At 41.0% G+C, this 144,179-nt stretch overlaps 1 protein-coding gene across 4 annotated transcripts; it reads left to right on the plus strand.

Annotated features, from left to right (window-relative positions):
* The first annotated feature begins 13,485 nt into the window (after positions 1–13,485).
* On the plus strand, positions 13,486–105,219 carry Ptprc (protein tyrosine phosphatase receptor type C). Of its 4 annotated transcripts, XM_051183188.1 has the most exons (33): positions 13,486–13,568; positions 13,651–13,767; positions 57,044–57,073; positions 59,167–59,295; positions 59,709–59,852; positions 61,281–61,421; positions 62,106–62,177; positions 63,442–63,468; positions 65,413–65,622; positions 66,857–66,991; positions 67,848–67,994; positions 70,026–70,148; positions 71,432–71,587; positions 73,066–73,274; positions 78,301–78,361; positions 79,655–79,763; positions 80,401–80,435; positions 83,102–83,211; positions 83,895–83,985; positions 84,075–84,151; positions 88,378–88,414; positions 88,506–88,603; positions 89,342–89,467; positions 91,072–91,229; positions 91,792–91,927; positions 93,560–93,709; positions 95,998–96,088; positions 97,563–97,696; positions 98,689–98,823; positions 100,116–100,238; positions 100,460–100,635; positions 102,572–102,707; positions 103,816–105,219. In XM_051183188.1, exons 2-33 carry the CDS (start codon positions 13,695–13,697, stop codon positions 104,086–104,088), a joined length of 3,852 nt encoding a protein of 1,283 aa, XP_051039145.1. In that variant the 5' UTR covers positions 13,486–13,568; positions 13,651–13,694; the 3' UTR covers positions 104,089–105,219. The 4 variants fall into 4 exon arrangements, with proteins under 4 accessions (XP_051039145.1, XP_051039147.1, XP_051039146.1 ...); XM_051183190.1 differs by lacking the exon at positions 61,281–61,421; XM_051183189.1 differs by lacking the exon at positions 59,167–59,295.
* The last annotated feature ends 38,960 nt before the right edge of the window (positions 105,220–144,179 follow it).

A 144,179-nucleotide genomic window follows, 5' to 3' on the forward strand; every position in this document is an offset into this window, starting at 1 on the left:
TTGCACCCTATACCCAGAGGAAAGGCCTGTTACAGAGAAGCCAAAAAGCATCCAGAAGACATCACTGGGTGCTGCCTTCAGTTCCATCACCAACTGGTCCAATCCCTTTGTTTGATCACATTTGCTCCACATTTAAATTGTCATTTCCATCATTGGCAGCCAACAACAACAGCAAAACACCAATTTCCCCCAGGTGAAGGCAAGCTGAGGTGTATACTATATTAGATAAATATCTTTGAGATTATCTATCAAATTCCTTCTTTGTCAAGATTACAGAAGATACATTAAGGAAATGCCAAGATATTTCTGAAATGTATACAAAAAAATTAAGGTTAGCCACTGCATTTCCAAAGATCAGTCATACTAAAGGGCTTATATTTTAATATATTAATTCCCCCCCACACAAATATATAGTATTTAAAGCTGTGTAGTATTGGTGCAGGGCTACATAAACTGACCAGAATACTGAGTATAGCTTAAAGGAAGTCCAAACAAACTGCCCCATTCTTTATAATAAAGGAGCTGACATTGCTTTTCTTATTGATGTTATAAAACACTTACTAGTTTATAAAACACTACTATCAAAGAAAGACAAATACCCACAGCACTGAAGTTTCAGACTATTACAGAAAGGACTGAATGACAGAACTGGACCACTCATATCTTGGTGTCCATGTGGAAGAGGAAGATGCCTGCATTCATTGATTAATTAATTCCTAGTCCCATTGACTTTTTTAAAATTCAAGCTGGCCTCAAACCCATGACCTTTCAGTTCAGTTTACTATGCTGCCGTTCTAGACCTGCACCGTAAGACCCAGCTCACTTTTCTTATTTTTAAATGCTGTCAACTAATCCAGATTAAAACAGCCAGTTTTAGCTACTTCTCTTGTCGTTGTGACAAATATGGCAGAAGCAACATTATCTAGGAAGTTTTCTTCTTCAGATGGGGACAGATGGCTTCTGGCTTGTTCTCTCATCAGAAAGGACTCAGATCCAGGTAGATCCAGACACTGAACCTGACTATTCCAACTAGTTCTCCTAAGCTAGGGAACTCTTCTGGCTTAAATGTGAAGGATTCCCCACAGTTTAAATATACGGTCTCTAGCTGAGGGTGAGGTTTCAGAAGGCTGTGGAGTCCTTTAAATAGAGGATCTAGTAGGCACATGTAGGTACTAGAATAGATCGCCAGAGTTCCAAGCACCATGCCTGCCCCCGAGTATGTCTCAGACTCACGAGGCAAATAGAACCCATTCTCCTTGACTTTGTCTGGCATTCTTTCACAGCAATGAGAAATATAAGCAACGCGGCAACTCTCAAGAGTTCGGCCAACTCCTAGACTGACAACACCAGCTGGTTACCAAGTGTTCAGAAACATGAGCCTGAAGGGGACATTTTATATGCAAACCATAGTATAGCCACATCAATGTGAGCGTGAACAAAATAGCAGCCATGAGTTAAAATAGTTGCTTTGAAATCTGTGTTCCCAGTGAGATAGTTCTATACTTTTCGGTGATGACTTCCCTTCCTCAAGGAAATAATTGTGAGGAAGGTTTATGAATCTGTAGTATACAGAAGCTAAGAACCAGATAACTAGAGACATTGGCACAGTAGTCTTGTTCTTATGATTAATGTTTTACATCTCTCTTGATATTTATCTTAATTATCTTTAAAATATTGTATATTTTTGCTAATTACTATAAGAGTAGCACAATAAATTGACTTAGTTAATAATACAAATTTGTAGCTTGGGCATATGTGCATCAATCATCAATATATACTTCATTGTTTTTGGCATTATATAAATTTCATGTATTAATATTTTAGAAATAGAAATATGACCATTTTACAGTCCTATCATGAATGATTTTGACTAGTCATAAGTTATTTCCTGGTAGTTAGTGCTAAAAAAGAATTGTGCTGTTACAATGTGTATAAAATATCTTTCCTATGCCATCCAGAAAGATCAGGTTTAGTTTCACAATCTACCTTCTGCCATTTGTAAACTCTAAGCTTTCAAACAGGTCTTAGAATCCCCTGTGAGCTGAAAGTAATACCACACACGTAGAACTGATTTTCTTCTTTACATGCTAACAATCATCATCCTTGATTTTCCTTTCTTCCTGCTATGATGTGTACATGCAACTACCATGGCTGTTGAAATCTACAGGTGAACATAGTAGGGTAGCTAATGGACATCCTACAGGATGCTGAAGTCCTGTGTCAAGGATCACCATTGGTTTTTGTCAGAAACTGCCTGCATCACAAGGCCAGCCAGCAGCAATGTTCTGATAAAGTCCTCAGCACTTTCCGATCTCAGTAACATTTCAGTAATCAAGTCCATGCTTACAAGAACAGGAAGTGGAGTTGGAGCTGTATCTGAGATGTTGTGCATGGTAGAGGAAGGTAAAAATCACACACATGCACACACACACACACATACACACACACACACACACAGAGAGAGAGAGAGAGAGAGAGAGAGAAGCCATAGCAACAGAGAGGAATGGAAAAATTCACAAGCTGTGGAAATAAAAGTGCCTTTATTTGGAAACTGAATTTAAGCTCAAGTGTATTTATTTCAACCCGAATATTTACTGTAACTAATGCTACTCAATAGACAGGGTCTTTGCTTTTTTCCTTGAGGAATTATCAGTCATTTATACTATGCTTCTGATCAGCATTATGTTATGAGTCTCTCAACCTGGGCAGGATTAAAGTTAATATAAGACTTACTTCTTATACTGCACATTTTAATATAAAATTATATTTCCTAGAGTCACCTAGGAAATTGTTGAGGCATACCTCTGGGTGCCTTCATGGGGGTCATGAGAATGCTCCCAGAGGTTAGCCCTGGTGGGAGACCCACCCTAAATGTGGGTGACATGCTCACGTGAGCTGGAAGCAATTAAAAGAGATCGAGGAGGGAACTGGGAGACTGGCTTTGCATCCTTTCTCTACCACCTGGCCTTCTGTGGCATCTCGTCCCTACTGTGTTAAACCTTCTGAAACCACAAACAAGGCAAATCCTTCCTTGATTTAAGTTGTTCCTATTTAGAATTCTGGTTACAGTGATGGCAAAGCTAATAATATATGATCCGATAACCTTGTGGTCAGATGTTGTGTATCGTGGAGGGCCCATACTGTGCACATCTCTCTATGCATACCTTTGTGTTTACCGTCTCTCACACAAACATACATATGCACGCTTACTTAAAAATGATCTTATAGTCTGGACTTTAGATAATTTATTTTCTCCATACATCATTTTACAGGAAGATGAGTGAGTTCACCCATAAAGACACTGGCAGTGCCCTCATCCTTAATAGAGTGTAAATTAATTAATTAATTTTGCATACCAACCATAATTTCCCCTCTTTCCTCCCCTCCCATCCCCTCTTCCACCTTCCTTCTGCCTCCCCATTCATCCCTCCTCCATCTCCATTCAGAAAGGTTAAGGCCTCCTGGTTGTGCATTCTTAATAGTAACAAATGAATCATACTGAATAATGATGAATGATACAGTATTTCAGAGGGTAGAGACCAAATGATTATGAGACTTTCACCATAAGGTCAATCTACTAATAAGTTAAATGTCATACTAAGTTGTTACAATTACTATTTTTAAAGGTCTATTTTTTTATTGTAATTGTTTTAACAAATGAGCAAAGTGAAGTGTACAATGACCACCCACACAGCCCACCACACCTGCATCTCCATTTACCAGCTCATAGCATCTTTAATATTTACTGAGATTGTAGTCCTTTTAAATCCCGCTTGTTACTTCATCCCCAAGGTTTTCAACCTCTGTTCCTCTATATTTCTATATTCACTTCGTCACATGCAATTACGATTACAGGTTGGGTGTCTGAAAGTTTGAAATTTGAAATGTTCCAAAATCTAAACGCTCGTGGGTGCTGATGTGATTCTACAAACGGGACAGTCCACACCGGCTATCAGTGACGAGCTGCTGTGACAACGTAAGTCCCTAGGATGTGATATCAAATCACCCAGTCTCTATGTAGAAGGAGGACATGAAACACAGATTCCACCTCTAAACTTAAATCCAATCTCTGGGGTCAGAACCAATCCCACTAAGTATAGACAAACAGTTTGAGCTCCAGGAAAATCTGAAACCCTTCAGGCCTCAAGCATTTCCGATAAAGGATATCACACCTCAAACAAATCCCTCAATATTGTTTTGCATGTAGATGACTTATTCAGACAGTCAACTTGCAAAAGCTAGGGGGAAGGAGGATCCTTTTAAACTAGAATTGGGTAGCTCAACTCTTTTAATACAACGTCCTATCGTCCTTAAATGAATTCTGATCCCCGATCTTCTTTTTCTTTGTCCATACTCTCTTGGCACTATACCACCGTCCGCACACTAAGAGCTATTTGCCTCTAGATGTGGGGAGGAAACATAGGTCTGCATGAATTCTTTCATGAAAAACAGACCCCCCCCCATTCAGCAGGGGCTGCAGGAGAGCAAATGTGGCCTTAGTTCTTCACTTTTTCAACAAGATTTATTTACTTTTATTTCATGAGTGTCTCATCAGCGTTTATGTATGTCAATCACGAGCAGGCATGGTGCCTAATGAGGTCAGAAGAGGGCATGAGTTTTACAGGTGGTTGAGACTTGCCATGTGGGTGCTGAGAACTGAACCTGGGTCCTCTCCAAGAGCAGTAAATACTTGAAACTGCTGATGCATCAGTCCAGCCACTGGGCTGGGTTTCTGTGCGTCAAGCTGTGCGTTGGCTGATAAAGCCAACCACGTGTGGGCTACAGGGAACATACTCCTATGGGTCAGCAGCAACACAAGTGAACACCTAACGGGACAGATTATTGCACAAACCTCCGGTGGCGATGTTAAACCGCTTTCTTTTCTCATATCATCTGCAGGGTAAAGCACAGATCCTCAACCCATTCCAGGTGCTCTCAAATTCCGCTTTCTACATTTAAGTGGGTTAAGACCCTGTGTGGAGCTGGGTCTGAGGGTGGTATCACTTTGAACACACCCAGTCTCTTACTGGATGTGGAGCGATCCATCGGGGTAGGATGCAATCTTGTATGACAGGCACGTGAGTCTGGGAAGGGGAAGAGGCCTCGCCTGTTTAGGAGGAGCTGCTGGCCCTGATGTGCTTGTAATATGCTGGTGAACTTTGAGCTGCTGCCATGCGGAAGGAATTACACTTCTGCAATTTGCTCCCACCACAACCCCCAGGGGAACTCACAGCCCATACAGCTGCGAACTCGATCCTCCTCAGGGTCTCACTGGGAGCTCCTTCCTGCTCCAGCAACCACACTCCTCAGGATTCCTGGAAGGAAGTCCCCGACAGGGGCTGGGTTAGCAGGCTGCAGTTCAGCTTCCCTGTTTCATACAAAGAGTCATGAAGGGAGGTGAAGACGGCTGAACTGGGGTGTGTGGGGGGGGGTGGGGGGGTGAGGGCATGTACTGTTAGAAAGGGAACCGCTGACTTCCTGTGAGCGCTGGCTTTTCCCGCCCCTCCCTTCAGCACTGTGGAGGCTGTTGACTTCATCTTAAAGGATGCACATAAACCTGCTGCTCCAAGGGTGCATGGGGGGTTGGGTGGGACAAGAAGACTCTCCCTGGTACCATAGAAGACCCTGTGTTCTTATGGCTATGGCCTGCAAGCTTCTGGCTTCACACGCCCCTCAGCTGCTGCCCATAGCTGTGGATCTGCGCCTCTCCATGTGTGCTCACGAGGTTCACAGATCATGCTTTGCAGCTGCGCCACCCAGCTAGAGGGTGAAAACCAGGGGAGCATGGCGGGCTGAGATGGTTTCCGCCCACATCAGAAGGCAGAGAGAAGTTTGCAGAGAGCTACAATGTGCCCTCCACCAACTGCTTTACGTCTTCTGGGCCAGGATGTCTCTTCCTGCGCCATGCGTTGACGGGAGGCCACGTGGACAGAGCGCCCTGGTTGGGAAGTGGCCTTACAGTAAAATGCATGGGTTGTAGGTGTCAGAACCCTCTCCTTTTACCCTTGCTTCCCAGTGACTCTGTCCCCACACATCTCTCTCTTAGGGTTGTATGGCACTACACACATTCTGAGTGCGTGGGCAAAAGAATCAGGAAGAAAATCGTTGTATTGTTCTTCTTGTTATTATTTATTATCATTACTTTTCACCTCCATCCATAACTACTGTAACATCATTGTAAGCTCCAGGAAGAGCCTGAGAGGGTTTCCCCTTCGCTTCCCACTAGCCTGCCAATGTGGATGAGCCATCCTTAGGATCTTTGCCTTCCTCCAGCTTCCTACACAGTCTGTTGGCCTTTTCCTTAACCTGCCCCACCCACCACACTTGAACCCTAATTGCTGACCCCGCCCTCTTCCCTGTTCTCTGCACCTTCTACTCACTCACCCCACTCACCCAAGCATCCCTGATCGCTTCCTCCTTCAAGCCACAACCTGCCAGGGACGCTCACCCTTCAATTGTTGCCCTCTGAGTCTGTTCTCACTTTGAGAGGGTGAGATGCTGGTCAGTGTGGACTTTCTCTCCGTTTGGTGTTTGTGCTCTGAGGTGGCTATGACCCATGCCAAAGAGCATCCCTCAAAAGTAAACGCATGACTGTTTTAGAGGGAGAATGTCTTCCAGGTACTGGGATGATCACAATCTCTGCGCAGCTTGCTCTGACTCAAGAAAACAGACGGTTCATTTCTTAAGTGTAATCCTTTCAAAACCTCACTAGGTACAACTGGACGTGAGTAACATAATTCCCCACGTCTCCTGGCTTGAATTCAGAATGCTTTAGCTTTAGACTAAGAATGCATGTGATTGTCAAAGAACACCCCCCCCCCCAATACAGTCTTTCTTAGCTTTGGAATTTTTAATCCAGGAAAAAAAAAAAAAAAAAAAAAAAAAAAAGGATGGGCAGAACTTCCTTCCCAGAACTACTAACTAAACAGCTCCTCCTCTGTGATGATTGGCACATGTTTCCTCCATAGCCCCCAACACCTCTGGCCAGGAAGGGCCTTTCTTCTAATGGACTTAGATTGCAGTGATACCATCTTTCTCTGACTTGTTCCAAAAACAGGGAAACTGAGAGAACTATGGGCTGTCTCCTCAAAGAGCCCATTTCGAAAACAATCAGGTGAGGCAGACGGCAAATATGACCAAGTTTTTATTCTTTGAGATTTATATTAGATACTAAGAGCTTCATTTGTCATCCAATTCTAGTGAAAAAAAAAAAAAAAAGAAAATGGAAAATCTCATCTGCTGTTTGACTTGAGTATGTTGGATGCTTATAAACATCATTTTAAAGTGGGGACCAACAAAATTTTTGATTGATTTTTAAATAAATTAAAGAATTTAAAAGTGGTTAGTTTTTTGTTTGTTTGTTTGTTTTTTTAAGGTGACTAAAACTTGGCACGTAGTCACAGAGAAAGTAAAAGGGAAAGTGGATTTTCATGACTGTGTCTTTTCACATTGAAGCATCTAAATTGGAGAAAGGTGCCCAGTGTAATGTGGTCATTAGGAAGTAATGAGGTCAGATTCCTTTGGCCCTAAAATACAGTGCCGCCACACCCCCCCCCACACACACACACGCAGGGATGAAAGATGGGAGGGGGAGGGGAGGAGGTGGTGCTGGGGGGCGGAATGGGAATGAATACAGCAACCCCCAGGTTTCTGAAAACATGAAGACAAAACGAGAGAAAACATTAGGTCTCAATGAAGAGTTACCAGGCTGCATGGTTAATTCTCAGGGAAACTAGACTGAGTTGGTGGCAGAGACGGAAAGGATGTTCTCTTCAGCCCCTCCCTAGCCTCTTTCTTGCTCTGTGCCTGCCTTCTTCTTGTCTTGGCGAGTCCCAACACTGGGCGATTGAAAGTTTTTAAAATGTAGGTAAGTCTGTGGTTTCCTGGCATCTAATCTGTTTAAAATTTGGACTTGAAAGTTAAATAAAGGTTAAAGTCTATCAGAGCCCAAAGGGTTCTGCCAGCTCCAATCCGTTCCTGGTCTCACCTCTGTTCTACACGGCTTTATACTGCGCTCCCCTGACTGACGATCTTGAGGTCACCAGAACCTCACTCCTTGAGCTGACCTCAGGCTGCTGTCCACCCCCCACCCCCAACTCCATCCCCCACCCCCACCTCCATCCCCCCACCCCCGTCCACTTCTTCTTCCTGTGGTAGAGATACAATGTTTGCTCACTTCAGAAACAACACAAACAAACCAGTATGAAACGAGATGTTGAAACCTCTCAAAATGTGTCAAGAGCCAACTGGTTGGTTGCATATGAGGGTCAAACCATCAACCCAAACCCCAGAGGCATACACAGGCACAGTTCTTGAGATCTTATAACTAAGTTACCACCCAACTAAATAACAGATGAGAAAAGACAGGTTTACACGGCTTTGTTTAAAAGTACTCAAAGTTGCAGACTGCAAAACTTGAGAACTGGACTGGAATCTTAGGTGAAAATGTTAGTATTTTACTTTTTGACCAGTTTGTCACCCCTAAAGTGCAGAGGTAACTCTAGCCACCAACTGAGGAAGATAATGTGTGCAAGTTACTTTCCTAACTATGAAGAGGCAAAGGCTTAGGGTGGTTAAATGGACAGGAGCAACTAATATAACTTGATTTACGTTGATAGAAGGTTAATTTACTCGCTGGATCGGTGATTGAAGGGATGCACGGTGGAAATTTGGAGATCAGTTTAAAAGCGTTTTCAACAATACCACCAGTGCTTCAGCTCACACCTTCCAGTTGGGAAGGGAGCAGAGTGGTTAGACAATGTGTCTGAGACAGGGTGAAAGCACTTGCTCATGAATTAAACACAGCCGCGAGAGGAAAGGAGAAAGGAAACGTAAACTTTTTATTTATTTATTTGTAAAAGTTACTGTGCATTTGTAGATAGGATTGAGAATAGAGGCCGGTTTAAAGAAAGGATATGCGAAGACTGCCATTGTCTACTGGGTTGGCTCCGAGTCAACCAATGGATCGTCAAGGATTCAGCAGCAAATTTAAGTCTAGAGGCTTGACTCTAGCTGATGCTGCTAACAGTAACCGTGAGAGAGCCTGCACGAAACAGCCCAGGGACAGATGAAATATGGCATCTAAGAGCAGGGCAACAAGATAGAGGCAAGGGCATATATATATAGTAACAAAATTAACTTTAAATTTGTATCGAGAAACAATAAAAAGTATTTAAGATTAATAATTATTTTGTTTTTGGATTAAAATAGATTCAATGATCTAACCTTTTATCATATCATTTCTGTATCTCCCCTTTTTTCAGAACAAGATCCCTGAAGTTAATCTTTATTTATTTAGCTTTTTATTTTCCTGACCATTACCAATAACAACTTGCAACCACCCCCCTTAAATGATAATAAGTACCAATAGCCCATTTTTTTTTTTTTTTGGACTGTGGGTATAGTTTTCTAGACAACTTCCTGTTGTCTGTAATTGTTGGGAGACCCTGAGAAGATTCAGGATTATGGTCAAGTCCTGACTGGAGTATTCTGTGAGGCTGGATCATCTCAGCCAGCAGCTTTGAAGCTGCTCTGGATGCAGAATTCTAACAGAGGCATTTTGAGATGTTGGATCACCTGTACCATCCTCTTTCATTGGTGAATGGTCAGTCCATTGCTCTGAGAATACATAAACTTTCAAAGGTAACACATGTGTCTGTATTAATACAAGTACAGACTGTATATTGTACATAAGTCAGTTAAGATGATTTTTTGTTTGTTTTGTGTTTGAGCAGGTAAAATATACACCACGTGACTTGAAGTTGTTTTAGGTTAATTTTTTGTTTGTTTGATTTTATGTCTGTAGTCAGGATTTTAGGGGGTCTTCCCAGATCAAACCTGATTTTCTTTAACCCAGAATGAATCCCACAGTCTTTAATTTCCTGTGGAAATAAAGGCATAACCTCTCCCCCAAAATAACACATCTTTTGACTTAAATTCTGAAGTCAAGATATCTTTAAAATATATAGGTGGGTTGAATCTAGAGTTTTTATAATCTAGTGTCTCTTAGCAGCCAACACAATAACATACAGGATCCAGACTCTGAGTTTCTTTTGTATTACTTTATTACCTTTTTAAGGATTTTGTTTTACTATTTGAAAACTATACAGTATATACTCATTTTCTTCTCTTTCTCTTGTGAGCTTACACACATTTTCAAACACACTGTGACCCATTTAGAGGCTTTTTTTTTTTTGGTCTGAAGCTGACCTTACTTTGCATCTATAACCTTTTCAGTCTGCATGAGCAAAAAACAAAACCTACCCAACAACCAACAAAACAAGCAAACTGCTGTGTAACTTAAATCGTGGCGTGTTCTCTCTATCCCGTTAAGCTACCTGGAGGCTGTGCAGTGTGCTCCAGGTTCGATGTGAAGTGTTACCCACGCTGGGGAAGGCTTTTGTGATGCAACTGTCTTTGGGTCTCCTCTACTCCTCTAAGTAACCTCTTACCCAAACTCCTAAAAGTGACCCCAGTAAAACTCATTGGTTCATTGAATTGAACTTTGGAAGTATTCTCATTTTGGTCTGTTGGGGGTTCCTTATCTGTGTTGAGTAAACATGTGTGTTGTGTCTCCGAAGGAAGTATTTTGTCATACAACACACAGGGATAGCCTCCTTGTCCTTTCCAGGAGATTATCATACAGCAGACACATGTTTGTCCCCTGGCTCTTATAATCTTTCTACCCCTTCTTCTGAGATGTTCCCTGGACCTTACACACAGGGATTGTGTTGTATCCACTGGCTTTGGGTTCTCCACAGTCAACTGATCTCTGCATTATGACTAGTTTATTATCTAAAGTAGTTTCAATTTGCTACAAAAAGAAACTTCTTTGATGTGGGCATGACAGCTACATTCATCTATAGATATAAAGATAAGTTTTAGATTGCAGGTGTTAGGATTTATGCTCATCTAGTAAAGTGGTAGTAGCAGGTTCTCCTCTAAGGTCTATGACCCGGACTCACCCCAGGTAGTTGCCAAGGTTCCTAGTACGATACATAATTTCCCTCCCGTGGGATGGACCTAAAGTTCAATCAGATTGCTGTTGATTAGCACCCAGATATGAGCGCCGCTTTGGTTACCTTTAGGGATATCTTCATGTGTTGCCCATTTATAGCGGTTCACAGGTGGCTGAGCAGGACTATTTATGGCCTCCCTCCCTCCCCAAGCAGATGGTACAGTGAAAACTAGCCCACAGGAAGGAGGTTTCAGATTGGGTATAGCTTTTCAGATAAGATCTGAGCCCTGTGTCCAAAGTGTGTGTGCTACCTTCAGTGATGGGAACTTACCTTCAGCCTCTTCGAGACAACCAAGGGTACTGCCAAGAATCTGCATCATTTCAAAAATCACGTGGACTACCCTGGCTGACTCAAAAGGAAGTTTCTCCAGTCTTCCGTTGGAGGTTTTGTCGGATGGTCTACGGATCTTGTGGAGAGTACTGTCAGGACAAAGTGGCAGAGCTTATATGTATTATATAATTTGGGTGAAAGACAAAAATAGTGTGGTTCCTCGAGGCTTTAAAAAATTGGTAAATTAGAGCTTAAGCTGATCCTGCAGCTCTTGGAAACCAAAGTAATAGGGAAACATGTTTTAACTAGCAAAAAATGTGTCTGCAGGGTGCTGAGTAGATTTCCCAGTGGGCACACACACACACACACACACAAAGCTACAAAACCCTACAGGTTTTTTCTAATTGGGGATTCTATGACTTTGGGGGCTCTGACTGCCTACCTATCACCCATATATTACCTACATACTTCAAACAATAAACTGTGGGTGTGCTTTTTTTTTTTAATGCAAATATATCGCATAATCTAACTAGATTTATTTAATTGCACTGGTGAATTCATGGTGACATTTTTTTTTTAACCAGTAGGCATATTCTTAATGGTAAACTTACTAAGGATGCCATTGCAACATGAAAGGAGCATATTAAATTCTTAACTGCATTCTAAACACGAATCTTTATACCTACAGATGAAGTATAGCATTCTATCCTCTTCAAAAGTTCTTGTTCCATTTTGCAGTAGATAGAGACCATACAGGAAGCCACAACTGGTCAAATGCAGAGAACCACTGACCTTGAGATACCCATTCCCAACTGATGAATCTATAACACAACCCCTATACTCAAGGCTCCGGAAACGTCAAAGAAGGAGGAACAGAGAAAGTGTAAAAGTCAAAGGACCAGGAAGCCTGCTGAAAGAGAATCAGCTTCCCCAGGGTGACACCCCTAATCAGTTAAGTGATGTGGTTAGCCCTAAACACACATAGACACACGTGAACATAGACACAGACACAAACACCTATGTACACACACACACACCAGCATACACACACAAACACACAACACCAAGCAAACTCAGTAGGCTGTAAGTGTGTGTGCAGAGTAACAGTAATAGTCAAAAGTTTCCAGCTCACATTCCTGCTCCTCTATTCCCCCCTCTCTTCCTGAAGTTCCCCTGGGGCAGACAGGACATTTCCTGTTTTCCTCTTCTTCTTCCTCTTTCTCTTCTGCCCTCTCTCTCTCTCTCTGTCTCTGTGTCTCCTTACCTCTTTTCTCTTTCCTCCCAGCCACCTTCCCTTTCTAATAAAACTTCTTACAGAGAGAGAGACAGGGAGAGACAGGGACAGAGAGACAGAAAGGCCATGAATTGGAGATTAAACAGTAGTTTGGACATGGTTGGGGTTCCGGGAAGAGAGGAGAGGGGAAATGGTATAAACAGGGTACACATGTGAAACAGAGCAGGCTTGTGTGTGATAATGGATGGGAACGTAGCGTGATAAAAAGAAAACAAGTTAACTTTGAGAAAGACAATCCTTGGTCTCCATTACTCTCCCTTCACTGGCGAATAGCAAAGGGCAACTCCAAATGTACAGGCATTCCAGTGTGCAACCAGAATTCCCTGAAGCAGGAAGGGGATTCTAACTCTCCTGTTCATAATACCTGCATAAAACCAAGTGAAACCAGGACAAACAAACAGAAGAAGAATCTGGGAGGCTCCCTAAGCCCAGTGGGGGTAGTTTGCATAGGAAAGTCACAGACCTGAGACTTTGAGCCTCAGCTCCTGATCGAAAATAACAGTTGTTAGGCATAAGCAGAAAGACATTTAGTTTGGTTCACTTGATCCTCTGAAACGGGTTTCAGAGCCTCGTACCAGCTCAGTCAATGTGTTACCTTGCCAACCCTTATGGGAAATCTGTTTTGCCATCTCTTGGATAAGAAAATGAGGGATGAACTGGGAATGAATGTATCTGAATCAAGCTTTCTCAAAAGGTTATTGTAGAGGAACGACTTGTAAGTAGCTCTAGACCATCTTCCCTTAGAAGAAAACTGAGAACTACCAACAGCATAACACTTGAATTACGGAAGTAAGCCGTGGCACTGACTTTGAACAACTTTTTTTTTTTTTTCAACTTCCTGCAAAGAGGACCTTTACAGTATTTTTGGAGAAGTTAGTAAAACCGAATCTGACATCACCATTTAGCAGTTCATGCAGCTAGAAGTGGTCTGTTCTTAGGGTTAGCAGAGAAGGAAACCTGCTCCCCATCTGATAAGACGGTACAGGGTACGCACTCATTTCTTGTATTTTTGGCTTAGCTTTCCAGAGTCAAACTTCTAGAGAGATTAACCATTCTTTTGCCTTTCAGGGGGACGCGTGCCATTTCTAAGGGGACACAGCTGATCTCCAGATATGACCATGTATCTGTGGCTCAAACTCCTGGCCTTTGGCTTTGCCTTTCTGGACACTGAAGTGTTTGTCAGAGGTGAGCACCATGACGTTAACTTTTACTTCCTTGAATGTTGTTCCTTTTGCGGGGATTTGAAAGGGGATTTGAAATGGCTATTTTTAAAGTTTTGTGATGGAGCCTGAAAGTAAGAAGGGCTCACTATTCTGTGTTTAAGGTTGTGGCTCGGAGAAACAAGGCCTATGTCAGGGCAGCATGTGCTGTTTCTCTTCAAAAGACAAATGTTTTGCGGGGAAGAAGACACATTTAATAGGAAAACTGTCTCAGCCTCTCTATTTGCCAACTGTTCAAGGATGCTACTAAAGCAACAGACTTGTACGTGCATCTATGACAGTCAAAGGAATTGTTAAATAAGTCTTTTTTTTTTTTTATGCTTTTGAGCAAAATATGAGCGGTTTGAAAATCATGAGATGGCTTTGGTTGTGCGTAAGGCAGTCTCTTTGGATGGGAGGTTGTTTCCTCAAAATGTTCATGGCTGTGAAAATGGGGTCTCAAATGCTTGACTACAGAAATGCTCAAAGGCGAGTTAGGTGCTTTTCAAGCAACCCACTTTTCATATTGTCTTATCAGGGAACGAATATGTGAATTAGTTACTTTAGTTCCTCCACAATGGTTCTTATGAATTTTGCTGTGGAAATTCTGGTAGAGCCACCGCCCTTCCTGGGTGATGGGTAGATAGATAACACAGCCCTGCCTGACAAGGTGGAAATATGAAAATCCCTAGGAATCACAAAACGCTGTGCCCTTGTTGACTTGCTTAAGTTTGAGATCTTCCCACACTTCTGGTCTGGTCAATAGATACATCTTGAGTAGCTTCAGTTTGGGATGCGAGTTTTTGTTGATTATTAAGTTACTTATAAATATCATTTCTCCATATAATGTTTAACCCAAAGCTCACTGATGATGAGTCTCTGTAGAAATTTCAAAATAATTTTTTTAATGGGAAAAAAATATTTAAATCTAATCAGAATTCAAATTTTAATTTTTTCTTGTGTTTACTGTTCTCATTTTCCTTGGGAAAACAGGGCACCAATTAACTGTTGAACACATCGCCCAAGTAAATTTTATTCTTGGTCATCTATAGGCTTGAGGGGAAATATACAGCCTGGGAAATTTTTTGTTCTTATTATCACAATAATTTTGTTTTGCTTTTTAATTGGAAAGATGAATTTAAAAAACCCATTTAGGTCAGCTGTGAATTTGTTTGGTTTAGGTTTTCAGCATGGAGATGATTTTTAAAAATTCATAGAATTAGAGCGTCTTGTCATAATGCACAAACTACTTCTTATGTTACCATCCCTCTATTATTTGTGTTATAAGTTAAAGGAAATTATGAGGAAGAACTTAGTATGCCATATTTCCACTTGTAAGTAGTCCCTTCTTAGGGTAAATTACAAATTCTTTTTAAGTGAATATGAAAAAAACCTGGGATACCTTCCGGCCTCAGAGCAAGTCACCCTCAAAGTTTTATATCAGGTTACTTAGGTTTTTTTTTTTTTTTTTTTTTTTTTTTTGCAAAATAAGTACATTTGAATTCATCCATCAAAAAGTGTATGAAGGGACCTAGAAACCTTTAAGTCATCCTTGCTAAATATTTTGTTCTATAAATTAATAGATGTAGATAATTAATCAACATACAGATGATAGGTAGCTGATAGAAAGATTTTCTCCCATAATGCTGAGGGTAAATACTTCTCTATACAACACTGATAGTCTTTCTTAACATGTGTATTTATGGTTGGAAACACACATACAATAATCGTTTGCACTAGAAAATGGTGCTTAACATTTCTATGCACATTTTTGATTCAGCTTATATACTTGAGAATGTATTAAAGCTTTCAAGTGTATACTTCTCTTTTATTAAGAAACAAATGTCTTGGGTCCTACATTTTATCTCCGTGCGTTACATTGACTCAGTATCTACAGGAAATAAACTTCCAGGCAACAACTTTCTATTGTATGCTTTAGGAAAATAAAGAAGTACCATAAATTATAAATGAGGTGTGAGTGGAAAATACACACCACTCCAGCGTGTTATCTAACTCCTGAATCCGGAAATCCGCATGAGACGAAGGCCAAATTTAAGTTCTTCCAGGCCAGCAGTAAAGCTGTGTTCATATTTATAAAATATCTCTGGTCCTGTTCTGCTTTCTGCATCTTTGTCATGGCAGCTGGACACAGGATGCTTGTTCAAAAGTTCTAAATGGTCCTAGGGCCCAGTGATGGAGGAGAGAGTACAGGTCGGGTGCAGGTTTTCTAACTCTCGTCGAGTCCTAATGCTAGCCCTATCTGACACCCATCATCTAACAGCTAACAGTGTCTTCAGTTGAGCCCCAAAGAGTGTGCAGTGAGTTCTGTTATGAGTCAGAACGGTGAAAATTCATTTCCTGAGCACAATTCTTAATTTTCCACCGACATTAAAATACCTCATGTAACAAACATGTTCTTGGCTCTATACACTGCAAGAATTTGACACAGATTATGTATTGAAATTGGGCGGCGCTCCTGTTAAGTTCTAAAAATATCCCGACAGCCCGGGATGTGGGAATGATGATTTACTACTTCACATTTTTATTTTTTTATTCATGTATTTATTTATTTACTTACGGCTAAAATGTTTTCTGTGACCATTGCCATTGGTAGGGTGTGAAAAGCATTTTCTTAGAGGGAAGAAAGGTTGGATTGGAAATGTGGGGTCCGTCTCTTGCTCGACACACTGAGCTCAGGGTGAAAGAGTGGTAAACTGCCTTCTCCATTCAACTTGGTATCTTTCCAATAGTGACGAGCATTGAGTGCAGCCTGTAGATGTTTCTACATTGCTCATGCTGCGTAGATACCGACATACAGACACACACATAAAACACATGTACACAGTGCTTTTCTATTTGTTGTCTTCTACTTTGCCTTTTTCTACCTGGTCTCTACATGCGTTTAGCTGAACAATACTGAGTTTCTGTGAGCACTAATCCTCCGGCAGGGTTAGTTTCCCTCAGTCCAGATTATTTCCTCTGTGCTTGTGAGCTCCTTTCCACCGTCCAAACAAATCCTTCAGGAATGGAAAAGCTCTTTTCCGAAGTGCATTCGCTCACATGTTCCACAAACAGCTGGAAGCAATAAGGAAGTACAAACCCGTCTGCTCCATCTCTGTTGAGATCGCCTCAATTCCAGGCTCCGCTATCTTTTGTCTGTAACATGGGAAAGTATTTTTTTTTTTTTTTTACCAGTATGAATCTCATCCTTTCTTCATATAACTTAAAGTATTAAATTCGTGAGGGGAGGGGAGGTTCCTGAGATTTCCTCATTGGTTATATTCTCTGTTTTTAAAATGCAAGCATGCATTCAGGGTACACATCATGACATTGATTCTGCCATGTGAGCAGATAGCGGGTGTTGGTTTTACTCGCCTCTCCTATTCCATACTCCTCTTCCTGAACAGCTTTCTCTCTTCCTCCCCCTCCCATTCCCTCCCTTTTCCATCCTCATACCCCTCCCCTCCCCTCCCCTCTCCCTCCCTCCCTTCCTCTCTTCTCTTTTTCCAATTTCCCATGACTTATTATTCAAACAGAACAAGTGGGAAGTGGTTTTTACACCGAGTTCTCCTTCACCCTCCAGGCCTTTAAGGTTCCGTGCACATCCGGTTTCCTGTCTGACACTTTCTATCACTCTTCCCTGGAATCTGTCAAGGGTTATTTCAATTATCTTGATGATGACGGAGACAGATGAACTGGTGTTTTTAACTGCCTGTACCCAATATGAAAGCAGAAGCTATGTATTGTATCTTCCTGACATTCTATCTCTGACTTTGTATCTGGGTTTGGGTTAGTTTACAAGTATCTTATGGAATCCCTTGTTAATGCTGTAGATAAGAATGATGATGGCTATAGAGGAGGAGGAGGAAGAGGAGAGGAAGAACAGAGGGGACGGAGAAAAGAAGGAGGTGGACAGGGAGGGGGAAACCTCACAGAGGAAGGCCAGAAAGAGAAAAGGAGCAAACAGAGAAATTTAGAAGGCAAACTGGGAACGTGGAAATAGAAATTCTCTTAAGATTGTTTAAATTTATTTTTTTATGCACGTGTTTATATTTTGATCCTTCTTTGTTATTTACCTCTTTCCTATCTATTTCATTTGTTGGGAAGAATATCCCTGACTTCTTAAAAATGCATGGCTGCAGGGTATTTTTTCCTTGAAAGGCTCTTGCTAATATCTTGTTGGTGAGATTCGTTTTTTTCAGAGAAAGATGCCCTTGGGAAGGGGAGTCAGGAAGGAAGAGGGAAAGGCATGTAGCAACACTAAGTGAGTGGGCCAGGACAGCTTCTGCAAATGCTGGGTTGGATGCTCATGTTGCTGGCCTGGGGCTCCCTTCAAAGGTGGATGGGAAATACTGGACGCACAAAGTTCGCCAAGAACCTGAGAGTTATTTCTCTTCATTTAGTGGGACAATGGACTCTAACCAGAGTAGACAAATAGTATATCTATATAAGGATGATTCCTTCTGTGGATGAATACAGTATTAATGAAGACATTCATTTTCTATTAAATTAGTGATGCAGAAAGAAACTGTAATGAACTCAGTTTCTGTCCAAACAAATTATCAGCATTTTTCAGTACTAGACTCCAACCTTGTACCAGTTGCCTGATACTAAAGATCAGCATGGCTTCTGTTCACACAAAGATGGGACTTCTCAGAGAGGTCACAAAAACAAAAATTAAACATCCCAGGCTATTCGCTTAGCAGCAGCATATAATATCTATCTATTGATGTGTAATATTCAAATCTACAAACATAAAAACTACAGTGGTCATAGCTCAATATTTAGATTTATCAATAAATAGTTTTTTAAAACGGTTGAATCCTTAACAATAAATACTAAGTCTTGATTCAGCCACTGTTAGTTTTTAAATTTTATTTTTGAATTTCAGTATTACATTCAGTACAACAAAATCCAGTTTTTTTTTTTTTCATGTTTTCCCAAATTTGTCAGGGCCAGTGTGAGCATTCTGAAGCATCTGCTGTGTTAGTTTCTGACCATACCATGAAGTGAGAACCCCTGCAGACAGATTCATCTTGAGATTTTTGTTGTTGTTGTTGTTAAGAAAGAATTTTAATTATTTCTTAGCTAACCAATGGGAATGCCATTTGTAAGACTGCTCTCCAGTCTGTTGGAATTAGTTTGATCAATGATCACTCATTTGCATAGTATTCTGATTAGCTTATGCACCTTGTGCCAGTTTCTTCTTCCTCAGTGGGACAGTTGACTAACGAACAGGGTCACAGTATACAGTGATGAGTAGGAAGCCTCAAAGCATCCCACTGTGGCTCCTTGTGTTTAATAAAAATGAAAGCAATTAGCACTGTGGACACAAACTTTGGTTGAATCCCTCCACACATCTGGAGCTTTATCTGTGGCCATACTGTTGTTGGAACCTAGATTTTTCTAAGAGGAGTTGCCTCGGTTGGCCCTCTTCTCCCCCACCTCCCCCTTCCATGATCTAATTATAATTGCTCTTCAAAATTTAGCTCAAAAGTCTTATCCCTGGGGCTGTGTCCCCTCTCCTCCGCATCCTGTGCTATGAGCGTTCTGTGCTGGAGGAGTCTTAGGAGTGCCTTTCCTTCCTCCGTTCCCCATTTCTACTTCCTTCTCTCTGTACCTGCAGAACCTCTGTAGCCATCACTGGAGGCTTTCTTATTTACCAGTGTCCAGTGGCCCCAAAGACTGCCTTATGAAGGGATGAGCAGTCTGCGAATGTGACCCTGTCCTGTGTGAATAAAGCGCTTGGAAAGTCATATGAAAAATTTGACTCCTGCCCTTTTATTAATGTTGTTCATGTAACTTACTCAAGATGAAATGTTCTATGTGGCAGGAATGTCAAGAAATAGAAGAAATTGTACAGACTCTAACATTATGCCCACCCACCCCCTTTAGATCACGTGCTATGAGTCAAATCCTCTAAATTTTCCCTAAGCAAACCATGGTTGTTTTATAGACAGATTGAGAGATATAGAAATAAATAGACTCGGAGTATAATCAAAGTGATGTTTCCCAATATGAAGAGAAGTATGTTGTTGGTACCCACGACCTAAACTGTCTCTCAGTTTTCATTTAACAAGGTCAACTAAATCCATTCAGTTATTTAACTTGGAATCTGCCGAATGAACTAGCATTTGGTGGATGAGTTCTCCCCCACAGCATCCACAAATGCCACCCCTTCCTCTGGTGCACATGAGGTCTGTGATCAGCAGCTCGCTGGCTAAAATGAGATTAGGGTCTTCCCAGTTTCCCACTCCAAACCCTTCACCGTTTAAGACATAATACTCAACACACAAACAGAACTCATTGTAAACTTTCTTCTTCGGGGCAGCAGTTTGCGTAAGACATTTCAGCAGAAGATGTCCTGGAGCTCCCTTCAACTGTGCAGATGATTGTATGTTTAATGGAAAAGAAAAAGGTGGTAGACACTAACAGGAACTGGGAGATTCCTGATCTGCTACACCTGTTTGGTGACCTGTTGTCAGCAGAAAATACGCACATGGAGAAAAGTCTTAAGGCAGGCATCTGCTTTTACTACCACACAAAACAGCTCCAGGCTTAATGAATTCCAGAGTAACATGGTAAAAGTCATCAGCTAGTCACAAATTAGGGCTGGTGGTGGAATAGGGGAGGCCTCCATTTCAACCCGGGTCTGTCTGTCTGTCTGTCAGTCTATTCACTTAGGGTTAAGTCCATCTTGCTAATGTTCTAACCTGAAAACCGGCTACTTGGAGGATGGCAGTTCTCATACATAAAACACAGCAGGAAGAAATTGTAGCCAGCTATCCCCAAGGCCCTCTGTGTCCAGCATCCACCACAGCCCCGCCCACTTGGTTAAGCTCCTTCTAAGGGCCATCACTGGATGGTTCTTTTGCACATCGTTGGCAAAATCTAACTAACGCGTTTGAGATTGTGTTTCTCTGTTGAAAAGAACAAGAAGCATCTTTGATTAATGTGTTTCCCACAAAAGCCAATGCCAACCAAGTGATGAAGAAGTGATATGACGGGAGCCTAGGAGTTGGAGGGAGCACAGGATTGAGGGTCTCTGAAGGTGGGTGACCAGAGAAAAACATGGACCCCCCATTTAACCTGCTTTTGATATTATACCAAGTGAGAGGCATTGAGTAATTTACTCGTGTCTAATTTTTTTTTTTTTTTGAAGTGCAAGGGAAGCAATTTGACCTTTGTTAAATACTTTGATCATGGAAAACACACAGTGTTCTCATCTTACCCCAGGAAGTACAGGTATCAGCTCACCCTTTCTACAGTCATCCCATAGCACAGCAGATGCATCCCACAGCCATGTTGCACGTTGCCCACATTTCCCCTCTAGACACAGGTTGTCTCGATTTCAGGGGAAGCGGGGTTGTTTACTGATACCTTAGTACAATAAATATGGATTGCCAGTCAAAGATTGTAGATCACAGATGTTGAGTTTTTAGACACAGATTTCCAAATACCCATCTGATGTTAACTCATTCCCTATGAGCACTGGATATGCCTAGGTTCCAATGGCCTGGGTTATTACTACAATATGAATTTTATTATGGGTACTTCAGACATGATCAAAACATAAAGTGGAGGGCTGGAGAGGTTGCTGGGTAGTTTAAAACAACAACAACAAAAAGCTTATAATGGTTAAAACCCATTCAGTAATTGGTTCAGAGTCTTGGCTGTGAGAGAGAGACACAAGGCTACAGAGTCTGGTTGCTGAGCAGAGTAGATACAAATAATATCAGCTTCAGTCATGTACAGGCAAGGCCAATTGTAAAATGTAACCTAGATTCTGCTGTAGCCCTGCTGCTGCCAGGAAACGCTGTGCAAATTACGCATCACGGTCTCAGTTTCTTCAGATGTGAAATGGGAATAAAAACAGGAACTGTTGAGTGAGATAATCTAGTCCCTGAATCAGTTGCTAGCAGAGTGCTACCACCTCTGAGTAGGAAATTATTCTAAAGAAAGCATCCCTTCTTCCATGCAGAAGATGCTCACATCTGAGAAAGAAAAAGTTACTGAGGAATATCCACATACTAGTAAGTGCTGTAGTGGGAATTAAACAGTGTGGTGTGTGAGAAGGCCAGATCCAGGAGTGCATGTTTCTTTAAGTGGAGTAGTCAAGGAAGGCCTCCTTGAAGACAAGTCATTGGGCCACGTGTTGACTGACATGAGGAAGAATATGATGTGATGAGTATTGGGCAAGTACAAAGGTCCCCTGGTTAAAGCAGAGAAATCAATGTGTTTCACACATGGAAAGGTCAAGTGTAGCAGCCTGGCGAGCAAAGAGATGAACAGCAGACAAGTACAGAGCTCACCTTAAGCCAGGCACAGTGTCTTTAGTCCCAGTACTCGGGAGGCAGAGGCAGGCCGATCTCTGTGAGTTCGAGGCCAGCCTGGTCTACAGAGTGAGTTCCAGGACAGCCAGGGTTTCACAGTGAGACCTGTCTCAAAACAAAACAAGACAAAATAGAATTCACCGTGAGTATACCGAGGCCATTTGGAATCTTTAAGAAGAGGACCATCTGATCTTATTTCTGTGTTAAATGCACTTCCCAGGATGCTATAAAGAAAATATGATCAATCCTAGAACAGGAAGGCTTGGTGGTGGTGGTGGGGGGGAGTGGAGAGAGACATCTACTTAGAACCAAGAAAAGTCGCTTAGGAAGGGGACACGGGCAACATGGAAAATGATGCTGAGGAGGAATGATGGGAAACAAGACAAGCACTGAGGAGAAACAAAACACTTGCCTTGCACGAGTGTGAAGGGCTTAGAAAAATCTGCTGGTGTTCAACCGTAGATCATTCAGGTGCACGCAAGATTCCCAAATCCTGTCCCTTCTTGAAAGGTTACACAGAGTAGTCACGGTCATCACCCTCTGTAGTATGTGCTTTGGTTCCATGCGCTCTGGTGAAAACAGTTAAAAATAATAATACCTCGTTACTCAAAATGTGGGTGACTTGGAGCTTTGTTGTAAGATTTTTGTGTTTTGTTTTTTCAAGACAGGGTTTCTCTGTGTTGCTTTGGAGCCTGTCCTGGCACTCGCTCTGTAGACCAGGCTGGCCTCGAGCTCACAGAGATCTGCCTGCCTCTGTCTCCCTTTCTTGGGTGCTGGAATTAAAGGTGTGGTTGTTGTTGCTGTTGTTTTTATTATTGTTTAAAAGGTTGATTCTAAAGCAAATTTGAAAGCCAATTGGCTAGCAAGTAGGCAGAAATTAACAGCCTTAGTTAGACAGGTAACTAAAGTAACACATGTATCATTTTGACTTCAGGCACAGCAGGGTTTTGTTTGTTGAATTTTGATTAAAGTACCATTTGTTTTTGTGTTCACTGGTAACTACTTAATGAGAAAGGTATCTTCGTGAGGAAAAATAAAAGAGTTCTTATAACATCTCAGTGACACCTTGTTGCTTTCCTTGTAAATAATTCTACTTCTGTTTCCAGATAAGTAGTCACTGTATTCAAAACCATGTTCTCAAACGAAAAGCAGGATTTAAAGTACCAGTAGCATGTTCTAAGAGGAAATAGCCGTGTTTAATTTTCTTTGTTGTAACTTTAAGTACAAAAATTGAGGAAGAACAAATACGGAGAGGGAGGTAATGCTGAATATCTGTATTCCTGTTTCTCTACAAGTTGCCTAATGTACACATTTGCAGTCTACCGTGGCTGGGGATCAAACCAGGTCCGTATACATTGCTGGCAAGTGCCCTGCCACTGAGCTAAGTCCCTAGACCCTTGGCCATTCATTTCAATAAGGGAAGCCACGTGTGTCTAAACTCAAAGAAATGAGTGTTTTAAGTGTTTCTGGCACTTATTTTGTCCATTGTGTTTTTCTTAAATTGAAAACAGACACTAGACGCTTTGACAGTTTTCTGTGATGCTTGTAGTAGGAAATATGAAATGACTCTGGAGAAAGTAATGCTTTCTCTTTTTGCTCCTACTTAATTTTCATATTAGCATAAAGTGACTACCTGGGCATATCTGCTCAATTCCCATTTGAAAAAGTAATCAGGACCGAAAATGTATGAAGAAGGATGGAGGGAGGCAAATACATCTGCCAGCTGAATACCAGAAAGTAGGATTGCTACAATGTAGAAAGACCTACATTGCATAAGCATTGCAAAGTAAATGTAAGCTTTGGAAACCTAAATAATCTGTTCTCAAAAATTCTAGCTCTATTACACGCAGAAGCAGAACGTTTTTGTTTCAGGGGTAGATAAAAGTATGAGATAGAGATATGATTCGCTTGAAATGAAGGAGAAATGTGTTTTTTATAAATATGAACAGCTGTGATTGGCCCTTGCTGGACCACCAGACCATCCAGAGGCTCAGGCTGAGGGGTGTGGCTACCACCGGAAAGACACAGGTTCATGTAGAGGAGGAAGTCACCAGAGCCTTTGAAACAGCAGATTTTTCCCTTTTCTGAGCATAGACAGTGGTTTGTGAGGGCAGCTAGAAGGCATGAAAAAACCAACATGGAGGATGGCCAGTGAGAGATCAAAGACAAGTGGATTCTCAAAGCTCTGGATGTGAGACAAGCATGAAGAGGGACTTCAAAGATGGGGAACAGGATAATAAAAATAGTTTGAGTTGTCAAGTCTGAGAAGTGTGCCAGCTCTGTCATATTCCGTTGCGGGAGTGCTGTAAAGTGGAAGATACTTTCTATTCATTTCCATTTAATTACACATATCTCCCAATGTGTCTCAGCCGACTTAGAAGAAAACAAGTATATACCATGCTCAAACACAAACTCTTTTTTCTTACCCTTCCAATGGAATATATTCTCTTAGCATCAGTTTTTAACATTTATACATTTATTTATTTATTTTTGGTTTTTCAAGACAGGGCTTAGCTGTGTAGCTCTAGCTGTCCTAAAACTCATTTTGTAGACCAGGCTGGCCTTGAGCTCCCTGAAGTCTACCTGCCTCAGTTTCCCAAAGGGCTGGTATTAAAGGCGTGCACCACCATCACCTGGCTGTTTATGGTTTTAAATTTGGAGTGACTACAGAAAATCAATGTGAAAGCATTTCATAAATGTAATTAACAGGACAATACTAGGACTAGTGCAGTGTTTAAGTGTTTGGAAGTTTATAAAAGGGTTGGCATTCTGCTGCTACTAATACTTGCAGCTTTCACTTGGTTCTGCAAGAGTGTGGCATACGTTGAGGTCTTTCTTCAAAAACAAGCAACAGCTGATATGTTATTCTTTAAGTCAAAATGCAGAAAAATGAAATGCCCAGACATTCTTAATGCAAATTTCTGTTTTTTATTTCTTCCGATTTTTTTTGTTTGTTTGTTTGTTTTTCTTTCCCTCCAGTTCTTTAGGGGAATTCTTCATTTCTTCTTTAAGGGCCTCCATCGTCTGTGCAGGAGAGGTCTGTGTCCCAGGGAGCAACTGAGGTCACCAGGGATGGGTGGGATTTGGGGACAGAGTGGGATTTGCAGGGCTGTTGGTGTACCCTGCCTGCTACCCTGCTAGTGTGGTTTGAGATGGGTGGGAGAAGGATCCAGGGGTTTGCCTTTGGATGGAGGGCCCGGTGCCTGTGGCTTCCAGATGGGAAGCTGGTCACTCACCTGTCACCTGTCAGTCCTCTCTGGGCAGTAGTGTGGCTGAGGTCGCCAGGGTTCAGACTCCTATTTTGAAATTAATATGCTTTAAAGGCATCTATATTTGCTAAAGAACAGCAGATGAGAAAAAAAATGATGAATGCAACTCATAAAACGTGGTTTTGCACAAACTTGGCTCAAGTTTCCCTTTGGTCAGTGTTTATAAGAAAGAAACTTCTCGTGGTTGTAACATTTAACCAAAGGCTGAGTGTTATAATTTAGAAGGAAATTTTCACATAGATGTATTTTTGGCAAACAAAAAACCCTCACACATGGGCTTATGTTTTAATTCATCTATGACTCTATCCCTGTATATTAAATTGAAACAGAAAGTTTAGTTACTTTAAAACAAAAGTAAAACAAACATACCTTATTTTAAAAATCTCTCTTGGTTGGGAATTTCCTTAGATACTCACATTTCCAGAGCTATCAGAATTTGCCTTTTTCTCTTGGCCACACTTTTATGGCTGAACACCTGGATGGGATGGGAAAGGACCACTACATCCCCTGGATTTCCTAATTATCCTCTCTTATAGATACATATGCTTCATGCTTGTTAACAAAGTGGCCAGGGTTTAATATCTGCGGTTGTAACACATAGTTACATCGTGGCATTTCCAATGGCTTTTCAAATTAAATACATTTTTAAATTTCTTAAAAAAACAATATTGAGAGGTGCCCTTAAAACACATTAGGACTACAGATGTTTTCCTTCACAGTGTTAATTGATTTAAGGTCTATCAAAATGCTGCTAAAATGTCCAGAAGTTCTCAGTAATGATGGCACATAGATCATATATATATATATATATATATATATATATATATATATATATGGACATATATATATATATGAATAAAGAAAGAAAGAAAAAAAAAGAAAGAAAGAAAAACAACTCCAAACCCAAATAGTTTATTCTCCTCTGTTCAGATAAATTTGGTGGGATTGCAACAGCCAAGTCATAGTTAAAATTTTACTCTTATAAAGTAAGAGATTACTTTACAGTAAATAAAAGAGATATAAGGGGTGTGTATAGCACATAAACAAATACAGACCCTCAGTAGCAGTTACAGTTTCCGGAAGACAGAGAGCAACGCATTTTCCATTTTAATTTGTTGTTCTGCTTTACAGCGGTGCCAGTTTACTAACCTTTACTTTTATTTTTCTTCTAATTTTGAGATGATACTATAATCGCATCCTCTGCCCCTTTCCCTTCCTCCATCCAGCCCACTCATATACACCTGTCCTTACTCTCTTTCAAATCTGTGGACTGCTGTTTCTTCACTAATTTCTGTTACATGCATGTATGCGTATGCACGCTTAAATTCTTATACAGGCCTGCCGAGTCTGTGTAGTGTTATTTGTATGCCTGTTTTCAGGGTTGATCATTTGGTATCGGATACCCTGTTGCCTGGGGAAGACCTGCTGTCTGTTCTGAGCCTTGCTTGCCTGTAATTCTTCGTGTGGGGCTGAGGCCTTGGGCCCTGCACCCAGTTTACTTTGGGACAACCCATTGTCCTTGCTCAGCTCATGAGAAGGCAGGTGTGTTGCCTGCATCATGCATGCAGCCTCAGTTGATAAAAATACAGTGTGCTTTTCAGTCCTTTGACTAGGCTCCCTCTCTGAAGACATTTTAATTTCCTTTTACTTAACTTCAACCATGCTTGCCTGGTAGCAGAGAATGAACGACATATTCTGTAACCCGAGGGAACAAAAGTAAAGGGAGGTGGCTTGAAGTTCACATGAATGCGTGTGTGACGGTTGTATTTCAATACAATTTCTCTGAAGACTGTACTTTTATAGAAAATAACTGAACGTTAAAGCTAGATTTTTAGTACCAATTATTTTTCATTTAAAGTTATTATGAGTTACAGATGGACAAATGTGGGAGAAAATTTGTCTGAGGAGAAATTGCAATGGACTGGATCTGTCAAAAATGACTTAATTCAGTCTTTTGTTCTCATGACTTATTTCTCTTATACTTTCACAGAGTTTATATTACATAGATATAGTCAAAATTAGCTATTTTTTTTTGTATAATGGGATAGGAAGGAATGGGAATCACTTTCATGGACAACGTCATTTTTAAGTGACATGTCTACATGGAGTTTGTTGGGTACCTAACACGGTGTTCAAAAGGGACATCATATCATTTGCAAACACTTCAAGAGCTTGAAAACATTTGCAGGTGAGAATGTTGTCAGTTACTAAGATGATTAACAAATCAGTATTAATACATGTCCACTGCGAGAACTACACAGGTACCCACAGCTGCATGTGCTAAAGACAGTTAGCCCACTGTTTCAGGGACGGAGACTCCAAGTCATAGGTATCCATTAGTCCATGCTGTCTTTAAAAGAGACCCCTGCAACCTCGTAGGTAACGATTTCACATAATGTTTGTAAGGGAGAGCAAACACTAACGTTCCAGAATTGTTTCTCCTCTTTGCAAATGGAAGAAGTCTGGATCTTCAGTTTTTAGGTTAAAAGATGTTGCTTTCCTTCCTTCCCCCCTCCCTCCCTCCCTCCCTTCCTCCCTCCCTTCCTTCCTTCCTTCCTTCCTTTCCTACCTCTCTGCTCTTCCTGCCCCCTGCCCTTTCCTGGCCTTGGTAACTGTTGCTGCAGAATGAGGGCCTGGTACAGAGTCAGTGGGCTGCTAAGGGGCTGTTGCAACATTTTTAGATACCCGATTAGCAGTTGATGCCAAACCAAGGAACCAGGGTACAGAACTCTGTTACACAGCACAGGGCTATCTTCCTCATGCATTGCTCCACCTTCTCTGAGGAAGTGGACTGACTGTGTTTTGCAAGAAAGTCACGTCATGGAGGCAGGCTGTAGAGTGGGTACACAAGGGAAGTCTAGTTTCTGTGAGGGGGGAGTTGAGAGCTCAGGCATTGTTCACAGTCTTCCAGATGGACATCAAAACCGAGGCACCACATCCTGTGACTAAAAAAAAAAAATCGTTAAAGGGGGCAGACATGTATCTTAGAATAATAGAGCAGAACATTAGACAGGGAGATAAGACCACAAAAGGGAAACAATCGATTTGTGTTAAAATGGAAGTTCTGTTGTTTGTGTTTATAGGATGGGTGGACTTCAGTGTAGGATGAAATAAGAACACGTTACTCGAATCGCATGTGTGTATAACCATGTCTGCATTAAATGCTTTGATTTAACTTTTTCCATAGAACAAAGTTTATGCTCTGATCTAAAATATGTAGCTACTAGAGCAGTGAAAATTACCCACGTGTCCTTACTAATCACCCACTCTCACTTAACTAAAAATAAATCCCGACACACAAACCTGAGATGAATTGTATGTGCATATGTCTCCCATTTACTGAGCAATATCACTTATAATTTTAATAAATAGTACTTTTATTTCAATTTCTGTTGCTGCTTCTAGATTCTGACTCAGTCTAGAAGCAGAAGTTACAAAATATTGTGGGAAATCTTTTTATTTGTATTTTCTTCTCAATTCCCACCAAAATAGAAATACCAGAAGTCTGTAAAAGTCCCTTTTTTGCTGATTTCTGGGCCTCAGCTTCTTCCTGCCTTCAGATCTCCTGTGGTGACTTCACAGAGCCTCTGGCCAGCTATGATCACTGCTCAACAGCCATTGACTCACATCTCCCCTCTTCCTAAATAGGCACAGATGCGCCTACCATTCCCATGCCACTGACTCCTCTGTACCACTTCAGCTTGTATGGTAGATGGCGGGGCATTGGTGGCGCACACCTTTAATCCCAGTACTCGGGAAGCAGATGCAGGCAGATCTCTGTGAGTTTGAAGCCAGCCTGGTCTACAGAGTAAGTTCCAGGACAGGTTCCAAAGCCACAGAGAAACCCTATATGAAAAAACCAAACCAAACCAAAAAGCAAAAACAAACAAACAAAAAAACACGTATGGTAGCATTTCTTTCATAATTACACAGGAAGAGTCCAATTATTGTGGTACTTAAAGAATGTGATTAAGTTTAAACTCTATGAAATAATAGGTGTGTGTGTGTGTGTGAGTGTGTCTGAGAGAGAGACAGAGAGAGAATAAGAGAGAGTCTAATTTCTAAGACTGATTACTAGATCTGGAAAATTTGTGTCAAAGACTAGAAGAAGATGAGGCTTCTTTATACATGCTGGCAGATGGCTTTTTTATTATTATTATTATTTTTAATCGTTTGTCTCACTTCTTCCTAGCTTAAATCCAAATTGCTCCTCACGTTTAATTTCATCATCTCAAACATGCTACTTTCATAGGTGTTTGTTGAACAGGTTTGTGTGTCATTGTTCCCTGAACTTTTGTGTTTTGTGAATGCCTCCTCTTCCAGTTGCTGCTGACTCTGCTCAGGACCTCATACTTGCAAACCTCTGCTTTGAGCTCTTTCTCTGGCCGCAGGTGTATTTTTAACACGGTTATTGTCGTTACCCTTTACATTTCCTCCTCTGTGTACATATTTATGTTATGGTAAAGATCTTACATGAAGCTGTGTAAAAGATGAATGTGCATCTGAGGTCCAGGTATGATAGCCTCACAGTCATGGCCCGAGGTCACAAGGTTTTTGGCTGTGTTTTTTGGCCTGTGTGTTTAGGCTGGGCTTGTACTGTACTCCGTTTTCTTTTAGGAAGAATCTTAACTTAGAGTTTCTGCAATGCTCAGAGGAACTGAGACGGGTAACCTAGATTCCACTTTCCTTCCTAAGAAGCAAGTCCACAATCAAATGTAGATGACTTTTCCCCAGAGCCTCAGGTGCTGTCCATCTTGAGTTTACTGCTGGTAGAGTGGTTCAAAATGTAGCACTCTGCTGCCCAGGATAGTGCACCTGCCACTCTACCCTCAAACTTCAACCTCTAACCACGTGCCTGCTTGCTAACTTTCACACCAGGCTTTTGAAAACAACACACTTAGTAAACTCCACATCTTGTTGGACTCCTTTCATGGTGCAGTTGCAAGAAACCTCAGAGGCCAGCTATTACGGTCAAGGTCTGTAAGACATCACCCATCCTTCCCTACTGTTCCAACATTCTCTAGAGCCTATTTTAAAAGGCCCAGTTATAATCCTTCAGTGACTCAAGTGAATTGAAATTCGTATTTTCACGATCTTGCACTATAACTAAACGCGAGGGCTCTCAGACCATTTGGTCAGGATTCCTTGAACAGTCTTCAAAATAGTTTCATCCTCAAACACACTTGTGAACTCTATAGTTTTCCTGCATCGTGTGTACTCTTACCATGAAGATAACAGTTAAAATATTTATTTAAATGGTAACAACAATAGACTCAGTATGTGATAATAAAAATGACAGACATGAAAAACATTCTGTGGTGATATCTTTCTCACACATACAAAGCCTGTAAATAGTCAGGAGAAATAGTTTTGCAGTTCTTACAAGTCTTTTGTGTTTTTCGTTTGTTTGGTTTGTTGTTGTTGTTTTGAGAGAGGGTTTCTCTTTGTAGCTCTGACTGGGCTCACAAGGAACTGCTTTGTAGACCAGGCTGGCCTCGGACTCAGAGATCTGCCTGCTTCTGCCCTCAGTGTGTTGGGATTAAAAGTGTATGGCACCATGCCTTGCATTTTTACAAGTTCCTTATTTTAAAACCTGTCTACTTAGAGAAAGGCTTTGCTTTTCAGCTTCTGCAATACGAGATGCTTTACCGTTTCCGGAAAGATCGTTTACTAGTCAGAGAATGAGGGAGGCAAACTGGATTATTTTTTTTTGTATTATCATAAAAATAATACTAAATATACTACTCAATAATCATGATTTCCAGTTCAAAGAGTCCATGAGAGGCTCTTTGGGACACCACCAGTGTCTAGAACATGTTTTGAAAACACTGACTTCAGCCACCAGACTAGGATTGTCTCCTTAAAAAGTAGCATGGAACACGGCCTTACTGCAAGCGTTTGAACGTGTTTATGACATCTTCAGAGATGCTACATTTCTTAGAACAAAACATCTTATGCCTGCCCTTACTTTCTATTCATTCCCTATCACACCTTCTGTACCTCTATCCATGCCTCCCTTCAGCTACTCTGAACTTCTATCACCACTGAATGGCACTGGAAATTCCACTTTTAGGACATGATAATTTGACTCAAAACAACAACAACAACAACCCAAAAAACAAAAAACACCCCATATCTTCCCCAAACTGGCAATTGAGAAGTTAGCATGTCCAAACTGGTTGGTTATTCACCGCATACATTTATGGAATGTAATGTGATGCTTTGATAAATATGTAAATCGTATAGTTATTCACTACAAGTAATTAACGTACACATCAATTCATACAACTATCTTGTTTTGTGAAAAGACTTAAAAAGCCGCCTTCTGTTGACTTTGAAATGCGTAACACATTATATTAATCATAATCAGCTCACTGTGTAACAGAACACAGGTCCTTAGTTTCTCCCCATCTACTGGTAATTTTGTACCTGTCACTCTGTCTCACTTCTCAACCCATAATCTGATCACCAGTATTCTGCCCTGCCCTTTAATGCAGTCAACTCTTTAAAATTCTACACATGAAGGAGGGCATGTGTTATTTATGTGCCTGTCTTACTCCCCATAGGTCAATCCATATTGCCATGAATTATAAAATTTCATCCTTCATTGTGGTATGACAAACAAGTGATGCCATGATCAGCTTATCCATGTTGCTCCAAAGTATGTTGGCTATTTCAACAATAGTGATAACAAAAAAAGAGTAATTATCAAAACAGCTGACAATAATAAACATTTGCTGTACTGGAAGATGTTATGTGAAACGAATATGTTAATCCATTCACCTAATCTGAAACTCTGGAAAATACACATTTTTTTTAATTCTTGTGTTATATTAAACAGCTGTGACTGCATAACTAATAGGATGTGAAGAATTGATCCCAAAACATGTAAAAGAGTCACCAGTGTAGTTTTCCAAGATCTTGTTTTGTATGTGTGTAAAGGTGAATATTTTTATAATTTTATAGTAACATTTTATAGTTTTGTAACAGTGGATGGATTCCTGACTAAAATGTCATAATTGGATTGGATTTTTGATAGGAATGAGAAACACGGAGGGAATTGGAAAGTGACAGAAGAAAGGAGGAATTGATTGGGACTATTGAAATCCGCAAAGTATAGTCTCCTCCTTGTGCGTGTCTGATTTTCAGCTTTAAACCCAGACGGCTTGCCACAGAACGCCGATTTCTGCTCCTTCAAGGACAATATTGCAGACACAGCTATTTGTCAGTTGTCAGCCTTTTAAAATGCCTGCCTGTTGAAGTGTAGCGTCAGAATATTTCAATAAGGAACTGTGGAAATTCAGGTTTCTCCCTTGAGTCTGAAGGCTGCATCTCCAACTCCCGTTCTAGGGTAACCAGTCCCGTTGCAGGCGTTCCTGGGCAGAATGAACATTATTGTGCACACTTGTGAGGGACAGCTGGAGTGAGCCTGGGCTCCTGCCAGAGCAGGAACTGAGAGAGAGAGAGAGAGAGAGAGAGAGAGAGAGAGAGAGAGAGAGAGAGAGAGAGAGCCTGTGTCCTACTTCCCAAGTCTCTGCAGTTAGGAAGTGTGGCAGACCCCTGAGCCCAGGATCACCTTACCCATGAATGAAGACACTCTGCCAACACAATGGCACTGCAGGCAAGACTGAACTTACCCTAATTCTTTTGTGTCATTCTGCAGTACCTGAGCCTGAGCCCCGCTGAGTACACCTGCTCCCACCTGCACCTAGCTGAATTCCATTCTTTTCAGGCTATTAGCAAAAGCCAAAGAGAGCTGCTAGTGATTACAATTTGAATAATAATGGTCTTTAACTTTTTCTATTTTTTTTTTTTAATATGTAGAGCTGTCAGGAGCACTGTTAGCTATCTGGTCCCATTCTCTAATTAAGTACACTTTAAAGTCCTCAAAATATAAAAGGGCGCAGATGGGTTTGTCGAACTAGAGACATGCTCAGTCCTCAGTCTGAGTGATTCCAGGTGCCAGCAAGCTTCTGGGAAGGGCTGAAGGAGGAATAGGTAAGTTAGCAGCTTGGCCTAATGAACGTGGTCTGAGCGTGGTTGGTGGAGTCTTACAGCTGCCCTCAATCAGATCCGGTGCAGTGACCATAGTATGTAAATTTGCTATGCAAAGTAGTTTGTGGCCCCTGAGACAGAAGAGTTTAATAGCCGGACATCTCAAATCAGATCTCGGCTCCGTCTCTTCCTTTCTTTTGGGAAGCTAGATAAAAGTTTTGTGCCCAGTTATGCTAGCTGTCAGTGATAATTATTTGACTGTCTACTTCACAGGTTCTAAGGAGTAAAGTGATTGGCCATAGGAACTATCGAACACATGGTGCAAATTACTAACATGGCTGTTATTTTTTAAATTATTCCTTTACACGTGGCAACACGCTACCTGGCCAGTAATGGAGGTCACACAAGAGAACATTTTGCATGATTGAGAACACAAGAAAAAGAAAGTTGTTCTATATTACTAATCACAGTGAACAATGTGATATTTCTAAAATACATATTTTTTTGCATTCCACATGTTTTTGTGTTATTTTGTGTAACAGCAAGAATACACGGGAGAAAGCAAAATGCAAATTACTTAAGTGATTCTCTACTGCAGATTTTATTTTTTTGTATGAAAGTGAAGACATATAAAAATACACACACTCTCTCAGAAAGTCGGTCTATGGATCACAGAGGGGAATATGGTCTTTTATGTCTGTGGCCAGCTGTGAGAATAAGGAACAGAATGTCTTCCCATCTTTAAAAGGAACTGTATAAAGATGAGAAGCATTTGTCTGAAATAGTTGCTTGAAATTAATTCTGGCATAATTATGAAGTGCATTTACAGCAACAGTGTTTGTTTCAACAGAAAGAAAAGATCTAAAGTGGCTGGGAGTGAGGGAAAAGTAGGTCTCTACTTGTCCCATGGAGCACAAGTCTATGTGTCTCCGTAAGTTTGTAACCATGTCATGAGGGCAAAAGGCAAACGCTGCTACCGCTCACTTCTCAGTAGAAAACAGAACTGCTGCCCCACATCCTTCAGTCGTGATTTTAATAGTAGCTAAGAAGTGGACATGTTGAAAACAATCAACCATGTGATTGACCCAGTCAGGTGAAGTTGTCTTCAATGGCAGCTTGTGAGTGTCCCCAGAGAGCAGTAGGCTTCTCCTGTGCAGAGCTTCTCTGGCCTTCCCTTTAGATGGCTCCTTCAGCCTTGCCTGTATGAAACTCTCCCAGTGGCACAGCAGGAAGTTAACAAACTCTCCCTGATCACTTTCAGCCCTGATAGTTAGCTTGAGAATCAACACCCACTCTGCCTCTGCCCTGGCCCTTGAACTCCTCATGGGTCCTGGCATGTTATGGGATGGTTTGTACAGTTTGTGCATTGCACACATCAGTGGCGGTTTGTGATGACAAGGCAAAGACTTTGGTGTCTTGGCTCTATGAAGGCTGACTTAGGCCTGACAAGGCAAAGACTTTGGTGTCTTGGCTCTATGGAGTCTGACTTAGGCCTCTCATTTGGATATGAAGGGGTTAGAGACAGTACCAAGGAGATATTATTTTTCCTAGACTTTTACATTTTGTTATTCATTATAATTTTAATGAATGGCATTTGACATCATGGCTACTCTGAGGTTGGGCATGGGAATTAAACAGCTGAATTGGCAGCTCCCCAAATGCAACAGATTCCAAAGGAGATAGCAGCACTCCCAGGCCAGACCCCACCTGCAGGTAAACTGCGTAATTATAATTCTACCTCTGCAATGTAGTATCCTACCTAGTAGGTTTAACCATCTTTCTTGGTTCCTCGATGTCTGATTGGTAAATACAACAGAAGCATTTAAGGGTGCATGAGGCCCAGTAATAAATACCACAGCACAGATGGTTAAGTTTGTTTGATTCAGGGTTTCTCTGTGTAACAGTCCTACCTGTCCTAGAACTTGTTTTATAGACCAGGCTGGTCTCAGACTTAGAGATCCACCTGCCTCTGCCTCCAGAGTGCTGGGATTAAAGATGTGAGCCACCGTCACCTGCCAAAAGTGCTCTATGTTATGAAGAAGTTTAAAGTACCAAACTGATTTAGTAATCTTATGTCAGTCCTGTAGTAAATGTAAAATAACAGGAATTTATGTTAACTCATTAACTCAGTCAAGGCTGAGATGAAAAAACAACCCTTTAGTGGTCAGAGAGAATAAATGAGAAGATGCTGGGCAGATTTGAGTCCTCAACAACAAGACCAGAAACAGACCTGGAGGGCACACAGCATCCCACGAGCAAAGCCATCTCAGTGTAATGGGTTTGTCAAGGCATAATTCCACCATGGATACACTTTTAAAACACTAGGCTCATTTTCAACTGTCAGTGTTAGTTAAATAACTTTTTCATTTTTATGTAATGTGCGTTGGTGATTTTGCCTGAATGTATATCTATATGAGGCTGTCAGATCCCCCAGAACTGGAGTTACAGACAGTTGTGAGCAACCTCATGGGTGCTGGGAATTGAACCCCTGGTCCTCTGGAAGAGCAGCCAGTGCTCTAAACCACTCAACCATCTTCCCAGCCCCAGTTACATAATTTTATTGCTGTGTGTGTGTGTGTGTGTGTGTGTGTGTGAATGACATCTCAGTAAAGTTCAACAGGTCTTTGTGTCCAGATGTCATACAAGGTAAAATACAAAGGGAGAGACAGAACCAGAGCCTAGACTGTGTTAGAACTATGCCATATGCCATCCAAGTATCAGACACTTCTGTCTGTCACTATATTCTGTGTGTCATTGTCTTCTTAACTACCATGTCTCCTGTCTCCCGAGGCTGCCACACACTCACACCACAGGAAGGACAAAACTGCAATAATTTTTACTTAGTAATGCTTTTGTCTTTCCTTTATAGGTGGAAACCTACCCCAGAAGTTTATTGGGTTAGAAATGTATTCCATGGCCACTCATTGCTAGAAATGGTGGGGGTGGCATTGAGATGAAGGAATTGGGTTTCAAACAGGTTTCAAATGTGTGCTGTGTTTGTTAGTTGCCAAAGCTGCATATGACAACAGCTCATAAGGACTTTTTGTATTCTGGGTTTCCTAATGTACAAAGACAAAGAAAAAAAAAAGTATTGTCTTAAATGGGAGTAGTGCTTGATTCAGGAATGCTAACCCCTGTCTTCATGAATTTTGACATCCAGTGTTTTGTCTTAGCCACCATTCTCTTCTGTGCTATGAGATGGTAGCTAACTGGAAAGCAAAGTTAAATCCAGCAAAGCCACAGACAAGAAAAACCGTAGTCTCCATTTTGAAAGCATGTCTCTTTGCTTTGTAGGGACAAGGCCTGTGTACATGTATACAAACACAATTCATAAAACACCATATTTATAAGAGCTAGAGTAACCAAAGGAGTGATACAATTTGGCGCCTAAGATTTGCAAGGATCATTATGGCATAGACAAACTAGACATTGACTATCACCAGAAAATATAGAAATAGAATCCATGTTAGGGGAACGAAGCTATTGGGACTATATCTGTGTACTAGAATAAGGGGAGGCAGAGTATCAGAGCATGTGTAGGAATTATCTTGTTGCTGATCCTTCATGCAGAAGTACAAGTTAAAATGCATCACCTAAGAGTAGAACATTGAGTGTTAAACTGGTCAGGGATGATCTTACAAGGAGCATTAAGCAAAAACAGACATGGCATCATAGTGTGACGTTTTATATAAACGTATGAACCAAGTGTTTTAGTGGCTAAAATTGTTGACATGCAGCAGGGCTTTGGAGATCGTGTAGAAGTTTCCTTCATGAATACAGAGAAAGTGTCTAGGACACAGGAAAAACCTAAGAAGTGTGGACCTTTGTACAGGGTGCTGTAATCAAGACACTGTTAGGTGGAGACAGTAAGAGAGTCTGAGTGTTTACAAAGGCCCCTGCACTCAGACGGTAACGAACAAAAAAAAAAATCTCAGCACATGGTTTGGGAGACAGACACATGATCAAGATTAAGGTGCAGATGGCTTATAAGGAAATAGGGAGGCTTGTTCCGGGAAGAGGGTAGAAGGAGGAGGAAGAAGGAGGAGGAGAAGACAAAGAAGGACCCAAATGCATGTTTCAGGCTGGATGGTGAGTGCGCATGGCTAAGTGTGAAGCTAGTTGTGCAGAGAGAAGCAACTTTGGGAAAAATCTCTGTGGGAAGAAACAAGGGAGAGGCCGCAGGTAGCAGAGAGCCCCAGACTTCCTAGGACAGCATTCTTTTTCTCTGGGAAAGAATTAGGAGAATTAAGAATTTCCTAGAGGGAAGATTAAGGGAGCAGAGGAGGAACCCACCACCCAAGAACAGCAGTAAGGTCACCAGGGAGCGAGGGCGCATTTTACTGGGAGCAGTTTGTACCGCCACAGTGGGCAACACATTGCCTGCAGCTGCAGGACGCTGACGCTTGGTCAGTGCTCTTTGCAAAAGGACCCTTTTTCTGAAGCCGCATGACAACAGCAGCTTCAGAAGTGAGGGCCATAAGAGGGGCGCAGAGAGAGGAAGAGGCGGTACTTGGGGTGGTGTTTTCATCTTTTATGAAGATAACCAAAAAGGTATTTTTTTTTTACATTGTTAATATGCTTTTTAAATGAGTAAAGTGGTTTTATAGGTATTGCAAACTGGGCAGGGAAAGGACACTAGACAGAAAGGAGTAAGGGCAGCAGAAAAGAAAGTCACTGGGTGCAGGTGTGTCTGTGGCGGCGGCAGTGGCGCGAGCCCGGAAAAGGCTGGCAGACACGCAGAGCCAACACGTGCAGTGACAGAGGCAAATCGGCTCTAAGGATTAGTACCCTTGAGCTCTTTCTTGTGCTTTGTTTTTGAATTTTAAAGGATCTCTATTTTTCAACTGGGCATGGTGGCACATTCCTAGAATGCCAGCAGAGATGGAAGATCTCTGCAAGTTCAGTTGCTAGCCGGACCTACACAGAGTTGCACACCAGCCAGAGGTTCTAAGGGAGACTGTCCTCAGCGTCTACACACCGTCATCTCCCCAGCAGGACCCTGGAAATGCTGGCATGAATGTGGCAATAGAATCTTACCGGGATCCTTTCTTTAATAAATTAATCCCAGCAGACCAAGGTTGCTTGGCCTCACCTTTCAGAGGGGTTTGGTCTTGCCGATAGCTTCCTTTCTGAAAGTCTGGTCTTCCTCAGATTCTACCTGGAGCTCTTAGTTTTTCTTACCTCTAGTTCCTGGGGTTTGTGTTGGTATGTATTCCATCCCAGGGACCTCCTCCCTGTCCTTCTGCTCTCTCAACGTCATCATCCACCCCCTCAATTGTTTAATTTTTCTTCTATAGGTTGATTTCTCTGTCTGTCTCCAGCTCCTTCTGTACTAAAGACCTACTTTTCCAGCCATCTACTTGACACCTTTGACATATGTCCCATTGAAACTACAAGTCCAGCTTTATCAAAATTGAACTCAAAACTTTGGTTGGCCCGCCATCGTGTTACATTCTGTCTATCGGATTCCAGCCACTCACTCCAGCTAAAACTCTAGGTCATGATCTGAATGGCTCCCTTTCCCATAATGCTGTTTTTACCTGTAAACTATTAACTATCCCCCCCACCACACCCATTACTATCATCTTGGAACATGTTCATGACGTTCCCTGTCACAACTCTGACATGGATGACTTGCGTTTTAACAGTAGTCACTGGGATTGACGTAATCCACAACTCTATTTGTTGTTGCTTGTTTGTTTTTGCTAAGGAACCCGAAACCTCTAGCTACAAAGGAAAACTACCTGGGTCTTTGCCTGTTATGAAATTCTAGGTGGGTCTTATGATTTGCTTGAAAGCTGAGCTTAGGTTCTGATTGGTCAGAGTAAATCTTGGCGACTTCATTCTCTTTGGCTGTGTTATTGCTTAGACCAATGAGACATGAAAGCTTCTAAGGGAAGCTGCTCCTTCCGTCCTAAAAGAGACAAATCCACAGACTAGACCCCTGTCCTGTCTCTGGTGACATTTTTTTTTTTTTGGACTATAGTAGTCAGTCATTTTGAGATCAAGCAACTGGGTAGACCGTTACCCTGTAGGTGTCAGAACAAAACGAAGGATGGAATCATAGGTTAGGATGAAATTAACCCAGATTTGTGAGATAATAAATTTCTTGGAGTTTAACCCTTGAGTCATTTCTACCCCTCTCCTTTCCTTTCCCTTTCTCACCTGCTAATTGCAGCAGCAGCTACCCTGTCACATTTTAAACCATTTTCTGGCCTCTCAGTCCACAGCTGCATGACTAACCTTTACTTCTCCTTTACACTAACACAGATGCTCACCTTCTTCCTGGTAGCTCAAGGCTGATGCTCAGACTTTCCAGCTGCACCTGGAAGACTTTTTTCATCAGAATTTCTCTCCCCCCTCTCTCTCTCTCTCTCTCTTCTTCTTCTTCTTCTTCTTCTTCTTCTTCTTCTCCTTCTCCTTCTTCTTCTTCTTCTTCTAAAACACAACAAGTCCTTTTGGCCTCAAGCCACTTCCCATGTTTAGGATCTCAGCACAGAGCCTCAAGCCCATGCCCTGAGCCCAGGAATTAGTGTTGCCAGCCATAAAGAGGAGAGTAGTGAATGTCGATTTTATAAAGCAGTCTTCAGTGTGGAGGACAGAAGAGGTAGCGTTACTGTGCTTCACTCATGAGATTTTCCTGAAGTGTCTGTATGTGACCAGGTTTCTCCCCGGCCTGCTTATGGCTATTACAATGATGGGCCGTGATCACAAGCACTTCCCCTATGTCCCCTGGAAACTCCCAATTTCAAAAACACTAGTTCAAAGATGAAAAATAAAGTGTTCCAGATTTCTTTGAAGTGCTAACAAAGACTTAAAAAAATAATGAACCTGTAATTTGGAAATGATTTTAGGTTGTGGAAGCACTCTAGAGAAAGTATGGGTCCACATACGCTGTCTGGTCAGCCTCTGCCGACGGTAATATTTGTCAAAATGCACATTTGTTAGAGATAGGAGTAGTACAACACCTCTGACTAAATTATAGCCTTTGTATGAATCCTGTGTATCTTTTAATTGAATGTCCTTCTCTACTACAGTGTCCAGCGCAGGGCTCCATGCTGCATTGTGATGATGAGACCTCCCTTGCAACCTTCATAAAGCATCTATCTCTTCTGGTGAACAGCACATGCTGTTTGCCAACTCTCATTAACAGGAAGAAACTAACTAGTTCCAACCTCACTCTCTCCTGGCTTGGAGCAGTCTAGATTATTGTGAGACAAAATGGCGTGGAAAAAAAAAATCCACGATTTCTACCTAAAAGTCTCCATAAAAGTCCTGTATTGAGTTTCTTTATGTCATGAGATGACAGACTGGATTACTATCGTCATACACCACATACAAGTTGCCTTTCTATGCCAGTAAGTTACATGAACGAGAGCCCATTGGTGAGATGCTAATTCTAACAGAATCCCGGTTTCCTCCTCTCTGTCCTCCTTCTTTCTGTCTTCTCCTTATTTGCCGTACATCCCATTTTGGTTTTGAAACAGGCTCTGTGCTCCAGCTCAGACATATTCTACCACCACGGTCAAAAGCTGTGTCCCCCTCCCCCAATAGGTTGTATTCCTTCTAAGGGAAGATCCTTTTCCTTGATGTACAGCTTTATTAAACCAGCAGCCAAGTACTGTCACGTGTGTGGGGGTGTCTGTGGAAACTGCTGAATTCATTTGAAAGATCATACAGAAGAGGCGGGGAGCACTGTTTCAGAAGAGCCCGATGACAAGGACCTCGCTTCTCCCCTAGCGGCTCCTCAAACCAAAGCTACGGGAGTAATTTTGGGGTTCTCAGGTGTGGACGCTGGGGTGAACAGTAGTCAGCGAAAAGAAGGACTTGACGCAAAACAGACCGAATACGAGAAGTTTTGCTTAGTTTCCCCTCAAACGATTGTGAAGGACACGCAGTTGCCACGGCTGTTCTGTTAACTCAATCTGGTCACATAGGTGTTAGTGGGGACAGTTGATGCTGGGTACCAGGAGGCCAAGAGGAGCCAAGCTTCTGAGGTTTTAAGTGGACTTTGACTTTTGAAGATGGCCTCAGCCAATCAGAAGAATGATCAGTCCAGTAAACGTGAACCTGCAAAGAGGCCTCTACTTTTTCCACTCAACTATGAAAACTTGATTGGACAGTTGTCCAGCCTAAGAACCCAGTGACTGGTGGGTGTGAGGGAGGGAGTTCCCTGATGACCTCCAGGAAACAGTCCCAGAGCCAGGTTGGCCTCACATTGCTCTGAGGACAGCCAGGGGCCTGGGACTGAGAAATACCTCCCTGAGGGTAGCAGGCCCCACTGCACAGAGATGGAGCTGCACGTGACCAGGTGCTTGAAAACCAGGTGGCTTGCCGGGCTGATATCTTTATGTCACTTCTGGGTGTCATTTTTGATAATATCTCTCTAGAGCCTTCCACGAAATGAGGGGGACATGCAAAGGGCATGTGATAACATACAATACTGGATGTGGTGTGTGAGTTTAGGGTAATGTATGTACTGTGATCTAGGAATATCACTCAGTGCTTTCATTCAACGCCAGGAAATTATACTGCAAAAATTAGAAGAGTTTTGCAGAAATCTTATTGGACATGGCAACCATTTTAGATGCCTACTTCATAATGATAACATGGAATTTTGTTTGATGGTCAAAGGAATGTGAAATCCCCCCATTTAGTGCAAAATCTTCTTCTAGTGTTGTTTAAATAATCATACCAACGCACATCTGTACTAGACACTATGATGCTTTAATTAATAAATGTTTGTACAAATATATGTGTACAATGTGATGATCCGACACGTACATTATATAGCATTGATCAAATCAGGGTAATCAATGTATTTATCACCTCAATCATTTAGAATATCCAGAACTCTTCTAGCTTATCTGAAATATGTGCCATTTCTCAGATCGCCCTGTTTAACGTTGGCTTTGTATAATTGTGAAGCATCTCCCTTCTGCCTCTCCCATCTCCTCACTAAATTCTAACAGTCATATCCCTCACTGTCTCTATGTCTCAAACTTCTTAGATTCCACATGAGCAAGATTACTATCCTTGCCTAATTTCACTTAACCATACCCTCTGGCTTCACCCTTAGTTTCACACATCTTGCTTGTGACTGGATCGTACTCTTCCACGGTTATAACTCATTTTCTGTGTTATTACATGTGTTCATGGGCACCTAGGTTTCCATTTCCTGGTACGGTCAGCAGAGCTGGAAGGAACTGAGTGCTGAGAAGTCTACTAAGCACAGCGATTTCATTTCCTATGAACATGTATCCAGTAACCCTAGATTGAGATTGCTGGTTTTTTTTAAAACTTGAACAAGATCCTGACTGGCTCAGGTAGGGTTCAAAACCAAGTTAGTTACACACAACAAGAAATCCAGTCTATTCCTCAACACAGGTATTGCTGTTTGGGGGTTACCAGTGTGCATTTTGTTCTCCGTTACATGGATGTAACTGATTGGAAATCGGGAAGTGCATGAAAATGTCAACAGGGAACACAGTAGTATCTGATGAAAGGAAATACCCTCACACACTTTCTCACCGTGTGTTTCAACACACCCTTCTTGCAATTTTAGTGCCACAGTAACAAAGGGCACAAATCTGAGGCTCTGTGGGAGAGAAAGGGTGCTGGTTTTATTTTTACCACATTCTTTTAGAAAAAAAAAATGCTGCAAGATGGCAACAATGTCAGTAAGAACAGTTACTAGGGTTTTTTGAGTTCCTACTTGTGGAAGACTCAGTCTCCCATTGACAAGTCAGAGCAGCCCCCTCAAGTAGGTACCATAACCTTTCTGTAAGTGAAGATGAGCTGATGGAAGCAGCAATGAGTGTAGAATTTGCTGCTAAAATATTTTAACGGGAAAGGTGCATATCAGGACACTTCAAAGTGTGGTGTCGCTGCAGTGCGCTGGGCAGGGGGGGGGTGGGGGACCGAGCTGGGGAAGTTGACAGGAAATGCATATAATTCTGCCGGTTGTGTGGGATGATGCCTGACTGAGGGCCAAAGACAGACAAGGACAAGGGCATAGCAGACGTCAGGAGTCAAGGGTTCAAGGTCTTTGTTTCAAACTTGAGGAAAACGGTGGGGAATAGATTTTCGGAATCCTCTACTACTACGTGAAAGCATCGCTGAGGTTTGAGAAAGCCAGAGCCTTTGGATTTGGGCTAGCCTGGGATTGAACATTGGTGGTGCCCTTGCTTACTCGATTATGAAGCAACTTAACTAAGTCATCCATGTCTTTCTCTTTTATTTATTTAGTAAACCAAAAGTATCTCCAGTCATCAAATAGAGCAGTTGCAACCCTTTAACAAAATTTCTCACGTTGTGGTGAGCCCCAGACATATTTTGTTGCTACTTTATAGCTGTAACTTTGCTCCTGTTATGAATCTTAATGTAAGGTATCTGTGATTTTCAATCAATGGTCTCAGGAGGCTCCTGTGAAAGGGTCACTGGACCCCAAACGGATGTGACTCACAGGTTGAGAGCTGCTGATCTACAAGCCTATCTCTAAGTAGCTCACAAACCTGGTAAATGAGAAAGTTTCTCAGCCACCAAGAATGGTTGGATTGCAGGGCCAGCAATGTAGCCCAGTTGATAGAGTACTTGCCTGGCATGCATGAAGTCCTCAGCTCGTCCCAGCATCCCATGAATCCTGCATGACAGTGGAGTGAGGGGGTTATGCTTGGCTACACAGAGAGTTTGAGGGAAGCTTGGGGTACATGAGATCCTGTCTCAAACAAAGGAATAAATAGAATGTCTGAGAATTGGAGGTCTGGGCCTTGGGGTAGGAGACCAGAGAAGAAAAACTAGATGCAGATGGGGGTTTGGGGGTTGTCGATTTTTACAGAGTCTCCTTAGCCCAGGCTGGCCTCGGATTCTCTCTGTCTGTAGCCCTGTGTGAGGATGGCCTTAAACTTCTTGTTTCCACTGCCTAGTTAGTGGGGTTACAAGCAAAAGCCACTACACCTGCGTATGATACGGCTGTGGGTTCCTCTCTGGGCTTCCTGGATGGCAAAGGCTAGTCTGAAGGAATTACAGCCCTAACCCTAGGAAGGAAATGCGAAAAGGCTTCCTGGAGAAAGGGTGATTCCTCTAACACTTAGCAGTGTTTCTCAACCTTCCTCACACTGGGGCCCTTTAATACTGACAGTTCTTCATGGTGTGGTGATCATTATTCTTTGTAACTGCAGTTCTGCTTCTATTATGAGTTGTAACGTAAATATCTGATATGCAGGAAATCTGATACTTGGCCTCCATGGGGCCTGCCATCCTCAGGCTGAGAACCACTGAAATACAGCAGCGATGGGTTCTATAGAATACATGGTACCAGCTGGCAGGGCTCAGTACGTTACTCCTTTACTCTAGACAGACAATCCATTTCTGCTGACAAAGAGCGGGAAGAGCTGGCCCAACATGAGTTTTTTCTTAAGCAACTAAACAGAAAGTGTCTCACAATCCCAATGTTATTTATGAACATTGGTAGGCTATTTTAATGCATTTCTATGTCATGGAACAATGATGTAGCCAACATGTATGACCGTTGTTGCTGAGAGTCCTCAGTATGGAAATAAATGTCTCCGCTCCAAACAACTGGGCAGCAGCGGTCGGTTAGTGTGATGACCAGGTAGAGAAATGCCCCAGTACACAGCTGCCTTTCTGGCCTTGCTATCATGACATTATCAGGAACTCACCCAACTTAAGCGGATCAGCTCATTGAACTGCACAGACGGCAGTATGGCATGCCCTAAAGGTGGGCATCATTTCTGTACGTGATAACGGAGGATTCTTCACAGATATGGGAAATCCTTGCCTGACTGTCTTTGACAGTTTCACAGCCTTGGATGGAAAGGAACATGTTCTAGCTTCAATTAGACGTTTCTTATTGCAGTCTGTCCACTCCAAGTTTCATTATGCAGTTCCTTAGTGAACCGTAATCGCTGACCAAAGAGAGGGTGAGGGCTTGTATTTTTAAATATTAGATGGGATTTAATGGCTTTTTATAACATTAATTTTATTTATTTATTTTTTGCGGGTGCCTTGCAAAGTGAAGAGCTTCTGAAACCAAACCAGTCATTACACAGTGTTAGCCTCATCGTTGAAATATGGTTTCACTCAAGCAGACCCGGAGTGAACCTGAAATTCAGTATTTCATAGCAGTTAAATGTACAGCCAGGCAGCCTCAAGATGGACTAGAGAAGTTGTGGTTTTGCCCTCCCCCCACCCCCGAGATGGAGCTGATTATGCCGGTGCTATGGCAACCGGTTGCACCATTTGGAAGCTGTTGTGTGCTCAAACCGCATGAGCTGTGCCTCTTCCTTTCCTCTAAAGACGCAGAAAAAGAAAAACAGAAGTGTGCTGGGAGGAGGAGAAACCGCAAGCGCAGTAAAGACCCTGCTGGGAGGCTTTAGCTTTTGCAAGCAGCAGTATGCTGCTAAGAGCGCACAGGGGCCTGTGCTGCCTCTAGGCCCGCCGCTCCCCCCATGACGCCTGCCCTTTAGCGCTTCTGAAAGTAAGCCAAGTGTTTCTGTTCAGCATTTTCGTGACTGAGAAAATAAGGAGAAATTAGTTGGGCATTTGTCGACCTGGGCTTTGACTACCAACAGCTTTGAGGAGCAGCCTTGGGAGACATTTGATACTGTTCAGGAGAGGGAGAACAGTTTGGTGGACTTCCCGTGCAGTGCACACACACAGGCACACACATACCACACCCCTCACCTACACACACGCACACACACACCACCTACACACACCCTCCTGGTGTTCAGAGAGACACATGGATTCTACTGTTTGAAGAGCAGCAGCCAAGCTCACCCTCCTCACCATTGCGGTACGGTAACCCATGGCTCACAAGCGCCCGAAGCTATGGCACAATCTTTGATGGTTGTTGTTTTATTTTTGTTTGTTTTTGTTTTTGTTTTAAATCACGGAAGTACTAATAAGAAGTCATCCTCAAACGTATTTCCCTGTTTTTCGTTCTTCAAGGATTTGGGTAAAATGGCAGACAAACCGTCCTTGCTCCAGACAAACTCAGGCTGCCCATTGTCCGCTCCTTTTTTCCTAAACAATGAGGACTTTTTCCCTTTTTACTATCATCATCTGACGGTTTGCGTTATTACATTTTTTTTTTTTTTTTTTTTTTTTTTTTTTGCTAGCATTCAAAGGAATGGGTTTCCTTGGGGAAATTTTATACAGATGCACAGTTATAGTCTGTCTCCCCCCCCCCTTCCTCCTCTTAGTCATCTCCCTCCTCCCCCAATAAACTTTCCTTCTGCTTTCTTGTCTTATATCAGCGGTTCTCAACCTGTGGGTCACGACCCTTTGCGCGGTGGGGGGGGGGAGGGTTGAGGAGGAGGGGGCTTGAATAACCTATCACATAGATCACCTAAGACATCAAAAAACACAGGTATTACATTGCTACTTACAACGTAGCACATTTAGTTATGAAGTAGTAGGAAAATAGTGGATTGGTGTGTGTGTGTTGTGTTGTGTGTGTGTGTGTGTGTGTGTGTGTGTGTGTGTGTAGGGGTGGGGGGCGCCCACTACTACACGAGAAACTGTATTAAAGAGTCATAGCGTTAGGAGGTGGAAAGCACTAATTTATATAGTCTGTTAGTCTTTTATAGTCTGTCCCCTCCTCTTCTGGCTCACTGCCAACTTTCCATTTTTATGCAGTCACACACACACACTCTGTCTCTGTCTCTCTGTCTGTCTCTGCGGCCCCCACACAGAGTTAGCTGCAGCTCCACATAAAAAGAAAATGTGTGGCATTCATCTTTTCAAGGATGGCTTACTCCACTGAGCATCATCCCCGTGTGTTGTGATGCACTTTCCCGAGGCTGATGCGACTTACCATCCTTTGCAGCTGAGTGCAATTAAACCGTGTATGTGTGCCGCTCGAAGACCGCTTTGCTAACGGTTTTATTGTCAGTAGTCCGCTTCACTGAGCGTGGAGCTCTCCCTAGAGCTCGGGAGACTGTGGCAGGAGTGTTGGAGGGTGGAGGGTAGCTCAGGCTACTCTGTTAGTTCGTGAGAAGCTTCAACTGGTTCAGAAGGCCTTGTCTCGAGCAACGCAAAATGAGAGAACACGCCAACACATTTTAATATGTCACACTCTGGATCCCATTTTGATGATGCATACAAGATATTTAATCGTTGTTAATTTCAGCACAGATTGTTAAATTCTGCACAAACGCTGAATTTAATATTAAATATTTTTTTTTCTTGTATCACAGTGTGGTTGAATATGCCTGGGCTTTTGTTTTATCTATCTATCTATTTATTTATTTATAATATACCAAAAAGATCTGCAGTTAAATCTAAATATTACTACCTTAAATGCTTTAGCTTAAGCATATATTTATTTATGGCTTTTAGCTCTATCTAAGGAAGAGGACCATGCTACCTATTCTTATAGAATTCCTGTAAATTCTACATAAAGTATAATTTAACATCATTCAGTAGAGTGTCGTACATCTAGTGTCTGCTTATTAAATAGTGACTGTTATTCCCGGCACTGAAAACAATCTCACCGCTGGTGCCAGCACACCTGGGTGATTCCTCATAAAATTCTTTGACTGCAATCTTAGTCTAGTTCAGAGGAAGCAAAGAGCTATGAAAACGCGCATGCAAAAATGTTAGCTTTAATTAAATAAACCTTTGCTGCCCGGCACGTATTCTCTGCAAGGTACAAACATGCTCCTGGATTTAAATAACGGGAGACGGAAAGAGTTGCAGAAGACTAAAATAGGCATTCTATGTCTGAGGGTAAGCCTGTCCCAGGAGCTGTTTCAGGCAAGTGTGTGGGTGGGGGATATTGACACCCGCAGCTCTCCGCCCGAGCCTCCGCGGCAGCTTAAAGAGAATAACAAGGACATAGGTCACACTGCAGCTTCCTGCATCAGCATTTCTGTACAGAGCCTCTTGTGTCGACATGGTCCTCAGTCAGGCAATGATGCAGACCCAGGATCCGCACCTCCAATCGGTCAGGGTTGATACAGTGGTTGCACGGAAGCAGACGCGCATGCTCAGATGCACACTGTCTACACCATCTTAAGCTGTGTTCCCCAAGGTTCTGTTGTGCTCATACTTTTGGGTATCCTGGAGGATGCCAGAGGAATGGTGTACATTTTGGGGAGATTTCCCTTTTATAAAAAATAGATTCTTCCCTCGCACGCTATATCCTGATTGAAGTTTCCCCTCACTGTGCCCCCACCCGTTCCCCCAGACCTCCCTTCCCACCCCCTTTCTGTCTCTCAAGTGCCAAGGACAGGTTTCCAAGGGATAGCAACACAACACAACAGAATAAAAGGTAACCCAAAGCAAAGTTGAACAAGGCAAACCGACAGAAAGAAAAGAGTCCAAGAGAAGTCACGAGGATCAGAGACACGCTCGTTCGTTCTCACACTCAAGAGTCCCATAAAGTATATAAATAAATAAACTGGAGGCCATGACGGATGCACAGAGGACGTGGCGCAGCTCAGTGCAGGCCCTGGGCAGCAGCTTCAGTCTCTGCGAGCTCTGTGAGCTTTGCTGTGTTGGTGTTCTCCGATGTGCTCCACCCCTCTGGCTCTAACCCTCTTTCCTCCTCCTCTTCCTGGTTCCCTGAGCTCTGAGGGGAGGGAATTGATGGCGAGAGCCCATTTTTGAGCCATGGGTTTCAAGGTTTCTCTGCTTAAGGTCTGGCTGTGGATTCTGTGTTCACTCCTATCTGCTTCGGGAGGCAGCTTCTCAGATGATTGCTGAATAAGGCACTAAAATAGTGACAATTTGAGAAAGAGTCTCACCATAGCCCAAGGTGGCCTCTAATTCATAATTCTCCTGCCTCAGCTCTCAATGCTTTCTGTGAACATGGACTGTTTAAAAAAAAAAGTTCATCAATTTCAAAGACCCTGATGTTGCCATTATTACATAGGAATTGGCCATCTTTGCTGGTTCCCTTAAATTGTAGATATGCATTCTAAGACAAGAAAATAAAAGAAGAAAAACATATCTTTTATTTTTCTTACTAGGCTCATGAATGTATTTATTTTTATTTTTGTTCATTGGGTCTTGTGGAGTCCAGGCTTGTCTGGAGTTTGCTATGGTTTAAGGATGATCTTGAGTTCCAGGGTCCTATGTTTCACTGAGTGTCACTGTGCCCAGCTTTCCTGGTTCTCCTAATTTTCTTTGGCTTATTTCATGTATTGGCATAATTGAAATTGATAACATGATGTGTTTAGACGAATACAGAACATTGAAAAGCACATGCTCTTATTAAAGTTTCACATGTATGTTACACATAGTCACACAGAATCACAAGTAGGTGGTCATAATTCTCCGGTTTGGAATGGGGTGTAGACATCATTCCTGCATTGAATAAAAGTGCATCAGAGCTGAAAGCACCTTCATTCATTAGACATTTTCTGGTTTTGTCCTCAATTGCACTTTGACATTTGTGAATGGTGTTTGTTAATTATATTATGTGGTTCAAAGCAATATTTTAGGCAGTGTCTACTGAATCCTGTTTTTATTGTTTTGAATGCTTGCTCCCAGAGACAGTTCACCCCACACCCCAGCTCTGAGGTCATGCATTATAGAGTTGTTTCTGGTTTCTGCTCTTCCTTGTGTTGCTTCTGTTTGTCTTGAGTTTCTCCTGAGTTCATCCAGTTGTCTGTCTATCTGTCTTGTATTTCTTTGAAGTGTGATGAATTAACGAGTGAAGCCAGAATAAATAAATGTATGTTGAAATTCTCTGAGCCTTGGTTGCAGCTTGTAAATCCATAAGCCCTTATGATTTGGATGACATCAGAAAGGCTTGCACTCTCTGGGTCTTAGTGTTCCTTGCTACACCATCTCAACAGACACCAATCTTTTGCTGTCCTATGAGTATAAGTTGCTAGAATTACTTTCTAGAGTTAGACACAGCCATTCTTTTACTCTACTGAGTCAAGGTGCAATGCTAACAAAACCAATGTTTTAGCATAAAGCTGACTGAACTAATGAGGATTATTGTTTTTAAGCACGCCCTGCTTCAAATCTACTATGCCGTCGTCATGTGACTATGAGCAGACCACTTTTGTTCTCTGCTTAACTCCCTGTAAAATACACAAAGGATTGCTGACTTGCGTGGCCTGTTGAAATGATAAAATTAAAAACAACTGGTATGGTGATATTGGCAGTGCCTGATAGTAACAGGATTTCATTGAGTTATTCATTGTCACGGTTCACTTATTGAGGAGGAAGCACCACAGGCTACTTCCTGTATTTCTCTGAAAAATATTTTTTTTTCTTTTGGTGGTGGTACTAGAGATGGAACTTGAGTCTCTCACATGCTAGGCAATGCTTGCTACTGAGCAATAGCCCCCAGAACTCTCTCCTTGTTTATTTATTTTTTACTTTACTTTTTTTTTTCTTTTCCTGAGACAGAATCTCACCAAGTTTTCCAGGCTGGTCTTGGCTTCAGTCTGCAGCCTAGTCTGGCTTTGGAATTGTGACTCTTGATGTAGCCTCTGGAGTAACAGGGATTACATGCTTATGCTATTATTCAAGTTTATGTAAGCTTGATCCTAACTTGGTCATCATTACAGGCTGGATCACATACCTCATTTGTAGACTAGAAGTAAACTTTTTTTTAATTTTTATTTATGTCTTCTGGTATTGGCATGTCATGCTAAGAAGAAGAAGATGCAGCCAAGCCGCCCTAGCTACCTCTCTGCGTTTACGTTTATCTACTGGTCCCGCTTTTGATTAGCCTTTGCAATCATGGAAGGAAGTTACACATAGATGCATTCCAAATCTTCAGAAAACTCCAATTTCTTTTAGACTAATACTCAGAGTAAGTATTTCATCTGTTCTGTTTCACTGTCCTTGCAAGGCAGGCAGGCTTAAATCCCCTCACAAATGTTATTCCGTGGGGCTCTCCTTCTTTCTTTCTTTGTTTTGGAAAGGAGATTCGTGGTGGAATGGGTGGAATTTAAAGCCCGAGTACATCCTTTGAAATGTCATTTCCACTCAAATTCATTCCTACTCTCCTTAAATCTCTGATGGCGGACTTAAGGGGTGTGACTTCAAGGTAACTTTGATTTGCAATCATTTAAACATTTCGAGACGTAAAAGAAACATATTGGGAAAGGTAAATTCAGTTAACAATACATGTGTTGGAACAACATGGCTTTGAAGATCAAGGGAACTCTTATCTCCATGCTCACATGTTTAAAGTATCTAGCCTATTCCACCGGGATCTCACAACAGGATTATAATGGGGACATGCTCACCAGGTGGATGATTTACAGATTTCTGGTGCTCTGGTGCCATCTACTGAAATGTTACTGGAGGGAAAAATGCATGAAAGTTGGGTAAGCAGAGTACTCAAGCATTCTCTGACATGTGAAACCATTGATTAGAGTGCTGGGTTTTTACCATATGTACTTAGTGTGTTTATAGATTTTAGAATACAAATCATGAGAATCAGAAAAGTGATTTTTTATCTTTACTGTCACCTACTACATGGACTGTTTTAATTTACACTTCTATTTCATTCACTTTTCTTCAGCTATTTTTATTTCTTGCAAATTCTGTTCATATATATATATATATATATATATATATATATCTTTTTTACACGTTATTCTAGTGTAGTCATAAGGCACTATGCAGATGTATTGATCATAAATAGCTTCTTTCAGGTTCCAGAGGCTAGGGCAGAGAATGCTGTTTATCAGGGAACATGTCAGAATGGTACCTGGACTCATTTGCTCTGCATGGCCCCAGATGGTTAATTTGTGACCCTTTATTCAGTCAAATGATAAGGCCATGTACTAAATAAATACTTCACAAACCCAATCATTTCAGGTCTCTCTGTGTAACAATAAGGATCCTGGAAGGTTGTATGGACTTACAATTTTGATAGCAATCTGATAATATGAACACAGGTAATACAATAGATAATTGTCTAGGCGATCTAGGAAGAATTCTAGAAACGCGGTAGAAATATCTCAAACTCTTGTAGATATTTAGTAGCAAGCTTCTAGGAATACTTATGTGAAATCTTTTACCTTCTGGCCTGTTTGGTATGAACACAGAGGTAGTTGTTACTATATTTAAAAGCTCTGAAATGGAGTATGCATAGGGGTGCATGGCCTTCCGATACTGGCTTTGTAACTAGTCTATTTCTCTAGGGTAGCTTGCATTCCTACTTTAAGATCTGTAGCATTTTTGTTTTGTGTTTTTGTTTTGACAAGGGAATGCCTGGGAACATTCATGCATACTTTGTATGTAAACTGCATTCATAGTTTCTTAAAGTCATTAGTTTATACTTTGGAGTGGTTCTTTTTTTTAATTAAAAAACTTATTTAGAGTTATTCTAAAAGATTTTTTGACAGGTTAATTTTTTTTTTCATTCTGTGTATCTTGTTGAATAATAGTGCTACTCATACTTAAAACCTGCTTGGAAGGATTTTGTGACCAAAACAAGTAATTTTGGTCTTATATTGACTCTTAACAGTAGTTCTTAAGTCCTGAAATTCCTTTTAAGTAAGGTTAAGGTGTGTGTGTGTGTGTGTGTGTGTGTGTGTGTGTGTGTGTGTGTGTCTGTCTGTCTGTCTGTCTGTCTGTCTCTGTAGGTAATATTTTATAAGTAAAAGGCAAGTGGTAGTATTTTACTAAGGTTCCAGAATAGAGAAGTTTAACATTGTATTGTAATAAGTGAGTGCTATTGACCTGAGAAAGTTTCATAGAGACAGTACACATCAACAGAGAAGAAATAAAAACATGCCCTAGCTTAAAATATGAGTTTTCCATGGATGTTAAATTTTATCACACTAAAGATGAAAGGGTTTGGGAGACATTGAATATTGAACCATGGCTAGATCAGAAACATGGATGCTAACCTGTGACCAAGTTTCAGAATGCAGTTCCTAGCTCTACTGCTCAGCATGACTCTTTGGCTATTTGTGTCTGTTACCAATTTTTCACCAAAATAGTTCTGTAGGAGATTAGGTTCAATTAACTCTACCTTTTGAGACAGGTCCCACGAGGGCAGTACAAGGAACAGTCACTACTTGTAAGTGTCTCCAGCCAGTACGCTCTGATTCCTAAAGGCCTTTGTTAAAAACACAGGCACAGGGGCTTGAGATAACTCAGTCATGAATGTGCTTACCCCATGAGCATAAAGACGTGAGTCTGGATTCCCAGCAGCCATGTTAAACAAATTAACAAACAAGCTGGGTGCAGTGGCATTTACTTCCGAGCCTAGTGCTGGGAAGGCAGACATAGCAGGATCCTTGGGGAAGCTGATCCAATGAATACAGAGGGAGACCCTATCTCCAAAACCAAGGTGGAGAATCACCAGAGAAAGCTCTGGGCGGTTTCCATCTGCCCACACACACATTTGTCCCTACGCACACATGAACACATGCATACACTACTCCACCATACATGCAAATGAGCCTTCACACCCTGCATTCATTGTTAGCTTTCTATCAAGAGCATATGATAAGTTGTTGTATACTTTGCTTTTGTGTTTCATGTTATGGCGGCGTCAAGCTGATAAGCGAGTACCACAAAGCACAATGGTTTCCCCAGTGAACTGTGGAGTAGTACAACCTTCTCTAAAATTCTCCTTCATATTCACTGGCCATGGAGTTTCTGCCACCTGCAGGAAAATACTCAGCTTCTTTGTCAGGGCCTGCAAAGTCTACGTGTGAGCTCACGCCTGAAAACTGTCACCAGATGGGTTTGGCTTCTCTTTCATGTTTACTCCGTGTGTAAAGTCAAATCCAAGGGTTTCTCTGCAGGTGATTACGTAGCAGATAAGACATATCTTACTACAATATCTCCTCACCCTTGGTGATAACACACAGTCCTTGCCAGCTGTTAGCCATCAGTCTGAATAGGGGCCATGTAGTATTTAAACGTCTTAGCAGACTACTAAATGCATTTGCCTTTTGCATTATTGGCTTCTCAGAGAGAGGGTCATGCCTTTATCATGGCAGATGATCACTTCTGGCACCAAACCAACAAAACAACAATTACTTCTTAAACTTAAGTGACTAAAAATGGAGTGAAGTTCCAAGGAACCCCACGCTGACACTGAGAAGGGGTGTAGCAAACTATTTTTAGACACTGAAAAGTTTATGTATGTCTCACAAGAGAAAGATAGGATAGCGTGAGTTATGGTTTCATATGTTCAAGCCAACTTGAATATTTTAAACTTCTTTATATACTATATTTGTCACAATGACCACAAGTTATTATTATTTTTTTTACAAGGTCATGAAATTATGTTTGTTCCCAAAGACATGTCAATATATATTTGGAAATGCAATTAACATTGGTATTCACTAGGTAGATTTGAGTTAAAATAAGTGATATATATATATATGTGTGTGTGTGTGTGTGTGTGTAATATCACTTCACATGGGAGATACATAGTAAATGATGTAAACACTTACATAGATTTCAGTGAACATTTGGTCATTGGTAGAAGTAAAAAACCAGTAGAGCCATCACAAGAAAAAGTATGGTAGTTCCCGAAGAAATTAAAAGTAGAATGACACTGTGATATAGTTATCTTTCTGGGCATGTGCTCAAAGATTGTGAGACTCCAGGCTCCATTCCTTTGTTCACTGGAGTACTTTACAAAAAAGCAGCATCAAAACTGAAGAATGAGTCCACAGATGAATAAATGAAGATGATGGCGGTGTTTATAACTGATGACAAAATGCGTGGGAACGTGTGTGTGTGAGAGAGAGAGAGTGTGAGTGTGTGTGAGTGTGTGTCTGTGTAGTGTGAGTGTGAGTGAGTGTGTGAGTGTGTGTGACTGTGTGTCTGTGTGTGTGAGTGTGTGAGTGAGTGTGTGTGACTGTGTGTGTCTGTCTCTCTGTCTCTCTCTTCCTCTGTGTGTGTCTCTGTCTGTGTTTCTCTGTCTCTCTCTCTCTTGGTGTGTATATAAGGGATTTCTCTAAGAAAGAGAACTACAGACCCTCATGAACACTGATGCAAAAATACTCTGTAAAATTTGTTCTTCGTTATTTTTTTTTATCTTATTTAAAATGTGGCCTATTCATTACTGATAGATTAATACTTTGTTTCTTCTTATCTGTTTTGCAAACCACACACTCTAAGACGTGAATTTGGAAGAAAATTGGAATGTATCAGAGGAAAAGAATGCTTGGAAGGGGAAATGAAATTAGATGAAATAGAAAGGTGCATGCTTATTAGACAAGAAATGGGACAGTCTTTCAAATAATGTGTTTTCAAAACAATATAGTCATGAGCACATAACGATGTCTCAGTCATGGATGGACCTTAATTCTGTCACCCAGTGATATTATAGTCATTTTTATTTGTGAAAAATATACTCTATGATATTAGCATAATGCCAGAATCACTTCCTGATATGTGGCTCAAAAGATATGCCCATTGATAAGGAAAGCACTATGGTACATAAGTACAGAAGACACAGAAAAAAAAACCATGTGTAGTTTCATGTGTCTGTTTACACTTACACACATGTATGTGTGACAAGTACTCAGCTCTGATGGTATTTCTTAGGGGAGAAGCATTTCTCAGATTTATTCTACTTAAAAAGAAAAACTCTTGACTATCCTTAAATACTGGACAGCCAGTCTCTTTTTCCTCCTGAGGACTGCTCGTTTTTCATAGCAGCCCCTTTTCTCTTGGAAAATCACCGCCTACTGTTTCTGCTACCACTTAGTAAGACTTGTGAGGAAGCCTCTCTTTTCTCCGTGGACTGGACCCAGCTCCCATCACACTCACAGGGCTTCCCCGTATCACGTGTGTAAGGTCGTGACAGACCCATCCGATCTGCGTCGTTTCCTCATTATTTCCGTGAAACTCCTTTTGAAGCAATCTCTGTTCACGTCTCTCCTTGTATGGGAATCACTTCTCCTTGTCATTCACTTAAGTTGTGGGCTTTTGTCTGGGGATCTGTTTCGCACCCAGAGCTACAGTGTCCATCTGTGCCCTTCAGTCATGTGTAGCTTGAGTCCCGAACGCTCCACGCAGGTGCTTCTGAAGGGTTCCACGTAAAATCATCACCATATCAAACTCTCCTCTTTCTCCTGAGTTTTCTTTTCTGTTTCAGGCAATGAAGATGTCCACGCTCTGTCTTCAGCAACTCAGAGATGCGTAGAAACATCTGTGTGACTTTTGCCTTTACTTCCCTCTTCCTTCTCTGTTCCAAAGGCTTGCAAAACAAACAAACAAACAAACACAAAAACAAACAAACAAACAAAAACCCTTGGTTGGCTCCCTGAGTTGGTCATGGAATTGTCTCCCAAAGCCACTTTCTTATTTAGAGTATCAACATTCTCTCTTCCTATAGTCTTTGCATTTTCCTGCCTGTAGCTTAGCTTTGCCTTGTGTTCATTTTCTGTCTTACAAATGTTGATTCAACCTTCAAATATTCCCTTTTATTCCCCACCCCACCCCCGTAGGGAACTCCAAACTGTGAGAAAACTCCCTGTTCCTTATTCCTTTAGGAGAATACATTAAATACATTAGGTCAGCGTGCAGCTGTCTTCAGAATAGCAAAACTATCAGAAAGAATAAAATGGGAACTTGGTTTTATTGAGACAAAATGTGCTGAAAATAGATACACATCTACAGTGTATAATTACGTTTGTGCTTTAAGTCTGAAACTTTCTAAAAATTTGTTTAATTTAATTTCTTTCAGGGCAAGAGAACAACACTTCCTCCACTGATGGTAAGAATCAATGTTTAACCTTTACTGTTTTATTTTTGTTACAAAATCATGTACTTAATATAATAAAATTTTTTATTTATTTGGCAAAGAAGTAAGTTTGAAGAAAGTTAATAATACTACATAGCTCCTGACTTTCATATGGTCTTACAATTCTTTCTAATGTAAAGCTTGGTAGCATAAATTATATGAATATTATTGTGTTTAATTAAACTTTAATATTACTTAAAGTTAACAAGTGACATGACAAGTTTCTAACCCCCTTAAAAATTCAATACTGTAAATAAATAAAAAAGTGTATAAATCAACATGAGTCAAGATTTGGATATGGAAATGAAACTTTGATCAGAATATATTGTTTCAAAATTTTGTTTTCAGTCAAAAAGAATTGAATTAAGGAAGAAGTGGTAATCCTAAAAACAATTTCACATTTATTTAAAGACCATTACAGTTTATAACTTAACCAGATCAGGAATTTGTTTACATTCAGAATTTAATATGTGTTCTCTTGTAGTTGAAAATTAAATTTAGAATATTTTCTTCAAGGGTAATTTGCTCTTCTCCAATTATGCTTGGAGAGTTGTCTGATATTAAGATACCTTGTATTATTGCTTATAAAATTTCCTACTATGATTCAATTCATTTTCTCCAAAAGCTTCTCAGTTTTGAGAAAAGCAAATTTAAGTAATGATGTTGCCAGTACATTAACATTCATTAAACCCCAAATCATAGAGGAGTGGGACCTGCAGATGTTTAAAGAGAAATTAAATCCTTGCTATAAATGTTTACTTCCCGAATAATCATGCGGTTGACAACGTTTCTTATGAAGGTAAGTGAATACAATAAAACACGGCTGCTTTAATAATTTAAAAGCACATTTCAAGGCCAGCAAATCTGACATAGTCTAAAACTGGGTTATTACTGTAAGTAATTGACAGTAAATGTAAGCCAAAGCACTACACAAATACTAACAAATACCACCCTTGAGCTAAACACAGAAGCATATTCTTTAATTTTCCAGAGTCTAGTAATAGAATTTTATAGTTTTCCTTGTATGGCAGAGAGGTTCCATAAACCACTCCATGCACAGCATGCTCTGGTTGGTTCACGCCAACCTCTTAGCCTGAACTTGCCATTTCCCTTTACAAAATATTAGATCACTCTCTGTTCCATAGATAAGACACTGTTGTAGAAGAGGGCTAGGTATGGAATGGTGTGGTAGTTTACTCCTTAGGCTGTCGAGAGTTTCCTCATTTCTGCACTAACTGTTATGAGCAGATTGGCACGAAAGTAAGAATTATGATCCATAATTTAAAGAGGAAAGGTTCACCCCTAAAACTTGCATTCCCCGCTTCAGCCTTTTGAAGGATGGAGTTTCAGGCTTGACTCAGCCCATCTAGACTTTCCTTCCTTCCTTCCTTCCTTCCTTCCTTCCTTCCTTCCTTCCTTCCTCTTTCTCTCTCTCTCTCCCTTCCTTCCTTCCTCTCTTCCTTCCTCTTTCCATTTGGAATTCTAACTTTCCTATGGTTCATTTCTGGCTTTATCCTTCTCCACCTGTAAGTCTTTTCAGAGTTCCTGTAGACAACTTACTTACTGGGTTTCGTTCTTCTGAATTGAGTTGCTTCGGGTAGCTACCCAATAAGTAAATGGGAAGAGAGCTAAGAGGAGTTCCTCATTTTTATTTTAACATAATTTGTATCTATATGTGTACCAATAATTGAAATCTATAGCCATATATACATATACATACATATATATATGTATATATATATATATATGCATGTGTGTAAATTGTATGGGTGTGTGCATGTGGGCATATATGTGTGTGCCTGAGTATACAGATATCTGTGTGTATGCATATATATTTCTCTGTCTGTGCATATTTTTTATGTGTGTATGTATATTTATGTGTGTGTATATGTGTGCATGTATGCCTGTGTACATGTGTGCATGTGTGTGTGTGTGTGTGTGTGTACTATATATCACATAAGCTTGGTGTCTGTGTGTGGGGTTGGGAAGTTAGTACCTGCATGTGAATGGGCATTTGGGGACATGATTTACATGTTTGTTCTCTTCCATCACCCATAACATAACAGGACTGAACACAACAGAGAGGGCTCTTCCTCTGCCTAAGCGTGACCATTTACCTGCTCCGACCACTCAACTCACACCCTCACGCATCTCTGAAAGAGGAACTGACTCCTCAGAGAACACCCATCTTTCAGGTGATCACGCGTCCCAGGTCTCTGCAGAAACTGGGATGACCTTGGTATTCTAAGGATGAAAGGTTGCTGCACGATACTGGCAGTGAATTTGCCCTTTTGAACAGTCTAGGGTGATCAAATGTTCTGTCTATAAAGGCAGACCCCCACCCCAGTCTCAGTCTGTAGAATTGATGGGAAATCCAATAAGCTTTTGGGGACCCAGAAGTCAGTGAACTAAGCTGGACAGGTGCATCTTCTTGGCGAAGCATCTGTAAACCAGAACTCAGGAGCCACCTCGCTGCTCCGGAAACTTCGAGATCTTGATAAATTGGATCACATTGCACTGGGGCAACTTTTCTCCATGTACTTATCTGAGAGTTTGAATTGCCGAGGGCAGCAGAGATAGACTTAACCATCTTACTTTCTAACCTCAGGTTTTTCATCCACGCCGCTGACTCACCTTTCCCCGCAGCCAGACACGCAGACGCCCTCTGTCAAAGGAGCTGACACCCAGACACTCAGCAACCAGGCTGACCTCACCACACTCATGCCTGTTGCTGAAAGGCCTGCCTCACCAGGTTTGCATGCCCTTTAGACATGCACAGATATGAAGAGTGCTGTACTGATAGTCACCTCCCTCTAAGAACGGTAGAAGGCTAGTAGGCAGAGTCGGTTGCTTTTGAGATTTCACAGGTGGCCAGTTTGTGTCTAACTGAAAATTTAAATGCATGACCCTTCCTGCTCTTCTGTCTTTCCATTGTCCCCAGAAGTAGTGAATGGATGCTCCCTGTATTCATTCTGCTCCACGGTTTACTTACAGCTGGGAGCTTAGTGGCTTTTAAAGAGTGGGCCCAGAACAAACTCAATGGGCAAGGAAATTCACTGCCATTTCTCAGACCACGTGGATGGTCACACCTGGATTCAGTTTGTCTGCAAATGGGAGATGTTTGGCACATTCTCGGCAAAGCGGTTTAGATAAAGGCCATGGGCCGCCATGAAACAGCACCATTCGTGGAAACACGCGAATGCTGACCTCACACGTGAGGCTAAGTTCACATTGCTGAACTTGCCCGCAATAGGAGCCGGCTCACACTTCTTTTGCTTTCTGCATGGCAGCTAGCATAGTGTTAGTCTTCTCACGGGCAATCGCCTCTTCCCGAGTTCTGGCTGTGATGTATGGTGGAAACATGTAACAGGCATAGACTGCTCTGAAGCCTGACAGTGAAATTCTAAGCAGGACATGCAGCTCGTTTAACTACATCACTCAACGCCGCCAACAATTGGGAAATAAGGGGATTATGTCAGCATAATGGGCTGTGTGCTGATATAAAACCAGGTTGATGTCTTCCTGGCATGGGAGACTTCTTAGTAAATGTCATATTGTGACCGGCAGCCAATAAGGAGGAAAAGTCTTGGGCTCAGATGCTGCACAGTCAGGAGGCCATTTAGCTCAATTTCAGGGACATTGATGCTCAGCACCTGTACACAGGGCCTCCCTCCGCAGAACTGCGCAGCCACCTGAGACTCTAAGCAAGTACCAGGCCACACTTCTTCCTGTCCAACCTTAAAGGTGCAACCCTTTATATTCAGGCTTGTGCTTAGTCTATATAGCCTTAGCTTCTCCAAGACAGCACCCTTTTCTTCTCTTTGAAACACTTTTTTTTTTATACCACCTAGAGCAGCACTTGACTGGGAGATTGGACCTCCTTTGGATATCCAAGTTGTTTCCCAAAGGCCCCAACTGTCTTGTTTGTTTGTACATCTGAGATGTACAGATTTCTACATGTCTGCTTCTGAATTCATCTTTCCGCAAGTTTTCTTATTGATAGCCCAGTCTCTGGAATTAGGACTATGGGATGGGTTAGGGTAATAATTAGGGTCTGGCTAGATATTGTGCTGCAGTAGGTATAACAGACAGCTCGCTGCTCTGCCTTAGTTCCATAATCACATCCATGTCAACGTGTGACATGGTGGAGTGACAGTGTTGGTGACCCTTCTGATTACAGGTGTGCCAGGGGAGATGACTACAATGGGGACATTTCCTACAGACACAGCCCTTCCTAAAGATACCCTTTACCTCGCACGCAACAGCTCTGCTGCCTTACCTACACACATCTCCAACGTCAGCATCACAGATGTCTCCTCAGGTGTGACAATTACCTGGTTATACGGTTTAGGCTGTGAAGGTGAAGGCTCCCAACTTGAATGCAGCTCTTATTTTATTCCAGATATTATTTTCAGATTTCCCATATTTTTTTTGTTTTGTTTTGTTTTAATCTTCTTGATAAGCAGTTAGGCAAAAGAAACTTACGAGGAAGCTTTTGGGGATAAATGCTGTTTTGCAAAGTTCACAACAAAGCGGTGGATTATATTCATTAACGGCCAGTAGCTCTGGGGCCAAATCCAACTACCTCAATTTTCTAGATAGTCTGGGACAAGTACTTTGGTTTCTTTTCATAAACTTGTTTCATAAAATTGATTTGAATATCATACATGCAGCAGGTTTAATGTAATGAATGTAAGAAAAGCAACTACTGGTCTAATTAGTATCTAAATAAGGAGAGCTATAATTCAACAGAAAATGCCAGTTTTAGGAAAATTATCTTGCAGGTAAGAATTATACCAAGGAGTGAATAACTTGCCTTTTAAGTTGTGATGTAATATTTACAATTCCCTAAAATATGTGTTATTTGAACCAATTTGTATATAAGTCTTTGGCTCACTTTGTTACTTTGCAAAATATCTATTCAAACGAGGGAAGAATCACTTAGCAAATTAGCTTCAAGATAATCAGCTCATTTACTTCCGCCTTTTTATCTATTTCCTTACAGGTGACAACGTTACATCCACTTCACCAACCACTCAGAACGTTTCAAACAGTGTCCTTGCAAACGTAACAACAGGTGACAACCTTACCTTACCCACCCCCCAAGTCATGCAGGCACACCTCTGCCACTTCTAGGCATGCCAGGCACCACAGACTTTCTGGCTTTCTCTGCTTCAGGCTGTCTTCTTCGTGGGGTCTCAAGTTATAATCCCATTGGCCACAGAGCAGAAGCTAGACATTGCTGCAGCACACGTGTGGCTGAGGCCAGTAGGGTATAGCACTGTCAAGCCTACCAAGAGTTGAGCAACAGCCAAATTTGTTAGACTGTATTTGAAGAGCAGATGCAGTGTACGATGAGTAATTTTATCAAAGCCGACTACCCTTTCCATTGAGGAGAGGTGGAGGACTGATGCCAGTTGTAGTCAGATACTGAGGGGTGTGAAGTTGTAGGTGAGACAACCTTCTAGAAGATGTGTGGTAATGACATTGCATATGGGCAGGAAGCCAGTGCTGACAAGCCCATCGTTCTCCCCAGAGTCTCCCAGCTCGGAGAAGATTAGCCGAAATCCTTTTGCTTCTGTGGACCCAGACTCCCACCTTTTCTGTTAAATCGGTGGTTAAATGACCCTTTCACGGGAGTCACCTAAGACCATCAGAAATATCATGTATTTACATTACGATTGTTAACAACAGGCACATTATAGTTATGAGATAGCAATGAAAATAATTTTATGGCTGAAGGTCACTACAACATGAGGGATTGAGTATTAAAGGGTCACAGCATTATGAAGATTGAGAACCACGGAGTTAAATGCATATATTAATACAAGATAATCGCCGGCTGTGAGGTCAGTCAGTTACTCTGGAGTACATAGAGGTTAAGCCTGAAAGCAAAGCAATCCTTAACTATTAACATTGTCTGATTTACAAACAAAAACGAACAAACAAAAAACCCACAACATCACTTTATGGGAGTTAAAGTTGGAAATGTAGTTGGGGACCAACAAAGTGAATGAAGGTATTTTGGCAATTTTTAGATTTGCTCCTGCCACAATGCCGACAGCAGATTTGCACCCAAAAGTTCACATATTGTGACAGTCACAGCCGCGTTTATTATATATCTCAACGAAGATAGTTTGTAGTTATCTCAATTTATAACATTTGCATGTTTGGAGTGACAATAAGACATTAAGCAAAAATGCATTGCGTGTTAAGCCTAAGCATGTAGACTTTCCTTAAACTGGAAACTCTATGAGGCAGATTCTCTAAGATGAACGCAGCAGACACATTCTAAGGTAGCGTGCCAATGACTTCTCTTTCTTCTTTAATCTCTGTTGCAGCTACCACTCCATCCAAGCCATCATGTGGTGAGTTTGTTGACCCAAAGGCAGCCTCTGCCACTTGGGGACAGTACTTGAATCATTTCTCTTTCTTCCAAGCTTTCAAACTCCACGCACTGCTTCCCTTTCTTATGGGCAACTCTGTGTCTTAAGACTCACTGTCTCTCATTGTCTCCGTCCCCTCGTGGTGGAAGCCAGGTCCTTCTCCATCACCAGTGTTACCCTTCCACATTCTTTTGGATCTCAGCACCGCAGTCAGGTCCCCCATTCACCCAGAGGCAAGGTCAATCTCCTTCGGTTTGTTTCCTTAACATGTCCTCTCAAGTTCAAGTTCCTTTCCTCCCACTCTGTATCCCCGCCTCCTCCTCACTAATTACAGTCTTGCCTGGAGTCAGATGGGGCTGACGTATTTATTCCTGACTGCGTATCTCCTGATTTTATTTTCCTCTGCCTTTGGGGTCCTTCCATATCCCCCCTTTCTGGTGTCCGCATGTGTTTTCTGACACCTTGCTCATACTTGAAAAATCAGTCCAAGTCATCCGGAGTCCTTCCTTCCCTCTAATCTGAGTAGATGTTGCTCTTGTATTCTTTCTTTCTTTCTTCCTTCCTTCCTTCCTTTCTTTTTTGTCTAATCTTATTTTTATGTCCTTGCTTAGCTCTTGCAATTCAGTATGTCCATCTCGATTTAATACTTCCCCCTTCTAAAAGCCAATTTCATCTGATTTGTCTTTGTACTCCTAGTAGTTAAGACAAAGGACACACAGTTTTGTTAAATAGGGCCAGTGAAGGTTAGGGTAAAATGCTTGCCGCACAACCAGGGGACATGAGATCTGACTCCCAATACCCATGTAAAAAGGTGAGTTTGGTGGCCGGTTCGTCATCCTACTTCTGGGGTGAAGGTAAGAGGCTCCTTAGGGCTGCTGGCCTGATACTGCTGACCAATCAGATAAAGACGCTGTCTCATAAACTTAGATCAAGAGAAATGGATGGAGATGCTTGGTGTTAATCTCTGGTATCCACACTCATCCATAGCCACGCACACGTGTGTATGTGCATTCCTTCACATACATGCACAGATGAATGCCTACATGTACACATACATGCAAACACACAAACACATACACACAGGAAACATTTAAACATGGGTATGTAAATTAACAGTTCTTTAAAAGAAAATTTTACCAGTCAGTAGCAACTGTTGAAACTAACCAAAAGGGTTTATGAAGGACACATTATTATCATGCATAGCAACATTTTATATGTAATGCAATGAGTGAGAACTTATGGTCTCTGAATAATTCATGATGGGAGAATTAAATGACTGATAAAGACATTTAAAAAAAAAACAAGGATAGTTGTAAAAGAAAGAAGGACTTTTTCTTTTCATATGAGTTCAGCACCAGATAAACTCATGTGTCTGTTAATGCAACAAGTAATTATTGAATGCTCTTTAATAAAAAGACAGAGATGTTATCATGGACCAGAGCTGATGATAACAACGATGAAAATAGACTAGTTTTGGCTCTCGTGGACTTTACAGTTTTTAGGCAAGACAGATGTCAATCCCAGTAATCATCTGAGCATAAACTGGGTTCCTTCAAAGGAAAGGGAAATTATGAAGTAATGACATAGGGGCACATGATACGTTTCTTATATTTTACACACTCCTGGAGGAATGTTGTGCCATAATCTATAATCTGATTTGGTGATATTGTGTTGTCTTATCTGCTGCTTTTATCCATTGTTTGCTAATTATTGTTCTTCTTTTACTTCTATTTGCTGCATACTTAAGAAGTTGACTCATACATACATACATACACACACACACACACACACACACACACACACACACACACACACACATATATATATATATGTTATATATATATATATGTAAATACATTCTTATCCAATGCAGTCTCACTCATTCTGAATAGTGATAATACTAATTTTCTTTTTTTTTTTCTCCAGATGAAAAATTTGGAAACATTACTGTGAAGTACCACTATAACAGTAGTAATAAGTCTTTTGAGGCAGAGCTCACAGGGGAAAAGAACCCTAAATGTGAAGCTGTGGATTGTGAAAAGCTTGAAACTCTACGACAATGCTCACATGAATATTTCAATGTGTCGAATGGCTCATGTATTCCAAATAAAATGATAGAATTAGATGTACCACCAGGTGAATACCAGTTTCTTTCTATCTGTGTCTTTAGAACAAAAATGTGATTTCATGTGTAGGTTATGGGGTGCCCCTGGGGGCTGATGTGGTTAGAGAAAAGAACCTAGGGAAAGCAAGTCAGTATTGATAAGCACTAGCTCCCTGCTGAGAGCCCTGGAGAGCACAAAGAAATACACACTTACTCTTGAGGGCTGTCATCTGCCTGTATTTTGGTCTAGGAACAGAAAGGTTCCTACCTGAGCACACCTTTAATCCCAGCACTTGGTGGTAGGCAGATCTGAGTTCAAGGCCAACCTAGTTCACAGACCAAGTTCCAGAATAGCCAGGGCTACAGAAGCCCTGTCTCCAAACAAACAAACACACAAACAAACCAGAAAATAAAATAGCAACAAAAAAAGATTAAAAGATTAAAAGCAGTCTATTTAGTGAAGTAATTATACATGAGACTCCTGGTTTTCCTTTTTAAATTTAAAATGTTCATGTCATCCTTTTTTTCTTCCTCCAGAAGTTTCTTGTGTATATTAGGAAAAAGAACAAACTTAAACATCTAATGTTTTTTGAAAAAACTAAGGGGAGAGTTCTAGTTATGTTAATACCAGAGTTGTATTCTCAGCATGTGGAAGGTCAAGTCAGGAGTATTTCTATGTGTTCAAAGCCAGCCCGGTCTACATAGTGAATTCCAAGCTAGCCTGAGGTACAAAGCAAAATAACACCCTATCTCCAAAACCCAAAATAGATCAACAGACAAGCATCAAACTCCCAAGAAATTTTTTTTTCAAATGCAAAAACTCAACTATGTTATCTAATTGCTTCCTTGAGTTTCATTTATAAAAGTGGCATGGATTCTATTGAAAATAAGCACACATTTGTATTAAAATATATAGTATGGGAATGATATGTTGTCTTCCCTAATGAGTGAGGAATGTCTGAGGTGTTAGATGACTGTCTGTCATTGGTGAATGCATATTGTATAGATGCATCCAAACACCCTATTGTATACAAATTTGTAGAATTGCGTGTCAACTGAAACAAAGGAAACAAAAACCTAAAACTTAGGATAGTGAACTAAGTGCCTAAGAAGCACAAAGCCCTGGGAGTTAGTGGACTTCTCCCAATGCAGACCCATACATTCCAGCCTGGACTTCATGGCTATGATCAGGGTCTTTAGTTGAGGAGTGGCACACTTTCACACCATGAGCAGTCACTTAAGGGCATTCCAATGTTTTCCTAACAGGGCCTGAGAATTTTGTCCTGAATAACTGCACAGATCAAATATACGCTAATACTACGCTTTGTTTGCGGTGGACTTTTAACAACACATTTGGCTGTGACCGCAACAAAATTTCATACAGATTTCAGTGTGATAAAGGTAAGATACTGAGTAGAGGAATTCTGTCCTCTGAAGCTATTCCAACTATGCCCTCTTCCCCTAACCCTCGGTAGTCTGTGGTAAAATTAGAATATAATAATTCCAATATCAGTAACTGAAATAAATTCAGAAACTAGAAAAATGAAAAAAAAAAAAAAACCCAACCATGGATGGTAACTATTGAAAAACAATCAAAATCAATTGAAATAATTTTCTTGATTACTATTATATACCATACATCATTGAAAGGATGACGAGATGAAGAAATTATAAAAGAATGATTATGTCCATATTCTGTAGGTAGGAAGCATGATATATAGATCCAGAGGTTACTTTCTCAGACTTCCATCAATGAAAATCATTTGCACATTCAAGAATATGCATATAACAAGGAAGCAAGTGCTTCTAGGCATGAACTTGGGTTTCTACTGAAGTAGAGTTCCTTTTGAAATATATTTGAATTTAATGGCATGGACCCTTTTTCCCCTTGGCATCAAGCCTCTTGGCAAGACAGAGAGATGTGTGTGCAGAAAAGGAAAGTATGACCCCGACTGTTGTCGTCATGCCAATGCAGAGACGCTGGGCTGTTCAACAAGCAGTGTGTCCAAAGCTGGAACTACGAATCTTTAAAAATGTAAAGAAAACCTGCTTAAGTGAAGGCTAAATGAGGAGTGATCATGGTTTCTCAACAACGTTAAGGGTAGCAACGTTAAGCTATTTGCAGTACCTTGGGATTATTAGTCCACTGTTTGCAGAGGTTTCACTCCAACATTAAGTCTGAAACACATGGTGTCAGGAAAGAAGTCTACACACTGTATCATTTCATATACTCATATGCAATACTTATTTCTTGTAGGTGCTTCAATATATGCTCCAAAAGATTCTCAGGAAATTGTGCTAATTGGTCTCACACCCCAAACAAATTACAAATGTGATGTAGAAATCCTCTATAATAACTCCACGATTTTCAGAGAAAAAACAACTTGGATGACGGATTTGGGGAGTGAGTACATTACTTACATTTATAAGATAAATAAAATTTCTGTTTCTTCTATGGGCTTACATTATTTGGGGAATCACAGCAAATAATGCTATAGAGTCACAGAAAGCGTTATCAGAGAAAAAAATTAAATTAATTTTAAGGTGAATTTAAAAATAAATAATTATACAAAACTAATGTTGTCCTTTTTCTGTTGTGCAAATTTGTATGTTGCAAGATTGCTGGAAATAGTTGAAATAGTTTATATGGATAATTCCCATTTTCTTCTTTTCCTCTTCCCTTCCTTTTATAACATTCTTTAATCTACACTTCTCCCCCTAATGATGTCCTGCTTCTGAGCGAAGAGTAAAGTAAGAAAATCGACCAGTATTACTCAGGCAAATCTAAGTGGTTAATAAAAAACAGAAACTGTGGCTACCATTTTTTTTCTGGCAATATAATTAATAACAAGATAAAGCTTAATAAATGGAAAAGGGTTCTAGAAAGAAATTAACAACATTTGGAAAGACAGAGGTGAAAAATTCCAACTAAATTTAAAACTGGCTGGTAAATGTTAATTTTGAAAATGGTGACTAATGGATAATCAAGTATGAAGAAGACAAAAGGCAAAAGACATTTCTAGAATAAAGACTTTTATACGTCAATGGGCAGAAAGGAAGAGAAACAGTAGGAAAGGTATGATGGTAGATGTACCAGCTCAGCTGCTTGCCAGGTTGAGGTAGGGTGATCACAAGTTGAAGGCTTGTCTGGGCAACTTAGTGAGACCAGGATAGTGTGTGAAGGCCAGAACAACAACAGCAGCAATTAACTTCGCAAAATACATTATGGTTTTCTGGTCTTGTACTAGCATGACTATAATTTCTTTCCTTGCTGAGGACAAAGGGTTGCCCAATTCCAAGACAACTCCTATTCCAAACTAACATTAACTATATCAAGAGCAAATTAAGCTTTAGGGTAACCAGACAAGTTTAATATCAAGTGTTTAATAATTGAGAAAATATGGCATAAACTAATGAAGAACACTGCTTATCTTTCCTTACTGTAATGAGACAGTTACCATAGAAATGTAAAATATTCATTTAGACCATGAGTTTTCAAACACCAGTCTTGCAAAGACCAGGATGGGCGTCCCTGAGGCACTGGGTCTCTGGTAGGGACACCAGCTAACAATGGTGGGAATGTATCTTGAAGGGAACGACTCATCTCGTGTGTCATGGAAGAAGACAAGAATGGGGAACTGTGATGCCTTTTGAGGTTGTGCTTTCAATGACCTAAAGGTGATGAACTAGGCCTCACCTCTCCAACAGCACAGCGAGAAGACATGTAGCAGTCAACATCCAAACCGTAGCCTAAATGATGACTAAAAAGACATAGTCGTGATGCATAAAAAAATACCCATGGTCTCTCTCTCTCTCTCTCTCTCTCTATATATATATATATATATATATATATACATATATATATATATAATAATTTGTGCAAAAATATTGCGGCTTAATTCTATTTATGTATAATGAATACAAAGTTACATTGAATCTACAGAGTTAGAAAGTAGGCCAGAGAATATGTGGTGTCTCAAGGGGACTTGTTTTGTCTGTCAAGAAGAAGGACCGTAGAAATATCCTATATTGTGATGCATAAACTCGTAACCCATCCAGCTAGACCATAAGCAAGTGCCAGTGAATGTAAATTGTGTCTCATTAATTCCATTAAATTTCTCACAGTAGCATCTCAACATACCAAAATAAATGAGCATCAGTGTCTGTGAGAAGAGAATATTCTCAGGCATCCTTCCAATCAGTGGGATGTTTAGATTTCCTACTGCTGTACTGGAGCAAATTATACTCTATGAAAGAGATCAATCTAAGGGAAACAGCATAAGTCTAAGAACTTCACTGAAACTGTATCAGTTCATGATCAGTCAAAAGATGGCTGTTAGTGATTCCAGCTTGATGTGTAAATACTATTTTTTCAGGTCTTATTGTTTCCATTGTAACTTTTTTTTTTCTTTTTCATTTTCTTCCCTTCAAACAGCTCCAGAGAAGCCCGAGAGAGTTTTTTGTGGGAATGCAACTGAGAATACAATATTAGTTACTTGGAGTTACCCCTCACGTTTATTCCATGGATTTGTTTTATGTTCCAATAAGACCAATTCAGGTAATTTTGTAAAATGTGATTCTCACAAAGGAAGACAAATCAAGAATTCTTAAATGCTAGGACTCTTTAATTGTTGCTACATATACACATACATGAATAAACATAAAATCCCAGCCTGCTGAGTTCATTCAGGGTTGCCTGCAGATCACTCGGTACCAGGTAATCGATTGAAAGTATCATCCCGAGGGAAGATGGACTACCCTGAGCTCAGCAGTTGCTAATAGCTTGTAGCTCTTTGTTTAAGGTTGGGCCTGATGAGGTGTGGATGTCAGCTGTGGACGGAATTGTTAGGTCTCATCGGGTAGCTGTGTTGTTGAAATTTCGTAGGTGTAGGCTTCCTGTCGTAGCTAGGAGACACAATTACACAGCAGACTTCTTGCTCCTCTGGCTTTCACAGGCTTTCAGCCTGCCCATTGGGTTGTTGATGCACCAACTGGAGAGAAGCACTCTACAGCCAGCTGTTCTCTGCTATTTGACAAGCTGTGGCTGTCTGCAACGGTCTCCATCGGCCACAGAAAGAAGTTGCTTTGATGAGGCATAAGAGCTACACTTACTTGAGCATTACAATATGTATTTAGAATTCAGTTAGGTGGAATGCTCATTTAGGGAAGTGCCAGATGGAGTGTCCCTCTAGATTCTAGTACCTCTCATTCCTCTAGATTCGTGTTTACTTCCAGGATAGGAGTGCCACTATCATGTCCTTAGGGATGACTTGCTGTGCTGGTCATTGTTGTGGTTCAAAGACGCCACAGCTAGGTAGAATGGTCGATGGTCTTCATACCTTGGTGGCTTGCATATCACCTTCTGATGAAAGCCGGTCCTCAGAGAGTAGGTTTCCAGGTCTGTTCCAGACTGAGTGCTCTGACTTCTCATCAGATCTTTCCTCATTCTCATGGCCCATGGATTATGTGGTGTCATTGGCAACAGGGACTTACCTTCAACTTACGGGTAAATATAAAGTAATGGTCACCTGTGTCTTCTAGAAGCATCCTCAGTGTTTTATATCCTCCTCCCTCCCTTTTTACCCTGCTGCTTCCTCTCTAGAACCCACTCCCCAATCCCTTTGTCTTCCCCTTGTTCCTGCAGTCACTCCAGCTCTAAAAATTTGGAGCCAGGAACACAAGGGAAAGACAATATGTGGCACTTGTCTTTCTATATAAATTTATTCAGTATTTGGAGTTCGCCTGGAATGATCTAATGTTAAAATCAAGTTATATGCACTGTATAGGGATCCTGACTTTCAGAAACATAATAAATTGTGTTTTTTTTCTTTTTAATTTTAGAAACATGTGAAAATGTAACCAGGAATAACATCCATTTTGAGCTAAAGCACCTGAGACCTTACACATATTATGGAGTGTCCCTGTATGCCTATGTCATTGGGAAAGTGCAACGCAATGGGTGGGCTGAATCATGCTCCTTCCAGACGAGAGCAGCTCGTAAGTTCTTTGCTTTAATGTTCCTTCCACGAATGGCAAGGAACAATAAAAGCCATTTTCATGTACAATGCGTTGATCTTTCTATTTTGGGAAATACAATGGCCTGGCATGTTTGTTGACATCTAAGGTTTAAAATTATTTAAAATTTAAAATTCTTAGATTTCGTTAAAAAAAATAATTGTTTAAGACCTGCTAGTCGAGGTTCACTGTATTTATCAGATATAGTCACAGGGTTGAAGGAAAAAAGCAGGAGGCCAGTGTGCTTCGTAAGATGTGGCGGGAGATGCCATCAGCCAGCGTGCTTCGTAAGATGTGGAGCATTTAAACCCCTCATCACCTTAGATTAAAAATTCTTGCTATGCTATCTAGAAACACTATCCTCACCAAGATGTCCTACAGGAACATCGACTCATAGTTACACAACAAAACATTTAATAATATACAGCTTTTTTTAATGTTGTGTTATACTGGAAATTTCAATGGTCTTGCTTCCAGTGTGGTGTTCACATAGGTGTTCACATAGTTTCCAGAAACAATGCTAGGTTAGTGTCCAAGGAAGCTGCTCATTTTGAAAAGGCAGGGAATAAGAAAGAGTCAGGGGGGGGTATGGTAGAATCTATGACCATAGGACCTACATGAGCACCAGATCCCTGAAGGAAAAAAAAAATGTTGTCAATGTTAAAACATTCTCCACATCACCTCGGCTCAGATTTTACATGTCTAAATCCTAAAAATCTCAGTGTAGAGAGGAAAAGTGTACACATTACCCCACCACTAGCTCAGGAACTGTTGGCATTTGATAACTACTAGAGAAGGAGTGTCCGTTTCTTTTAAAGACATGACCCTTGATAGGCTGACCACACGTTAGGACAGGCCCCAAGCCCGGTAACTAGCAAGAAGAGGGATAAACTCAGAGCTGAATGGAAATGGGAGGCAGGGAAGAGGAGATGCTGAGAGGAGAAACCAGAGTGTGTATGAATGAACAAGCTCAAATATATATTGTATGGCATTCTCGAAGAATCAATAAAAGTATCCAAATTTTTTCCAAGTCTTATATCCATATGATGTTGTTGCCTTCCCAGGTTTCTGGGATGTCAAAGCAAATGGAAGTGATCTGTTAATTCTAGAATCTCACTTGGTGCTGATTCGGATACTCATGAGAGGAGGGTCAGGGATGTCCAGGAGACCTTCCATATTTCCCCAGCATCCTTCTTTGCCCTTCCCCCTTTAACTCTTCAATGCCGTTCAGTTCCACACCCTGTTATACAGGGACTGTGCAATCCCGTGGGACTTCCAGCATGCCTTCTATGTTAATACTTAATGAAGAGGTGATTTATTTTTAGATGTTTTAATACAGGCACTGCATCTATGTGCAGACCAACATTTAAATTGGTTTATACAGGTTTCAAGTTATTTACATTTTTTTCTTCCCCCATACATCAAATGATTAAAACACGACACACATTTTATTTTGACAGCGCCAAGCAAGGTCAATGGATTGAAAGCCATCAGGAAATCAGAAAATTTTATAAGTGTCACGTGTGATCCTCCTAATGAAATTAATGGCCCTGGAAAATTTTACATTTTGGAAGTCAAAAGTGGAGGTTCTTTATTTAAAGATTTCAACAGCACCACATGCAAATTCGATGTAGAGAATCTCTACTATTCAACTGACTACACATTTCTGGTAAGGTCACGCTTCCAATTGTCATTACTTTCCCAAGCATATAGCCTTTAATTCATAACCTTCCACCTATTGGGTGCTCTTTAAACTTGCTTGCACGCTTCCTCTACAAAACTCATCTTTATGTTTCTCCTCTTCCTTCTTGGAGATCTGAATGAGAGCAGTAAACAGGAGCTATGCTACAGCCTGAGCACTGGACTACCATGAGATTTCCCCCACCAAAGAGATTAAAACATTTCTTTCTAGCTCACTATTACTCTTTTTCTTTAGTTGTGGACAGAATCTAGCCAGATCCTTTGCTAAAAATGTACCATGTAGCTGCTACATTACAGCCCTGGTTCACGGCAACTCTTGTAACACCATGAGCCGGGCACTTACTATTTGTCATTCTCTTGGCATTCTGGACTTCAGGTTCTTACCAAAATTGTGTATTATGCTCCACTTAAAGCATTCGAGGACTTCTCTAGACTGACTCTCCAAACTCTTCCGCCTTTGCACAAAGCAGTTCCAAAGGAGTGAGGGTCATGCACTTTTGGGTGTATCACAGCAAAGATCATTCCTTGGAGGATATGTTCTTCGTAATGTTTACCTTATTTATGAAGGCACACACGTATGTGAATGTGGTTAATACATGCTCTAGTGCGCATATATGGAAGTTAGAGGAAATCTCTGGGAAGTCAAGTCTCTCCTTCTACCATGGGTTCAAGGAATTGTATTCAGATTGCCAACAGTTTTATCTGTTGAGCCCCTACTTTAATATATCAGCTACTTGTCCTGTTGTTACAAACAATACTTGACAAATTGACTTAAGGAAGAACGTATTTTTCTCACAGTTGGACAGGGATAAGGTCCATCATGATAAGGAAGGGATGGATGATGGTAGGACCAAGAGGCAGATGCCCATATTTTATCCACAGCTACAAAGCAACACATCAGTGTTAAGCCTACGTTGTCCTTATTATTTAGTCTCATTATTTTTAAGTCTATCATGGAATGGTGCTACCCATATTTAGGGTGGGTCTGACTCCTCAACTAACTCCACCTCGAAACTCCCTCATAGATATGTTCTGAGGAAGTTTTTAAATAGGTGTTTATAAATCCTGTTAATTTGACAATGGACATTAACTATCACGACATGATAGTGATAATTGACTTCATTGGCTTCTTGTCACTTTTTGTGTAACAAGCTTTTAGGATTATAGTTTTAAAGAAGAAAAGTATTAGTTATACTTCTCTAGAGTAACAGAACAGAATGAATATATATATATATATATATATATATATATATATATATATATATATATTGGAATTATCATAGTAGCCTGCAGGCTGTGGTTCATCTATTCCAACAATGGCTACTTACTAATGGAAAGTCCAAGAATTCAGCAATTGTGCAGTCCTTGAGGCCGGATGTCTCAACTGGTCTTTAGTAAATGCCAGAATCTCAGTCTAATGCCAGTGACAGAATGACTTGCCAGCAAGAGAAAGAGTAAGCAGGCAAAGAGCAATTGCTTCCTTGCTTCATTCTTTGGTGTCCTTTATATAAATTTCCCACATTTAAGGTGGCTCTTACCACCTTAAAAAAATCTGAATTTAAGGTGGGTCTTTCTACCTCAAATACATAAATCAAGAAAAAAAATCCTTCACAAGTGTACCTAGCTGCTTGGATTTTAGTTAATTCCAGATGTGGTCAAATTGACAACCAATAACAGTCATCACAAGTAGTTTGGAATCCATTAAAAATAGATACGGTGCTATTTTAAATGGTGATACAGTGGTAATTATGTAGCTGACTTGCTCATGGTGGTGAATTACAGTAATGGGTTTTCTAGTGCGAAACACTCTCCATATTCCAAGGGGCAAATTATCACTCCTCTTTCATAGTTCATTATTGCTTCAATGAATTATTGAGTAAATAGTTTAATATTTTATTAATTCCATGGGTAGATATTCACAAAAGGGATAAAATATATACAGATTCAATAAAATATATACAGATAGGCTTGACATCTGTATGGAATGGATAACTTTTGTTGCATTTTGAATATATTTCCCTCTTTTCCAGTGTGTGTAACTTTAAATAGTCTAGGGATGGTTTGTATTCTAAAAACCCCTTTGATCCTTTTAATACAGCAGTATAGCTTTTTTTTTTTTTTCAAGTGAGCATTCCATTTATATCTTCCTGAAGGATGTTCCATACGGAGGAACATGTGCTATTACTAAAGCATCCTCCATTCTCAATATGTAAGATGACTGAATATTGAGAGTCAGTAACTATATTGAGAGGTTCTGTAAAATCCGTAAGTATCATGAGAATGGCATACAATTCTGCCTTTTGTACGGAGTTATAAGGGCTGCCTTACCTGATTTGTTTGCATTTGTTGTATAGAATGTAGGAACTCCAGAGATTGGTGTTTTTCTTACAATGCATGGAAGGATCCAAATAATTTTCTTTATTAATTTGATTCTCCTTACTTTTGGAATAATTGTTGCTAATCATTCCCAAAAAGTTACTGCAAGCTCTCTGCCGATATTCATTATATTTTATAATTTCTGCTGGATCCCGTCCTGTCTTAATTTACCATTTAAAATCAAGTCAGAGACCTTTTCTGTGTACATTTTTAGGTTTTTATCCATTCTAATATGATATCTTCCCTCTCCATCAAAATTCCTGAAGGGTATTCTCTAGATGGTAATATAACCAGAATACAGTCTAGTTTTGGATCCACATAGTGCATATGTGCCTCTAGTATCCTCTTTTCTACCCATTCTAATTCCTTTTCAGCTGATAGTATTCACAGACTATTTAAGTTATTGTCCCCTTTTGGGGCCATTTTCAAGTTTTTCAAATCATTCCCTTCTACTCCAATAATGGTCTGTAGTTGAGAGATCCTAGTAATTTTTGAAGATCATTAAGAATCTGGTAACGATCTCTCCTGATCTGTACTTTTTGTGGTTTAATTTCTGTAGACCTATTTTATATCCTAAGTAATTGATAGTATCTCCTCTTTGTATTTTTTTGCGTGCAATTTGTAATCCCCAGCGAGGTAAAATTTCCTTTACTTCCTCAATTATTTTTAAAAAATAGTTTTACTTTAGAATCAGCCAACAATATATCATCCATTTAATGGTAAATTATGGATTGTGGAAACTGTTTATGAATTATTTCCAAAGGTTTTTGTAAAAAATATTGGCATAGGGTGGGGCTATTTAGCATTCCCATTGATATCTTTGGACGGGCTGAGAATTATTCAATTAGGTACCATGAAGGCAAATTTTTCTTTATCTTGTTCTTGTAAAAGTATAGTGAAGAAGCAATCTTTTAAATCAATAACTATAATAGGCCATTCTTTAGGTAACAAAGAAGGTAAGGGCATTTCAGGCTGTAGAGAGTCCATTGGCTGGATAACTTTATTGATGGTTCTCAGGTCTGTAAGCAATCTCCATTTACCAGATTTCTTTTTGATAACAAATACAGGAAAATTCCAAGGGCTTGTTGATTCTTCGCTATGTCCAGCATTTAGCTGTTAAAGCTTCTAGCTTCTCTGACACCAGATATCATGGATAAATAAGAATTTGGGGAAAAAAATAAGCTGATGGATGTTTATTCAGGGAAAAAAAAATCACTTACAGCAGAAACAGATGACCACCAGCAGGTTCCGGTCCCAAGGATGCCTCAGGATGCTCTCTCTGTCTCCCTCCCCCACCCCCGACCAGGAAGCAAGAGAGAGTGATGGGGTCCAGGACACTAGACCCAGTTCCCCCAGGTCACGCCCACACCTGTCCCCACCCCAACCCCCAATGGGCGTGGTCAGTGCCACAGGTGCGGGGTGGACATCTCACTACAGCTTTTCTTGCTAGGATTCTCTTTATGTTATAAATTATTCTGGGATATATGAGTGAACATTATAAACATACTATACAAGCAGATCTCGTTTTTTCTCCATTTCATTCATCATAACTTATTTCCCCATGCAGTTATGACCCTAAGACAACATACGCATTCTCATGAAGGTGTAATCATCTCATATTTATTTAGTATTACCAAGTCCACTACAATGTTTTATTACTAATAGTTTATTTCTAGTGACTTGTTTTGATGTTTTTCTGATTGCATCTTTGCCTCTTATGAAAAATAATTATGGTCATTGTTGCTGTGGTTCGGAAAAATTTATATCCTGTTCTGACACGGCTTGTGGGTTACGTTGCCTGCCTACACACAGAAAGTACTGAATTCTTGAAGTGCATTGTTCATTCTGATATTTTCTTTTACACCTTGATTACATCTAAAGAATCTATAATGGATACTTGGAGGAGTGATACATTTCCATTAACGCTGTGAATTTTTTTGCTTTATAAGAGGTAGTTGGTACAATTTTGTTCATGAAAATTGTGAAATCCTACCCTCGCTTGGGGGAGTGAAGGCTTCTGTGTATGTTTTTCAGGGTTCTCATATCATGTTAGTTCCCTGTAGTGATGGTATTCACATCTATTTTTACATAACTTATGTGACAGCCATAGTCTTCTTTCATTAACCCTTTCAGTGTCCCGCCATATCAAGCTTACTTTCTTTATTTGTATTAAATTTTATGAGCTCTAGATGTTTATGCTAATTATTCCCACACTGTCATTTGTTCATGTCTTTCACCCTCATAATATGCACACTCTGCACACATCTCTTATGACTTCAAAAATAAAATGCGAACCTGCAGGCCTACTAATAGACTTTATTTTTGTCTGCTTACTATACCTTAAAAAATTATTAACTCTGCATTTCGTTTCCTGAACTGTGTTTCCCAATTTCCATTTGTTATCGATGCCGTTCCTGAGATAGGTAAGACCCTTTTTCATGTTTGTGTGTGGGTACGACGAAATGATCTTACAGTTTCAGATTTGGCTCAGAGGTTTTCAACGAAAAAGAAGCAGCATTTTATGAAAAACAATGCACATTTTATAAGGTGCCATGCACACGTACAGTAGAAAACTAAATTATTTTCTTTTTCTTTTTTTTTTAAAAACTGATATTTAGGTCTCTTTTCACAATGGAGTGTATCAGGGAAAGGCAGTGGCTGAAAATCAATCAACATCTTGTAAGTCGTCCTGCTATATTTTTTTATGCGTATACATTTGTTTGAGCAAAGCTGTGCTATTTTTGACTCCTTAGTTGCTTGTACATATTTTATAAGTACCTGCAATTTTCAAAAACCTCCGAGTAAACACAGATTAAAATACAGTGCCATGAAATTTTAATTAATGGATTTGATCACTTAGTCTCTAAGTGGATGTTGCCTTCATCACAAATTTTAAGAGTATTTGTTTGCACAGACAGGTATTTTTGGTAGCTCCTTTAAATGTGACAGTGATGTTTGATATAAGTATGCACACACACACACACACACACACACACACGCATATATATGCTACAAATGTGTGTTTTGATTATACTCTGATTTCTAAGATACCTTATAGATCTGGAGCATCATTACAAACAATAAAGCACTTTCTCTCTCTCTCTCTCTCTCTCTCTCTCTCTCCCCCCACACACACACACACACAAACACAGGGTTCTACATAGTCTCCCATTTACTGGAATCATACTAGTTGGCCTTGAATTAAGGATCCAAGGTGCAAAAGTAATAGGATTCTATTTCAGGAAGTAAGAACTAAGGTTAGAAGCTCAACAGCCTGGCTCTGGGGCTCAAACTTTGATGTCACTGCCTGGGTTTATTGCATTTCCATCGTGTGCATTAAAAGGATGGCACATAACCCAGGATAAAGATATTGCCAACCCTACTTTGCTCTGCTAACCCTATACTTGTGATTTACATAGATTCTTCGTGAAAACTCAAGCTAGGGAAAGTGTTAATCCTCACTGTCAAATGAAATAAATTTTGTCTCCTGGTTAATTGGTTTTATTCCCCAATGAGCATGGAAGAGATTTATCTTTGTGGGGAAGAAGCTTTTATGAATCCCTTAGGAGGCTACCCACTTCTGTGCTCAATGGTAAACTATGAGTTTCTTTCTGAAAGCTGTAATAACTGCATTACCTCATTGATCCCTTTAAAATGACTCTCTGAAAGGGAATTAAATCTAAATGATAGTTTTCTACAAAAGTACAGTATTTAATGAAAAGAAAAGGAAGTGCTCATCTATATTCTAATTAGTCTCTTTAAATATAAATGCCCTGGGAATTTTGAAATAACAGAGCCCATCATTGCAAAATCGAGATTTTAATGTATTTCATCTTATTCTATAATTTTTTTTTGCTTAGAATCTTCACCATAAATGAAAATTACTAAAATCCTAGTTCATGAGGGTCACTCACATTGTCTACCAAAGCATACAACACAATAATCCCTTGTATGTCACTTCCCATTTTCTAGATAATGCTAGAGCACTGATTATATTCCTGGTGTTTCTGATTATTGTGACATCAATAGCCCTGCTTGTTGTCCTGTATAAAATCTATGACCTGCGTAAGAAAAGATCCAGGTAAGAGACAATTAAATTTTGAGTGGGGAGGCAGTAGTAGTTGTAATAATGTCACGGGACTGTTGTTCAAAATGCATTAATGGAGCAATGGACTAGAGAAGACGGTATGAACTTCAATTCGGATGTTAATGACTTAACATGGAGTTATTGGCTTACTGTAAGCACTTACGTTCTCTGCCTTTGCTATTGACATTGTGGGCTTGTTTTGATAACCAGCATGAAGAATGTGTACCTTCTCTTTTAATCCTCAGTAGATGAAAGTAACCTGCAGACAGCAAGTGCAAAATGAGGGAAGTTCTGGGAAGTGTGTTTATTTCTTTGTCCAAGAAGACAAATATTTATGAAAAAGGGGAGAATTCACTTAACTCTTACTCTTCTGAACTTTACAGGCAACTCTTGATTGCTTCCTCTGCTCCCTTGGTTTCTTCAGTCTCCTCCAAGTCCCTGTTTTACCTCTTCCGTTTTCCATCCTTCCAGCCTCCTCTCCTGTTCCCCTCTACCCCATCCTGTTAGCCTCCCCTCTATTTCCTCCTTCTCTCGGTACATTTACAAAACAGCGTTTGCTCAGTTAGGCTGAATGCCAACTGGATGCCGTGTCCTTACAAATACAGAAACCCATCTTTCTTTATTTTCACAGTAATTTAGACGAACAACAGGAACTCGTCGAAAGGGGTGAGTATAAGTAATTTTTACTGGTGAATACCATTTCTCTGAATTTACATTTTCTTAGTAAAAAAAAACAAGGGCTGTGCATCTTTAATTAAATCTTGACCTTATCTATCGACGCGCGTTGAAACAAATTTATTTATGTGAAGTTTTTGAGGTATCACAAATACTGTCCATGGTACTGAATGTACCACAGGGACAGGCCATGGTCTCTGCCCTTCAAGGTTTGGGACTGATACAGGAATCCAAGTGTATTGATGAGTAAGAACTATTTGATAAACGTTATAGCTATTTAATGTGCATAGTTCTGTATAAAGAAAAATGGTAGACAATTGGCTGTGGAGGGTGCAGGAATTTGGTTGGCCAAGGCTGCTGGGAAACATCAGACCAACTAGTGAGTAAGGGAGACTAGGAGAGTAGATGGTGTCCCATAGTGATGAGGTGATGTGGAATCTGGTCAGGTTTTTCCAGAGTGGGTTGGCAGGCCTTCTCACTGAAGGCCCAGTGATGAGTAAGATAGACACTGCCTTCCTTCCTTCCTTCCTTCCTTCCTTCCTTCCTTTCTTTCTTTCTTTCTTTTTCTGAGACAGGGTTTCTCTGTATTGCTTTGGAGCCTGTCCTGGAACTCACTCTGTAGTCCAGGTTAGCCTCGAACTCACAGAGATCCCCCTGCTCCTGCCTCCCCGGTGCTGGGATTAAAGGCGTGCACCACCAACACCTGGCCAATTTTACATAACTTAGAGACAGAACCAATAAAAGCCAACCATTAAAGATTTTTAAACTAGGCTTACGATGATCAATGTAGCTCGTTTTTCCATTACATGAGACACAGAACTTCAGGGCACTTCTCTATCTTTTGTTGCCTCCCGTGTGAAGGGTTTTCTTCTGACAACAGGAGGAACCAAGTTCGTGTACAGCAGCTTTTGGGCTTGTCCCCAGAGATCCTTTGTTGTACTTTCTGTTAGAGACTGCACCACAACTCCATACTTGTATTTGTTCATGTCTTTGCTGACATAAGTAGGTTGTAGACTTTCGGAAGGTGGGATGGTCCTCTCTCTCTCCCTCTCTCTCTCTCTCTCTGTCTGTCTCTCTCTTCCTGGTGTTTTTTTTTTCCCAGTGCCAGGGTGAGTATATGAAATTCAGTGCGTGTCAGTGAGTGGACAAAGTAACATTTCTAGAGTGTTGGTTCTGTTCTACCCTGAGGAGAAGGAGGGACAAAGGAATGATCATACCTGGGCAGAGGGGCAGGGTACACTTCCACCAGTTAAGGTTGGTTGGAAGTATCAGATGTTTCATCTTGTAATTAGTACCAGTTGCAACTGGGGGGGAAGAGTTTAGAACTTACTCTAAACAAAGCCCTCAGTTCAGCATGGATGAGTTCCAGGCATCTCCCATCACCAAAAGGAACTACTTGCTTACTGCAACTAGCCAAAGTGGTAATTGCCTTTGGGAGCAAAGATCTGTGAGTAGTTAGATAAAAATGACACACTCATGGACAGCTTCTTCCTTCATTTGACAATGGGCACAGTTACCATGACACCCGGAGAAAGAACCAGAAACAGAAGAGAGTAAGAGAAACATTTGCATGATGGCACAAAGTTTCTTTTTGTTTTTTTTTATTATTATTATTTATTTATTTGGTTTTTTGACACAGGATTTCTCTGTGTAGTCCTGGCTGGCCTGGATTTCATTTGGTAGACCATGCTGACCTTGAACTCACAGAGATTTGTCTGCCTCTGCCCACCAAGTGCTGGGATTAAAGGCATTTGCCACCCCTGCCAGGCTGGCACAAACCTTCTTAACCTTTTAAAATCATTGGCTGCTCTTGCAGAAGACCTACATTAGTTCTCATCATTCTCTTAGCTGCTCACAACTGCCCTGATCTCCAGATCTAGCAGAGCAGATACCCTCCTCTGGACTATGTGGGAGCTGCATGGTTGTGTGCGCATACATAAATGTGGACAAAACATACACATAAAATATGATCAAATAACAAGTGTATTTAGTACAAACCTATGTTTTTTCAAGATCCCTATGAAACTTTTTCATAATAGAAAGAAAGGGAATGCTCAATATCCATCTGCATTCTTTGTTTTAATCACAGAAAGTTATCTCACGATGTATTTAATTTTTAAAATATTCTTGAGGTACAGCAGATGAGTATAATTCGTTTGACAGTAGAGTGTAACCAAATTAAGATGATAAGGTAGATAAAACAGTATTAATCGTTTTCTCTTATCATGTGTACAATTACATTATTTTACCAAAATTAAAAATTTAGCATGTGTTAGGTTGTTGACGAGAAAAATAATAATCATGGCATATAGAAATATGCCAGCTACTATCAACTACATGATACCAAGCAAAAACATGAACATCTGGTGATGTCGATATTTTGTCAGGGACTCTTTATCTACGCATAGGAAAAGGAGAAGCTCACTCTAGTAAAGAGAATAGTACAAAGTCAGAAAAAGACTGAAGTACAAGATTTACGAGTCCTTAATTTATAGGCGAACACTTGCGTGTGAATGAAATTGCCTACAAAGATAGGGAGGGAGAAAGAAAACTGTTGAGAAATGAGTTCAAGACGTGAACTCTATTAACATATGCATAGCTAACCTACAGACAGACAGACAGACACAACAGTGGTTTTGAATTTGACTTGTTTACAGATGACGAAAAGCAGCTGATGGATGTGGAGCCAATTCACGCTGACATTTTGTTGGAAACATATAAAAGGAAGATCGCTGATGAGGGTAGACTTTTTCTGGCTGAATTTCAGGTATGTGTCATCGTTGATACAGGGTAAGAAACTCCACAGGGTCATCAAGATGATTCCATGTTTAAGTATATTTGCAAAACCCTTTGCCTTAATCCTTTGCCCGCGGAACACAGCAATATAACAACAGGCATATGTGCCTGCAGTATTTAGAGATAAGAGACGGCCAGCCATTCACAGTATGAAGCTGGTAAACATCATAGAATACTGCCCTAGTGCATTGTAACCGATCGCAAAGTCTCCTCACAAAACATACTTGGTTCTAGGTAACAGTCTAATGATCAGTCAGGAACTGAAGTTTTGAGTGGCATATTGATTATTGTATATTTTTCACATGACTTTGTTCTGAAATCAACTTTTAATTTAATAATTTAATGGCTCTGTTATTAATTTTCAAAGGAAATATGTGGTTTTTGGAAAATGCATAAAAAGTTAATTCTGTTATTAATTTTCAAAGGAAATATGTGGTTTTGGAAAATGCATAAAAAGTTAATTCCAGCTCCTTTATGTATCATGTTTGCCAGTAGAAAGGACATATTTATAAGTTACCATCTCATTGATTCCCCAGTGGTGACTGGTAAAGGAAAAACTAACTTCCTTCTTCCCTTCTTCCCTCCATCCTCTTCCTCTTTCTCCTCCTTCTTTTTAGACTCTTCTGTAATCCCAAGAATCTTTGTGTCTTCCAGAGCATTCCACGGGTATTCAGCAAGTTTTCTATCAAAGATGCCCGAAAGCTCCACAACCAGAATAAAAACCGTTACGTTGACATCCTTCCCTGTGAGTTCACATAGGAACCAAGTTTCTGTATGTTGACAATGCATGGATACTCGTTATTTCAATACTAAATTTTTCTTTTCTTTAAACAGATGATTACAACCGTGTTGAACTCTCTGAAATAAATGGAGATGCAGGCTCCACTTACATAAATGCTAGCTACATTGATGTGAGTACCTACACTGGGTTACCTTGGAGCTTCTTTTGGTTGTGAGAAATGTTCATTTTCTTTGTATTTATGTGTTCCATTTAGTTCCTCCACTGTTTTTGCAAAAATTTAGAGAAGTTATTAGAAATATTTCTAAGTTAAGCCCATAACATCACTGACACCAAATAAAATCATTACATGTGTGCTTGCTGGTACTAGGTGTGAAATGGGGCTTTCTTCTTAGTGGAAATAAAAGTCTACTCTCTGCTGTGCATTAAAGACAATTATCTCTGAAAACATTTCTCGTAAGTAAGAACTCTGCATTTCTTCGGCTAAATGCACTATGCCCACCATATACATGAGACACGGGAGGCTCAGGTTCTTTAGTTATTATGAAACTAATGAAATCTGTAAAGGTTTTAACTGAGATGCAATTCAGGTCTGCCTGACCCCAAACTGCCATGTTTCTGTTACACAGGGCACTGTGGTAGATGCTGTTCATTGTTCCCATGTAGTTATCCAAACTGTAAATAGCTAGAAAAAAATTTATGAAACCATTTTAAGATTTGGCATATATATTTTTCAAATAAGTGTACTTCCTAGGAGTTAAAGAGTTTCATACAGTAGAAAAACACATATGTCTGAGAACATCTCCTTACTGGATCTACCAAGCATTTCCTTCCACCAGTAGAGTCTTCATGTCTACACAGCGTTTCTTACGAGAAAAGTAAAACTCCAATATTCACCATGGCTCTCATTATAAATATATTCACACTGTAATTTATTCTGTATTGTTTTCTAAATATGCATGTATAAGCATACCCACTATAGAGATACTTTTTGTATGAAAACACATGCACATATATACATGTATGTATAGCATAAATATAGGATGCATAACTATGTGTAGTATAATATACAACTATCTAAAATATTTACATACACATAGATCTTTCTCCCTCTACATATAACATATATAATAACACTCTAGAGGGAAGGATTAGCAGTCTCTTCCTCTAACGGCCCAAGGAGCACTTCCTTTTGACTTTGGAGAGCATACTTAGTCTTTGTCACAAATACTCAACTCTTCCCGTGACAGTACATAACACAGCTCACTGACAGAAACACGTTAGGTATGAAGTCAGATCTTGTTGGATTTGCTCACAGGCCTGAATAGACCTTTCTTGTTCCTGTTACAAAAGCCACTTAAGGAAGGGAAGGTTTATTTTGGCTCATGGTTTGAGGTACACCACATCATCATGGTTGTGGGAGTATGGGTTCTGACCTCAGTGTATCTGCAGTCTGGAAAGCAGAGAAAGATAAATGCTAGAATTCCTTTCCTGTCCTCTCTTTCATTCAGTGCAGGATCTCTGTCAGGAGAATAGAGTTACCTACAATCAGGGTGGGTCTTCCTACCTCATTTAAGCCTCCGTTCATACTCCTCCCCTCCCCCACAGACATGTAGTTTGTCTCAAATTGACACTCAGGATTAAACATCAGGGTGCAGGGTGCAGGGAAAGGGGAGTTGGAGAGATGGTACAGCAGTTAAGAGAACTGGCCTTACTTGCAGAGTTTTCGAGGTTTGGTTCCCACCACTCACATCAGGAAGCTCACACTACCTTTAACATCTATTAAAGGGAGCTGACACCCTCTTGTGGCCTCTGTAGGCACTTGCACACTCAGATACTTGTGCAATTAAAATATGTAAAAAAACAAATAAATAAAACAAAGGTTAAACATCACAGGCCATAGTTTGCTGACTCCAGACCAAGCCAGGTTTTGGATCTTTTTGTTTTTCTGTTAATGCGTGGTATAATTAATGAACATTAAGTATGCCTTATAAACTTCCACCACCAAAAAAGAGAGATGTGGTATTCTTGGTCCATATTATTATACTGTGGCTTTTAATTTGTCTATAGAATAGATTTCTAAAAGAGGAATTCCAGGTCCAAGGAACCTATATAATTATAATTTAAACGTGTCCACACGGCAGTTGCTCTAACTCATAACCCGTTCCTATAAGTCCTTGACAAAGTATGTGATGTGCTCTTCTATGTGCTGATATGCATGGAATTCTCAAGTTTTTCTGAAGGGTGGATGGTTGAAATTGAGGTCCTTTTGTTATGGCCATTTATCTTTTGCTCACATGAATATGCAACGTTTTATTGAAGTGGAAAGTCAAATTTCACCTTATTATAGTGTGTGTATGTGTGTGTGTGCGCGCGCGCGCACGTAAAGGCATTAGTTTCTGAGATCCAGCATAATAAAATTTCACACATTAGTACCAGGACTCTATTCTCTAAGTTCTTGAACCAGAAAGTTTCAAAGCAAGTCATCAGTAGAGCCATGTTCACTCCAAGCTGCCTGGGAGGAAAGAAATCCTACATGGTCACCCTTTGGCTTCTGGGGCCTCCTGGCTATCCGTATTTTCCCTGGTTAATGGCTGCCCCTCTCCAGTTTCTGTCTCTGCCTCACGGCTTCCGCGCCTGCCCTATCTCCTGTACCCTCACACCCAGGGCCCTTCACTCATATGAGCACTGATCGTCACTCTTAAGACACGTTTTAACAGACCCACATGACTCTCATTTAAAGGCACGTTCTGGGGTTCCAGGGTAAATACAAAATTTGGGAGCAAGAATTCAATCAACCACGACGCACAGTCTATGTAAAAACATAAAAACAAATTTAGGTAGATATTTTTTTCTAGTTGAATCACTCATACACCTTTGACATCTATGTTTTAATCATTAATACTGTCACCTTTTGAGATATTTATTGTGTGGCTTTCCAGAACTAAATTATTGACACAAATGATCATGTCTGTTTGGTAACATGCTGTAATTTTCTAGATGCATTTGCTGTTTATCGGTCATCAATTTTTAGTGATTTCCACGTATTGATTAAATAATCCACAGTTCACTGTAAAATAGTCTTAGTTTGTCTAGGGGAATCAAACTCGATTGCATCCCCAGGTGGTTTCTGAAGATACCATCTGAAACCTGTCTTTCATCAAATATTTTTGATACCTAACACTTTCTATAGTCTTACTTAAAACCATTAAAACCATTCTCCTGAATGTGTGCATGCTCTCCATAGTATAAGTTATTTTTCCTGCTTTACATGTTCTCTGCAAAGCTTGTTTCCAGGAGCAAGCCACGCATAACTTAGCCATTGGTCATAACATTCACCTTCTTTTCAACTGAGCTTCGGCAAGTGAACTTAGCAGGCCACAGTTGTGGTGAACAAGTCTGTTTTCTGAAAATCTTGTCCTTCAAAGGACTAACTGAGAGCAGACATGGCAATGCTAGAGATTTTTGTAAGGATTTAGGTAGACCCTAACAATTAATAGCTTACACATTCTGCTTAACTATGTATGCTAATGGCGGGGTCTAGTTATAATTGCGTTTCTCCAGTTGAGCTCCAACCCCCTGGAAAGCAGATCTTGTCAGCTGCTAAGTATGTTCTTGTCATACTGCTAGAATTTATGAATAGGTGCATATGACTGATGCTGTCATGAGGATTAGTAAAATTAAGTGAGGATTTATATACCTGATAGGCAAAGTTTTAAGCAACGGCATCACTATCTCTTCCTATGGTATTTTTCCCTTTGCTAGGGTAAGTTTACAGTGTTTGGGGGTATTTTGCAAGGAATTGGCATATCTCATCTGTGTCTGCATGGCTTCCTTGTCTTAGTGGGGCAGAGAAAGCAGTCATTACAGATAATGAATGTTTTTATTTTCCATATCCGGAATGGCATAAAAGGACTCTAGGGAATCCAAAGCATGTTCCAGCAACAGTTAATATGTGGAAGTGTAGGTGTGTTCCCAGAGGGATTTGTTGCAAGAAAATGACTTGGAAACTCTGAAAAAGAGCTCCATGGCTGAAAAAAAAATGTTTAAATAGCGGAAGGTACTGTAGGGCAAGCAGTTTATAAATGAGGAAAGTCTGGGTTCATCTCACTAATTGCTGCACCATCCCAGATGAGATGAAGTCTAATTATAAAAGCTGTTTGGATTATACGGAAAAAATATATGTAGGTCATGAATGTTGTTTGCAAATGGTAGCTAACCTGTTCAGCACCATTAAATGTCTCATTGTACAGTGATACCCCCCTACAATGATCTAAAAATGGCCAGACATGTTTACAACCATGATAGAGCAACATCGACTCTTTAGAATTCACAATTTTGCATGTAAAATGAACAAGTGTTCTATAAATGGCTCTTCCCTTTGTGTGTTTTGATCAGGGCTTCAAAGAACCAAGGAAATACATCGCTGCACAAGGTAATTTATTGCAAACGCTAGAGTCGCTCCCAGAAATGTGTTTTATTAGCATTTCTGAGAAAGTACCTGGAAACTTGTACTTAATTTCTAGGACCCCGGGATGAGACGCTTGATGACTTCTGGAGGATGATCTGGGAACAAAAAGCCACAGTTATCGTCATGGTCACACGATGTGAAGAAGGAAACCGGGTAAGAGCCCAGAAAGCTGAGGTTGGAACTTAGGGCATGGCGAGCTACACCTGGCATGAGTAATACAGACAGTGCTCTGTTTTAACCCTGTTGATATTTTATTTACATTTCCGTGCAAGTAGAAAACCTAAATCTGTATACAAAGTGTGTGTGTGTGTGTGTGTGTGTGTGCATGCATGCGTGCATGCATGCGTGTGTGTGCACAAAATAGTCAAGCGAATTGACATTGAGGCATTTATTTGGCATTGTGGTAAGTTCCGTAATTCTGTACACTGTAACTTGCTACCTTCATAACTATTTGTGAATGGCCGCAGCAAAGGTGACCAGCCTTGGATAAATAGTGTGCACACACGTAATTACAAATTACAGATTATCACACACATTATTATCTACTTTGAGAGAAGTAAAAGGCTCTGTTTTCCTGAGCCTGAAAGTGACCACGTGTAAATGCGCTACTTTTCCCTCATCAATTTTTGCAGTCTTCTTGTAATTATAGGTGATGAGGGCTGGGCAGATTGTCCTTCTGCTGATCGGTTAAGATAAACCCATCCAGAAACATTAGTGGGAAATAGGACCCGTTTCAGTTCAAGGTGCACGTATTACTAAAAACACATGCAACGTTTCAGGGGAGTATCAGTTGAATAGATTTTTGATTGCTGGTGTTTTAGGAGCAACAGAAACTGTTTTACGATACACCGGAGTCATCAATTATTTTATTTTTATTCTTTGAAACTGTAGAACAAGTGTGCAGAATACTGGCCATGCATGGAGGAAGGTACCCGGGATTTCAGAGATATTGTTGTAAAGATCAATGAACACAAAAGATGTCCCGATTACATCATTCAGAAGCTGAGCATCACAAATGTGAGTTTTGTGCTTCATTACATAACTTTTCGATTGGTGTGGCTTTTTTTTTTTTTTTTTAATAAAACTACAGCTAAGGAATATTAACCGTGAAGAGCTTAGACACATCTGGGAAAGATCACTTTTAATGACCTTTAGGGGAAAGAAACAGGTTGAAGCAACTGTGAGAGCTAAGCAGATAAAATTTAGATTGCTGATCAATGCATTGTTTGTCTACACCGATCATAGCGTCCCTTATGCTGGACCTCTGAAGTAGCAACGGGAGGGTTCTCAAGATGTACTGAGCCAGTGACAAGGTTAAATGGAAAATCCAAACCTGCCTGTCAGTATCAGTAGTCTGTCTTATGGAAAGTGTATTTTAAAAATGGCACATCACACGAGCATTTTCAGAAGTAGCAAATTACAACTATACAGCTGAGAGAGGGAGAGGGAGAGAGAGAGAGAGAGAGAGAGAGAGAGAGAGAGAGAGAGAGAGAATTCAGCTCAACAAAGAATGAGGTCGGTGTGGCCTTGGAAAGAGTTGAAATAGAGGATCATCTCTTATTACACATTCCCATTTCCAGGAGAATTCCAGATAGAGGAGTCTATAAATGCAGAAAACAGATTGGTGGCTGCCTTAGGCTGGAGGGTTTCAAATGGGGAGTCAGATGGGTTCAGGCTTTCATTTTACAGCGATAGCAATGTCCTGTCACGAGTAATGGAGTACTGCTCTGGTTGTAACAACACATTTAAGTATGTAGACTCATTGATTCACCATGTATATCTTAAGAGTGCGATTTAAACTTGCATACTCTACTTGAGTTCCTCTTTTCTTTGAATTTTATCTGTTGGGGGTTTTTCGTTTGCTTGTTTGTTTTGTTTTGGTAATCTGGACTTATTATTTGTGCAAAGCTCAGATACATTTTCTTCAGGAAAACAAAAACCGAACAACCACATTTGCTAGTTATTTCTCCTAAAACCCTCTTTGCTGCTCTGCTCTTGCTCTTGGGTATTAGCAATCATATACACACATGTACACACACAAACACACACACACACACACACACACACACATACATACATACACAAAGTAGATAATAAACTGTAGAATAGAATGTAAACCAAATAATTAATTATACTTTCTTCATGTAGGAAATAACTTGCTAGGAACCCAAGTAGATGAATTCTAAAACATTGTGAGGATAGTGTTTACTTAGTTTCCAAACATCTCTCCACTCCCTTTTTTAGTCTCTTTTTTTATTTTATTTCATTATTTTTAATTTTGGTTTTATATCACAGAAAGTGTGAGAAGTTTCTTCTTTCCTAACTCTTCCTCGCTCTGCTTATCACTGTTTTACTGGGTATTGCATCTGAGTCTAGTGTGACTTCTCATGGGACAGGGAATTCAATCCTGGAAAACAAAGAAAGAAAGCTTTTGAAACAAAGATTTGTGGATAGTTACACAGATCCTCTTCTTATTTATATCTATCTATCTATCATCATCTATCATCTATCATCTATCTATCTATCTATCTATCTATCTATCTATCTATCATCTATCTATCTATCTCACCGAGTTCACTTTGAAAGAAACCGTCTCAAAGAATGCATTATCTCTCAACTAGAAAAAGGAGAAAACAACTGGAAGAGACGTGACTCATATCCAGTTTACCAGCTGGCCAGACCACGGGGTTCCCGAAGACCCCCACCTGCTCCTCAAACTCCGGCGGAGGGTTAATGCTTTCAGCAACTTCTTCAGTGGCCCCATTGTGGTGCACTGCAGGTAAAGACGCTGTGGGCCAAGAGTCCCCAGGGCTCTGTACAACTCCATTGGGCAGCCAGGGACATTTATTTATTGGCTAGTGCTATGTCCCCCCCCCAACAATCCACCAAACTGCTGAGATGAATTTATATTCATTTTCAAACAGCTTCTCTTATAATAACTGACATTTCATACTTGCATGTATTTGTGGGGGCATAAGCCGATGTCATGATTTGTAAAGTACAAAGCAAGGGCCTGAATGTAAATGCGTAAATAATTTTCAAGGTGAAACTTGCCTTTTTGCAAGCCTTGATGGCTTCTCCATTTTCTCCTTGTGAACATGGTTCATGTTTTTATTCCTTTTTTTTAACAAAATTGTGCTTGTGTGTGTGTGTGTGTGTGTATGTGTGTGTGTGTGTGTGTGTGTGGTATTAAGACAGAGGACAGATGTATAGATTAAGTTCTCTTTCCACCTTTAACTGGTATTCAGGGATGAAGCTCAGGTCAGTCTTGTCAGTCAAGTTCTTCACCCACTGAGCCATCTGGTATACCTCACAGCTCACTTTTCTGTTTGTCCCTATAGTGCTGGTGTTGGGCGCACAGGCACCTACATTGGAATTGATGCTATGCTGGAAGGCTTGGAAGCAGAGGGCAAGGTGGATGTCTATGGTTATGTCGTCAAGCTAAGGCGACAGAGGTGTCTGATGGTACAAGTGGAGGTACAGTCAAAATTTTCATGAGTAGGCTCACTTTTATTGATGACTGAAATCTCCTGGGGGCAATGGTGAGGCGTGTAAAAGAAATACATGTCTTTACAAATCCAAAAGGTGGGTGAAGAACATGTGTTAACTTCTGAAAGCTAAAACAAGCTAGTCTCTATCAGAAGCACTTTGGACTCGTGTTAAAAACGTACCTTGGAAGCAATATAAGCTTAAGATATTCCCCAAACAGTAACATCACTTACATTCCTGAGCCTGATGAAACAGTGTTGGCAATTTTTCATAACATTAGCAGATAGAAAATATCCCGGGTCAAGAGCATCTTGTGTTTTGTTTGTTTTCTTTTGTTTACACGGGATCTCACTATACAGCCTACTTGGCCTTGAATTTGCATCAGAAATCCTGCCTCAGCTTCCCAAGTGGTAGGCTAGCAGTCAGGAACCACCCCGTCCTGCAAGAAGCTGTCTCTTTGGACTAGAGTTCAGAAATTCAAATACAGACCCTGAATTGTTCATTTTTATACTCTGTGGATTTCTTTCATCTTTCTATTCCTCAGAGAAACGATCCATAAAATGGAAATGGTGCTGAGATAAAGTCAGTATTTACCTCATAATAATAACCAAAACAAATATGAGGGGAGGAAAACATAAGTTGAAACACTTAGACAAGTTTGGTGTATATGCTGTAGCATTTGTTAATTGGAAGTGGTAGTTATTATTAAAAATGTCTGTTTGGCAACCGTGCAAGTTTACCTGTGTAAATGGCCATATACAGAAACAGGTGCAGGGATGCTCCTTGGGTTAAGCATACTTAGAATAACAAAATATTTGAAATAATCTAAATATCTATAGTGAGGAATTGAAAAAAAAATCACAGCAAATTGAAAACTTGTACTGTTGGAGAGAACAATCCATCTCTCTACATGGTCAGATACAGAGATAGAAACTACAGGGATCAGTGACATGCGTGACCTTGTGTGTAGATAAATAGACAGGAATACAGATTTATACTAATAGGATGATTCCCAGGAATTAATCACAGTCAAAAGATATGCCAAACCACACATGGTGGTTTAAAAAAGACTTATCAGAATCATGTACTTTTCTTAAACAAAACAAACAAAAAAGGATTCCAATGAGATAACAAAAGGATTTAGGGTTGTTAAACTTTGGTTTGGCATACTAGATTTTAGCCTTCTTCATTGAAGAGAAATGCTATAAAAACTTTGAATAATATGTTCTATAGTATATCAACCTATTTTCTGACATATGTTGAAAATTATTATAGCTTTGAATAAAATTAATCTCAAAATTAATCAGTGGAGGAAGTAACATGCCATGTGTTAGTATAGAAAATCTAGGCATAAAATGAAAGCCACATACAGTGAATACTCTATTTGACAAGCTATTTTATTTTCTTATGGAATTTTAGTCCAAAATGCAATTTGTACATATTCTAGAAAATTGTGAGAGTCAATTTTGAGACTATTTATATGCTACATATATCAATATTCTTTTATCACACAGCTTCCTGATGTAGGAAAATTTGTATGTATGTATATTTTAGTTCAATGGGATATGTAGGGCTCCGTAGTGTATGTTAGTTATGTGTGTCGTCCTTTGCTTTTTGCAGGCACAGTACATCTTGATCCATCAGGCATTAGTGGAATACAATCAGTTTGGGGAAACAGAAGTAAATCTGTCTGAGTTACACTCATGTTTACAGAACATGAAGAAGAGAGATCCACCCAGTGACCCCTCTCCTCTGGAGGCTGAATTCCAGGTAGCGATGGTCACAGCGTTCCCAGTGATTATAAGGAGCTTTGTGGCATATGGCCTGTTTTCCAGTTCCTTGGTTACAAACCAGTGGGGCACAGATGAGGAAGCTAAGACTGAGTGTTCTCAAAAAAAAAAAAAAAGTCTGAATTTATACACCAATTATGTAAGACACTTGTCTAAATCCTGAAGTCTGAGTCTACAAATAGCAAAATAACATTCCTGCTTCACTAAGCTTATATGAAGAGTTTCAAAATATTCACAATAGCCACTGAACGGTCTGCCACAGACTATGTAACATCCCACTTTTAAACACTATGTCTGGTTTTGGTTTCAGAGGTAAGTAATTAGGAGAATTTACAGCTAATTAGGAAGTTGAACTAGCTGAAGCTGGTAGACAGAACACAAAGGATAAGTATGTAGGTCTCTACCTCTTTATTAAGTGATTATTATGAAAGCCAACTGCAGGTGCAGTTTGCTACGATTTCATTGTGTTGACTTCACCGTACTCAAACAACTTAGGTGTTAAAAGTGGTGTGATTTTGTTTTCCATTACACCTGTAATTTCCAGTTTACTGAGACATTCAATTTCATAAGAGAAGAGATGTGTTTTTTTTATCAGATGCAGCAGACCACTTGACTGTTTAGGGTGAAAGTTGAATTGAGCTTGGAGGATAGGTACAGCATCTAATGATACCAAGTCCCACCATTTTACCTAGTAGGGGACTAGCAGACAAACACAATATTGAACATCAGGAACGTTAGCATTATTTTCTTTCCCTTTGAGCTGATGAACTGACCACAAGCCTACTGAGTCACATATGAATACTTGTTGTTTGGTGATGCTTGTATATTAAAGGTAAATATTTTTTTTAATGTGTGGTCACTAAAAGAAATAGGGATTTGTTTCTCACTAAGCAGGTAGGATTGCATTTCTTGTGGGAGCCAAGGATATTTGCAGGTACAAGAGGTTTTTTTATACAGTGTTCTGCCTGCATGCAGATACCAGATCTCATTATAGATGGTTGTGAGCCACCATGTGCTTCGTGGGAGTTAAAGTCAGGATCTCTGGAAGAGCAGCTAGTGTTCTTAACCTTTAAGCCATCTCTCCAGCCCCTGTAGGCACTTGAGTAAAAGTGCTTTTCAAGCGGACATTGGAGAGGTCTGGGAGAGACCTGGAGACACTACTCCATCCAAGCAGACAAAATGTAGAGACTGGTGACAAAGCCTGGTCTACAAAGCTACACAGAGACACCCTGTCTTGAAAACAAACAAACAAACAAACAAACAAACAAACAAACAAAATCAGTTTAGACAAAGTAAGCGGGAGGAAGGGAGGAAAGGGTTAGTCTGGCTCATGGTTTGATGGCTTAGTTCATTATGGAGGAGAGGAGAAAAGGCAGGATGTGAGAGGCTGCTCTCAGGGTTGGATCATAGACCCTCTAACTACCATCCTACTTGGAAAATGGCCCATGTTTCAGGCATCATCAATATCCTGAAGTCTCCATTGCAACTTAGGTTTTACCCTAACAGCTTCACACCCAGATCACTCCAGAGTTCCATGCAGAGCATCGGCTATAGCCCTGCTTCACATTAGATGACCTTGGTCGCCTCTTGGAACCTTGTTGAAGAATTCTATAACATCCGCATCTTTGCAAGTCTGAAAACACAGCGTCACAGAGACAATGCCAAGTCCCTTTGCCAGCTAGAGATCCATCCTGGACCTCTCAGATTTCAGCTATAACCACCTCTGTGTGCTTCATGGCTGAGATTTGGAAAATACTTCCCTGGAGAGCGTAGCTGAGAAACAGTGCTATGAAAACTGTCTATGTTCAAACATTCTCTTTTCAAATGGGTTCAAATTGTTGTATCCTTGCTCTGTCTCCCAATGGATGGGGTCTTACATCCTTTGGTTATCTCTCTTGTTGACCCAGACCTGTTCATTTAAAATAATTTCCTGTTTCACGATGGATAATAATGAAAATATGTATTTTGTGGTTTTGTCTGATGTAAGACAAGCCATACTACATTGCTGTCAATCAGCTCTTAACTAAGAAGCAAACTCTATTATGTACAAATGACATTTTTCGGTCTCAGTTCGACATGTCAAAGCCGCTAAATGTGTGAGCAAAAAAAAAAGAAAGCTTCAGAGTCAAATTTAAAAACTGTCACCCATGGGGAGTTACATAAATTTCACAGGCATTGACGAAGTTCTTCTCTTTAGGTGAGGTCTAGGCTACAACAATTAAGGAAATATTCAGATTTTAAAGGAAGATTATTGTTTGTTTTTCCTAGAGACTTCCCTCATATAGGAGTTGGAGGACACAGCACATTGGAAATCAAGATGAAAATAAAAAGAAAAACAGGAATTCTAATGTTGTTCCATGTATGTAGTTTACTTTTATATCTTGTGTCGGATAAAGTTAAGCCATGTTGGAACTTACTTAATGTAAGACTTGTACTTGATTGTTAATTGAAAAGAGGTTTGTGGGTTATCTAAAATTTGGTTTTAGCAGATTATTTGGATCCTAATATTTTCAGTGAGCATCTGAAGACGAACAGTATTTGGTGTGTTTTCATCCCCTGAACCCCATGCACATTTGAAAAAAAAACAATAAAACAGGAATAGGTTATAAGAAGTTGAAGCCCCTGATCTGGAGCAAGGAAAAGCTTGGTCTCCTTTGTTAGTTTTATCCTATCTTTAGTATATTTCAAGGTAATCACCAAATCGCAGGGGTTCTTACAGACATTTGCTCTCTTGCCACTGATGCCTGAGAGGTTGGGGGGAGGTGGGAACGTTCAATACATTGTCAGTCACGAAGTTTACCACATTGAAACGTGAACAACTTTTTAAAGCTTTAATTCTACTTAAGCTTATTGACAGGATCACACCTGGTGCTGCTTTGATTGCATCCAGCTGTCTATACCAAAATTAGCACGGGTAAAATATAAGCCAAGCTAATAAACAAGGCAACCAGATGAATCAAGTCAGTGGATGGCTGACCAGGTTAATTTCGGCAGAAGTCCTTGTTGATTCGGTTAAAATATGGGATTGATAGTAATGTTGGTAAATATTTCATCCGCTGAGTTTTTACTCATTTAAAATGTCAAGAAACAAGGAATACTTCAGCACCAAATAAAATTAGATTAAATAGTAATTAACCTGAAGAATGTAGTTAGCAGAAATCATTAATTTAATGTTAATTAAATAACACTGAAAACAAAAATCCAAGATATGAATTTTAAGGCATATTAACCAGGACAGTGATAGCCCACAAATAACTAAGGTGTGCGTACCAAACAGTGAGCAATCATTTGGAGCGTAATGATGATAATAATGCTACTTTTTATGACCCCTGTTTCTTTGGGTACTTTCTTCTTTTTTTCTTTTCTTTTTTTTTTTTTTGTTTTTTGTTTTTTGACTTCCAAAACTAATTTTTATCATTAAGTGTTGAATGACTTAATGATTAGACTCTTATCACCATTAGACTAGCACATTTAATCCTGAACTTCCTTTTCATTTCTACGTATCCATCACTCATAAATCTAATTACTTTCATTTGCATTTTTTATTTTGTCCTGGAATGTGTTCGCGCCCAGAGCATTCTCTGTAGGTGAGCTCAATCCTCAGCCCTGCTTACTTTTCTGGGAAAGCTTGTTTTTTGTTTGTTTATTTGATTTTTTTGGTGTTTTGAGACAGGGTTTCCCTGTAGCTTTGGAGCCTGTCCTGGAACTCGCTCTGTAGACCAGGCTGGCCTCGAACTCACAGAGATCCACCTGCCTTTGCCTCTGCCTCTTGAGTGCTGGGATTAAAGGCGAGCACCACCAACACCCGGCTGCTACTCTCTGTTTTTACACAGATGACTTTAACAGAGTGACTCTTAAGCATGAGCTGGAGATGAGCAAAGAGAGTGAGCCTGACTCAGAGGCATCTTCTGATGATGACAGTGACTCGGAGGAGACCAGCAAATACATCAATGCCTCATTCGTGATGGTAGGTATCTACACTTCCAAACCTTTGGAGATCTTGTCTGTGTTGGTAGGTCCATTTTTTGGGGAATATTATGCATACCCGATAAGTTCAGTGAATGATCTCATCATATTCAGAGGTACAAAGCTTTCACTTATCAAACTAAGTAAAAGAGTTGAGACTTTATCAATGGTTCCCAACAAGGACACGCTATTGCTCATATTTTATGTTAAACATAATAACATACTAGTTTTTAAAAGAAAATTAGAATAAATCCAACTATTAGAAAGCATCAGTTATTCAATTCAGCAAAACTGAATTTGTGTGATGGTGCAGTGAAAAGCCTTTCACTCAGATAACTAGAATTAGTTAATAATATTGGGATCACCCCAGCACTGGTCTTATTAGCCTTGACAGAGATGTGTCAGCATTTTGAAAGTCTCTCAGATGAGTATATTTAGAAAATAACAACAAGTGAGCCAAAAAAAAAAAAAAAAAAAAAAAAAAAAAAAAAAAAAAAAAAAAAAAAGTAGGGGATTCGGAAAGACTTAAGTATTCAGTTGGATTTATTTCTTCTCTAGCTCTTCCTGCAACTTACATTTTAGTGAGTATTAGCGTAATTATGCTGTGTCATATTATAGTATGCTATGTCACAAGTTAAAATAGATGATGAGGATAATTTTAAACGCTTATGTTAATTCATTTCACAATTAAAATAAGTAAAATAAGAAAAATATTTTTTATAAGAAAAGTTCATTTCGAAAGGTAACATTGCACGTTGTAACTGTAATTTCACTTTATTGGTTGCGAATTAACCATTTTACGAACAGATACTGCATTGTTTCCTTGGACTTGAGAATCATAACTTTGTCTATTAATGGCAGTGGTCCTAAATCATCTATTTTCTCAAAGGTGTTCAAGAGTCTGTTGCTATCATTTTTTTTTTTTTTTTTTGATAGCAACACTAACAAATTCCCAAATTTGTGATTTTTTTTTTTTTTTTTTTTTTTTTTTAGAGTTACTGGAAACCAGAAATGATGATTGCTGCTCAGGGACCACTAAAAGAGACCGTTGGGGACTTCTGGCAGATGATATTCCAGAGAAAGGTCAAGGTTATTGTGATGTTGACAGAGTTAGCCAGTGGAGACCAGGTTTGTGCTTTGGAGAACGGGGTGCCCGAATACCCTTCGCCGTGACGTGCCATTTTCCATTCTTGGATCCCTTGTTTATCGCTGTGCCCTCCATGTTTTCCCACCTCTGTGACATAGTCAGCCTCGTCTGTGTCCCTATCTTATGTCTGGGCTCTGACACTCACTCCATCCCGGAACTAGGGGTGAGAGGGACTTACACGGTGGAAGGTTATGCCTCTCTGCACCTGTCCTATATTTGTATGGCAAAACCCAGTCTCCGCTCTGAACATTTATGTACAGAGCTTTCAGCCTCCATCTGGCATCCTTTGTACCTAAGAGACCCTCCCCTGCCCCTCTTCTAGAAAGACAAAACTTTTTGAAATCTTCAGCTACATCCTTCCTCCTCTACTCCCATGTGATAGTGTTGCCATAAGATTCTGTAATTGGATTTGAACTTACCATGTACTTTTACTTTTTACTTAATCCATGTGACATATGTTGGGCGTGCGTTTCCCTTAGTACCTGGAGATACCATTAAAACTCCTCAATGGTAGATCATTTAATACCAGTTTAGCCCTACCACATGGTGAGGCTTATTTAGTGAAAACCCTCATAAGCAGGCACCATGATCCATTACTGTCCGTTTTCCCCGTCTCGTCTCCTACCTCTCTCCTCTACAGATCCTGTCTGCTCGGTTCCCCTTGCTCTCTCTTCTGTCTCTGATTTTCATCTCTCTGCTTCTTCATGTCTCTCTATCTCCAGCTCCATCCCTCTACCTTCGTCTCCTGCCAATGGTTCTATGCGTCCTCAGCAATTGTGGGATGCTAATTTGTAGACACCTGTGGTTCCGTTTGCTTAGATGCTACCTCAGCGTAGCTTCTCATAGAGTCTGGGTGAAGTCTTTGGCGCAACACAAACCGTTCTCAAGGACAAGTGGAGGAGACGCCCAAGTTGTCAGAAGGGTGGCAGCTGACATCAGCACACTCCATAGAATTTTGAAGAGGTTGGATAATCGGGGTTTAAAAAGTGGGACAAATCCTGAACACCTACCTCTTCCTGAGTTGGTAAAGCTAGCCTTGGATTACCTGGATGGTTCACAAGCAAACACCATGCAGTAAAAAGACCTTCAGTGTGTTTGAAGTAGATTTTAGATGTGTAAAAAGGTTTCAGTTTTTAGAATGCAATGGTTTCCATTTAGTAAATGAAAAAAAAAAAAAAAAAAAAGGTAAGGAGAGAGATGGGGATCTGAATGCTTTAAATAGCATGCCAAATATCTGTGTAGAATCTGGTAAGAAATGTTCTTCTTGATCTAGGAAGTCTGCGCTCAGTACTGGGCAGAAGGAAAGCAGACTTACGGAGACATGGAGGTGGTAACCAGGGACAGCAGCAAATCCTCAGCCTACACTCTCCGTACCTTTGAGCTGAGACATTCTAAGGTAGGCAAACACTTCTGGAAATATTTACTCACGGTGCAATTAATCTGATAGCAAACCAACATAAATTCATTTACGCCATCAAGGCCACTGCCTGTATAAGGCTTCTGAATAAAAACTGTAAGTTATCTGAATGAAAATAACTGTGAAGGAAAACCAGCTGTCAAGGGACAAAGCAGACTGAACTTACTTTGTGTTTATGTCCCCTCCACCTCTGATTGCAGAGGAAGGAGCCCAGAACTGTGTACCAGTACCAGTGTACCATGTGGAGTGGGGAAGAGCTTCCTGCAGAGCCCAAAGACCTGGTGTCTATGATTCAGAACCTGAAACAGAAGCTTCCCAAGAGCTGCCCCGAAGGGATGAAGTATCACAAGCACGCGCCGGTCCTCGTCCACTGCAGGTCGGGGCGCTGATGGGGTGTACCCTAACGTTGTCAGGCTTCTCCGTCTCCGTTGAGTTCTGTTCTCCTGATGTGTAGAACCTGTGACGATCCGCAGGAAGCAATCCACGCTCATGTTGTTCACCTGTACCGCAGCTACAATAGGAATCTAAACAATTCAGGTTATAAAAGCACTAACTTTAGGCTGGTAGCTGTGTACTATCATTTAATGTAATCTTTGGCTCTCCACCCTACCTAGCATTAGACCTGGAGTCTTGGATGTGGTAAATGAACAGGTGATTGACAGAGAAATGTGTGAGTGGACCGGCCAGTAGATTTCATTATGCACAGAATTATGTGCATTGCATTTAGTCTGCTGGATATTACAGAACATGAGAGCTGAATGATGTTCCCAGTAAACATACTTTAAGCTATTTATTTTTAAACGTTTACAAAATTGCATGTTTGTGCATGTGTGTCTGCGCATAAGCTCACACAGGCATATGTGCGTTCACGAGTGCGTGTGTGTGTGTGTGTGTGTGGTATGTATGTGTGTCTGTGTGTATGTGGTGTGTGTGTATGGTATGTGTGTGTATGTGGTGTGTATGTGAGTATGTGTGTGTGCTGTATGTGTGTGTGTACGTGTGTGGTGTGTGCGTGTATGTCGTGTGTGTGTATGTGGTGTGTATATGTATATGTGGTGTGTATATGTGGTGTGTGTGTGTATGTGTGTGTGATGTGTGTGTGTGAACAGCCCATGTCATGTATGAGGAGATCAGAGGACAGCTGTGGGAACCACTTTCCTCCTGTCACTTTGTGGGGTCGAATAATCGACTCAGGTCACCAGAACTGAGTACAAGCTCCTCCGTCTGCTGAGCTTCCCATGTGCCCTTAATTTAAACATGAACTGGAATTTCAGGGCTTGGCAACTTGACCTTAAACCCATTTCTGTGATGACCCTCAAAAGCACTCGTGCAAACAATAATATTTAAACACATTATTTCCTCCTGTGCAGACACTTAAGTGTCACCTGCAGCAGACAGCTACATCCCGTCCTCGAGACAGTTGGAAAAGCTGCATAACAGGAAACCTTTACAGGGGCAGAATAGCAAAATAAGTGAGGAATTAAAAGCAATCCCAATGCACGACCAATACCGTAAATCAGGTGAAATGCTTTTTACCAATTGTGAAAATCCTCATTACTGGCATCACAGACACAAGCTCTCGTTTGCATACTGTTTCTCAAGATTAGGTGCGTTTTGAAGTCAAATTTATGTAGAAAGAGAATGTAAGCACAGAAGTTGAGGCTTGACTGTACTGTCAGGATGCCGCCGTACGTTTCTTAGTGAAGTATTAATACCGAGTACCTATTGATTACGTGAGGTCTGAAATGAAGCTGTGTTATGTTTTCTACCCTTTATTCATTCTCCTTCTGTGGTTTGTCCTTGTCAAACATGGTTTCACCACTGATGTAGAAGCTGAGCACTGTAAAAGGTGCCAGGAGAAGCAGAGAACGGAGTCAATGTAGGGCCAGTACTCGGGCTTAATTTGTTTCTGATCATGCTTGGATGCTTCCTGAAATCGTGGTTCCCTCTCCTATCAAATTGACCTTGTTGTATTAGTTTTAACAGCCTAAGTAAGACATTGCTAAAAATGGATTTAAAGACACAAAGCACTAAACGGAAGAAAGTATATTTTTAATGTCAAATCTATGTCTCATGAAGCCACAGAATCAGCATCACAGTCATGTATTGGAAAAGTCTGTACCCGAGTGCATTCACAGAAACGAATTTGGCCCTTAAAAAAAAAATTAGAGAAAGATTCCTCCAGTAGATGTGAAATAAAAACACATCCCCCACCTCTCAGGGTATATTCGAGTAGCATTTTTGCAATAAAAGCTGGATTATTTAATTTTCCGTTTTTTTTTTTAGAAAAAACTCTCTTGTTCTTTTGGCAGAGACGGGTCCCAGCAGACAGGGCTGTTTTGTGCTTTGTTCAATCTCTTGGAAAGTGCAGAAACAGAAGAAGTAGTTGATGTTTTTCAAGTGGTAAAATCTCTACGCAAAGCCCGACCAGGGATGGTGTCCACCTACGTAAGTGTGCCTCGATGTCACATCCAAGTCACCTGCGGGTGCTACGGGCTTCCCTCTCCTGTCTTCGAGTTTTCTCCCCTTCTATTTTCTTTTCTGTTTTCCCATTCATCTTCACATCCTGAATCTCAAGGCAGGACAGTCAATGGAGATAAGACCTTCTTAGAGTTTGTCAGCAACTTGTGACAGGCTACATTGTTACATCCTTAAGTGCCCATTCATTCTTTCCTTTTCCCTTTAGACAATTATCAGCTACTCTTGTTGTATAACAAACCAGCCCCAAATTTAGTGACTTCAACAACATCAGGCATTTCAGAGACATTCTATTGATTGATCTCCAGGGTTAGCCAATGAGACCCAGGTTCGTATGTCTGCCCTCAATTGCTGTGGCTAGCCACTTAGGTCTGGCTGGCCTAAAATAATCTCTGCTGCCAGTGAATTGTCAAGTGACTGTCATTTACCTTTGGCTGCAGGAGTGAGTAGCCAGTGGCTACGTGCACAAGGCTAGCCCAAGCTTATAAATTGGCAGTACATTAAGAGAATGGGCCTAGAACTGTCACAATATGGTTTCCAACCAATATAACCTTGAGGCCAGCCCAGAATCGAGAGGCCTGTAGTTCGCATGGCAAATCGTTGTCTATACAATGGGAAGCAGTATGTGTTACTTTTATGCAATCAGAGTATCCTCTGTCTACAGTAGTAACCGGTGTTGAACACCAGAAATTTAGAAATTATTCTTGATATAATTTCTCATGAAAATATACGAAGCTTTCATGTACATGTGAATTGATTTTTAAAAAAAAAAAAAAAAGTATTTGAACGCCTGAGAAATGCATCTAATGCTCTAAAGGAACAAAGGCAGATAGGCACTGAATAATAAAATAACTGGATTTACACAGACGGTGTAAGACGGTGAATGGGGCACTTGGCTTTAATTTGTGGGGAGCTGAGCAAGCTTCTTGAACAACGTGATTCCTGCTGGCATTGGTAAACATCGAGTGCACTTCCTGTTGTCTAGACTTTTAAAAGGAGGTGAGGTGGTTAGTGGGTGCGCATCCCTTCTGCACGTAAGAACTTCCTCCATGCAAGTTTCGATGCTTTCTTTCACCAGGAGCAATACCAGTTCCTCTACGACACGATTGCCAGCGCCTACCCTGCCCAGAATGGGCAAGTGAAGAGAGACAACAGCCAAGACATAATTGAATTTCATAACGAAGTGGACGGAGCCAAGCAGGGCGCTAACTGTGTCCATCCGGCTGATACCCTGAATAAGATTCAGGAAGACAGCAGAGCTGCGGGACCTGCTGAGCCCCCCAGTGGCACTGAGGAGCCAGAACTTTCTGCCAATGGCCCTTCCAGCCCAGCCCTGACCCAGAGTTCATAGGAGAGGGCTCGAGCGGGACAACTCAGACATCTCAAATTAGTTGTTTCTATTTTTCTCGAACCAGTGGAAGAAAATGGCTGTGCAACGTTCCGTGGGAACCTGTGTCCGTCCAGCCTTACCACTGCAGGGAAATATTTAAGTTTTGTCAAAATGTTTTGTACAGTTTTATGCTTATTTTAAAAATGTATCTATCAATCAGCAAGAGTGTGTGTGTGTGCCTGTGTGTGTGTTTGTGAGTGAGTGTGCATGGTGTGTGTATGTGTGAGAGAGTATGGGAGTGTGAGTGAAGGTGTGCGTGCATGTGTGACAGGGTGAGTGACTCAGGGTGTGTGTGTGTGTGTGTGTGTGTGTGATTTCAAGCCATTCTAAACGCTCTTGAGAAGCATTGCCTTTTTTTCCCCCCTGAAGAAACTATACATTTTATATCGAAACCATTAATTTGCTTGAAGGATCCATTTTTTTTTTTTAATCACCAACTGAGTGTGGGCTCAGTTATAATAATACCATTGTGTGTATTTCTGAAATGACCTCAAGATGTCCTCCTTGTCCTACTGATGATCTTGTAGTTTAGAATGCTATCTCTGGAGTTACATACATAAGAGTGCTGAGGGTGTGCATAGCTGCTGCAGGAAGGTTAATTAAATTAACATTTGAGAGTTTATGCTCCACATACTGTCATTTCATCATTATCTATTAATGCATATTTAATCAAACATAAAAATCTCGAGAGAGCCTAATTCTGTATACACGTTAAGAAATAGGACTTCGTAAATGGGCTGTTGTCTACACAATAAATGAAATTACTACTTGACACTTTCAATCATATTTATACATGTTATGACTGAACCTAATACATTGCCCTTAAGCAAATGCAGTATATGCTAAAAACACATAAAATAAAAACAGGAGCATGAAAATTTGTTTGTGCTGATCATTTACATGTGAGACCTCATACAGGTATCTTATGAAATTCAGTATTCATGAGAAACATAAAATTGAATATGCATATTTCCTATGCTTAAAGCCATCTTTGGCTTTCATTACAGTGCATTTATTTTGAACTCTGTAAATGTTTAGCTTACTCTTACCAAGAAACAACATTGATAACCACAATAAAATTTTCAACTATTACCTTCCTTGTTTATATGAAATGTGTTGCATGCTCATATGCAAAATACATATGTGCCTATTAAAATTTAATGCATTCAAAACACTTTTACTGGCCCCCAATTCTTTAAAAGAACTGAAGTTTGTTATATGAAAGTATATGAAGTTTGAGATCTAAAGACTCTTCAATATTAATTTTCAGGTGTAGTGGAAACAGCACCTTTGGTGAATCTTGCATCATCTGATCACATTAAGTTTTTGCAGCCTTTAATTTGGTTTGCTGTTTATGGTACATCCCTTGTCTGGCTTCTTCAAAGTGGCTTAACCACATACCAGCAGTGTCTATACAGCTCACGTTATATTTTTTTTGTTCTAATTATGTAGTGTATCACACAAAACTGGCCATTAATCCTTATACGAGGGTACAGCTGCTTGCACCTGTTCTTAGAGGAGTGGGGAGGTAGAACTGACAGTTTCTTCTTCAAAGGGATATTAGTTTTCTTGTCTTACTTATTGGTGAGAAAAACAAAGAACTATCAACGGCAAGCATCAGAAGGCAATAAGGTAGGCTTTGGCATCTCTATCTAGTCCTTCAGACTTCCATACCTCAGTGTCCCCTAAGGAAGTGTTTGCTGCTTTTCACTGGACAATATCATAGAAGTAGGCAGTTCTGATGCTGGAGAATGTCCAGGGACATGATTGAGGCTGGCGTCTGCCCTTATCTGTGAGTGGTATCAGAGTACAAAGAGCATTAACGTCTACATCTTCAGTGATCTCTACTAGGACACAGTTCTACAACTGTTTATGTAACAACCCATTTGCAGCTCCATCAAGAGCTATATTACTCTGAACTCTGGGAAAACAGTGTGTGAGGCCTGATCTAAATTTTGCTCAAGGGTTTGGGTTAAGCTTTTACCAAGAATATGGAGGACTGATAAAAAAAAAAAAAAAATGGATCTCTTCCACTTACAAAACATTTGTAGGACTTTAGTAATGTATAAAATTATTTACAAGTAAAGTGTTTCTTCAGAGATTTCAACTGCAGGTAACATCCTCCAAATGTGGGTGTTGTGCTTAAAAATGCAGGTTTTACTCTCGAGGCTATAATTTCAAACACACAAAATAAATACTTAGAAAATAGAGCCATAGCAATTGTTATTAATGTATAAAGCAAGCTAGGAGCAATTGTCCTTTGAAAATGGGATGGTGTGATCAAGGAAATGGCAAATAGTGGCTCCGAGGATGCTCTATGAGAATGTATGCCAAGTGAAAACACCCATGCACTTGAGGGTAGAAGTCTGTCTGATTCTTAGCTGAAATTTTTTTTTATATGGGATACAAAGTCATCTCTTTGGCTTTGCCTAAGCTAATCCTTGGAATTATTAATTCTAAGACCATGTAAGGACAAAACCAAAAAACAAGTAAAATGTTCCTACTTTTGAAAAAGCCTAATTCTCAACAGAGGAACCTAAAATGCCTGAAAGAAACTTAAGGAAGTGCTCAACATTCCCATCAGGGAAATGCAAATCACTACAACTCTGATATACCATCTTACTCCTGTCAGAATGGCTAAAATCAGAAACACCAGTGACAACTTATGCTGGAGAGGATGTGGAGAAAGGGGAACACTCCTCCACTGCTGGTGGGAGTGCAAACTGATACAGCCACTTTTGAAATCAGTATAGCGGTTCCTCAGGAAAATGGGAATTAATTTACCACAACACCCGGCAATCCCCCTCTTAGGCATATACCCAAATGATCCACATCCATGCAACAAAGACATCTGTTCAACTATGTTCATAGCAGCATTATTTGTAATAGACAGAACCTGGAGGCAACCTAAATGCCCCTCAACTGAAGAATGAATGGTGAAAATGTAGTATATTTGCACAATAGAGTACTACTCAGTGGAAAAAAATCAAAACAAAACAACAAAAAAAAAATGGAATCTTGAAATTCTCAGGCAAATAAATGTAACTAGAAGATACCATCCTGAGTGAGGTAACCCAGTCACAAAAAGACAAACATGGTATGTACTCACTCATATGTGGATTTTAGACATAGAACAAAGGATCACCAGCCTACAACCCACACTGCCAGAGAATCTAGGAAACAAGGAGGACCCTAAGAGAGACATACATGGTCCCCTGGAAAAGGGGAAAGGGACAAGATCTCCTAAGAAAATTGGGAGGGAGAAGGGGAGAGGGAGTTAGGAGGAAGAGGAGGAGAAGAGGAGGGGAGAGGAGAGCATGAGGGAGCAGGAAGAATGAGTCAGGGAAAGAATAGAGGAGAACAAGAAAAGAGATACCTTAATAGAGGGAGCCATTACAGGTTTAAAGAGAAATCTGGCACTAGGGAAATGTTCAGGGATCTACAAGGATGACCCCATTTAACAATCTGAGCAATAGTGGAGAGGCTACCTTAAATGCCCTTCCCTGATAATGAGAATAATGACTAACTTATATACCATCCTAGAGCCTTCATCTAGTAGCTGATGGAAGCAAAAGCAGACACCCACAGCTAAACACTGAGCTGGAATCCAGTTACAGAGAGAGAGTAGTGATGAGCAAAGGGGTCAAGACCAGGCTGGAGAAACCAACAGAGACAGCTGACCTGAACAAGGGTGAGCTCATGGACCCAATCTGATAGCTGGGAAAACAGCATAGGACCAACCCAGACCCCCTTAATGTGGGTCTCAGTTAGGAGGCCTGGGCAGTCTATGGGGCCTCTGGTAGTGGATCAGTATTTATCCCTAGTGCACGAATGGACTTAGGGAGCCCATTCCACATAGAGGGATACTTTCTCAGCCTAGACACATGGGGGAGGCTTGGGCCCTACCACAAATGATATGACAGACTTTGAAAACTCCCCAAGGAAGGCCTCACCCTCCCTGGGGAGCAGAAAGGGGATGGGATGGAGGTTGGTGTTGTGGGGGGGGGGGGAGGAAGGACAGGAGGGTGATGGAACTGGGATTGACATGTAAAACAAGCTTGTTTCAAATTTAAATTAAAAATTATCAAAACAAACAAACAAAAAAACAGCCTAGTGCATTTTAGGACTCTAATACTAAGAGTACTGTTACCTTTTCACTTTGTTACTTTCTTTATTTTGCTGGGAAGGAGAATTATTATTTATTTTTTTGTCACTGTTTATTTCTCTTGTCAGAGTTCATTGGAAACTAATGATTCATTTAGTAACTTTAAAATTAAACACTCCACAATTTTGTCCAGAAGTGACATGTAAGTAGCTGTAGAAGGGAGATATGCATTTTAATACATTCTTGCAAAATTTAAACTCCGGGAAAGTCATTAGCGAGAAAACGTCTACACACCATAATTTCAAAATGTAAGCTTCTGGGGTTGGGTAGATAGCTGAGTGTTAGAGTGCTTGCTCACTAGCTTAGAAAACCTAGGTCACATCCCAAGCATGCATGCTGAAAGCCTACTGTGTAGATGATAGCATGCAGCTACATGCTCAGGGCTGGAGGCCAGAGACTGTTGGACCCTGTACCGGAGGGCCTGCCAGGCAAGCCAAAATGGGAGAGAGGCTGATTCAAAACGGTAAAGGGGGAAAGTAACTGAGGAAGACAACCCTTATACCAACCTCTGGCCACCACAGGTGTCCTTACAAGTGAGTACACTCTTGCTCTTGTTCTCATGCATGAGTGTGCTTGTGTGCATGCATGCACATGCATGTATACACACACACACACACACACACACACACACAGGAAACATGCTGAAGCTTATGGTTGTAACTAAAACACATTGATGGAATTTTTGTATTCATTCCCTCAATGAAATTTTTATTGTGTCCAAGAGCTAATCAGCATAGATCTTAATTTTAATACCTTGTCCATCATAGAGATTTGTTATACAATTCCACATTGTGTCATGCTAACTCTAAATAAGCAAGTGGTCATTTTTCCACTCTGAAGTCCATAAAGCAGACAACTTCAACAGACATGAGTTTCAGTGACTAGTCCCTTCCATTCTCTCAAACATAGTTTATAGCTGGACTGATTTGACTGCTCTGAGGATTCTTCAAAGAGAAACATTCAAATTTGGGCTATTTAATCTGTTCTAACTGATCTAACTGAACACACACAACTTTGACCTGAAAGATCAACATGCCAGTTTCACTTAACTTGTACAATTAACTTCAGTTTTTAACTTTAGAAAAAAAATTACATCTATCATCTTCAAATACAATTCTTCTTTCTTAAAATGAAAACATTAATCGAAAATAAATAAATGGGTGAAAATTAAAAAAAAAGCAAGCTGTTTTGTTCCAAAGTATGGACATAGACATTACTTTCCTCGCCTCCGTTTGTACAGACCAGTTTTGCATCACAGGTTGACGTTTTATCCCTTTTCTCCAGATGGGGCAGAGCCCTTGGCAAGTTCAGTACCTGGATGCTACATCACACTCACCAGCCACCCAGCTAGCATCTGAGGCAGCTCTTGCTGACGCTTGCTCTTCTTTCTTCAGAGAATCAAGGCCTTACCAGTGAGAATGACAACTTCAATTTACCTTCCTTCTTTTGTTTATTTCATGGTCAAAAATAAACTCTACAATGTGCCCTCCACAAAGCCGCACAGAACTGTAGGTTTAATTGAACTCGCTCACTTTAGGGCCCTGCGTGGACCCCCGAGGCACCCTGAGCAAGCCTGGAGCTGCTGGCTGGAAATCTTGCCCCAGAGTAGTTCTTGGTTCTCTTCTTGATTTGCTAACACACATCTGCTGGGGAGGAACTGAGCCCGAGAGCTGCACGCTTGACCCCTGATTGTTTTCCGCTGTGCTGTGAGTCAGTGTATAAGCCCGCTCCTTCCCCTCAACAAACAGCATTCAGCATTCCAGCTGCATGAATCACATCAATGACTGCTGTCTTGTCTTCTATTTCAATCTCTCGGCCTTCGCCCAGTTTGTGGAACAGTGATTTTCATGTAGCCTATGTAAAGTGGGAAAATGAGTCTGGTACAGTGTGTCTGCCTGTTCCCACTGGCTAACTCAAGCTGAAAGCATTGTATCCTTACAGTGTTTTTAGGCTAAGAACATAAAGTGAGAACTAATAATTCAGATGTTTCATTTCCTCACATTATAGTAGCCATTATAGATCGCAACTCCAGGATTTTGCTGTACACAGTAAGTTACAAAATCGAGAACTGGACATTGACATGTTTTACAAAGGAGTTCCCATTTATATTTAATCACTTGTTTTTATTGCACTCATTACTTAAAGATAGGGATAGGAAAATGTGAGTGCAAAAGATTGATATTTTTGTCATAATTAGCAAAAAAAAAAAAACTGAATTTTTTCAGTGGCCATCTGCTTTGAGTTAGGGCTGACTTTGCCAATTAATCACCCAGAGTTTCCCACGCCTCTTAAGCAGTAGTAGATTATTAGCTGTGTCAAGAGACTCCGATAATGTTGAAATCATCTTTGGAGTCATCCTCTTTAAGTCTACCAAAGACTTTTCCCACTATATGTGTTCCAATATGGTCGCCAAACCTTAACCATCTCAATGGTCTCACATCCCCAAGCTTTGTTGCAGCAGCCATAAATCTCAAATGAAGCCTTGTCCATCTTGAAGGACAAATGTACCATGCAGTGCCTCTGACCCACTTTTACATACAGGTGACAATGTTCGATGCCTGTGTCACGTAACTTGGATGAAAAGTCCGGCCCGTGATGCGATATTGTAAGCCATGGATTAGATTTCTAGTTAGGCTTATATGTGCAGGTTTACTCTACAATGGCTGTATATCATCTGTGATTTCTTAAGAAAAACAAGTTAATTTTGCATATTAAACATGACATGCTTTGGCAGATTTCTCTTCCTGTCAAGATAGCAAAGCATTAAGGCTGAGCATGGCACCCCACCATAGGGAATGGCCTCCCACAAGCTAGCCAATGTACCTGGGATAGATCCGGGTCCTACTTCCAGGGACCCTTCAGACAGGCATCTGTCTCTCACACACAGAGGGCCTAGTGTGGTCCCATGGAGGCCGCACAGCTGTCAGTCTAGAGTTCATGAATTACCTGGAGCTTGGTTCAGCTGTCGCTGTAGATTTCCCCTTCATGACCTTGACCTCTCTTGCTCATTTATTCCCTCCCTACACAACTTTTTATACTGTATTTTAATCCAATGTCCTGTGGACATTTAAAGAGCACAGATTTCAGAAAGAAAATCAACTCTATATGATGAAGAAAATAAAAAAAGTATTATTATTATTATTATTATTATTATTATAGGATACATACCTTTTAGGGCATTTTTTTTATTTAATATAACTTGGTGGATATTTACAGGGCATCTTTTTAGGAATGTGTGACCTGTGTGTTTTGGAGTTTCATGTAGTTATTGTAGTTGTTACAACGTTTTCAATTTTCACACAGGTGAAAGAATTTCCATGTTCAAGAAGTAGAAGTCATTCCCTAGAGTGTTCTCCTAATTCTACCTACTGCCTACTTCATGTTTCACCCACTCTTTTGCTTAACAGTGAGGGGGGGCAGGAGAGAAGACAGAGAAGGAATCCATTTGAATGTATTCCTTTCCACATTTATTACTTGGGCCAGGGGTTCACAACCTGTGGGTCACAACCCATCAGACATCCTGCATATCGGTTATTTACATTATGGTTCATAACAGTAGATAGTCATGAAGAAGTAATGAAACAATTTTATGGTTGGGGGCCACCACAGCGTGAAGAGCCGCATTAACGGGTCACAGCATTAGGCATAGTCAAACTCTTCCCAACCTCTTTAATGTTCATTGTAGAGTTTCACCTACATTTTAAGAAATTGTATGTGCATGAATGTTTTGCTCCCTTGTGTATATAATATGTCTGTTAACTGTCTTAGTTAGGGTTTTATTGCTATGGAGAGACACCATAACCACAGCAATTGTTATAAAGGGGAACATCTAATTAGGGCTTGCCTTACAGTTCAGAGGTTTAGTCCACTGTCATCGAAGGAAGCAGACATGGTGCTAGAGAAGGAGATGTGAATGCTATATCTTGATCTGTAGGCCCATGTAATGAACTGGCTTGAGCATCTGGGACCTCCAGCCCACCTGCTATCGATACTCTTCCTCCAACAAAGCCACACATATGGACCGAGCTTTCAAACACATGTGTGTATGGGGGTCATTCCTATCCAAGCCACTGTACTGTCACATGTGAGCCTGGGGCTTGCAGAGGTCAGATGAGGGCACAGGGTCCAGGGCAACTTGAATTAAGAATAGTGCTGAGCAGTGAACTTGGGTCCTCTGCAAGAGCAGCAAATGCTCTTAACTGCCTTGCCAGCACTTCAGCCCCTTAAGTAATATTTTTTGAAATGAATAAGTCCGTGTATAAAAGTAACACAGAAAAGACCCAGTAAGAAAATTAAAGACCATTCTAAATCCAACTGAAAGGCAGCCAAAGAAAACTCGAGATCACAGAGTAAGAACTATGAAAAGCCCTTGCATGAGGTAGAGGCTCCATTTAACTCACACAAGAGAGATGCAAAGGGGAACTAGCTCGGCATAAAAGCTCTTGATGGTAAACACGTAGATGCCCATCTTTACCTCGCCTGGGGAAATGTTCAAATGCAGAGGAATACGGGACTTTTAACATATCCTTTCAAACTTTAATCTGTGAATTTATCATCTATTTTAAAACATTTTAAATTCTTGAGTAGAAGTTCAGACATGTTATTATATTTGATGAACATTTTTCTTCTTTCTCTTACACACACACACACAGAGAGAGAGAGAGAGAGAGGGAGAGAGAGAGAGAGAGAGATGGGAAGACAGAGAGAAGCAAGGAATAAAGGGAGAAAGGTAGGGAGGGATAGATGGAGGGAGGGGGAAAGGGTTAAATATAGAAGTGAGTCTGGGAGAGAAAATCCAAGAGGAATTTTTTAAATTTGAGAAGATGAAGAAAACTTTAGAAATACAATGCATTTTGAAACATAAATTATATACACATGTTTCTTTAATTTTTGAACAAATAATTACTTAAGTCATGTGAATTTGCTTAAAAAGTAAAATTGAAATAAGTATTTCAACAATTGTAAAATTTCTTTTTTTTATAACACATTATAGTCAACTTTAAAATAATGATCTTACACTGAACTTAATGCAAGCAATCTTAAAAAAATGACAAAACATCACACACAGACTTTCATCCGGCATTGTCTCTTTCATCTTCTGGTCCCTTTTCTTATTGATATCGCTTTATTAGAAATCACAGGGCTAACTTGCCATGTTAGCGCACTCTTGAAATTGAATCTAGAGTTCTCCCCAAGGCTTTGTTATTTCTGAGTTCCTTATTTCATACATCTCTAAGTAGCATGATTTCACCACAGAGAGGATATACCAGATAATCTTTCCCATGCTGCTTGCATCTGGTCTTGGGTCCTTGGGGAGGTCTACAGCTGCCATGACTGTTGAAGAACAGTACGGAGGAAGTATTAGATACAGGAGCTCCATTTTTTTTTTTAAACTCAAAGACTGTTACAGATATTATTTCACTGAATCCAGCCATTGACTGTTGCTGTGAGATGTTGGGCCTAACTTGTAACTTTTCCTTCTGAAAATGCTGTGTTTTCTTCCTGGACAATGTAGTAAGGTCCTTCTTTGATTGCTGAAATAAGCCCCGTAGCTCAATTTGCCTGAACATTTCTTTCTACAGTAATTCTTCCTGGAACACAATTATGCTTTGGTTCTAATTCTTTCATGATTACTTTGATTTACTGTGATTTTAGTGTCTCGTTTGTATGAATGGCATGCCTCAGTACCACTTGCTTAGCCCCTTCCCTCCAATACTCCCCTCCGGAATTTTCCTAATGTTTAGCGCCTCACCTTTCTATTGTCAGATCTTTCGGGTCCTACCCTTGATTATCAATTTTAAATATTACCTTTTCTTTGCTGCATTTTTAACTCTCATGGGCAGTTTGCTCTCTTCCACCTAAAGAACCTTCGAATGTCTTCTCCTCCTTTCTGTCAATAAGTTAGAAATTTAAGCATAAATTTGAGTTGTATGGATCCCTACATGGTTTTTACTTTCTGGAGTTTCTTTCCTCTTGACCAGATACTCTATGAAGGGGAGCATCTCTCTGAACTCTGAACGCTTTGTTCCAGGCATCGTCACTTTGCTTATCTGCCTGATTTGACCCTCTCCAGACATCTACCCCAATGACGGATCTGGAGATCTTATCACTGGCTGGAGGCCATCTGAAGACATGTCAATTCCCATGGACCCTGTGGCAGTCACCTACCATCTGAGTCATCCTTTACTTGCATAGCACTCAACAGCTCTACTGTACCCCACAGAGCTGCACCCTCTTAGCCAGCACAAGAGCTCCCCAGAGTCAGGACCCTGTCTGAACCTCTGTGCACCCTTTTGTGGCAGTTTGCAATAAAAATGCTGACTAGGTCAATGGGTGTTAGCCATATACACAACTTTTAAAGAGTTACTTTTTCAAGGCTGCGTTTGTGTGTGAATGTGCACATGTGTGTGAGTGTAAGCGTGTGGCTGTGCAAGTGTGTGGAGGCCAGATGTTGACACTGGGTGTCTTCTCTGTCATTCTTCAGTCTCTCTATCCCTCTCTTTCCCTTCCCTTCCCTTCCCTGTCTCTCCTCCCCCCCCCCCCCCCCCCCCCCGGCTTGACCCGCTTGAGAAGACGGGGATGAAGCCGAGGACTGCTACAGTGTGTATTTTCATTGAATTGCACAAAGTTTACATTTAAATGAAAAGGTAAGAGGATGATTGCTTCTCCTCCCACTGTTAGCTTTCCTTGGTTATCTGTAGGTCTTTGCATTCAGCTGTTTTAGAGAAACATGCACAATACTCCTTTGCCTCTAGAGCCCTTGGTTGCTTGATACCTGTGTTGTCATTGGTCATTCCCAACAGTTCCTCCAATGCATATTTTAACTTCCATTCCTGGACTCAGCAGAGCCCGCGCTTCCTTGAGCGTGCCATGGCACATGATAGACTAGGGGGACCTTATACTGGGTTACACTGGAGGCATTTAAAAATGGAAGGACGGCGTCGCGCTGTGGCGTGCCCTCACCGCTGGCTATTGGGTAGGCATTCCCTGGCGGTAGAACATTGACCTAGAAATGAGAAAGCCCCTACCATGAGATGGAAAGGGGAGCTGGGTGGAAGCTGACTCCAGAGAGGGACTGGAATGCATGCTTGAAGCTGCGGAGACTCAGCCCTCTTCCGCCCTGGCTTCACGATATGAAAGACTTTCACCTGAAGGAAGAGACTTGTTTTCCGTTCTTTATATGCCCTTTAACTCCGTTTTTTCTTTTTTAAAATAAACCTTCTGTAAGAAAATATTTATGCTTTGTTCACCATGTTTTAAGATATGACGTGGGATTATTTTAAATCATCTAATAAAGTATGAACCCTCACAAGTTGCTAAGATGCTATATGTTTTTTCCCCTCTAAATGACTTGTGAAAAAATAAATACCTGAGTAACTGCCATGTGAATATACATTAATAAATTCCACCCCTTCCAGCTGATCAAGTAGTTCCATCAAAGTATAACACCCAGTACAAATGCAATGCTTCTTGAGCTAAGGAACCCACTCAGTGACCTCATCAGTGGCTGGACATTCAATCCACGGGTAGCATTTTATTATATGAGAAAGTGAATTTTGAATAAAAGAGTCATTTTATGCATGAGATGACTCAGTGTCTGTGGCTTTCCTAATGGAGATGTAAAGACCTATGTATGCATCCCAGATTGGACAAAGCATTCTGATCAAGTCCATCTCGGTGAATCAAAATTTATCAGGGCCACCCGTACAGCCCAGAAGAAGTCACACCTCAGGCAATTGCTCACCTCTTCTATGGTAGAGAATGGAATTGTGGGAAATAGGGGGATGTTGTGAGGAACTCTTGAGTGTCTCATGACTCTGCTCAGTCTCATGGCTGTCCATCCAGAAGAGGATGTTAATAGGGCCAATCTCAGGAGGCATTTGAAAGGCTCAGCCCAACTGCTCTGCTTCAAGCAGGCATCTCGTACACAGCCAGGAGAAAACACCCATTTTCAAAGCCCACTTTGATAGAGACGGGCATCTTAATATGTGAGACCTAAGAGATGGTTAAGCAAAATATAATTTCTATGGAACATTAAAAAAAGAAAGGAGCACTTTGGGCTGTGTTAGTCCATCAGACGGTACAGTAAATGTGTGAATAAAACAAAGTATTATGATTATTTGGTTTTCAAAGTTTGATTTCAGTGATAACATACTTTTAAACACGCCTTTTAATTCAAGGTTGTTATTGTTTAAATAATGTTCAAGTGAATTATACGGCAAATGGCTTTTCAAACCCACAATAAGTACAGTAGGTTAAGATTAGACTTTTAGTCCAGGACACTTTCTTCGGGAATATGTATTTCCTGTTGAATGAGGGCTGAATAAGTACAAATCTGAAATAGCATTTGATTCTACTGGTAGATGCTTATTGTGAAGTGACACGGATAGCAAGTTTCATAGAAACAATGTGTGCCTTCCCAGAGATAGTCTTGCAATGATATGGTTGGGTGTATTTGTTGTTCCTTGCCTTGCAGAAAGTCGAATGGCCACCAGGGTGCGCTAAAACCTTTGCAATTGTTTCCTTCTGCCGGTAGGTGGGGCTTCTAAGTGCTACCCTTTTGTGGTTCAGGGCATGAGGCTTTTCATGTGCACACTTGAGTATTGTGTCACTGACAGTGCTAACTAGAAGGGCACTGTAAAATAAATCAATATCATTCCTGTGGGAAGAGATATTTTAGCCCATATTCTGCACTGTCTTTCCAAAGAGGATCAGCCTGGCATTCCCACTCATGGGAACCAACTCCGGCACCCCAGGAGTGAGTGGCGCGTATGGTCAGCGTTTCCTTGTATAGATGTCCTATCCTACCCTTGACATTACATCATATAGTACTACCCCTGTGTGTGTGTGTGAGAGAGAGTGTGTGTGTGTTTCCCACATTATGTTACCTTCTCTGATGCAAATCTTACAATACTGTAAAGAGCTTATATATCCAGGAGTCTTGGGACTAGAGCAGCTGCGTTCTCTGAGTGTGATATATCTCTCGCTACTGTGTCGTGAAGATTTGATCTTCTAGCAGAATATTTAGGTATGTTCGGGATGGTAGGTTGAGTTCACAGAAGGCTGTGGGGAATCCTCTTTGGGTGACTTTAGAAAGAGAAGAATTACTTGGGGGCAAAGTACAACGGTAAACGGCATCCACCAGGACGATTTACAGTGCAAGGTTTCGAGAAACATGTGTTTAGTCCTGCGTGTATCTATAATTATCGAAACGGTGTGACTCCTGGGAGGTCCCGGTAACCGTATTTCCTGAAGAGAACTCATCGCGGTTCCAAACTGCCTTAGTGCTGTGTAGTGTTTCCCCTGGAGCCCCCAGTTAAACTTTGTTGGACTGATGACCAACAGAGACTGTATTTCAATGTGCTGGCTAATAAGTTCTTTCGGGACAATTCAAAAAATCGGGTTGGAGAGCTCAAGTATCTTCATGGTTTAGAAAATAACAACAACAACAAAAAAAAAATGGGTGAAAAGGAGATGGCAAAATGTTAATTAGTGACGGCTCCCAAAACATGCAAAAGAGCAAAACACACTGAAAATCCCCACATCCGGTTATTTATCTCTGGCCTGCACAAGATACTGGCGTCCTGCTTGTTTGCATCTCTGTCCTGGCCTTTGGTGGTCCTGTCGCCTCTGCCTGATGTGGGGCTCTTCTCTGTTTGCCTGTTTCCCTGTGTGAGGAAGAGGGCATAGCGTCCCCAACCCCCAGCTCCCAAGGAAACTGCCTGTCTTTGCTACTCTGTGCTTTGCAACCTCCCTTTAATAAACGCGAGGCTCATTTTCTCCATGTAACGCTTGCCTGGGATTTCTACTTATCCTTGGCATTTGCTCATGTGAATTTCTCTTACCGTATGACTCCCCACCTCTGAAAGCAATTACCCCAGGAAATCTCAAAGTCTTCCTTAAGGGAAAGCTTCCCAGCAAGGGGAGATGGGCACCTGTGTGTGTGTAGGCTTTGATTTCCGCAGACCCCGGCAGAGTTCTCAAGCCGCCAAGAACCTTCCTTCAGGCTGGCAATGCAAGTAGGAAGCTTAAGGCGAGACTTAACTCTCCAGTTTGCCCTTGATGGCAGAGCACATTTGAGCTATTTTTATTTTCTGCAAACTCACAACGTGAACAAGTTTGAGGGAAACTGTCTTACAAAGGAATATGACTCCTTAGCCACAAAGTCGGCTATCACATTGGTCAAGTGTTTGTGGTCTGTAGACATCTTATCAGGATCAATCAGTCTGTCCCTATGACCTGCATTGACTTCAGACTCACTACCACATGCCCTTGTCCTCTGAGTTATAGATTGCAGGAACGCACAGGCTGCATCATAAAGCCTCGTGTCTCCGCTGAGTACGCTAAGGTCTCCGACCACAGGAGGATGGCCCCCACAAAGGCCCACGTGTCTCTGGGGTCTGATTGTTTCCCTTTTTTTGTTATTAGCCTTCTCTCTCTAAACACAGCTTCAGAACAAGAGAAAAACAAAACAGTGATCTGGGCTTTTCACACACACACTTTTCTGTTTTTTCAGAGTGTTCCTGTCCTGGGCACTGGGAACTGTACATCAGCAGTGGGGACTTTGGGATTCCCTCTTGCTTTGTTGCCCCTGGCACTGACGTCTGGACCCCTGTACCTCTGAGCCTGTACATTTGCTGACCCTTGGCACAGTTTGATTAGCTTCAAAGTTTCCTTCCCTCACCCAATACACCGCCTCTGACTGTATAGGCTAGCATCTGCCATAGTTTAACCTACCACAAAAAACAAAAATCCAACCAAACAAACAAGAAAACTCATGCAAATGTTTTTCAATATACTTTGATCATTTTCTTCTCCTCCTCTACCCTCTGAGCTCCCCACCTGCCTACCCCCACCATCTTCCTGTGTGCTTCCCTCCCTCCCTACCCCAACCTCACCAAAATGAAAATAGGAAGAAATCACTAAGAAAAATGTAACAAGACAAACTGTGAACAAAACACCCCATGGAGCCCAGTCCTTGCCCTCGGGTAGAGCCTTCGCCGTGTGTTCTGGGGTGGCGTCCTTTTACGAGAGTCCATCGTGGAATAGCTGATCTCTCGATCCTCTCAACTCTCCGGCCTCAGCAGCCTCCCGAAGTCACTTGTTCCAAAACTTATGCCTAGGGCACTGAAATTGCTACGTAGCACACTGGCTCTTGAGCTCACTATTTTTTCCACCTGAAAAACAAATCCAGTGTAATTGATAATTTCATTTATTTCCTTCTCTACTCTGGCCAGCATGCGCCCATTTAAAGTGTCAATGAACACAACTTGCCTGGCCTCTTGCTTATCTCTACCCCATCACAGGGACTCCGGAGGCACGTGTTTCTGCTCCCGACACTCATTGGGCATCATTTATATTAATGTGCCTTTTAATGGGAAAATCAGTCAGGTGGTGTGAAATTTATTAAGCGAAATAATATATGAGTTGATTCTATGTCCTTTTCTTCTTCTTTCTGAGTGTGCGCAATAATCCAGTTTCTGAATGGAGGGGAGGCATTTTACATGTGTAACCGTAACTGCAAAGGTTTATTGATTTTTTTTCTTTTGTCTTATATGTGTAATTCTTTTCTATCTATCTTACTGAGATACACAGTCATTGATTGAGAGAAACTGACTTCACCTCTCACCTTTGACCGGAAATATAAATAAATAAAAGATTACTCTACTCTTTGCATGGGTTTTTCTTTTATCCTAAGTACTGTATTGACTAGCTTGTTATCCAACAGAAACCAACACACACACACAGAATCAGAAAGCCTGCTGTTTTGTCTGCTTTTGTGACTCACACTAAGTAATCAGATGAAACCATGCTCTCTGTTCATTTCACAAACTAAGCACACCACATAGGAATCATCTCGGGCATCTCCCTGTAACCAAGTTTATTTAAGGTCCTTTGGCAGAGCTAGGGCTGGAGCAGCCAACGACTTGGATGCTCTGTCCGTGCAATTTGACACTTCATGGTTTTCCCTTGGCCGAGAAACTTAGCAAGCAGAAATCAAAGAGAAATTCAGTGAGCCGAGCTCAAGTGCTGCACCAGACCTTGGGTGGTAGGGTGGGGAGGTGGACAGGACAGCTGCTGACTGCAGGGTGGAAGAAACATCAAACCAAAGCATCCTCTGCTGGCAGAGGAGGACTTGTCTTTACAATGCAGACGGACCCTTTGAAAGGTGGGTGGGCAGGCACTCCAGCTTGCCTGAGGCTGCGGCTCCCAAGGAGCTGGATCCCCTAGTTGTGCAAGGCAGATTCTAAGGGGAGGTGAATCAACCTTGTGGAGTTAACTTCTTGAGACTTGTCCTGTTGACACACTTGTAGGACTTGAGAACATTTCCTTACCTGCTCTTAGCTCCATGTTTCTCTTCTCTGAAATTGAGATCATACTACTGAGCGTTAAGGGTAGTGCCTGCCATTTTACACTTTCCCGTCTAAGGCTAAATCCAAAAGTAGTGTAGCTGTTGATTTGGTGAGCCTATTTTCTGAGTTTTGTTTTCTTGTTGGGACAGTGTCTCACTATATTGCTCTGTCTCCAAAGTGCTGGGATTAAAAGTGTGAGCAGATCTACATGACCCCACCTGGATGGCATTGCCCTACATGTGGAATTGGGGTGGGGGGATGGGAGGGGAGGGTGGTCAGGGTGCATGTGAGGGGGCAGAGAGGAGGGTAAGAGGGGGGTAGAGAGGGAGGGAGGGAGGAAGAGAAGGAGAGGGAACTGGGATCGACATGTAAAATAATAATAAAAAAAAGTGTGAGCCACCATGTTGACCCTAGTTTATGACCTCCTCAGCCTCAGGTCTCTTACGTGACTCGACTCAAGGGGTCAGGAAGAACACTTGCAACACAAACAGGATGAAGCATATGGATCTTTGGGGTCCACAAAAAAAAAGGGAAGAAAAGAAAAAGGCATGGTGTGACACATGGTGAGATGGGAGGCAGCAAGGGGCAGATCCCTGCAGCTGCCTGGACTGCTAGCCTAGTCGACTGGGTAATGAGAGGCCTTTCCACAAACCAAATTAGAAAATGCCTGCAGGATGGCACCTGAAATATAGTTCTGGCGTTCACAAGTATGCGTGCACGTAGGCATAAATGCATTTGTACGAAGAGTATGTACACACAACAACAATAAAAGAGAATGAGTGATCACAGTAAGAACCCCACGGACGATGCCCATAGATAGCTGTCTTGCACCCCCTGCAATAAAATGTGGACTTTGGTGCCAGTAAGAGGGGTGTAGTTCTAGGCTAGGGCTTCAGGCTGCAGTGCCTTGCCTGTTACCTCAGCTCAACCGCAAGTCTAAGGAGAACGCAGGTTGTGGAGCCCGGCCCACCTGCTGTTTTCCCATCCACCTGGCCTTGGCTAGTCCCTTTGAGCTCAGGGTATGGCACAGTTTTTGTTCTCACTGTCTGGTTCCCAGACCAATCCCCGCTTCAGAGAGGAAGTTTCAAAGCAGACTCAGCTTCTCCATCCTTCGAGGCAGGATATTGAGTCACTCTTCCTGTTACTGTTAACTCCGGACAAAGAGTTCCAGCACTAACCACAGAGTCCTGTCTTATTCACAATGAATCCCCCAAGGTGAAGGAGATGAGCCTGCTGACCCTGGCCACTGCGTCTGCTGGCCACTCCCTCAGCCAAGTCTCTGCCTGTTTTCTGGTCTTTTGTGTTTGACAGTTTGGAAAAACAGGCACCGCTCGCTATGAACGGTAAGGCCACTGGTGAGCAGACCTTTGTATACAGCTCCCCCCACCCCGAAATTTATTACATCTCTCATGGCACGTTGTAGTATCTTGCGTTTAAGTTGTGGAGGGAAATTTAGAACACTCACCCAGGTCACGCGAACGTTTACATCGATAACCCTCATCTTTGCAATCATTACTCACCGATGTGTCTGAATCAACTGCATTCGGCGTTCTCTATACCAGCACAGTTCCAGACGGTGAAAGAGAAGTAGGAGCAGGAGGAGAAATTGCTCTCTCCTTTTCACGGGATGACAGAGATGTCACACACACGAGCATACACCTACTCCTGACCTTAGTCCTTACGCCACTGGACAGAACTTAAAATGCGTCCACGTTTGGCCACAAGAAAGGCTGGACCAGCAGCGTTCCTGAAAATATCTAGGACTCCATTATTGTTGAAGACAAAAGTAAAAATGGGGCATTAGCGCCTTTTTACCGCAGTGCTTTAATTACATTAAAACAGCGTGGGCTTGGGCTGGCAAGATGGGTTCGTGGTTACCAACGTTCAGTCTCCAGCACTCAGTTTAGGTTGTTTACAACTGGCTATAACTCTGATGCCCTCTTCTGACTTCGTGGGGAAGCTGCACACGCAACACACACACACACACACACACACACAGAGAGAGAGAGAGAGAGAGAGAGAATGGAGTACACACATGCACAATGTACAAATACAAACAAAATACTTTTTAAAAGTAAGAGTTTTTGTGAATGTTGTAAGTAAATTCTGGGCTGACACCCCTGACATTTTTTAAGGGAACCCTTGTATCACCCAGGTCTGGGTATTTTACCAACTGATGGAAGTACCTCAAACACAGAAGCAAGCAGAGAACACACACACACACACACACACACACACACACACACACACACACGGTGGCTCCCTAGGTACTCCAGGCTCCACCCCAGCTAAGCCTGTGGTGTGTGCCGCTGATGGAGTCACGCCACGATCTCAGAAGCGATGGACTGGACAGGTTTGACCACTAGCTACTGTTGTGTGATTTCACTTTATTCCCCTGTTTTTCACCTCTGTAAGACTGAAGCTGGCGAACAGTAACAACAAAACCCTCCTCATCTGTGGCGGGGTCTCATCTTAGTGCAGCAGCCAAAGTAGGCCGCAGATTACAACTCCTATCAAAGGGCCCCGGATTGGGGGATTGTGCCTGTCAGGCATTACACTAATCTGCTTTGACAAAGCCAGATTTTACGTCCAGTCTTTGCTTTTCACATCTGCAGAGCTAACAGGAAGGAGGACACAGTCTCCAAATCCCGTTGACACAGCAGCGGTATCTCCCTCTCTCTCTCTCTCTCTCTCTCTCTCTCTCTCTCTCTCTTGTTTTTCACAGGCACTGTGTACAAGACAGGGCGGGAAGCTGGGGTCCCTTCTGGGGGTTTGAATAGTCTTCTGTGGATTGCACAGCAGCCAGTCCCAGCCTGGCACTCTTGCTTTAGCTGAGGTCCAGGCATAACAGGTCCACCCAGCTGCCTCAGACCAGGCACACTGAACCGGGCTCCTGGGTGTTTACACAGGACCTGGAGCTCGGGGCTGGCTCAAGCCGACCTTGGTTTCCCACTTCCCCCAGAACTGGAATTCCCCAGAATTTCCCCCAAATTAGAAGAACCAACAAACTGTATTACAAAAACAAACAGGATTTGTTTTTACTCTTAACAAGTAAAAACTAATTTATGCTAAGGCTTTGTTGCTTTGAGTCAAACCAACAGCATGGTCTGCTGCCAATGCTGGTTTTTTTTTTTCCTTTCTGTGTTAACATCTCAAGTTCGTCAGGAAAAAGTATATGGTTTTCAAGCCACTAATTGGCCTAAAATGCTCCCCTATTTTATATAAATACATGAGATAGTAGCAAAAATAGAGTGCCGTTTGTTAGCCCGAAGGTTCAGATTCCATGGGAGTGAGGTCATTTTCTTTTTTATTCCTCAATTATTTAGGTCTGCCTGTAGAGCGAAGGGGAAACTTTCCCTTTGAAAGTGTACGCTATAGTTTCACATAAGTAAAGAGGCAGCTTTGATGTGTATTTTTGAGTCCTAAAATATTTTCTAAGTAGTGAGGCAGAAAATAAAAAAAAATAATAATAATAAAAAGGAACAGCCCCTCAACTACTCATGGTTGGTATTACATGTGACTATTATATACATTATATGTATGATAATCTTAATTTAAGATTATCTTGATGTATGTCAAGCTGTTCCAAAATTAGGCAATTCCATGGGAGCCTCAGCAACAGTGACCTGCACGCCGTCACTCACTCACAGGTGGCAGAGAAGGGAACAGCGACTAGGTCTCTATCATACATCTGCAAATCTGTCTGCCTTCCTTGTGTTTGTGTCTCATCACTCTTGGTAGAAGATCCTTCCTTCTGCTTCAGTGTTTCAGCGTCCGTCCATGGCAGGCCTTTTCTCGCCTTTAAATCTCTCGCATGAGGATTCCTTGGGGACTGTTTCTCCCTATCTCCCCCAGTCATTGCTTGTTTTTGTTGCTGTGGTAACAGCTTATGACTAAGGAACACTATGGGATAGAGTTCAATCGGGCTAACGATGATTCCAGAGAGATCGAGAGCAGAGCCTGGCGTAGAAGCAAGAAGCACGTTTGGTGGATGGAGAAGAAAGCCAAGACCTTGCATCCTGAGCTGCAAGTAGGACGCAGAGAGAGAACGCCAAGGACTTAAGCTCTCAAAAGCCACCTCTGATGACATACTCCCTCAGCAAGGCCATCAATCCTAAACCTCCGCAAACACTATCACCAACTAGGGACCAGGTATGCAAATGCATGAGACTATGGAGGACATTCCTGTGCAAACCAGCATGCCCCGAACGTGCGGCATCCCTCTAGCCTGGGATACACGTGTGCTCTTTTGTGTGTGTGTGTGTGCTTTTATTCTACAGCTGCTAATCCACCGCTCAAGGCTATTAACTGCTAGGCTTCCACTCTGTTGCCTTTCTCCTTCCAAATCCAATGTTGTCGTCATCGTTGCATCCACGTCCATGTTCCTTTGTAGCACGGTCCTTGTCAACTCCAAATTATTGGCATCTCCCCATAAGCGATGTCGTTTAAGTCGTCCGTCTGTATTTCTTCAAGCATTACTTGCTCTTTGAAATCTGTGCTACAGCTCCGAACCTTTTACTGTGACCGATTTTCCTAAGTTTCATGATAACTGCTGGCTTTTGTTTTTTGTTTTTCTCAAAGTGATTAATTCCAGACTTCTTCCGCAGCATATGACACCAAAAGTATAGACTCTCCCATGCCTGTCTATCACTAGTCCGAGCTGCTTGCCATTCATCGGTGCCTTGGCTTGGCAGTGGATTCTTCTGAGCCCTTTCAACATAGAGAAGACGAGTGATTTCCCACGTATAGTGGCGACTTCAGTTGTGATGGCCTCTAGGAATAAAATGAGTCCCTTTTCAGCTTCCTCTGACTTGAGTTTTTCCTACTTCTCCCCATTGTCTCTGTCCCCTCATGGACCGTGCTTTCCAATCCTATTCCTAAATACAATCACTCGTCTCTCCCAATGCTCCATCTTCTTTTGCTGATTCCTTGGACACTCACAACACAGCTGTCCCTTTTTACACACGCAGCCCCCAAATCAAAATGCTTTCATCCGTTATGTCCTTGAAGGCTTAGATTCACACTTACTTCATTGCTTGGTACTGTAATGTTGTCTTGGGAAACGGAGTTTGTAAGCCCTTGCTTGATGCTCTTAGACTGAGTCATCTTTAATGCTCCCGCCCCGCCCCTCTCCCATTGAAATGGCCACTGGGACTGGTTCACAGAGGTTCTAGAAGACTTTCAGCTTTTGATTCTTGCTGTACCATTCCATGTTTTCTGAACTCAGTTGCTGTAACCTATGGCATATAACACCCACGGCTGCTGATATGTCTCCCATGTGTCTTCTGCCACTGTCCAGGGGTTCACAAGGCAAAGTCACGGAGGCTGACAGACAACTTCTTACCATGTGAGATTTTTGTACCCACTGTGCTGTCTATACACTGCATAGCATTTCTGCTCTTTCTTTCTTAGAACTCCTGACAGTACGTACCTCCTACTCGGAAGGCCATGACCTTGGAGTTGGGCCGTCTAAGTTCTTGTTGGCCTCTTAAGTCTCAGCAAAGATGCTATCACTTCTAAGAATCATTTCAGTTCCTGCTCTGGTCCTCTTTGGACTTTTCCTTCTTAGGCTGGAGTTTTTCCTTAATTGAAATCTGAGAGTCAAGCACGTCCCCGTCATTTCAAACACTCCTCTGTGGGTGGAGGAGACTCTGCGAGTGAAGCTGGGGGAGAGAAATGGGAGGTTAAAGTGCATCAAGGGGAAGACGGCAGAGGTCGTAGAGGAAACGTCCGTCAACCAGGAAGAAGGGCAGGAAAAGATGAAGACAGAGGTCTCACAGGACCAGGAGAGACTTCACAATACAGATCAAAAGGGAAAGCTACTGATAAAGCTGACTAATTTTGTGGGGAAAAGTGCTGATTTCATAATTTGATACAAATGCAACAGAACAAATTTAAGCATTTAACTAAGATGGAGGAGGGACTTGAAAATGAGATGCATTTAACACTATTTGCAAGGGAAACATTTTTATGCATTCCATTATTTTTTAAAGCCCAATTTTGTGCTTATAGAAAGATAGAATATTAAGGATAAAGGTATAAGCTGTAAATTTTAAATATGTACTTGTAACACACAAAAACCAATGTAAAATTAATATCTAGATACATACACATTTATGTGTCTTAAGAAAATTATTTCAGTAAAACATCATAACTTGATTGGTGCAAAGAACACAGTAAAATAAAATAAAATAAAAAAATGGGGCAGAATAGTTAATGCTGCCTTGATGGGCAGAATATTTTGTTACTTGGAACAACACTGGAGAGTATTGCTCTCTGTGAGAGGGACTGGGGAAGAGAGTAAGGAACTGAAGTTGATACAGAGAGAAGGTGCATTGTCCTCGTCATAACTGACCAGTGTAAAACACAGGATTCAGAAGGTGTAGCTCACTTACAACTATATGCAATAGTAGAATAAGCATGGAGTTTGTCAGCTGAAAGTCAGTGTGAAAATTGTCTAAATGAGTCTCCGTATACAAAGAGATAAAACCGTATGATGCTCTGATGGAGACGGAATGATTTCATGATGCCTTGATGCTTCCATTACAACATCCTTCCAAAAACTGATGATAGTCTCTTTTGTGTATCAACAACATTTGAATACTCGGTAGCATAGTGCAGCTTCCGCCTAACCCAATCAATCTACTCGTGAGCCACTTTGGCATAGCCAGCAGATGAGACACACGCCCCTAAGGCCGATGCAGAGATGTGTCCTATCAGGGTTGTTTCTGGACTTTACTCCTCCACACCGTAGGATGCTACCCACTGGCTTTGCCCGGTGGAGCTCTAAACCTTCCCCTTGTTCCAAATTGCTCTTTATTCAAATAAATTCTGCAAGATTAGATTTGTCCAAAGTTCTTCTTTCAACACAATATGTTGTCTGTTGTAATCTTTTTTAAAAAGCAGCTTGAGGGAGAAAGATGCCATGCAACGGAGTTCAAGGGGAGGCTTTTTTCTTTTTTTAATTGAGAAAAGGGGACGGAACCGGCCTCCGGAACAGGAGCAGTGAGAGAGAGGAAAGAAAAGAGAGGCAGAGAGAGGTGGGGGAAAGACAGAGGAAGAGAAAGAAAGAGAAAGAGAGAGGAGCCTTTCAAAAGGGAACGCAGTGAATGTGCACAGGCGGTCTTAGAGGCAGCAGCTGAGGGCGTGTGCTGTCAGAACCCCAAGGGCAGGCCAGTACAGATGCCTGAATGCTAACATTGTCTACATAAAATCACTACGCACCAAAATAAGGAAAAGCAGCAAACGAAAGAGAAAGTTTAGGGACACAGACAGGAAAACCAACTCCAGGAAGAAGTAGGCAGGTCATGAATGTTAGCATTCAGGCGTCGCCGGTGCTGGCCTGCCCTTGGGGTTCTGACAGCACACGCCCTCAGCTGCAGCCACTAAGAGCCTCTGTGCACACTCACTGCGTTCCCTTTCAAGAGGGCCCCGCCCACCTCCCCTTCTCTCTCTTTCCTCCTCTGCCCCCCCTTCTCTTTGCCGTCTCTCCTCTCTCCTACTGCTCTTGTCTCCTCCCCTTTACTCTCTTTATGATCCCATTGCCCAATTAAAAACAAAACCAAACAAAGCGAAACCCTCTGTTTCAACCCTGTCCCATGGTGCCTTGCACTGTTTTCTTAAATTACAACAGGGACCCAAGGTATTTCCGAAACTCACAGGGCTTTAATGAAAATTTCAGGAAACGATACCATGTTTTTTTTATTTACATTTTATCAATTCTTTGAGAATTTCATAGGACATGTTTTGATCATATTTACCTGCTTCCCCAACTCTTCCCTGGTCTACTCTTCCAGCACCCACTCCAACTCTAATTTGTCTCCCCAATTTTTCTTTTTTTGATTTCTTAAGACCAGTTTGTGTTGCTGAAATATTCTTGGATATGTGGTGGTCTTCCTTTTGAGGAAACTGCCGCTCCCTTCCCTAGCAGCTAACTGCCCTCTCCATGTCGTTACAACCATTTTGAGAATGTATGTTTAGCTGCTCTGCTGTGTACAAAAGACAATGCTTCCCGTCCCTGTTCATGGCTCAGGGACTGTTGGGGAAGTGTTAGGGCAAAAAGTGTGTGTGTGTGTGTGTGTGTGTGAGTGTATGAGTGTGTGTGTGTGTGAGAGAGAGTGTGTGTGAGTGTGTATGAGTGATTGTGTGAGTGTGTATGAGTGAGTGTCTGTGTGTGTGAGTGAGTGTGTGTGAGTGATTGTGTGAGTGTGTATGAGTGTGTGTGTCTGTGTGTGAGTGTATATGAGTGAGCGTGTAAGTGTGTGAGTATGTATGAGTGTGTGAGTGTGTTAAGTGTGTGAGTGAATGAGTGTGAGTGTGAGTGTGTGAGAGTGAGTGTGTGTATGAGGTAGTGTGTAAGTGTGAGAGTGAGTGTGTGAGTGTGTGTATGAGTGATTGTGTGAGTGTGTATGAGTGTGTGAGTGTGTATGAGTGAGCGTGTGAGTGTCTGTGTGTGTGAGTGAGTGTGAGAGTGAGTGTGTATGAGTGATTGTGTGAGTGTATGAGTGTGTGTGTCTGTGTGTGAGTGTATATGAGTGAGTGTGTAAGTGTGTGAGTATGTATGAGTGTGTGAGTGTGTTAAGTGTGTGAGTGAATGAGTGTGAATGTGACTGTGTGAGAGTGTGTATGTGTGTGAGAGTGAGTGTGTGTGTATGAGTGAGTGTGTAAGTGTGAGAGTGAGTGTGTGAGTGTGTGTATGAGTGATTGTGTGAGTGTGTATGAGTGTGTGAGTGTGTATGAGTGAGCGTGTGAGTGTCTGTGTGTGTGAGTGAGTGTGAGAGTGAGTGTGTATGAGTGATTGTGTGAGTGTATGTGTGAGTGTGTCTGTGTGTGAGTGTGTATGAGTGAGTGTGTAAGTGTGTGAGTATGTATGAGTGTGTGAGTGTGTTAAGTGTGTGAGTGAATGAGTGTGAGTGTGACTGTGTGAGAGTGTGTATGTGTGTGAGAGTGAGTGTGTGTGAGTGTGTAAGTGTGAGAGTGAGTGTGTGTATGAGTGATTGTGTGAGTGTGTATGAGTGTGAGTGTGTATGAGTGAGTGTGTAAGTGTGTGAGTATGTATGACTGTGTGAGTGTGTTAAGTGTGTGAGTGAATGAGTGTGAGTGTGACTGTGTGAGAGTGTGTATGTGTGTGAGAGTGAGTGTGTGTGAGTGTGTATGAGTGAGTGTGTAAGTGTGAGAGTGAATGTGTTTGAGTATGTGTGTTAAGTGTGTGAGAGTGAATGAGTGAGTGTGAGTGTGTGAGTGTGTTAAGTGTGTGAGTGTAACTGTGTGTGAGTGTGACAGTGAGTGTGAGTGTGTATGAGTGTGTGTGTATGAGTGTGTGTGTTAAGTGTGTGAGTGTGAGTGTGTATGAGTGTGTGTGTGTGTTTATTTTCATCTTGGGTACAGTGTTGCTTTTCCTATATTATGTCTGTTCTCTCTGTGTGTGCTTGGAACTCCCCCTTGAAGACTCTTGAAAACCGAGGACTTTCCCATTTGAGTCTATACATGTAAATAAAAAATATTTCCGACAGGAATGTTTCAAAATCTTGATGGACTATTCCCCCCTGCTCTTTCTTGCTTTTCTTGTCAACTCTTAATTTCCTCATTTTCTTTAGGGAAAAGTATGTATACACACATGCATAGATCCATTCACATTCACTCAGGGAACAGTCATGTCCAATAGTTCTTTCTTTAGTCACATTAGTTCCAGGTACCGACAATTTCCAGGCCTAAATTAGTCTACTTATTATTACAAATTCATTTGATCATTCCTCTAGTAGATATTATATGCTTGTTACATGCATGGCCTTTAACATGTCAGTATACTCAATACACATTATTCATTAATGCCATTTTCCCTATGAGATGTTGGTGAAATAATAAAGTAATCATAATGCAATAAAAACAAATAAGCTCCAAATTCAAACTCATTCCTGTGCCAAAGAAAAAGGACATCATGCTTCTGTTGACTTGACATTTATTTTGACATGAAAATTCCAATATTTTCTGAACTTCTGTTATCCTAAGCTCTAACCAGCTTCTTATTTTAGAGTCCTTTATAGGTATTTTCAGAAAAAAATGATTATTTTAATATTTTTGATATTCACTTATGTCCAGTGTATTTACTTTTTGTGCATGACTGAATTACTTTGCTCCAGGAAACGTGCTGAAGGCCTACCACTGGTTTTTATTGACACTGTATTTTTCTACTTGCATTTTTCTGCCTCTGTTGATCATCTCTTGACTATTCAAATCCCTGGACAGGCTGCATTGGGTTTGAAGTGAGCTCTGTCTTGTCCTGGCATTTCAGGAAGACTCGATGTGGGCCTGGCATTGACAGGTGTAGGTGTATGTAGACTGCCTTTGCTTCTAGTTTGCAATTTGGAGAGAAGCTTAGTGAGAGCACCGAGTGGAGCATGGTTCTTCCGGGATCCTGCAGGGGAAGGAGAGCGCCTTTGGGAAGAAGCAACATTTGGAGTACATTTAGAATTTTCTCAGAAAGAGACAAAAGGTCGCTCGGGATGCCCTTAGCCCTCTCAGTCGCTGTGGCTTCGCTTCCGTTGCCAGGGTGATGTATTGAAGGCAAACACTGGTCTGGCTGCAGGGTGTTCAGAAACTTTATTGACCTCATGATATACACTGGCCACACGCTAGGAAGCAGTGTAACATCTCGGGCTGCACACAAAGGAAACCATTTTCACAAAAGTTTACAGGGGTTAAGAGCTCCCGACATTGCAACAGCTGTCACAGTTCCTGCCCTGCTCAGCAGCCCCCTGATGTAACCATAGCAACCTGCAAACCACACCAGTTCCCCAGGCAAACCTACCTCCTTCTTCTGGGGATTTCCCTCTAAGGCTATCACAGTCAAATGGAAGTCACCCAAAACACATCTTTTTTTTTTTTTTTTTTATCTCTTTTGCACCCAGGGGTACACTTCTAGAATGTGTAACCTTGCTCCAAATGCAGAAGGGGCTTCCTGTGGCATTTACAAACAGTTTGAACTCCTTTGGATGTCAAGCTTGCTGGAGAAAGCGATGCAGAAAACACTCCCCACAGTTTTGCATACCGAGCCTGTGTCTCTCTGCTTTTCCTCTCTTCCTCAGCTGCTTCCCAATGTGCACACACAGCTTTCCGAGATTCTTGAAGTTCTCTCAAGGACTGCTGAGGGTGCAGGAGGGAGCTGAGCGAATGCCAGCAGGAAACTAGTGAGCAGGCTATGATCAAAGTGGGTAGGTAGGTCTACAAAGCCGGGTGAAACTGAGAAGAAGACAAAGCGTACCATACCACCGAAAGGAAGGAGTTCACGCTCTTCAATTCTGTTCACCTTGCTTAGTGATGTCTGGAGGGAAAGCACACTCGGAATACTATATGGATCATGGTCTTCAACTATCAAGTATGATCAGCACTGGGCATCTCAGTCTCCTTCAATAAACAGGTCTGATTTGTGCCTATGCCTTCAGATAAAAACTTCTTCTAGCCTGCTTCTGTTTATCTATCCTATAACTCACCATCCTAGGTGACAGGCATGGGGTTTAAAGAAGAAAAGAATCAAGGTAACATAAGAGAAACGCTGAGTACATCATGGAGGACTTAAAACATCATAATACTAAGAAGACAGGGCTGCTTACCTATTCAGGAAGAGAGAATATATTTTATAATAATCACATTTTGGCATGAGATTATCTTAAAGAGGAAATGTATTAACAGGCTATAATAATAGATCTCTAGCTAAAAAGTCTGCCCAAACAGAGCAATAACTGAATATCACTGACTTTATTTTTATTTCCCAGCCTTTTTTTTTTTTTTGCATTTGCTCCTGAAAAGTGTTGTGGACCAGTTTTTCATCCTTTTGAGCCGTGTCTCATCACTTGATAAACTTACCAAAACCTCTTACAGTTATTTGTGCCTCCCATTGAAGAACTACACATCACTTGGGTAATCTGGTCCTCTTACATAGTTCCAAGTTCTGATTCTCATATTGTTTTCCTCACCGGTGGCCAAGATAGGCTAAGCTGGAGCACACTTTACTATCTTCCCTAAGAGTTATGCACTTGACTATATATGTGGGTTTTTGCATCTTGTGCAGGTAACAATGTACGTCTCTCCCTCTCCCCTGAGCTTAGCCTGATACTGTTGAACTAGTGTTCAGAACGGTGAGCTTGACTAGTTAAACGGGAAGCAATTATTACCTTCATACCTGCCTCTGGGGACTCAGTTCGCCTAGGTAGGTTATCTTCCCAAAGGCTCCAAAAGGTAACAAAAGAACAACAGCAGAAGACATTATAGTCAGACGCATTGCTTGTGTGGGGACACTTTACATTCAGCCACAAGAGAGCACATCTTTCTACTCTGCTGCCAGAAATAGGAGCCATTAATGCCAGCTCTGTGAATTCAATCCGTCTTACCTCACCTAGCATTTCAGGGGGAAATTCAGACCTGATGATTGCCAGGACTCTCATTCCATGTGAAGTTTTATTTACCTTACTTTCTTGTGAGGATTTTTCACATCACATCCTTTTATGTGACTTCATGTTTTTCCAGAATTTGGAAAATTTTTGTGTCCTAAATTCTGGTATCTATATGCAGACTTTAGTGTCATTCAATGATTTTATTTCTTACGAGCGGGCAAATCAGATTTATGGAGCATGAATTAAATATATTTAACTCTTTAATTATTATTTGGAATTTTAAAAATTACTTTGTAATTATCGGTGTTTTGCTCATATGTCTGTCTGCATACCATGTGCACGGGACTGGAGTGGTAGATGGTTATGACCCACAATGTAGGTGCCAGAGCTCAAACCTGGGTCCCTGGAAGAGCATCCAGCAGCTCTTAACCACTGAGCTGTCTCTCTAGCTCCTCTTTCATATGATAAGGACTTCCAGATTGCCTTTCAAGGGGCCATGCCAGTTTGGATCCACTCAGCACACTGGCTACACTCTCATTCAACAAATCTCAATAATGTTTAAGGGGTCCAGATCGCATCTCTGCCTTCTCCCCACCCACCCTCACACTTCTGTTCCCAGGCTGGCCTCAAACTTGCAATGTGGCTGAGGCTGATCAGGGAATACTGATTCTCCTTTGGCCTACTAAGCGCTTGTAGTTGCCATTGCACCTGGTTTATGAAGTGCTGGGGATCAAACCCAGGATCTTATGCACGCTAGGCAAGGACTCTAACCACTACGCTACATCCCTAGCTCCCACTCCCCAACTGTTCTGTTTTCCCTTTGAGGCAAGGCTTTGCTGTACCAGTCACTGCTCTGTTGCTGTGAAGAGACACTGCGGCAGCTCTTACGAAGGAGAGGGAGCTTTTAGTTGTGGCCTTGCTTGCAGTTTCAGTCACGACAGGGAGGAGCGTGCTGGCCTGCAAGCAAGCACTGGTACAGCAACTGAGAACCATATCTTTTTTGTTTGGTTTACGTTTTTTTTTTTTATTATGTTTTCTTATTTTGCATATCGATCCCAGTTCCCTCCCTCCCTTCTTCCCCCCTCCCTCCCTCCCATGCCCTCTGACCCCCCTACCCCATTCACGCCTCCCCCCCAACTACACATGGAGGGTGGTGCCTTCCAGGAGGAATCATCAAAATCTGTCAAGTCATTTGGAGTAGGGCCTAGCCCTCCCTCCTGCCTCTAGGCTAAGGGAGTATCCCTCCTTGGGGAATGTGCTCCCAAAGTCCTTTTGTGCATGAGGGATACATCCTGGTTCTACTGTCAGAGGTCCCCTAGACTGTCCAGGCCTTCTTAATGAGACCCGGGTTCAAGAGGTCTGAGTCAGTCCAATGCTGGCTTCCCAGATTTCAGTCTGGGCCCCTTAGCTCCCCCTTGTTCAGGTCAGCTGTCTCTATGGGTTTCTGTAGCCTGGTCTTGATCCTTAGTCAGAGAGGCAAAAAGAGAGAGACTGGGCATGGCAATGGACTTTTGAAACCTCAAAGCTCACTTCCTCCAAAAGGGCCACACTCCTGAACCCTTCTGATCCTATCAAAGAGTCCCACAACCCTGGGACAAAGCATTCCAACATCTAAGCCTATGGGGGTCATTCTTATTCCAACCGCCACAACCGGGCTATTCTGAAACTACGTTCACCAGGCTTGCTTCAAACGTGCATCCATCCAGGCACTTGGGGGACAGTGGCGAGAGCTTCAGCAGCTGCTTAGAGAATGAGGCCAGTCTCAACTATATAATCAGTTTTAATCCAGCCCGGGCTACAGGATGAGATCCACACCACCACAATACCAAAATACCAAAATGTACCGCCATTGCTCTAATTTGTTTCCCTTGACACACAAATGTTTCTGACACTTTAAAACTGGGGTTTTCTCCATTACCATCATTCCTGCTGTGTTCTTTGCATGTCCTAAATAAACTAGTTCTCTTAAAAAAAAAAATAATGGTGAGCTACTGACTGAAAACACTTGTCTTGAACTTTATGTGAGGAAAAGAATAAATGCCTACGAGTTAACACCGAGTCTCGAAAGTTTACTTATGCCTTAAAGGAAACATGCGACACTTTAATCACAAAACTACTCCAACTTGGGTTTTCCCGCATAGACTCCCTTTTCTCAGAATCTATTTGGGTACTTTTATAATTATGCCAAGTATTATGTATTTGAATCGGAACGGTCTCTTGATCTCCAAACATGGCTCTGCTGGTTTCAGTGAGAAATGTCCCCCCACGGGCTGATGCATTTAAACTCCTACTCGCTGGTTGGTGGCGCTGTTTCGCAAAGCTGACGCATTGATGGAGGGATGATGTCACTGGGGGTGTGCTATAGCGGAGTTGCACTGCCAAGATGATCTAAATCCCTCCTGCGTATGCACTTATGCCCTTTCCTTTACTTAAAACGCTCTCACACACTTCTGAGCCTAGCACAGACATCTTCTCTTCAGTAAGCATTCTGTTTTTGTTTTTGTTTTTCAGACACCCATCACACTCATTTTCTGTTGCTCCAGGACGGAAGGAAATATAGTCACGTGCCCCGTGGCCTTCAACAACTGTGTGCAGTCTGTATGGAAGTGGCCCTGTGATATTACAGCTGATGCTTGTGACGTCATAGCAGTTGTGACACAGCAAAAGCCATCAAGGGGACAAACCTATGCTTCGGACAGCCGGACAAAACTGTACATGTAATTTTTGTAAAGCGCATACGTTTTTGTATTTGCTTCACTTTATTTTTTATTAGAGTGTGTCCATATGTTTTATACATTATGTCTACGTGTGTGTGTGTGTGTGTGTAGAGACAGAGAGGTATATAAAACAACAATTTACTGAAAAGCATTTTGTGTTATACTTCATGTTCTCATACTTCATGTTTTCTGTGTCTCGTGGCTGCATCTTACGAAGTGGCTGGCTTACCCCATTTGGCTTTATGTAAGTACCCTTCATTGTTCTCAGACACTAATAGAATCTCCTGACTATTCATCCCCCGTGAGGCATCCCCATCATTAAGGAATACGCAACGATATCTTCTCCTTCTAATTTCCATTTGTGCCCTGGCATGAATGGCTCAATGGCTCTAACTTTTATTGAAGTCTTGGAAAGCAAAGACTGTGCCTTTATATATTTTGTTGTATCATCGTTTTGAAAGCTAGCTATTTAAATGGGAATACTGACACATAAGACTTTCATAAACGTTTGTGATATTCTAAGCCAGGATATGATAGCTCACAATCTTAATTATGCTCATAAATCTTGTAAGATACAATCTACAGTCATTACAGAAAACAATTTCTTCTGATAATAAAGAAAATAACCATGCGATACCATGTCATAATTCTTCTATGCCTTTTATTTGTATTCAATAAATCAGTTGTTTTGTCATGTAGGACAGATTTTTCCAGAAGTCCACATCTTCAAAGGGAAATCAAATAGAATTTATTGTCCCCGTACATAAAATATCATCACTGCCGTGGTCTCAATTAATTTGACGCTGGCAGAAACACTCTGCTATCTTCGCTGGGGTTGTAACAAAATCTATTTTATCTGAAGGGGTCATGTGCAAATTGCATTTTCTTTTACTCTTGATGGACACTGGTGTTTTCTCTATGTTCCCTTCTCACTACAAATGGTTGATTAGTTAAGAAATGTCTAGTGCTGGAGGAAAACATATTTTCCCCCTTGAGTTTAGATCAACATACCCTACTTCAGTGCAAGAATTTTTAACGTGTAATATTTTGGTGTGGAAAGGTAAATGACGCAAACTTGACAGATGTTCCCCAAGAATGCTTATAGCCAATTTTAAACTATGAGTGTCCTCTCCCACACTATCTGTAAGATGCTGATGCCCTCATCCATTCAGATCATTAATTTAGAATATCCTCAGTGGGAGTTGTGGGATACTCTGGCTGGGTCTTCAGAACATGGTGGATTCCCTCTCTTTGGTATTTTTTTTTTCGTGACTAAATCATCTGAAGCCTTTGTATTTCCTCCCTTTCATGAGTATAACAGCTTAAAACTATTTTAAATACACCCCCATATCACATTAAACGTATCAGTTTGAATACATGTCACAGCCTGTGTTTTCCTCAAGCTTCCAAACATGTGGGATCATTTAAACTTTCACAGCACAGCACTTTGCACATGAATGGTGTTTTCTCTGTGCTTCGTAGAGTTTTGTCCTTTTAAATTTTGAGTCGGTTGCCAGTATCAAGCTGGTGCATTCTGAGGAATAACTTTCCATCAACTGATCCAACAGCATTCTCTGTCCCTTTTGAAAATCACGGCTGATTAAAAGTCTTATGCAACAGCTGTTGGTGATCATGTGATTGATATGTTTTTAAAGACAGATGTTGACTATTGAAAGCAGAGTGCTTGAGGTTCTCTGTAGTAGATGAGTACTTTTGAGTGGCTGCTGCTGCTTTTTTTCCTCATGGTTTTTCCTTTTCCTCTCTTTTCTCCCATCTTTTTACTGTTGAACAGAATATCATTGACAGAAAGCAGCTTGTTTCAAAATGCATATAAAACACGGAGTGCACTGCATTTATTTTTTTAGAACAAGTGCTGAGAGATGTTCTATGTTTGGTGGTGAAAAGTTTCACAACTTTTTACTTTGAAAAATCAAGAGTCTCTCTTTTGGCTCTGATAAACACACACAAACATGGTTAAAATTCAGTGGAGGTGAGAAGCTTTGATATGGCCCAAGTTGTTTAAAAACAGCATAGACTTTTACTAAAAAGAATAATTTCTGCCAGTTCTGGTTTCCATTGTTAGGGATTTTTCTAAGTGTTTCATATTAGAGAAATTCTTAAAGGATGTAACACATGCATTCCGTTGAACTCTCTTTGAACATTCAAAAGCATTGCTTTGTAACTCTGACCAGTAGATTCCATCCTGAAGTTTTGGGACCTGAATTTATGATAACATAGTAGTTTCTGAGTCGATGGGCAGATGTCTTGGGAAATGATTCATCTGGTGCTATCTACTAGAAGGAATAAACGCTTCTGCTGTAAAAAAAAGAAAAACAGTACAATTTACAGAGAATCGTGGCATTTTAGAGTCACAAAGGCTTTGTCAATCACGGGAGAAAGAGAGCATTTAAGACCCTCACCATTCAGCATGAAGGCTCCGGAGTGAAAGGCGATTAATCAACGGGAGCCACAGAGCCCTCTGAAGGATTTGGGTACAGCCAGCACATTTACTCTTGCGGTTGGAACCTTTCAGCTTGTTCCAGTTTGGGTGGTCCTCTAGGATCTACACTTCTACTGGTTACCCAGCAAGGATGGAAAAGCCATTAGCTGAGCCCCAGTGAAATCAGAATATAAGCTTCAAGGCTCAGTCTCCTGGTAAATACTGAGCATTTATGTAGCACCTTTAGCCCTAGAATTAACTGGAGACCGCCGTAATATAATTCCCACTTCACACAGAAAGAGTGAAACAGTAATTCATTAGAGTTGAGCCTTTTGTGAATAAAAATATATCATCAGAATGCAAGTTATCCATTTAGCTCGGCCCTTAAGAAACGATCTCTCAAAGGAATAGGAAGGCATACATGCTCCGCTTGGGGGGGGGGAGGGTGGGGAGGGAAAGAAAAAAAAGGACAAGTGCATCCTGCTCTTGCCTCATCAGCATTCATGAGCTCTGTGTAATTCACATGGATTTCATGTCTCTGCTCCTGCCATTATTATTATCCCCAGCCTCCAAATCAGTATTCATTCAGGCCGTATGCATTTAAAGCTGCTTTCAAAAAGAATCTCCACTACTGTTTTACATTCATGGGCTTTGTTTTGACATGCACAATATTTGGTCTGAGACTAATAGCTTATTGTTGCTCTGAAGACGTGAGAAGCTGTGTGCTTATCAATGACACCCCACTTGCTCCCACAAACGCTGACTGTGTAGGACTTTGCACCAAGCACGGTGTCGAAGAACGAACCCAGAGTACCATCGGAGTCCGGATCAGACTTTGCCAATGTCTATTGCAAACTTTAAAAACGAGATTTATTTTTATTTGCACATACGTGTGTGTGTGTGTGTGTGTGTGTGCGCGCGCGCGTGCGCGTGCGTGTGTATACCCTCAGAGTTCAGAAGTCATTACATCCCCTGGAGCTGGAGTTATGGGAAAAATTGACAAAAAAGAGAAAGGAAAAGTTGAGACTTTTTCAACTAGGACTCAGAAAAAGTCACATTGACCTAGCAGAGCCCAATGGTGCCTCCATGGTGAGTACACAGTGGACTTAGCAGGAAGGAAAATATATGGTCTCGTTAAGGGGTAATTATTCCTCCCATCGCTGTAACAAGGCTCTGGTGTGTCCACTTTGGGGAGAGGACCGCGTCTCAGCTAGGTGATTAACAGGCCCGACTGCATAAGTGCTGTAGTTTAGAGTGTTAGATCTCTCCGCCCAGGCCAGAGAAATACTTTTTCCTTGATGGGAAGTATCACCGACGAGACAGATTGACATTGGGTATAGACAAAACTCATTTCCAGCATGAAAATCTAGAGGTCCAACAACATCAGAAAGGATTAGCGTGAGACTAGAGTTTCACCCCACCCTCACATTCCTTCAGGCAGGAGGGAGTTAAGAAGCAGAGCTCCCTCCTGCATTCCAGTCCAGAAAGCCAAGGGCATCCCTCACAGTCCTGCTTTCTAGGCTACCACCCCTAGAATGCAGAGGCAGTTCCTACCACATGCACTCACCACTAGGCTGACCTTGAATTTGCAGGGAGCTTCCTGCCTCTGGGATTACAGATGCAGTGATTACAGATGTGCACCTCTGCAGGAGAACTGCTATTCTTTCTTATGGCACCAGAGTCATCGTCATCAGATTCCTCCAGGACCGTGCTCCAAGGACTGAGTGGATTTCCAACATGAATAAGCCAGCTTTCATTTTTACTGGAGCCCAAAGCCACAAAGTCTCCAAGTATCTCCACAGACAGATTATTTCAAATGTGGCGGCCATGGATTGATTTTTCACTCACTAGGCTTAGAACTGAATCTTTTTAGTTGCTGTTTGCTGTTTCTTTTTTAATTTAACTTTATGGTCTAAAGATAATGCAATATGCGGAATCAGAAGTTAGATCTTGTTTAGTGTTTTTATATGTATCCATATTGCAGATCTCCTATTTTACAAATTTTGTTAAGAATAAAGGGAACTAGGATTGACATGTAAAACAAGCTTGTTTCAAAATTAAATAATAAGAAAAAAACAGAAAGAAAAGAAAGGGAAAAAAGAATAACAATTAATAAAATCTTGAATCTGGGGAATTCTTATGTACACTAGACACAATGTGATACTTTAAATTAATATTTATGATTTATTGGGTTTATATGCAGTTTAAGTTATATGACTCGTCCCTTAAAATACCATTTTATCTCCTACCACTATATACAGTATCTGTTTCTAATTCTTACTAATGCAACCAAATGGGAAACTAATAAACTTTTTAGATTTTTCTCAAGATCATCTGACATAAAAACTCCACTAGATAAGTTTGGCAAGACTGTACAGAAGGCTGGACACCAAGAGCTTTCTGCTTTTGTGAAATTTCCCAGTAAGAAATACACATGTGCTCTGAATAAAAACCAGCTCTTGGAAACCTGAATTTGCCCAGGTGTTTTGCCGGGAGCCAGTGCATTTCTGAGAAACCTGGATTATATTATTTCATATGAAAGTAATCTCGTTTTTTCCATCTGTGAAATAGTGAGAATATATGCCTTGGAAATGTCTAGGAAGAGTAGTGTGATATTGTAATGTGCTAGCTATACTTGAAACTCATACGAAGAGATGGGCTGGTCATTCGTGCGTCTTGTATGTGTGTACACACTGTGGGAATATATCAGATAATTCTGCAGACTGCTGAATTGTTTGTTTAATTAAAAACCTTCAGTAGATTTGCTTAATAAGTGTGCTTGTATACACAAGAATTTTAATCAACTCATTGTTTCAAACATCAACATGCATTGCTATACGTTTGCAAACCATTAAAACATTGGTCGGTATCTCTGAGTTTATAACTTTAGCGTGGAAGGAAATAGTTGCTTTTGTACACTTGGGAGAATAATTATGAAAATCGGGTTATAATCACATATATCTCCAGAACTCCTGATCTGCTCATTTAGGGATGTTAGCTGCTTCCTTATTGGATGGAGCTAGTTTCTCTGTTGCAGTAGAAGTCCCTGTTCATTCTAGTTTGAGTCGGTGCTCTTGGGCAAACTATGCTCACAGTGGCTTCGGGCACTGTTAGCAAAGAGGAACGCAAATACCAGGAGGATATTCTCAGCAGGTTCAAAGCCATGGTAGTATCTTCCCTGATACCCCGTGTTTATGCTTTGAATAATTTATCAGGTAAAACAAAAGCAATAGACAAATATTCAAAATGACTTATGTGCACACACGTATTTATGAATTTCATGTTTTTGAGAACCTGGTATCTATATCATTATCTTTCCTTCTCCATTCAAATTCTTCTAATGTTCCCACTCCCCAATTCATGGTCTAGTCTCTAATTTTTATTGCTATATGCACCACATACATGTATACATATGTGTATACACACACACACACACACATACAACTTCTTGAGTCTATTTGGCATTGGCTATATGTACTTATTTCCAGCGCTAACCACTTGCAATTAAAAGATATCATAGGTAGGCAATGGGCTTTGCTAGGATTCACAAATCTTGATTTAGATTTTGGCCTTAGGAGTCAGCCTAGACTGAAGACAAAGTCTAATCAAGGCTCAGATGAACACTGGAGATCACCAACATGCCTTCTCTGACCTTGGATGAGCCCAAAATACCAGGTATTCTTGCCCTAAGAAAGAGCTGATAACTGTATCTGCTCTGAGTACACACACACACACACACACACACACACACACACACACATACACGCAGCTTAATTCTGTTGCTTCCTCCTTCCTAGGGTGAAAATCTTCAGGTTCTTCTTGTCTGCCTCACTTACATGCTATATTATATATATATATTACTCAATTGTACATTATTTTCTGTAGCAAAAGACAGGTGAGTGGATAAATCCAGTAGCATTTACTCTGTTGTGTTGGGAGACGAGCATAAGAGGAAACACTAACATTGTTACTTGTGTGATACTGTGAGCCACTAAAATTCCTATCCACTTGAAATGTCAGTGGGGCCATATATAGCACAGATCATGTAACTGAATATCAGTCAGTGGCTAAGGGCTCGTTCTATGCTTGTAGCTTTCTTTGTTCTAAATCATTCAAGTCGAACTTTTGTGTTTATTTGAGATAACAAAGTACAGCCTTTCAGTATGAAAGTAGAAATGACAAGGCTTAAAAATATAAACGCAAACTGAAGAAACCAAAGCCCCCTTGAGAGACCTGGTTCTTCAGACATGCACAATTACATAAGTCGTTCCTAATGAACAGGAGCAAAATAGCCAGTGCAATAAAATTAGCTGCAGAGATTTATTGAATTAACCTCCGGTATGATGACGGTGGGGGACAGACATTACGAGAGTATAAATTGCACCGAAGGATATTCTTTGGGGTAACTTATTTATTTATAAGTTCAATTAAAAATAAATATCAGCAGCATTTGGTGACTCACACCTGCAATTCCTGCACTCAGAAGGCTGAGGAAGGGGAACCGTCAAGAGTTTGAGGCCAGCCTGAGCTACCTAGTAAGATCAGGCAAGAGCACATTGCAGAGCAGGAACTTGTGTCACAAAAAAAACATAGAGTCTGCACTAGCAGAACCGCGACAGAGCTGGTTTAGATAACCCCGTTTATTCTAACTGCAGTGCTGGGTCTAAAGCAAATAGGATCCATGAGCATCTGTTTGCTGGTTCTGTCTATGAAGCTGTTTTCTGCTTGGATACTAAACTTCATCAGATTATTTACATAAAGCACCAAAGGTCATTGTCTACGTCTAAACCCTCCATGTCAGTGACAAAAGGCACCCGGTGTTCCGCTTTGACTATTTCAAAGGTTTGGCTTTTTGTTCAATCGGACAGATTCTGACCTTCCATACTCTCTGCTTGAAAACAGAGCCTCTTGGTGTTTGGCCAACAGAGAACACATCAGGGTGGCCAGACAGTGAGCCAAGAGATACGCAACGCAATTCACACAATCTGTGTATGGTCTGGAGTGGGGGTGGGGGTGGGGCAAAAGGCCGTTCCCACTGTTTTGCAGAACTGTGCAGTCTTGCAGTACAAACTTTGTGTAAATGCTATATTGATCTTACTCCCTGCTTTCACACTCAGGAAACCGAAGCAAACACTAAACAAGAGTATACATTTGTAGGCACACCGAGTTTTGTTTAAAATGCCCACACGCATATCTGACTTCTTGGAGATCTCGAAATCTATATTGTGAGTCGCTGAAGATACTGGCTTGGAGACAGTCGGGTGTGGCAGTGCATTTAGCCTAATTCATTATCTGTCTGAAATTATAAAAGTAGTGGGAGGAGTATTTGAATCTACATTATTATTTGTCTTAGACCCAGATATGTTTGCTGTGGAAATGCGTTATCTTTGTCAGTTTTATAATAATACGATTTCTTTTCACCTTTGTAACTCAGAGAGCACTGGCACATCATCCCACACAAAATGCATATACCCTGAAGACAAAAAGACCACATAATGAAAAGTGAAATGAGAGAAATACAAATAAGCTCTCTCAGCCTCATAGCAAGTGGTGGTTCAACACAAATTCAGAAGCTTATAGGTCCACAGCGGTTCGAGGAAAGCAGGTTCCACGTTAAGATCCAAAGACATAAGAAGGAACTTTCTCTTAGCAAATAGCACCCATGCGTTTGTTTTCCGCTCCTGAGACCCATCCAAAGGCAAAGTGTCTTTGCATGCCATGCAGGGTTGGGCCATTGAGCTTACACAGACCAGCCTAAAGATCAACTGGGAACATGAAAGGACTAATTGCATAGTTAATTATGGTTCAGAGAGGCTCCCCATCCCATGATGAACCCTTGATGGGAGAATCTGAGAGCTAAGGAACTCAGAACTGTTCTGTTGGTTGTAAAGTCAACGTGTCAGGTTCAGAAGAGACAGTTGCATATCTCATCCTGTGACTGAATGATGCTTCTACGCCAGGTGAATTCCAGGGTGTTAGGGGTAGGGT

The sequence above is a fragment of the Phodopus roborovskii genome, unplaced genomic scaffold (genome assembly GCF_943737965.1).
Source record: "Phodopus roborovskii unplaced genomic scaffold, PHOROB, whole genome shotgun sequence".
NCBI lineage: Eukaryota > Metazoa > Chordata > Mammalia > Rodentia > Cricetidae > Phodopus > Phodopus roborovskii.

Coding starts and splice junctions, on each gene's coding strand:
- Ptprc (XM_051183188.1), top strand. CDS start 13,695: ATGACCATGTATCTGTGGCTCAAACTCCTGGCCTTTGGCTTTGCCTTT. Junction 71,588..73,065: donor CTTCCAGACGAGAGCAGCTC/GTAAGTTCTTTG, acceptor TTATTTTGACAG/CGCCAAGCAAGGTCAATGGA. Junction 97,697..98,688: donor TCAATGCCTCATTCGTGATG/GTAGGTATCTAC, acceptor TTTTTTTTTTAG/AGTTACTGGAAACCAGAAAT.